The following is a 135,127-nucleotide window of genomic DNA, read 5'->3' on the forward strand; positions in this document are numbered from 1 at the left end:
TTCAAAACATGCAACTGACTTTTCAATAATATGGTCACAAATGCAACCTGGGCACAAGAACTTTTCTAGGCCAAGGGAGCACTGAACTTGTTCACCTCCTCATTAAAAAGAAGCTTCGGCCTACAAGCTGTGTCTCATTCTGGGAGTAAATCAGCACAGAAAGGTCATCAACAAAAACAGCAGTGAGCATGAGCATGTGAAAGAGTTATTACACCACACGCCTGGAAGACAAACAACCCAAAGATATAATGAGTTTGTTTTTAGAGCCACACGGTCTGAAGTCAAAGAGCTAAATACCTACTGCACGCTGCAACTCTGCATGGTCAACTAAAAGTGTCAATTTAAGTGGGTTCTTGATATGGAACATGTTGTAACTTTCAACCTTTCTATTACCTTCAGTCGAAATTGGTCAGATAATTGATTATATGCACTGGTGATGTTAGGCTCACAACTTTAAATTTGCCTATTCTGCGAAAATTAATGTGACTAACATTTGTCATGAATAAGCAAAAACTGATCGTCTTACGCCGCACAGCATGACAGAGCAGGAGGATCTAATAGCTGAAGCGATACGTGGACTTCTTAATATGAGGGGTTCGGTGGGACACATCGACATGCGATTAGCGGGGCTGGAGCCGGGGATCGAACCACCGATCCGATTGAAGGACGGCCCTGCTTTCCACTTAGCCAGCTTAGGGCCCTGTCAGTGTCAGCGGCCTTAAGCTTCAAACTATGAGGCAGGTGTCCCTCAAGCGCAAGTTGTGTACGTGGCAGGGCCGGCGTGTCAGTTTCCATTTGTTACATGCATAGTATCCTTTCAAAATAAACTTTCATCTTTACAGGAAGTTAGGTTGAAGCAACAAAACCACTTCGTTAGATTTAGGAATAGAGCGTGTTTCATGTTAACTTGACTGACTAACAACTCACGTCACTACCGAGTCACGTGACAAAATGTCAACGTTCACTTTAGGTTTTGTCGGACCTTAAACAGCGGTCTCCTGGGTGAAAGTCCTGTGTTTGTTTGACCCATCCACCTCCCATCCCACTCGCCCTGTGTGGAAAATCTTGCTTTTTATAGTATGCCCGTAATAATGACGCTGGTGGCTTCACATTGTAGTAAGTTCAAAGCCCGGTGCATCGGTGTCAGACGCCAAGGCGCACCGACCAATTATCAGTATTTGACGTGTTGGAATTGAGACCGGGCCGGTCAGAGCAGAGCATATCAATATGGGGATTTGGCGGATTGCACTGTCAAATATTGGCGGTGTTACAGTATTTATGCATCAGTTGTTGTTTTTCTCGTTCCATCTTTGCCTCATTGTTCATCCCAGTTCTTCATCCTGAAACAAACTGCAGGAAAATGTTTGCTTAATGAACAGCACGACACATGAGCTTCTCATCTAAAGAAACCTTATGTTCTATTATTTCTGAATAAAGGCGCCAAAAGGCAAACGAATAACTTAAGTGAAGCCTTTCAAATGTTTAAATTCAATCCATTAGCAGCATTTTTGTGCAGCTAAAAAAATCTGTCCTGCGTGAGTGATGATTTGTGAGAAGGACTCAGCTAGACTCATAATATAAAACCATCTGCAATAAATTAATTACAGCGACATGTTACACACCTTTGCCTTTAGTAAGTGTATACATAAGTGGTTCTAAAATGGGGGTACGTGAGATTTAAAAAAAATATATTTAAAATTAGCATCCATTCAAAAATCCTTGAAAAATAGTAATTTAATAAATATTCAATAAAATATAAGTATAAGTTCATAAACTGAATTTTATATTCAGTAGGCTATTCAATTTCATTATCCTAAACAATACAATCTTCAGTGTTGACAGTTATAAATAAATCAGACACTGATGAGCTTTTTTTCAACTAAAAAATGCTTTCCGCTGGTCAGGGGGTACATCACTGAAAAGAGGTTGAGAGCCACTGGTCTACATCATACATGAAGAAACTCTGTAATATCAGCTAAGTGGAGGGAACAGAAACGCTTCCAGACATACAGTCACTGCGCTAAGTAGGCCAACACTAGAAAAGCGGCAATCTGTTCATTCAGACTAAAGTTACAGATACACAAGGAACTGACTTAACTTCGACTGCTTCACTGAATCTACGGTTTGTTACTTTTTTAAATGTTTATCTGTACTTGATTGAAAGGATTTAATGATCTTTTTCTAACAATTCTGCAAAGACACACACCAGGAAAAAAAACTAATAAAGTGTGTGCATCAGAACACGGAAAATATTTAACCGCCATTTAATTTGTTTTACACTGCAATAGTTACCGATAATAAACTAAAAATATATATTTAAACCATTTACATGGACATGCATGTCAAAAAATGAAAATTAATAAAATCAAGAGATAAAGTAAGGTCACTCCTCACATGAATGCTATTTTGACAACATACCAGGCAGTGATAAAGAAAACTGAAAGCAGCTGCAATAGTAGTAGACCACATAAAACAGTGATTTTCTAACGTTAGTAAGGCAAAATCAGTCAATGTGAAAAGGATACGCAAAGAGGCAACATAAGCAAAGTAGCCTAAATACAAATTGTGCTTTCAAAAGAAAAAGCAGTGAGGATTTGTTATCCCCATGTCAACCTGATGAAACTAGAGACCTTTTCACCGTTGTTCATCATGAAACACTCAAGCATCACAACAACATTACAGAAGTAAGTGCTAGACTGGCCGTGTCACATCAGCTCATACAAGACTGCACCTTATGCACATCCTGATGTATTATAGATTCTCCGTAGGTGGAGAGAAAGTCCATCCGCTGTAGGTAGTTTTGACTGAATCTCATGTCTGAACAACAGCTGAAATATGTTCTTAAATGTTAACTATGTCACAATTCGTCTTGCATCTGGAGCAGCAGGGTGTCACGCAAACACTATTCAAGTCATTCAAAAGTCATTCCGCCATTCAAGCTGACTAAGTCACTTCTAAAACATGCACATAGATGTAGTGATAAAAAGTCAATAAGTAAACAGTCTTTTTTTTATCATTGTAGTTGAACATGTTCTTGTTTGAAGATAAGCTTAGAAAAACAGAAAAAAAGATATGCCTATGTAGTTTATGCTGGGTTAGAAGAGACGAGAGAGAGCATTAACCAATATCAAGAAGAGAACAGACAAACGTGGAGCAAGAAGAGACAAATAGAGTGAGAAAGAGAGTTGTACCTACTGCCGGCTGTACGAGAAGAAAGAGATCAGTTGTGGTGTTCCTGTCTGCCCTGTCCTACACTCTGACTGAGGCTGAGTGCATCTAAAAGGGAGGGAGGAAGCAGCGCTTCATGAGAGCGAGAGGCTGAACTCCATGTGGGAGAGAGAGAGGCAGATAGTGGGAGTGTACCGTCAATGAAATAAATAAATGTACACTGAAAGAGAGAGTGCACTGTGAGAGAGCACGCGTGTGAGATAGATTTAGACATCCTGCTGTGAGCGTACGCGTGTGAGAGGGAAATACACAGACGGAGAGAGACAGATCCCACCATGGACATGTGTAACTGGATGAAAAAGTGTGTTGTGTGCGTGTGTGCGACACAGGAGAGTTCTCCAGGAGACGCTTTCATCTGTGAAACAGCTGAGCTGGGTGTTTGTAACCTCACACAGACAGAGCTTACAGAGCACTAGCTTTCATCACTGCTTTCATTTCCTGGTCTGGTATGTTTTGACCAAAAGCAAATGTTCAGATAATATGATTGGAAACTGTAAAAATAAATAAATAGGTGTTGCTTATGAAAAAGACTGCTGTAACGACCGCACACCTCAGACAATATTAACAGAATAGCATGCGCGTCTTTTCCAAATTGATTGAGAGTAAAGAGATGGTTGGAGTTGAAAGAGAACACTGTCTATTATCTATTGTACGGTCTACTCGCAACAATGTCTTTCTCAAAGGGCGTCCTCACCGGAAACAATACAGTGGCATGACTGGATATATGATGTGACAGAAATCCTAAATCAGATTTGAACCAACAGCTTTGAGAGCACATGGCGGTCGACTCAGCCTGCTGAGTCACCAGGATGATCAGCTTTTGGGCATCTACATCTGGGACTGTGAGGACACACACTAAACGGCAAGAAGCCCAATCGAAAATGAGGCTTCCCGTGTGTATTTTACACGCGTGCATACATGTTGCACATATGGCATGCACCTGCCAATCTGCGTGTGCATTGTGGCCGTGTGCAAATTGGTGTGTGCTTGTAAAAAAAAAATATGAATAGCATGCATCTGTTCGGATGGGTGAATGCATATGCAAAGATTAGAGAACATGTGAGCAAAATTTCAGATTGAGTCATTGCTGAAAACATCTGCTTTAACATTCAATTTAGACACAGTCCTGTACCTTTCTGTTTCAGAAACTAACACCGAATATGTGTTTTATCTTGAAACCACTTAATGAGTATTCGCAAAGAATAGGACAGAATACTTGACTGCTTTAGATGGAGATTTGTCACGGTGTGACTTCGAAAGGTTCAGGTGTTACCTTCTAAAAACAAAAAAAGAAGCTCTCTAGCATCTGATCTTTTATCCTCTGATTATTTTCCTCTCCGTCCATCAAACACTCTGAATTACATCATTAAAGAGGGTGTCTACTGCCAATCACTTGCTGTTTTATTAGCTTCTAATCCCAAAAGGGGGAAGAAAGTATACAGTAGGAGTAAAGAGGGAAAGAGAGAGAATAAATAGAGATGAACATGACTCAATTACATGTTATCTTGCCAACACTGACTCTGCCAGATGCTTCCGTCTCGATCACATAATACCCAAACATTCATTCACATCTGATCAACAATATCCTCCCTCTGCATCTCTCTGTCTCTAGAAACGTGTTTGTCCTCGTTCTCTCTGATCACATTCATTATCTTTGTCGCCACGTGTAAAAGCTTTGATTTCTCGCGCACTTTCGTTCCTCTCCTCTGCTACCCTTTATCATTTCCTCTCATCTCTTCCTCCATAGATTCTTCAACCGTCTCCTCATGCATCCCTCTATCACTATCATCTCAATCCAGGGACGGATTAGACACAGAGAGGACATCCTGGTATAGCATGCAGTGCAGCAGAGCTTGTGGGATTAGAGACATGCACACATATGGCTTCGATCCTCCAACTCTCTGAAAATGAGAAATCTTTTGCTGCATGACGTATCGAGTGCACAACATAATTGTTGTGTATAATGAGTGAGCATACGAGTCTGTTTCCTGTGCCCATCTGTGAGTGTGTCTCCTGTGGGGGCTTATGGATGAAGCACACGTGTGTAGTCTTTGTATGTATATATGTGTGTGTGTCCATGAGAGTGATGGTTTATAAAGTTATATAACGTTCTTCTAAGAGGAGATTCGGATACTGCCTCTGGTGATCTCACACACTCACACACACACACACACACACACAGACACACACACTGCACAAATGAATGCTCACACATATGCAGCAGGAACACACAATCATTAATCACTGGAAGCACAGACACACACACACACACACACACACACACACACAGACAACACACTGGAGGCTGGGGGTTATTTAAAATGAGGGGAGTTTGAGCGGAATAAGGGGATTTTGGGTGAAGAAAAATAACCCTCCCATAATTAGCTAAGGATGGGGGTGGGGGGGGGGTCATTTATGAGGCATTTGTCTCACAAGCTATTAGTGTTTGTTTGCTCCTGTGCGAGGGAGATACACAACTTCACCAAGAAGAGGAGGATAATATTTGTATTTTATAATTCCAAAATTCTAAAATCAATTTTTCCGGAGCTGGAAATTTGGTTTCTCCATCTGTGTTCGCTTTAACAGAAAAACAAGGATGAAAGAAAAGAGGGGAAGGACAGAGGAAAAAAGAAAAGAAATGAAAGGGTGAATAAGCAGCCTCACAGCATCCAGCTGTTCCTCTTCTTTCTGAGACATCTGTCATGAAGAAGAAACAGAGAGAAAGAGAAGACAGCAAAGAAAATACAGAAGTGATGAAGATAAACAAAAGAGAGGTCAGGAAAGGGTGAAGACAGAGAGATAGAACAAATACTGCATGAACTGTACTTTTCTCTGTACCGTCTAAGTTTGTAAAGTTTGACCAAAAAATGACCTGGTCATATAATTTACACATTATATGTCTGTTTTGTCTTTGTCATGGTTACTACCTACCTCTGAGCGTTGCATATTCACGTGGACGTGTTTTATTTGTGTGTCCACCACGACAAAGGATCGTAATTGACTTGAAATGTGGTCGTTTGACGTATTTCCCACACCCTATAATAAACAATCAATTTGAAGGTATACCGTTTACCGTGTTTAGCATATTAGCATGCTTGAATTTGCTACACAAAGTAGATTTGAGGCTCGGCAATAGTTTGGCAGACATTTGATCATAAACCAAACTACTGGACAAATTATGATTTTGACCTCACGATGAAAAGTTAAAGAATCGGCAAACTCTTCGTTCGTCCAAAGGGAAATATGAATGTCTGTACAAAATTGGATGGCAATCCACCCTATAGTTGCTGAGATATTTAATCTGGATCAAAGTGTTGAACTGATCAACATTATCATCCATGGAACGACACAGCTACTCACAACTGGTGAAAATCCTCATACATTTAAATCATTTCATTTTGTATTCATTTTACTAAGACTTTTGATACTGTCTCCTGCTGGCAGTGGGTCTTAGTTTTGAATAAAATCAAATTTGATTGAGTTCACTTCAAACGACTCTACTGAGATTATGATTTTGACCTGAAATAATGGACACCAAGCAAACTAAATCAAAACATAGAAGCAGCTGAAAATTATTTCCATAATTTCCGAGTAATTGAGCAGTGAGATGAAAAGAAAATACTGCAGCTAGACTGCTGTTAGAACATGTCCAGAGGGCACCTGAGCCGGTTGAGTTCATGACAAGAACGGAGGGAGCAATAATAACTGAGAGAGAGAGGAAGAAAGAAATAAGAGAATGAGCGTGAGAAGACGGAGGTGTCCGGTCTGTTGGTTATGTACACTAAAGAGAGAGAGAGAGACACATAGATTTAGAGGAAGACAAAGAAAGAGAGAGAGACAGAGAGAGAGAGAGAGGAACACAAAGAGAGAGAGACGCTTGTTCTCATGGCTGGTTGAGTTTTGCTGGAGGCTTCAGAGCCTGACAGACGAGCAAAGAACAGCATTCACTGACATCATTAAGTGACCTTATCCGGCTTTCATAAGACCCTTCAAACACACGCACATGCACATATTGAAAGCTGCAAATGTGCGCGCACAGATCTTTCATCACATACAGACATTTGACTGTTTTGGGAAGTCTGACTGAATGTAACTCGTGCATGCCTGTGCACTGGTGGTCTAAGGTGCATGCCACGTTATCGTAATGTCCCATGGTTCGTTTCTGGCTGTTGTTAAGACTGTGTACGTAATGACTAAGCCCTCTATTGGCCATAGGAATTATGACCGGAGTAAACGAGGAAATGAGGTGACATTATAGAGCAGGGGTATTCAATTCATTTTCAACGAGGTCCAGATAGAGAGAATTTCCTCATGCTGAGGTCCGGAACATCACAATAATGTAATAATAATAATAATAACTTGGGCTATGATTTAGTCCCATGTATATTGAATTAGCCAACAGTTGCATCAATGTCTGTGTGTAGTCAACAACTGACTGTCAAGTCAAATAAAGAATAGAATAATATCTCAATATTTATTGTCAGATTTCAAATTGAACTGGCTGAATTATAAATAATAAATACTCTAAGTATAAATAAATGTCCTCTTATTTCAATTACTATAAGGGCGGCTGGATTTAAAAATAAAGGATTACATGACAGAAAGCTTTTCAATGTTTATCTTGTTTATCTTAAAATAAAGTACTTCAAATGAATTTAACTGAATTGTCCTGCAGCTTTAAATTCAGTTAATTTAGGTGTAAAGTGATGTCAACCAAAAAAGCCACGATATGATATTATTCTCATCTTCTAATAAGAAAGATGTGTGAGCAGGGACTACCGTTGTATCTGTGGTTACTAAACCACTTGTTTCAGCTCTATTTCTCTCTGTTAACATCATTGTTGAATTAATGCGTTAGGATTCTGATCATACTGGGCTCTTGGGTTTATTTTCTGTGCCTTCATTTCAGATGTGAGTGGAAACGTTTGCGCAAAAGATTTGTGCTTTGTCTCGTAGTGGCGCTTCACATTACCGCTTTTAATAATCGTCACGGTCTCTGAACACATGAGACAAACTGGTTTTAAACTGCCCGTGGGAAGAATGAAGATACGAGTCCGTCCATTGGCTCTGGTTTCACTGTCCACTTTTCTCTATTTGGAGAACGCCATGTGAAATAACTGTTCTGACTCACGTACTATTCCCACTGTTAGGTCGTCTCGTCCAGTCTCTCCCGTCTGTTTGCATCTCACTCAAGCCGCGATGCTTATCGGAATACACATGTTTGATTGGCTGAGTAGCATCACGTGAGATGATTTACAACACATGTAATTGGTCGGTGTGTTTCCTGGACCGCTGAACGAGTGCCGCGAAGTCTGGAAAAGCTGCGCCGGATAAAATACAAGCGCTCGGTCAACATGTTATAATTTTTAATTATCTAATCGGTCATAGGTCCTGGGTCCAGAAACAACGGCGCCTGGGTTACAGAGTGACACATTCTAAGCAGGAATGAGTCGGATGGCTCAACAAACATATTCCACACAGGAGTCAGTTGTTAGTCTCATCAGTCAACATTGCTTTTTTGTTTTAGCCTGACCATGATCATTGGCTGACTTAATCTAGTGGTTATTATTGCAACCACGACAATGGAGGAGCCCTAACGAAAACATCATTTTAACCCATATTTTTCTAACCATGTTTTTATGTGTACATGTACGCTGGTGACACGATACACATTTTAGCCAATGATTTTACACTGCGGTAAAGAAACCCACCAACAAAGGCAGGAAAGACCGCTCACATGGGCATAGGATGTGATAAATTACTTTTTCTCAATATGCTGTACTACAGTTAACCAAGAATGTTTCTGGGGGTCGTGTCAAGCCACGTTGTAATGTAATACAATGCAATATAAATTAAATATGATGTGTGAGAGAGAGATTATCCTATCCTTTCATAAAAAAATAAAACATTTATATCTGCCATTGCATTTGAAATTATACTTAACTGCCACGGTATCCCAGAAAAACAATGACCCGTTTGCTGAATTTCAAATTTAAAGCTTATGTAACGTGATCAAAAGCACCATAGAAATAAGCTTTTACTCACAAAATACACTTTTATGTAATGAGGTTGCAGGTTGGACAGGCTCGTGGCAAGATAAATTAATATAAGCCTTGAAATTCTACCATAAAAGGAAAATATTATTTCTAAGATGGACAAGAAAATGACATTTAAGTCAGATTTTTCTGTTTCTTTCTGAACGTACTGGTTTATTAAATCAACAGTGAAATGTCAATATATTATAAAATAATGTAATATATCCACCGTCGTTCATAAAAATGGTTCAAGTACAAATGTATTCAAATTGAATATAACGTTTCTCTAGACAATAACATAAAGCAACAGACTAATCCCTGGGGTGAAGCGTGGGTTGACAATTGACTCATTCACATGACAAAAGTGCAGTTTCCACACACATACATGTCTGACGTGTGAGTATGTGTCTAATCTGACATGCCATCCACGCTGAATGAATAAAGCAGTATTACAGCTTATACTGTGCGTGTCATGAGTGACTCATCTGCCTGTATGCTTTATGTGTTTAGCAGAGTCAGAACCTCTGCTCATCACCACAGGCTACCGCAACTCTCTATGCTGGAATAATACCAGATCTGACACTGTGAAGAGCCTTTCACATTTCCCCACATGAAGTTATGCATAGTTAAAAACATGGACATCCCTCCACCTTGGATGACTCCTGTATTTGTACTGCACAAAATGACCCCTGCAATATAAGAGAAGCAGACACAAGGGGACAAGAAGGTGTGGAAGTAGGTCATAACATTAGTTTTGGAGCAAAATGATGTGCTATACACTGGTATAAGACAAGATACGATACGAGAGACTTCATTGTCATCCAACTGCACACAGTGCCGTACAGTGATTAATTGAAAGTCCGGGTATTGAGGGAATGCATGACCTGGCTAGTCCAGCTGCTTCTGGACTCCAGTTGTTTTTAATGGTCCTGAACATCAGACTTTCTTACTAAAGCGTCATTTTGCTGATATCAGTACTGTGTGTGTGTGTGTGTGTGTGTGTGTGTGTGTTACGAGAAAGTATATTCAAGCAGCATGGCCTGAGTTTGTAGATGTAAGTAAATTCTGTTTCTTTTAGAGTATTTTGGCATTTTGAATTGCTCCATGTTCACACAGCATGACAGCCAAAACTAATTTATTATTTAGCAGTTACAAAAAGAGGTTAGGTGGAATTTCTGTATTCCTAGGTCGCCATGCAGTCACGTACAAAAACAATCTTAGGAAACTGCCGTACATTGTACGGTAACTTTACTGCATCTGCAACACACAGATAGAGAAGCACAAGTTATAAGTTGTGCCCACAGTGTTCGTATTGCCTAGAAATAAAAGAAAACCTATAATTGTCTAATACAAACAGCCTTTTTTGGATTAACTGAAAGCAGGAGCTGCTAATGACGGATCAGATCTCCTGTATGTGTCAAAGAGATGCCCCTCTGACGTACCTGATTAACTCTTTAGCAGATGGTAATCTGACCTAACTCTCCATCACACACACACTTTGATAGACACGACTTAATTAAGTTCAATCAAACATTCACTCCCAGAAAGAAAAGAGGTATAGGATAGAAAGAGAGAGAGCCAAGTCACCAGCACAAGGTCAGCCACCGGTCCCTGTTTGAGCGCCGTGTCTTGCTCAAGGACATGACATCAGTGATTGAAACAGAAACACCATCTGTTTGATGATTGACATGACATACAAACAGATCAGTTGTTTTCATAAAGCTCTCTGACATTTATTGATGTTCCCCTCCAGGTGTAAGAATGAGGCTTCTAAAGGTAGCGGACTCATGAGTTTATTGCCAATATGCTGATTTTGTTCTGCTGCTGCATGCAAACAAAGTTTATTATCAGGCCCATGATGCATTTCAGTGACGCTTGAGCCTTTCAGCTGCAAAGAAAGCTGCCTTTTTTTCCCAATTTCTGGGAGACAAAGTTTTGTAAGTGCATGGTTCTCTTTAGTAAGAGCATTGAGGCGTTGACTGCAGAGTGTGCAGAGACAGTTAGCATAGGGTGATTAAGGACCACACATTGAGCACACCTGATTAACTATCTGAGAACAGATGGCTATCAGATGAGGCTTTCCATCAAAGTCCTTCAGTTGGACAGGGTTCACGTCTGCAGTTGACAGGCTCAGTGACAACATTCAGGGACGTACGTAAAGGGGAATGCTGCTCAATCCAGAAACCAGAAAATGGGACATTTTCGTGCGGGCAATAATTAAACAGAAATCCAGTTTTAAAGTATAATTCAGAAGCCAAATGTAGAACAGCTTTGAGAAAACGGCAACATCTTTTACCGTTACTAGTGTGTGCCAGTGAGTTAGCTGATTTAGTACTTTTTAGCTGATAGGAGATTTTCCATCACATCAGCACAGCGGGACAGGGTACACAGCAGGAAATGGGCTCCATTTTCTGCACAACAGGACTGCTGCATGTGTCAGGTTTTAAAACCATCTTCTACGTTCCTGTTTGCTATTAACGTCTCTAATGATGCACTTTAGTGGCAAACATGTTTATGTTAAAGCTCAAGCTGTTGAATATCATCTGAATCGCTGTCATTTTAATAATCTAGAATACTATATATATATATATATATGCGTGTGTGTGCATGTATGTTTATGTATACATGATTGCATTGTAGTCCACTTAATTTTGCTTCATGAAGTAATCCCTTCTTTGCTTCCGTCATACACAAATGCATTCAACATTTTATTTGTTTCATGTTTGACATTAACGTTCCATTCAATTAAAACGTTGCTCATGTAAAGACAGAGCTATAATAAACTAAACCACGAACCATATTTTTCTCTGACAGGAAAAGAAAAAGCTTCCTCTTGTGAATCGAGCAACAAAGTAAAGCAGACTCAATGCAGTAAAAAATAGGACGTATGTTCACTGTGCTTGCACTTGAAAGCTACAGTAATTACTTTGAAAACATATCCATAGGCTGCAATGCTCTATACTTGACAAAGAGACCTCGGTTATAACATAATGCCCTCAGGCTAGATGAAGCTCAACATCACAGGTCAGAGGAGACGCAGAGAAATCAGGACACAAATGTTTTACCACGATAAAGAGCAAGAGAGTGGTTGAGACTGCTGCAGTGACGGTTATAGAAGGAAACAAACACAGAAGGGAATCAGTTTAACTATTAAATTCTTTTCATATAGAGGACGATTACAGTTTCTTGGGGATTTATTTCCCCCATTTATACAAAAAATGTCATATGAGCGCTGACATACAAAATGAAAAAAAAATGTATAATGCATGCTTTGAAAAATCCGAAGCCCCTTAATTGCTTTTTTACACTGGCAGACAAATCCTTAAAATGATACTCAATGTAGCTGCAGAAAATGATGCTGTGAGAAATAAAGGAGCCAGAGATGCAATATTTAGTTTGAGTAAATAAATGGGAGCCTCATGGGTATAGTTTTCTTTGTTAGACTTCAAAATGCTAATTTAACAGAAGAAGAAAACTGTAACCGAAATTTGAATGTCAATGGACTACACGTGTTTATAGATGACGGATGCTTCACTCTACTCAGAAAGTTGTTCAAATGACAGGAAGACAGCGATGGAGCAGCTTCAGTTGTTTAAATAAAGTGCAAGTATTATTTTGGAGAAGCTACTTTGCGGTCTGCTTCATCTCTGAATGTGTGCACTACTACTGTCTAAAATTGTATATCTGCCATGTAATGTGTACTTAAATGTACAAAACCTTTTCTAAAGTTCCTGTGACTCAACGTGTGAAGCTACGTTTCACTCAAGTCATTGTTTATTTTGTGGCTGATAGAGAGAGGGACCCTGTAGCATTTGCATCGTGTCTTCTCTTGTATTCACTTCCTCCAACACATAATGTTTTGTCGGACATGACCCGAGTGATTAATTAAATCCCGAGATATCGCTATCGCGAGAACAGGACGGAAGTGACCTTTGAACTCCAACTTCTAATCATAGAAACAAAGCCAAAGCTTTCCTTTGCTGAGCTTGATTTGATGGTTTACTTACAGTAAAAACAATAATGCCACACTGACTGCCCTCCAAAAACTGTAACTAGTACTATAATGCAGAACAGTACTTCTTAGTAAAATACTAAAAACACACTTGGATTGTATTGCCTCGAAGTCTTTGAAGCAAGAACTTAAATAACCAGATGAATATATTTCCACTCCCTTACCTGTGCTGCCATCAGTGAGAACTCCATTAAACCTGGATCGATGGCTGCCAGCCTGAGTGCGTAAAAGTAAAGCAAAGGAGAAGAGGAAAAAACGAGAGCACGAGGAAGGTCTCTGAAACGGCACTGCTGTGCTTCACTGGATGAGTGCGGTTGCGGATGTGCTACTTGATGACACAATGAATGCTTTTCATGCTTCATGGAAGAGTATATTCACTCAGCTCATCTCTCTCTCTCTCTCTGTATGGATGTGTATGTTGGGGGGCAGAGGCAAACTTGAGCTTGTAGCATGCCAGGCCAACCCTGCAGAATTATTGATGCTCTTTTGACACTGGTACCCTGTACATCTACTACCACTTTCTTTTAATTGAACTTAGCAAACCTTGAATTATTCATCTCCATCTGGAAATTTACATGAACATTTTCTTTGTGTAAGTTTCTCCATCTTTGTCTTACTTGCATCCATCTCAGGGCGTTATCGTAATTAATAGATCATTTGCTATTTCACTATATTGAATGGATTTTGAATGTAGTCGTTTTAAAGATGCATCCAGCTACTTCTACTTAACCTACATTATCCATATGGCTCATGGTATGAATTTGTATGTGATGGGTGAGGGGAACTATAGTGTGAATTAAGAAACCATCTTAAAATCCCTCCATCAAGATCTGCTTTTATTTATTTTTCACCTTTTTGACTTTATGCGCAAATTTGAAATTCACATTAAAACACATGGATGGAAAATGAGCCTACTTTCAGTCTCAAAATGTACGAAACCAAACCAACTATACCACTTAACTGTTCCGGATGCTGTTCTGTGCTTAAAGTGCATTTCCTTGTTGTTACAAATGGCATCAGAACATTTGGAAAAAAAAGAAAAAATGCATTATTGCTCAAATACAGCCAGTCACACATACTGTATATATATTTTTTCTGTGCTCGTCTATGCTTGAATTGAGCACTATGGGTTGCTGAATGTAATTTCCAAAGACAGATCCACCCCAAGCACAATTCACAGCACACCAAGCTGTTTGCTGTAAACCTCCATTGTTGACCTCCTCTGAGGCCTGTGGAACAATTACTACTGCATGAGAAAACATAGTCCCCGTTGTGGCCTTAGTGTATGTGCGTGTGTTACAAGTAAGAGAGAAAATGACTGTACATTTGTCTGCCCCATTCAAGTGTAAGGATGTGCATGTGAGGCTCCTTTATGCACAGTATAGTCCATTTTGTGGTGAGATGGAGAAATTTACCGGAGGGCCAGAGAGTCCAGCTGTCAGCAGAGTGAGACACAAAGTGATTTTGAACAAAAGAGAAACCTGAGCAATGACTGAGACAGATAATTGGCAGTATTTTTTATTTTGTCACATTTGTTTGACCACTATCCCACCACAGTTTCAACATGAACAGTCTGTTTACGACACAGGAGTACTGTCGAGGGAAACTTGCCTGCAGTGTTTCTGTGACCGCTTTGTGTACAATTCTTTACACACATCCACTAACCATCTGCATAAAACGTCGATGTCATCGTAGGTAGCCACAAAGACAAATTACACACACACACACAATTACTAACAGATGTCCAACTTTAAAAACCTGATCTTTGCCTGCTTTCACTGAGCACAAATCTGGTTTGGGAACACACACAAAAAAAAATGAACAAAAAATCTTCAGATGTATACAAAATTCCAGGGAAATTATTCAGAAACTGTAACTCTAGGCACAGCATTAGGTTTCAAACTATGTCGCTTTGCGTACCCCTCTAGCGTCAGTTTTGACAGGGTGTCCCTTTACACTAGATACATGCAAGACCTCTTAGTTAGGTTTAGCGTGGTTGACGTCTACTGCTGACGTGACAAAATGTCGACATTTACTTTTGCAAAGGAAACAAACATGGGTCTCCTGGACGAGAGACGCGTTTTGTTTGTCCCACCGGCCCTGTGTGGACTATCTCGCTCTTTAAACTGTGTTACAGGTGGGAGCGTTGAATCACACACTAAATGTCCGAGCTGCACTACTTGACATCTTTGAAGTGAGAACGGGTTGAGTATAATGAACGAATGATGCTCTAAAAATGTATTAATTGATTGTCCATTTACACATCGAAAAGACATGGAGAGGCATTAGCGTTCATTTGGAGTCGTGTTTCTGTCAATGTTACAAATGTAAGTCCAATATTCTCTCATTTATTACCTCTGGTTTGGTCTCCAATTTTTCCAGGGAAATACCTGAATCTTTAGCAGCTTAAATCTCATTTTGTGCAGGTACGGGGAATTTTATCAGAGCATATTCACTGAAAACATGAGTTGTAGGCTGCAAAACCAAAACATTGAAAGCTAAAATGCTCCGTCGAGCTGAAGGGAACTGCAGAGTCGGGTGATAATTATCTGTAGGTTCATCACTACGACAAGTCATTTATTCCATTGTTTATAAAAAATATTGATTATTGCAGCTTTAAGTTGCCTATATCAGACCTCAAAGTAAACCCAATATGTCTGCAGGCACTTGATTACTAGTTTTAAAGAGAACTGAACGCTTTTTGAAGTTGCATGCGGTATAATACCTCTTCCCTTTCCCACTTTGTTTTAAAGCCAGCACTCAAGTCTAACCACATTCTAGAGAAACAGAAAGTAAAACAGGCTACTGCTGTGAAGAAACCATTGTACTGGAAACGAGCAAGGTGTGGGAAAATTCCAGTAATTCCAGTTGATATAAACATTTATTTATTTTCATAATTTAAAAAGTTTGCTTGACAATTGGATGGAAACATGACGACGCAATGATTTTAATGTTGTTCCCAGATATTTTATAATAACCACATTGCCGGGTAAAATTACCATATTCAGCAGCGGCAAAGACTGCAGCATTCCTCTAAACTCTTATCTTTGTTCAGATACAGTATTCAGAGCAAACAGTTTCTTATTGTTTAAAATCGGATATTTAATGTTTTGGTTTGTTGGCAGTGTGTCGATTAGTCACCTGGATTCCCAAATCTTTGTTTTGTTGACAAGAACCACCAGGGAAATAAATCATTGCATTAACATTGAGCTCAAAGCACAGGTGTGCCTAAATACATCCTCACAGAACTGCCAGTGTGACTTCACTCTTATAAAAAAAATTTTTTTTAATTGTTTTGACTCCACCCTCGAATAATAACCAGGAATTACTTCCCATCAGCGCAGAGATTTACAGTTACTGATGAATAATGGAATGTGGCTGCTCCCATTTCAAAGAAAGGTTGTGAGTGGAAATCCCCAGTCACTGCAGAGTACGAGTCTGCTATCGTCAGTATTGTCTTCTATGGTGACAAATGATCTTCCAGTCGCAGTTCATATCAATCTCCATGTTTAACATCCGTCGTCATGGTGTCAGACATTTCTTTTATCTATTGCAGATGTCCAATGTGGAAAAAGAGGGAACAAAGCTGATAACAATTTGGAAAAAATGTAATAAAAGAAAGATGTTTTCAGTAGTACTGAAGCCAGTGATATATCATAGAATAACGTAATCCTCCATTTTACAGGCCTTAATGCACTATATGTACTGCCTCATGAAAACAGTGGTAGAAGACTCGGATCATTTACCTCAGTAAAACAATACAACGAAAGTGATCAATTATATAAAAGGTAAAGTCCTGCTTTCAAAATGATACTAAAGGTTAAGTGCATATTGTCATAAGTCGGCTCCTAGGCCAATAGACAGCGGCCTATTAAATATGATTAATGTCATAAAGAAAACTAAAGGAATGTCTGCAAATCTAGAGTGCGTCAGTAACTTCTGTGATTTTGCTGTGTAAGGTGTTGTAAAGCCAAACAAAATAAAAGCATTCATTCGCCAGCTGGGCCGAGACCAAATGAGAGATAACTAGAGCAAAGCTGGGAGATAGGTTTTTAAATCCTATGGGAGCACTAGGCCCAGGTGCTCCAAATGTAGCTGGCTGTTCTTCCAATACTGTCAGGGACATATAGGAAAACACAGTTGCTCCTATACCGCACCTGCATGTCACGCACACCACCAAACCAGCCAGACGCAACAGTGTTACTCATGGGCACAAAGAGGGATGATCCTCGACCCATTGTTGGGGGTTTCCCCACTAACTAAACACAGCAAATGTTCGAGATCCTATGGAATGGAAATTGTGAGACAGACATTTTTTGAAAAATTCCCTCTGAATCCATACCTGTTGAAAGTCTATGCAAGGAGGTTTTACTGTTGACCAACAAATCTTTAACTATGAGCTTTAGTTTAAAGGGCACACGGGGAGGTTGAAAACGCAATTTGGGATCCTAGCAAAACACAGCAGCTTTAGCCAAGTACCATTGATCTCAGTCAAGAAAAAGTAGAGAAGATGATATTTACTTGTGTTCCGCACATCTACTTGAGACGTGAACGTGGAGGGCTTTTCTCTGCTGAAAGCATCGACAGCGAAAGACTATTTAATGACAATTCAAGGCACTTTGAGACAAGACTCTTCACCACCACTGCCCTCATCCACAAACTCTACTATGTAAATCAGTGCAGGTAGAAGATCACCCACCACTCCAGATCTGAAGCTAGTGCCCCCTCCTGGCAATGGGACAAGAGATTAAATAGTTCTGCTCTCAAACACATGAGATTACACTGCCAAAGTCATTATTAGCAAAAAAAATGTCATGTAACTTTGAGATCATTTACTCTTTATTGCTCATTAAAGATTTCTAGTAATTATCTATTTTATTATTGTTCATCCAATAAGTAGATTTACCTGTTCCTTTAAACATGAACCTGAAGACCTCTTCTCCATGACTTCTCAGGAAAAAGGCATCCGTGAAACCACGTGCTTTGTTGTCAGTTTGATGCCTTCACTCAGTGTCCGAAATGCTTCTCTCTTTACATGTTTACTAAGAAAAAAGTACATTTTTAGTCGTTCACACAGATTATTTAACCTATGCCGATTCAATACACTAGGTGGTGGTGTTCACCTTTCACGTTGGTTTGTATCCAGTCATTAAAACTAACAAAGAAGAAAAAAGCGTTTACTTCCGTGTAAAATGTATGAATGACTCGCTCCAACTCAACTCTCCCGTGTAGCTTGCTAACTAGTAGCAACTGCATCTCGGTGGAGTTGGTGAACTGACTACTGGCTACTGCTACCATCACGTTTGTCCAAATGGATTATACACCGACTCAAAGTGGGTTCAGACAGCGTAAGTTACGTACGTGGGTTTATCAATCAAATCAGCCGTTAATATAAGCTACCAGCTGCATGTGCACATTCTGTACTTGCTAGCTTTTTGGAATCCAACGTAAACGGAACTGAGCCGGTTGGGGCTAACGGCTAACCGTTAGCTGACGTTAAACAACTTTCAAAAGCACAGACACTAAACATTAACCGTGGGTTCACCACACTATAGTGGTATAGGTAATGCGGAAGACATTATTAGCTAAATAAAGGGGAATTGGTAGCCGATAGCTTGCCCACAAACCTTTAATAAACATAAGCGAGTTGAAATGCAACTAGCTAAATTACCTAACTGTTATGTTACACCGGCTAGGCTTGCTAACGGCAACGTTAGTACCTCGCGCTGACCCGGGGTCACTCTGTAGTGTTACATGTCATTTATGTCCCGTCTGCGTGGAGCTGACTGTGGGATATTTTTAGTGTTCACAGACTATTTAAAGCATGCTAGCCAACGTTAGCTAGCATGCAGTGTTCAATCTAGGTTAGATTGTGGGGCTTGTGTTTATTATTGACTCAGATCCATAAGCAGGAATGTCATCAAATGTAAACAAGCCCAGCAGACCAATGTTGACTGACTGTTTGTCAGGTTTAAATATTTTTAGTATGCTTAAAGATGTCGGCTGCTCTGTGTTGGGACCTCATTTATTCTTTGCCATTAGGGATGACAGGGAAAGGAGGTTGAAAGTGAACCGGTTTGTGGCTCTTTGGAGGTGATGTAATCTGCTCTTGTGATGAGGTTATTACTCCCTCAGGGAATTGATTTAAATAGCTCTTTCTCCTGCACAAAGCATTCACACTGGGATTGGGTGAACAGTTATAACAGAACTAGTACACAAACTCTGTTGTTGACTTGTGTTTTGAGGGGACAGGATTCTAAAGTCAATTTAGCAATACACTTTAACTTTATTGCTAAATGTGCTACATGATTTTTACCACTGAAGATGCTCACTGACGAGACACACCCATGTTTGTTGTCTAAAAAGACTATGTGATTTCTATCACTTAAACAACAGAAAAGGGTGAGGATAAGTTTAGAAAAGTCTCTTCTTCACTCAAACTGATGCATGCTGGTTACTCAGGTTTCCTGTAGTTGTGGCTGCCCTGCATTTGCTTGCTTTACCAAAGTTTTTTTCAACCCCTAAGATTGTAAGTGATTTTGAGAGGTTCAGATCTCTTCCTTTGTTTCACACATCTCTCTCTCTCTCTCTTTTCATCCAGAGCCTAATATGCGTCTAAGGAACAGTTCCGCGGACGGTTTAGAAGGCAGCCAGCTGTTTGAGGATACGAGTGGAGCAGCACATGGACTACAGACGGGGTACAGGTTGGAGCAAGGCTGAAGTTAGGCTGGATAGGAACTGTTCTGGATATATATATATATATATATATATATATATCCTCTTATTGCACTTTGTTACTATGTTTTTGCACTATATTACATCAAGGAAAAACCAGGCTTTGTATCGTCCCCTCACAATAGATTTGACCATATGCATGTATTTATTTTATGTATCATTTACTTTAAGCCGTTATTCTCTTGTGATATGTTGGCAGTAACCAGCAGGCCGGGCCTCAAGCAGCAGGATTTACTGGCCAGTCCATGCTGTCAGACCCCATGTCTAACCTGGCCTTGGCATATGGAAGCTCACTGGCATCCCAGGGAAGGGAAATGGTGGACAAGAACGTAAGACTAGAGTCAATACTATTTTATATTATTGCTTACCAGAAATGATGCAAAAGAGCTCCCTCACAATGGAATCAAAAGCCTGTTAATACAGCAGGTCGAGGCAAAAGCAGGCTGAATAGTGCGTCTGTGTGCTTGCTTGTTTCAGCTGGACAGGTTCATCCCAATTTCTAAGATGAAATATTACTTTGCTGTGGATACAGTGTACGTTGGGAAGAAGCTGGGCCTTCTAGTTTTCCCTTACATGCACAAGGTAAGTCTGTTTACACCTACTAAATATACATTATTCTGTATTATATGCCACTTTGCACCAGTAAGAGGTAATCCTGTGCTTGTGCGGCTTTCCTTATATTCTCCAGGTTGACACAAAATACCTAATTCTAGTTCTGCCTGTTGCAGTTTAAATGTATGAATCGTTACAGGAATCTATGCTACAACACTCCCATGTTTTCAGCCCAAAATGTCAGTAAGGATTTAGCGAGTTGTAAGTGTGTGATCACGTGTGTGTTTGTGTGTTGTAGAACTGGGAGGTGAGCTACCAGCAGGACACTCCTGTGGCTCCACGCTTTGATGTGAACGCTCCTGATCTCTACATTCCCGCCATGGGCTTCATCACATACGTCCTGGTGGCCGGACTGGCCCTCGGCACACAGAACAGGTACATCACACATCACATTGACAACACACTACAACTCGAGTCTACTGTAGAGTTCACACTGTATAAATCTAAACTGTCTTATCGTGCACCCTTCAGGTTTTCTCCAGAGCTGCTGGGAGTTCAGGCCAGCTCGGCCTTTGTGTGGCTGGTCATGGAGGTCCTGGCGGTCCTGCTGTCGCTCTACCTCGTGACCGCTAACACTGACCTCACGACCATCGACCTGCTGGCCTTTTCCGGCTATAAATATGTTGGGTATGCACAGCGTCTTTTTCATCACCAACTCACCCTCTGCTGCCTCTCAACAGTTGTATTTCTTTATTTTGCTCAGATGTTAATGGCTAATTTTCCCCCTTAAACGATGCTAAGAACAAAACCTCTTGTACATTTAGTTCAACACTTAAGGCTCTGTGGATATTATACCTAACCTGTGAATGTTAATGCGTCTCTTCTCTCTGTTTCCTCAGGATGATCATCGGCGTAGTAGCAGGCCTGTTGTTTGGGAGGCCAGCGTACTATCTCTCTCTACTGTGGTGCTGCGCCGCCATCTTTGTTTTTATGGTGAGTAGCAGCATCTACTAGTTTTAAATGAATGATCTAACTCGACATATGTCTGTTTACAATAATTAGGGACAGATGTCTACCACACACACACACACACACACATATATTAGATTCCCTGTATCTGTACATATACATAGAACTGATGTCAATCGAACCAACCACATGAATGTACACATTAGACCTTCATATTGCTATCTTATTTGTTATTTGCTATGTTATGGCAAGGCTGTTGTATTTGACCGCATGTCACAAGTCATGTGGTCGTCTCAGCTGACACACGTGTTTGTTTAATGGTGGATGAATATTTTATTGTCGTCCCTCCTCAGATCAGAACCCTGCGTCTGAAGCTGTTGTCTGACGCCGCGGCCGAGGGGAGACTGGTGAGAGGAACCAGAAACCAGCTGAGGATGTACCTCACCATGTCTATAGCAGCAGCACAACCCATCTTCATGTACTGGCTCACCTACCACCTCATCAGATAAAACCTCCACACACACACACATCGTGTAGATGAACTGTCCGAATGCCACCTGAAACACTCAAGGAAACGCACGCATCAAAGAAGCTGGACTTGGTATGAAACGCATAACAGCCACAGCGGTCTGGAAAATATCCCACCACCTCCCAGACATTGAGACAGACTTACACACTCACAAGACTCCCACCGTGTATGCATGGAGCAAATCAACACATGCTACGAGACGATTAGGAGAGGAAGTGAGGCACTACTGCCTTTTCTCTCACAGCACAGCCCTGTGTCATTAGCATTGCCTGTTTTTTGTCTTTTTTCATGTCATGTCCATGTGTATCAAGAGTAAGTGGCTTTTCTATGCTTTGTAATTATTTGTTAATTATGTTTTTTAGTAATATTTAAATATGTTTGTGTATAGCAAAAGTATTATCACATTATTTCTCTGGTCTATTTCATGCGATTTTTCTGAGCCAGCTAAAGAAAGCACACTGACCTCATACAAACCGTCCATTTAGGGACAAGAAGGAAGTCAAATCCAGGTTTAAAATATCATAATTTTGACAAATGTTTACTTCCTGGCTGAGAGAAATACCCATTCTGTCATTATTGGATGTGGAAAGAAGGTCATCTAACCGGTGTGTGGTTGTAGTAACCACTCAGTTTTATCTGTTTCATCGTTTTGTATGAGCTCTGATACCTGTATGAGCTTTGCTGCCTGACAATTCTTGAATAGAAAACATCAACTGTTTTGTAAGCCACGACATGAGGGTGTGTGTAGACCTCGCAATTAAATGTTGAGCTAACTTTGATACCCTTTTAAAAACAGAGTAAATAATTTAGAGCTTTTCATATTGAAAGATGTAAAGAAAGGAGAGAGATGGTTTGTCTCTGAGATATGTGAAATATATGGCAGAAATACCTTTTTGTGCTTTAATGTACTTGTAAATCATCTAATGTCGTCAGTTTTTTTTTTAATGTTGCCCATGTCAGCTCAAACCAGGGTAGGAATCACATTTAAATGAATTCAGGACGCTATTCAAAATTCAGGATTTTAGCATTTTCCCCAAAACGTATAATTATTGATGAACACTTTTCTCAGTCCACTGAGGTGCCAATAAAACCTTTTCCAATTATTTTTGACAGAGTGCTCATTTAAATAGGATTCATTACAAATGACCGACTGTGTGTGCATTGACCCACTGTACTGTGACTCATTCGATACGTAGCAGGTGATTAATCATTAACAATCCCTTTCCTCAAAGTCAAAGTAGGCTGAAAGCAGACGACCTTTTGAATAAAGCCATCAGGGTGATATAACCGCTGTTATATAACGTCGGGCTGATGGAGCTGCTGAGGAGCAGGTTGGGTTTTATGAGCTAGTTTATTTATTTACCACAGAAGCTATTGCAGCTAAATTTGCATTACAATAAAAGCACTCGACCACTTATGTTGGGTAAAGAAGGTAACTTTAAGCTTGATGTTCAGACTTTTGATGTGGCTATCAGGCCTGCTGTTACACTACAAAATCAAGATGTTACTAAAAGATACTCAATTTAACTGAGTCCACTAGGAAATCAAATAATCCAGGAAATAACCAAACCCTGTTGGAAGTTAGACTGTTTTTATAGTTGACCTGTGGTTATAAAAAAGAAACATTCAAATTACATAATAACCTGCAAGCCAGTATTGAAGATAAATGTATTTATTTAGTAGGTTATTTATGGTACAAATAGCAAGGCAATAATGCATTTCCTGGTGAACACACATTTGAATTTTTCTTTATCACACGAACATAACATATCTTTAGAAACCTGTGCCTATTATTTGTGACTCGCCAAAGCTAAATGAATATGTGGGCACGCTGGTTCTACTTCTTTGTAATAGTTTAAATAATGCTCAATATAGGATTTGAAAACAGAAAGTTTTAATGACGAAGACTTCATTCTGTAGCGTCTACTTTCTTCCAGAAGCCTCTGTTGTGATTAATAGCCTCGCAGAGCCTGGTCTGCATCGTCCTCTCGACCGGGTACCTCTGGTAGATGGGCAGTAACAACAGAGAGTGACAGGTGAGGGATTCTGGCAAATGGATCTCAGTGGCGTCGGGCAAGACAGCGACTCTCATCTTGATGCTCTCCATGCCCAGGAAGGGAACCCGGTTGCAGCCTGTGACGAACACTGGCGAAAAAATTGCATCTTAAACTATTGAAATGTTTCTCTCAGCTGAAATTGACAGACTACCACTCTACTCTTAAGTCAAACTTGATGAAAACAAATAAGCACAATCGATGTATAATACTTACGGAGGAACTTTTTCTTTTCCTCTGCTGTCAGATTCTCAAACACCTCCCAGAAGATCACGATGTTTGCATGCTGCTCGTGGTATTCTCCTTCATAAACGGTGTTCTGTTTGGGAAAAACACAGTCATGGAATTTACTTAACTACAGTACTTAAGTACTAAATGAATGTACTTGTACTTTGCGTGAATATTTCTAAGTGTCTACTTCTACTGTACTACAATTCAGACGGGAAGAGTCTACGTTTTACTCCCCGACATTCATCTGACAGCCAGTTACTAGCTACTTTTTAAATATTAAACAGCTTATAAAATATGTCAAACATTAAATGAGTGTTTTTCCAATCTTTGTGGCTTGTAACCCAAATTCAACAACATAGTTTTAAATTTCATTTCCTATGTTATGTCATTCTTTTTTAATGGTTTGGTCAAAGCTATATTGTGTGCTGATGCACTTCTTGTTGATGCATTCAGGTGACTGTGGGGAAACAAGTATAAAATTCATAAGCTACAATACGCTGCCAGAAAGTCAAATCTGAAAACACATTTTACATATGTTGCTGTTTGGTAGTTTATATCTTGGGAACCGTCCTGCCAAGTACAGAACTGTAGGAACTACTTTCAAACAAAGTTTAAAAAATAGTTCACAACTTAACTCAAAACAGTTTGGAAGTAATCAAACATACAGACAAATCGGCTAATTCATGAAAAAAATGCTCATTTAATCTTGTTTGCCGTATTTTCATACTGTATTCTTGTTTAAAGTTATATCTCATGACACAAGTTAATATAAAATTCGTAATATCTGTATTTAAAATGAGTAACGATAAAGCTCAGTATCTACATTTCTTTCTTTAAGATTCAAAAGTAAGAAGCTTTTCCAGCAGACCTTCTTCAACACGTCCCAGTCATAGTTTTCTTGGCCCACCATCACTGCTTGCAACTCCTCGGGCTGGAAGAACTCCACCACGTCGATGTCACACACCTTGAAGAAGCCCTTCTTAAACGCTTCGAACACTCCCTCCACTGATTTGTTGAAGACATAGTTGATGAAGGCGTCTACGAACTCTTTCCTATTAAGAAAAATAATTAAACTGGAATTACCGCCTCGCAGTTTTAATGCCGCATTCACAAGACTAGTACGGACCGGCGTGCAACCACAAAACATAATAATAGAAATAAAATAAAATAGAATATACAAGTAGCTTCAACTGAGTGCTGATGCGGTCCACAAATCTTCCCTCTGTACTGCAAGTCTTTTTACATAAATGTTCCTTTAGTCTTGAATGGCAGAAAAGTGTTGTTGCACTGCCCTCTATGGGACGAAATGGCAGGAAATTGGAGAGGATATCAGAGCCACAGACTGACAGAAACGTTTAAAGTTTGTGAGGCAGACTCTAAATCTGTGCTGCTGTGAGAATCGTGCAAACTGTGCAAACATACTTGTTCGCCGCTGTGACAAGTTTTCCAGTTTCTGTCGGATCAAGCTCAACTTCCTCACCACCCCAGTTCACCTGTAAAGAACAGTAATTACAGCCAGATTAGAATATTGCAGCAACACGTGCAGGCATCATAGTCAAAGTAGGTTATTACACCGGGAGTCATTCTGACTGTGATATAATAAAACCTACAGTGAAAGTAGTCTCCAGGCTTTCGACTAAATCAGGGGTGTAGTCCTCCAACATGCACCTCCAAGACCTGAAGACACGGAGAATATACAAAAAGATCAATTTAACACAACTAGGACGTGCAGATAGGATAGAAAAACAAAAAAAAAGCGGAGAAAATGGCTTACTCTGCCATGACAGGCTCAAACTCCTTCATGTCGTCCAGTGAGGGTTTGACTCTCAGCAGCTTCTTGAAGAGGACCAGTGGGACGGGCATGTGGACTATGTTGTGGTTGTAAAGAGCCAGGCCACACAGAACGCCAAACAGGAAGTAAGTCTTCTCCTCCACTCTCGGCTGTTTAGTTGATGACAAACACATGATTAGGATTTGACTGTCTAAATGTTTTCACAGGATGATAAGGTCAGATGTACAGTATGTGCTGCTTAAACTTAGACATTAACATTCACGTTGTGCATTCAATATTACTTACTCACACTTTTATAGTACTCAGCTCACTTGTATGTGACAGTCTTAAATGTTTTTAAAGTACTGTGTTGTGACAAATTGGCCAATTCAATCAAGTCGGGGGATTTGTTTAGTGCTAACTAAAAAGGATTAGTATATGCAAGATATGAATACATGGTTTTCTCCTTTATTTTCTGGTCTTACCCTGGGAGGGAACCAAGCCAGAGTGTTGCTCTCGTTGTACATGAACATTTCAGACTCAGGAGCCATCAGATCATCAAACACATGCAGGAAGAGGTCTCTTTTGTTGACATTCGTCAACAGCCGGTCTTCTGTAAATTGCACCTAGGAAGGATAGAGTAGAATCCTTTGAAAGTCCTTGAACACAAACTGAATTACTATCATCTCGAATGATAAATGTCCATGCAGGGTGGACGTCCCTGACATCCATTTTGCGCATGTAACAAACAGTTTTGTGGGACTTCCAAATGCATAATTACGATACTGACAGCTCACCTTCACACAGTCCTCTAGTTGCTACAACCAACAGCCATATTTTAAACTTTAGTCAAGAAAATTGTACATTAATTAAATTCTTATTACAAAAAATAAACATTTCTAATTAGTATTGGGATGTTTCCAGGCAATGATTTCATTTTTTATGTCTACTAATTTCCAATTTTACCTTAAATCTTTACTGTAACTAACATTTTGCTCAAGGGGACAATACATTTTACACATAATGGAAAACATGCTATTTAGTTGCAGTTGCATTGTGGGAAGTGTAGGCGCCAATGTTTCTTCTTCCCAAACCAGGAACTAAATCTTCTAATATCTTGACCTTTGATGCTATAAATTCGAGCATTTTTCGTCCCTTGGGAGTCCTACAACCTTATGGAAATTAAAAACTAAATTGCTGGTGGACCCCTTTCATTAGCCTAAATGTTAAGTAATGTAAAGACAAAATCTACAAAGCTTTGCTTCAGAACTCAAAAGCTTAGCAAAGCGTTGATGGCGTGTTTACCACAAGCTCCCTTTTGAAAGCGCAGTGGTCTGCAGTCCTGAGCTGTCTGAAGGTGTCCTCGACCAGGTGAGGTCGTCTCAGAGTTAGCTGGAAGACCGGGGCCGGGGCAGCGTCTGAGCCATCTAACCCGATCTCCTCAGGACACCACAAAGCCATATTATGAATCATATTATGAATCATATGATGCGCGCCCTGTAATTACAAAACCCTTCTTTATAAAGAAATCTCACAGCGGGAAAGCAATTTTATTAAAATGATACCGTACAAGATATATATTATTTAAAAAGAATGCTCAAACTAACCAACAATTGCAGCCATATTATCATTATTATTCATCATCATTCACGTCAAGTAAATAATTACAAATGATCTATTTCTACTACATACTGTACCTTTATTATGTCTGAAAAGATGTTGAAGATCGCCACCTTGCAAACCAGGGTGAACAGGAATGGGTAGCGGCAGAAGATGGCGGGTGTGTTGACGTCATCCTTTAAGAAGATAATCAATGATTTATCAAGAAAGAATGCTGTCCAACAGAAAATGAAAAGAATTCAGGACAAAAGGACAGATTGTTCCTCTGATACACTGCAACAGTTTATACTGTACTGTATGTTCTTACCTCGACTTTAGAAAATTGATTCCAAAGAGTGACGTCCTCGACTGGTGCCACGCTTGTGCGGATTTCCTCGACATAAAAGGTGCTCAGTGGGACTTTGTAAGACTTTCCAGCTTTGTTTGCCTGTGAACAAATGAAAGGCCATCAATGGACAATGGTGGTCAGACAACTTTAAGACATCATCAGCTCTGGTAACTTGTGATGGGAATCATTTAAAAACTGTCAATCAGCCGCGAAACTACTTTTAGTCTCAGCGTTAATTCTGATCCCACAAAAGGACAAATCATTTCCAAAAAAAAACCCTTTTAGAAAATGTCTTTGCTGGAGATAATGACCAAACACCTGCCTCAGAAGGTATAGCCCAAACTAATGAAAGCTGCCTGACACGAGCTAAAATCAAACCCCTCTAAACCCTGTATTTCTTTCAGCTACTGGTCCAGATTCAATATAGATCAGGGGTCAAAATCTGTCTTTAAGAGCTTATTTTAAGGATAAATGATGTCCTCTGATTTTTGAGCCCAAACGTGGGCTATAATAGGCCTGACACCAAACCCACTGATGATTGGAATAAAAGCACACAGCACTGACTTTGTAGAGTAGCTTGAGGGCTTCCAGCAGGTATTTGACTCCTGGGTTGTGAGTTGCCAAGAGGCCATTTCCTAGCATGAAGGCCAGGGCGTTTCTGAACACCAAGATGTGTCTCATCAGTATGGCGGGTGACAGGGAAGACCACCGGCGTCCTGCAGGATAAAAAACCCACTGTAGGACTTGTAAGGGTACGGTGGCCCAGAGAGCTCAACCTACTGCAAATGATACTGTATCCAAAGCATTTAGAAAAAAAACATTGCAAATAGAGAAAATACAACAAAATACAGAAACATGCTGCAAGTAGCACCACACTCGTTTTGTCTTCCCACACCTGTAACAAAAAGACAAAAAGATCAAGTTTGCTGTAGTTGTTTACTTAGTGTTTCCAGAGTCTTCTCAGGCATATCTCCAACAACGACAGCCAACATCAACGCCCCGTTCATGACATTAGTCTCCTCTTGGAAAAGGGGACACGTCAGCAGAATCAAGAGGATCTCTGGTGATTTTAGGACAGTTCTTGATGCCATAAGCACGTCAATCAGGCGTTTAAGGTTTACCTGCATGGAAAATAGATGGATGATGGCAATGTTCACACAGCATGCAAGCGTTTGTAAAGAAATGAATCTAATCTAAAGCCCTCTAATCTACAAGAGGTTTAGATCCTGGTAATTTATTTCTCAAGCAACAGAACAAATGAGCTAAGTGATGCATGCAAATAGTGCAATTTGTGTTCTTTACTGATTGTTTGATCCAGGGTATTGCCAGCAGCTGGTCGAAAGCTTGGCTGGCTGCTTCAAGGTCCACAGTTAAGACGTCTGCTTCAGATGGAGGCCCACTGATAAAGGCAGAGGATTAAAACCAAGTAGCAGCACTAGTCTTTAGTTACTAGACTCTCATAATCTTAACATTATAGCTAAGTTTGCTACTAGACAGTAAACAATAGAAAAAGGACTCACTCAGACTTTGTGAAACTTGCAACAAGACCTGAACTCGTCAGAAACATCGAAGATATTTCTCTGTTGGATAAACGAAGAGGGGAACTTACAAACAATGTAATTGCTGCTTATGAGACTGATATTTCATTTGTGCAGCTACATAATTATAATAACAATACAGTTATGAAAAAAGGACCTCTTCGCCTCTGCGTTGCCATGTCTCATTGACAGCCATCTTTGCAGTTTTGTTTCATCAAGACGCCCAGTTATCTGTCCGCAGTCCAAGCTCTTAAATGACAGACAATACATTTGACTTTAAGCTAGCCGGCTTAATGATCATGACAGCACAGCAAATTAAATTTAAAATTTCCCAGAACAATTTTTGATACAAAAGGGACATTCATTCCATGTAAAAAACAGTTTCACACCAATGTGCTTACTTTGAATTAATTCGATCTGGGTAGATTTCTGTGATAATCTAGAAGAGCAATGAGTCAATGAGACACAATACCTGTGTAGGCGAAGTGTAAGTGAAGCTTGTGTTCCACCCAGCTGATATTTTCAAGTCTGCTGAAAAAAATAAAACACATTTACAATCAGGATTTAAATCTGATAGTATTACACCACCCTCTACTTTAACAGAACACAATGAATATATTTTCATTTTAATTTAACTGAATATTTTACTGCCAATGGGTGTGAAGGTTGAATATTTCTCAGGAACTGTCCAAGAAAAAGGACCATCTTTATCTCAGAACTTCATCCAATAGTATTTGGCAGCCATGTTACATCCTAACATGCATCTCCTGGGATAATTAAGGAATATACTGTCTACAGATACACACCTTTGGGTGTGGCTGCTGCACCGTCAGTGGTCCATGGAAAATGTACCAGAGTGGGAGTCAGACTGTCCTCTGGCCTTCCAGTCCCAATTTGACCTTTGGCTCCATTGCCAAAAGCCCACAGCTGGCCGGAGGTGCCCAAAACCAGAGTGTGACGTCTAAGAGACAAGAAAACATCCGGGAATTTTATGTTGCACTTCATAAAGTAAACGTACTTCAATTAGGCCTTTCAAGTTAGATATTCTCAAATGATTTTATGATGCCAAAACTAAGTAATCCTTCCTTAAAAGGAAAATTTGACAAATATTAGAATAATAGAGCGGCCATATTTTCATGGCATGGTATTCATTTCTTAAGTGGACTACAATTACAGTACCATCAGCAGGGATTATACCTCACCATAAAAGGTGGCGAATTTTCCCTTTAAATCAAAACACATTTTCAGTGTTTCACATAAGCACCCTCCTACTTTATACCTGCCACATGAAATCTGAGAGGCGGGTCCGTCAAGACTTTCGACCAGTCTGGGTCTCACTTCATCAGCAGAGGAGTTGTGACCGAGCTGGCCGTAGCTTCCCTCTCCAAAAGTGAAAACCTCGCCGTCCTAGAAATCACAGCATCCCACAAGATCAAAAGCGGCGACGTGTTGAGGCTGTCATCATCTTTACAATGTGATAATTAATAATTGAACAAAGACAGAAGATGTTGTACCTTTGTTAACACAGCAGAGTGTGCCTCTCCACAGCTTATGAAGGAGACACCTAGAGGTCTGAGGGCAGGTACCATACAGACGTTGAACCTGCCTGTTAAAGATTATGAGAAGAAGATGCTTACTTCAAAACTATACATATAATGAGTTTGGATAAAAAAAGATGGAATACAGTACATAATTAGGAGGTCAATAGCGCCTGTTAGTAACTCTGTTTTACCATTATTACATACCAGTCAGAGACTAGATTAATTAATTTCTGAAAAATAACACAATTTCGCTCTTCACACGCTCTTCTCTAGACATTTACAGAATCCTCAAAAACTTTTTTAGATGGAAAAAAATATTTTATTTGCAGCACAATGCAGACTCTGTTGTTGTGCATCATGTAAAACTAGCAAGGGGGTGTGACATTTTGGCTACATAGATGGAAAACTGAGTCACAAATTGGGAAATGGGTTCATTCCTTTCTTTCTTTTTTAAAAACATAGCTATCAAGGGGGTGTTAGAGCAGCAACAGGAGACAGACCCAAATGCTGACAATTCAAGCAGACAGGAAGAGTGCAGGGATACATTTAAAAATGGGAACAGATGTGAGCTTACTGGCATGTCCAAACAGAGGAAGTATAGAGTCCACAGAATAGCAGGGATGGGGCAGGGAAAAGTGCACGCAGATACAGATTTCAGTTTTCAGTTTTCCAAGTTTCATGGTAAAAGGTAACAAAGGCTTGAACACACAGGTGCAGAGCAACAATCACAATCTTGCAAGGAGTGAGTGGAAAAGGGTTGGTTAAATATCGGCAGGGCAGCTGAGGAAAGTGGATCCAGGTGAGCAGGTTCTATCAGTTCTAGGCTACGCTAACATTGTATCTGCTCCTTAAAAACTCAAAATAACGCCATCTAGGCATAAGTATGTCATTGACGCTATTGTTTATGCACAAACATATATTTTAATCCAGTCTCTGTACAAATATGAGGTGCCATCATAGATCTCTGGGTGCCCATAGACAGCTCCAATATCTTTTCCCTCCATTTCTGATTCAATAACATCAGGACGTCAGGAGGACAATCTCAATACTGACAGGCTTTCGCCATGCGGCTCGTTGCCTGCAGGTTGTGAGTGTTGAAATTGCAGCAGCTGTAACTCTCTTTGCCTGTAGGTGGTGCAGATTGTCAAGCGTAGAATTAAGTAATCAGCTCCACTTTAATGGATATTCTGCCGCTTGCTAAATGGGAGCAAGTGAGTGTGGAAGTAAGTTAAAGTAAAGTATTTGCACCTTTCTCATCCACCCTGTTGAGCCCCAGCTGGCCAGATTTATTGGCCCCACAGCAGTAGACCAGGCCTGGGAGTGTGAGGAACAGAGTGTGGGTCGCTCCGGCTGAAATCTGGGTCACCGCTACGCCGCTCAGAGCACCTACCAGGTCTGGTACATACTGCAGCGCAACCTCTTTCCCCAGACCCAGCTGACCGTGACTGTTCAAACCCCAAGAGAAGACATCACCTCCTTTAAAGCGGAAAATAATGGAGAAAAACATCATTTAAACACACTTAATATATTGTGTCTATACAGTTTTAAAACAATGTATTTCAGACATGAAACAGCTGGTATTAATAGGAGGCTGGTGTCCTTAACCACTGGGGAGATAAGTGCTAAAGTGGCGGAATATAAATGGTCCGTTTCTTAAATTGACTTTATTTGTAAGCCATTGCTGCGGCTGTGTTTTCTTTAAGCTCCTACTGTGCTACTTTATCGTGCCTGAGGGGAATGGAATAACTGGATTTGACACTTTAATATAGTGACATATGAAAACCAAAACCAAATCGTGACTACATTACGCATAACTAAACATTACATAAACTGGCACTGTTCCATATAAACAAACAAAGACGTCATTGGGTGTGTTCATTGTCTTACCTTTGGTCAGTGCCAGAGAGTGGGAGTTCCCACAAGCAACTTGAATCACTGCTATTTGCAGTGGCATCGGCACCCGACTGCATGTTGATGAGACAATATGTTAAAAAATGTGTTAAAAGCTTTGCTTACTTTCAGTGATGAGTATGAATATACATACTGTATATTCCATAGACTGAAATCTTGCCTTAGTCTGTCGCACAGTTGATTTGGTAAAATGCCTCGCTGTCCATTGTCTCCTGCCCCCCAGGAGAACACCTGTCCAGATGCACACACAGCCAGACAGTGGTCCTGTCCGCACGCTATCGACAGCACATTGCCCAGCCCCTCCACACGACCTGATGCAGGACGACAGACAGAGAATCACAAACCGGAATAATCTATAAAGTAGAAAAATTCACAGTGCTTATTAATAATGGTTAGAAGTAACCTTTTAGGGCTGGGTATTGATTGACATTGTGAGACCCGATGAGAGGCTGCATTACAGTAAAGACTACTTTCTGAATTTACAAGACTGTTCTAGCCGTTCTATTATTTACTTGTACCCACTTAGTCATTATACCCACATTACTGATGATTATTTATCAAAAATCTCATTGTGTAAATATTTTGTATAAGAGCACCAATGGTCGATATTGTGATGTGTTTTTCTCCATATCACCCAGCCCTAGTACCTTAACTCAACTGTACAAGTTTGAGGTATTTTCTCACTTTACTTGAATAGCCGACATCAGCAAATAAAGGAGTTAAAATAAGTTCCACCTCAACCTGCCACAACAAAATGCTGCTTGCATATGAATACATCAATAACTATAATACAAAAATATAACACAAAAACTATGTAATAAAATAACTCTGCACGATGAGTAATTGATTGTTGAATTATAGTCCTATAGTCTTAAGTGCAGGAGTATAAGATATTGTTTTTTTTACTTTTATGATATTCATATTTGTACCACCACCAGTACGCAACGTAGCCTATTAATTACATATCCAAACCTTGAATTATATATTCATATCCAACTTTCTGACCTGCACGCGAACTCAACGCACTATAAAGTGCTGAGTTAGCTTTCGTTGCCTTCACTGACAAGAGTGAAACGAAACTGAAACGAAACTCAATAAATCATTAAACTCATTGTTTAAACACAAGATAAAGTCTTTTAAAATGTCTTGACAGACTAACTAAATAACTAAATAAAATAAATATTAGAAAATAAATGTTCTAAATAAAAATAAATACACGTTAATCCTGCATTACATTTAACAGTCATGAGATTAAAAAAACAAACACTTTAAATTAAAACTACGTCTTCGAGTTAAATATTATGTATGAACTAGGCTATTATTTACTATTAACGTTACCTGGCGTCTTTCCATCTTTAAGTTTCTTCCGCCCAAGTTGTCCCTGTGAGTTGTGCCCGCAGGATAAAACGCCTCCATCCCTGGTGAGGAATAAAGTGCACCGGTCCCCGCAGCAGATGTTGGTAATAACCCCGGGGACAGTCCACGAAGCCGGACTGAGGGCTTTCTGAGGACCGAACTGTCCACTGGAGCTGTCTCCCCAGCAGTACAGCTGCACCATGTCTCCGCTCAGCTGATGTGTTTACAGCGTTTGTGTTGGGCGGCTATTTAACTCAGAAGATGCTGCCTTCAAGTGCTGTCGGTGGTATTTAAAACATCGGATATACGCACTTCAGCTACCCGTTCTTTAGGTGTACAGTGTTGAGTGCAACCTCTGGTTAAAATGTCTAACAGGATAACTAAGTTTTAACAAATTGTACAATTTATTTTTAACTAATAGAGCACAACTAATAACATGTACGATAGAAGTACTGGGATTTACGATCTCACCAAGAAACAGGGAAGGCAGCATGCAGAGCATTTACTGACAGTGCGCTATTTTCTAACATTTTTCTTAGAAAAAGAAAATGTCATTTTTGTTCATTTCTTTTTAATGCAGAAAAACATTTATACCAAAATATCTTACAAATACAACGTGTCAAAATGTGTTAACAATTCATCCAGTATGGCTCCAACTGGTCAGTTACTGGTTTTGTTTTCACAGAAATGAAACTCTAAATGTAAAGTAGATGTTTCTGCAGTGAGGTGTAACATCATCATTCTCATCATCTAGCCATATACTCTTGACTCAGTCTGCCTGAAACTGAAACAAATGCTGCTGCAGTTTCCCCAGAAGTGTAAACACAGACACGTGCAGTCTTTTTTATTTATATTTCAATATACAGTATGTGTTATACACACAAATGCACTTTGTGTGCCATCATATTTATCATCTGTATTTTGAAAACACAGTCCAACAACAACAGTGTATAATAATCTTACGGCCATGTAATATTGGGGGTTGCTTGTGGTAACCAACTGAACTCTCTGTCGAAGGGGCATCGCTTCAACCGACCACTCAAGTTCTCTCTGCACCCGACCGACTCCTCCCCGTTGATCGTGACATCTAAAATAGAATACACACCTACAGACCCGTCCTCAAATCCCACAAACGCACACTGCTGCTCACAAACAACCAGAGTCAGCGGATTCTTAGCCAGACACACGCTTCCTATTCTTTCCCCGTCTGCCAGTCGTACAACTGTGAGGACGGCCCTCGCTTGCAGGTAACAGACGCAGTTTTTCTCCAGGGTGGTGGTGTTGGGACGGTATATGTAGGCAGCGTAGCGTCCAGTTTTATCCAAATAAGCTTTAATGACTGGACCCTCGGCCTTGAATGAGCACAGCCTGACCTGAGATAAGTCCAAGAGGTTGATGGCCTCATTATCAGTGGACAGCAGGGCGTAGCTCCCGTCAGAGGACACTTGGAAGTCTTCTGGCTGACAGTGAAACCTATACGGCAGCTGGAAGTGCTTGCACAGCGTCTCCTCTGCTATTTTCCAGGTGTACACCGACCCTGAGGCGGCCATCACCACCACAAAGTCTGGGTGCTCTGAAAGTGTGTGGAAAGCGACAACGTGGTCCGAGCTTTCAGCGCAGGAGAAGCGCTTGCTGATCGAGCCCGACCACAGACTGGCAGCTAGCAGGTCCCCACGGCGGCGGCCAATAAGAAAGGTGCTCTCGGGCGACACCTTGGCGTCAGATAGGTACGGGTGTATGTTGCACACAATGCTCCCATGTGCCAGCTTCCAAACCCGAGACAACCCTCGATCAGAAATACTGACCCCAAAGTTACTGTTGGGGGTGATCAGGACGTCTGTCGCTCTGCTGCCACTCACACGCAGGATGTTCTGACCCGTTTCTGTCTGCCACACGTATATTTCCCCTGCTGAGAGTGTCACAAGGTGAATGCTATCCGGAGAAAGACAGAGTTTTTCCACAGGTCCGTCATGTAGGAAGTTAGCGTGTGGAAGTCCCGTTTCCAATCTCCATCTCCACACCGTCTCTGACCCATCAGAGGTGTAGAAGCGCTCCCCGGTTCGTTCAACCACCACTTCTTTCACTCCACGCCCCATTTTCGGAGCTGTACCCGCAGCATCTATCGCCCCAGAGTCCCACACTGTCAGGCAGCCATCATGAGCGACACAAACGACATCTGAGGCCACCTTGAGGAGTGTACGGGGCAGCTTGTTTGTTTCTAAGGAGAGAACGCACTCCCCTGTGCTGACCCTCCACACCAAGACGAAGGGACAGGCATCTAACAACGCCAGGAAAAGGTGGCCATCCTGGCAGAGCACAGCTTGAGTGAAGGCCCTCCCCCGCGGAGCCAGGAACTGGTCCCACAGCTCCCAGTCACATGTATCCCACAGTGCAACCTGGTGAGATTGACACACCAATAAAGTGCCAATTTTGTGTGAGTAATCGATATTGAGGATGTCATTAGATTCACCCCCAATGAAGCTTTCTGTGACAAGTCTGGGTGGGTTTATTTTGGATGCCACATCCCATAGGCTCACACTTCCTGTCCTGTCAACACATGCCACTTCCCACCTATCTTCACACAGGATCATTGATGTAATCGCATTGTGGTTTGAGTTTGAGCAAGTGCCAAGGAAGCTGCCGGTGTCGGTGTCAAATATGCACACTGTGCCTTCCTCCTGCCCACAGTACATGTAAAAGCCATTAGAGGAGCAAACCAAACAGGTCACGCAGCTCTGACACTGGAAACGAGTCACGGTCTCATTGGAGACATCGAACACACTCACAAAACTCTCGCCTCTCCACCACATGAATACCCTTTTCTGATACGCAACAAACCCCTCGACTTTGTTTGCCGTTTTTTGGCTCGACTCCTGGTCCTTAACCTGCAGGAACATTTCTGGGCCTGTCACATCCCACAAGAGAAGCTTGTCGCATTGTGTGGAAAACAACAGGAAACGACCGCTGCTCTTCACTCCCGCAAATGTCAGCTCCTTCTGCTCACAGCTCAGGGATAGTTTGACTACATCATACCCGGAGCCTTTCCAAATACAAGCCGCGCCATCATCCATGATCTCTGCAACAATCCCAAACTCTGTCCCAGCTACTTCTCTAACAGAGGCGTCCTTGGTTTTGGCATCAAATGCTAAACACTGAATGGAGGGAACAGATAAGGGAGCTGGGCAAAGCAATACTCCTAATCCGCTTCCTCTCCTCTTCCTCTCCTGTCTGATCTCTCTGGTATAACCTTCGAGGCCGGGAAATACCTCCAGATAAGGCAGGAGGCTCGTCTCCATCACAGAGGGCAGGTGCAGGGGTGAGCTCTGCAGCAAGCAAGCACAAGACTTCAGTATGCTCGCCAGGAGGGCTCTTTCCCTTGGAAAACAGAAGTGGGATGACCCCTCCTCACTCTCCAACATGGCTACCAGATCTCCCAGTAGTCCAGCTCGAACCATTGCCTGGTGAAATCCAGAGGACATTAGCAGCCCATGCTCCAACTCCTCGAATTGGTCACTTTGTTGCAAGTGATACGGTAGTTCAAAGACCTTCCTAAAGTTCACCCGGCCAACCTCTTTGACAGAAGAGGAGAAAACAAACGGCTGGCTATTTGCTTCTACACTGAGTGGCTCTCTGTCTATGTACAATTCCATAGGTTCGATGTCCGTGTTCGGTCCAGGTTTTTGCTTTACAAGAAGTGCTTTTGCACTTCCACCGCAAGCCAATCGGCCACTGAAATAGTCCGCCATCGCCGAATGAATCTCCCTCCTCACCTCACGAGTGCCCAAACACCTCTTGGCCACCACCAGCTTGAAATGCCTGCTCACCCAGAACAAAACGTGAGACCCTGCAACCGTCCGCCGAATGAGAAACCTCCTCAAATCCAACAGAAGTGTCTCCACGTCGATCTGCGGGACCCTCATGTTGGAGGAAGCGCTCTCATGCTGCTGAACATACTCGGTCAGCACCTTGTGATCACCGGACAGCAGGTCGGCGAGCTCCACCTCAGTGAGCCCGGTCCTGGAGAGGGTGAGGTAGGAGACGGCACGAGCCACAATAGAGGAGCCGTGTTTCTGCTCGAGGTGATCTAGCAGCGCAGAAATGGACGAGTGGACGTTAGCAGGGAGAGACGACTCGGTCACATCGGAATCTGATGATGAGAGAGGAAAGAAGGAGAGAAATGTAATGTAATCAAATTGTGTTGAGGCCGTTTATAGTCTAATGTCAGTTAAAGTTGAGTTTTAAATATGGGGATTAAGATGTTCTTATTTTTTGTAACCCTTTCTGTAATCCTTTTTAATGAATTTGAAAATAGAATACGTAGTCAAAGCATGTGTCACCTCATTCTTTATACAATAAAATGTTATTAACAACGTACAATAACAAATTTAAATAAATCTTGCAGCACCCTTGGCCCGTCCTGAAGGGACCTCAAGGTGTCATGATATCCACTTAGATACTAACTTTGTTAGTTTAGGTCATTTTCATGGGATTTGTTGGCTATGATAAAAAAAAAGAAGCATTATTCCTTAAGAATCTGTCTGTTTGTTTCCTTTTTTTAGTCGTACCAGAGTGCCAGAGCGAGGTGTGAAGGTGCAAGAGTCGAGCGTAGAGAGTCAGACAACAGGAAGTCAGTGCCTGGTTCACCAGCGCCTGTTGTCCTGATGTCACCCTCCTCCCCGAACTGCTCAGCAGCGCCGTCAACATCTTCGCGCACTGTTTCCTGTCCACCGATGCCAGCTGAACACGCACGTATCCTGACTCCTCACTGCCCTCTGACACACACCGAGGTGGACTTCTTCGCGGGTTGATGGCTTGCAGGACTCTCTGTCGGTTGGAGGAGACTGTGAGGATGAGCTTGACGCTGGGAGGAAGGGGAGACGGGAGGCTTTCCAAAATGTGAGGTCCTAAGTCCTTTTCCATGTGATCCAGGCCATCGAGGATTAGAACTAGAGGTTGTTTGGTAGAGGGCATGCAGGTGAGGAGCGATGAGAGACGCTCTTTTAGCTCAGACGGACAAACGTTGGATGTCGGGCTACAGTTGGAATTGAAGTCCCGGGGGTCAGTGACGCAGCTAAGATCGTCCATGTTGCTGGAATTCTGCTCAGAGGAAGATTCGCTGCGATATCGAACGGCAATCTGATAACACAGGCTCGACAACAGGTGCCTTGGGGAAGGGTTGATTGACAGTTTGCAAAAATAAGTGATCACCACAGGATCACAGTCTGGTAGCCAAGACTGTATCTGTGGAGAGACAGAGAGACAAAACACTTCTTCACATGTAGGCAAGACCATAGTACAGATTCCTGTATCGCTGTGTTACAATCTAAATGTTTCGTCTGTTTATCCTGCATGGAATAAGATTTGGTCACATGCGTAATAATTATGTTGATAAAGCTACAAGGTACCAGAGAGATTTCTCTTTGACTTTCCATTAAACCTTTTTGCAGTATTTTTTAAGTAGAACTGTGATTATTGTCATTATCAGTTACTGTAATCTGAAGATTATTTACCCGATGAATCGATTTAGTGTAAAATATCAATAATGAAAAAAGAGGATGTATTCAAATTAATATTTTTTTTGTCCGTCTAACAGTCCAGGACTCAGAAAACATTCATATTTGAAAGGTTACAGTTAATGAATTATGGGAATTTGGGCTTTAAACAATGACTTAAACAATTAATTGATCATCAAAATAGTTGCAAATACATTTTCTGTCACTAAATATTTGATTCATGGCTTATTGTTTCCACTTTTAAGTACTTCCAGCTAAAAAGATACATTTTACAAATAAGAAGGATAAAAAAAAACAATTCATACAGATATTCCTCTTTTTTAAGTGGAATGCTGGAAAGATCAGAAGATTTGTGAATACTTAATCTTAGCTCCACTATGTGTTCGTAGCAAGTGTATTTAGTTAGGGGTGGAGGGACTTAACAGTTTATGTGAGTTTCAGTCTTCTCTTCAGCTCACTTACCTGTTGAGCACAATGTGCAAGCAGAACCGTCTTCCCTGTGCACGGTCCTCCTGTCACCACTAGCGGACGCTGTTGTTCGCTCTGCTCCACGAAGGCTCTTACCTACAGCAGATAAAAAGAGAAAACTCGAGTGATGCAATGTTGCACCTGCAATGTTGGGCTCTATCAGAAAGACACAACACAGGGAAATCGATCCCAAAACATCCCCAAAGTGACTATTAATTGGGTTTAAAAAAAGGCACCCACTATATTGTAAAGTACTGAATGTTATTAACTTTGTTTTCAATCTCCCTCAGTTCTTAATCCTTCACATTGCCACATTAAAAATAAAACACCATAACACCTTTGCCTCCTCTGGCCTTATGATGTCATAAAGTCGGGACAGGCTGTCACACAGCTCCTCCTGCTCCTCCTGCTCTCTGGCCAAGAGCTGAGAGCCTTCGCAGCCTTCTGAGGTGCTCGAGCTGTCGATCAACCCCACGAGGTCAGAGTACACCTGCTGGCACAGAGACTCGGCATAGCCCCGCCTCCTGGCTGTCGTGTAGCCATGGCGACAGTCACACTGCGTGTCGGTGGTGTAGACGAGAAGCTGAGAGGAGGTGATGAGACCAGGAAGGAAGTCGTCACAAAGCTCTGACAATAGCTGTGAATCAGTGGGCGTTGTCCTTAGGTCAACGGTGGCGGCCTGAAAATACAGGATATGGAGAAAAGAAGAGTCTTTGATACAACCTGGATTTCATATGTAGCTATTTCTATTAGGCCTATACTACTAAAATGAACACAAAAATTGTATCTCTCTGTCAGGAACTAATAAATAAGTCATTTTGCAACTTCGCCACGTTAATGACTCACATTATGCTTCTCATATCACCTTTACTTGAATCAAATTCTCGATGTCTTGGATGTTGGTAGTAGTTTTAAGAGGTTATTTATTAGCTAGAATCAACAAACATTTCACGTAGACTGTTTATTATGAACATATCTGATAAGCCCCACTTGCTCCCTCTGGGGAAACAAAACCAAAACTAAGAAAACAAGGATACTCGATCATAAATCCTGAGAAAGTGATGGATGCCTCTTACCTCTGACTGTGGCTCAAGTTGTGACTTCATCCGTCTCTTCTCTGTCTCTCCTTTTGCGTCACTGACCCTGTGAACGTAAACCAGGCAGCGTCTGATGATGTCATTAGGAGGACGGTTGTCCAGAGCACATCTCAGATCTGTGTCGAGGGCTGGAGAGAGAAGCAGCAAAAGCACCTTTTTAATTATATTATTATTATATTGTTATAGGTATTATATTATACCTTAACATCAAGCAAAAACTATGGGGTCAGATCAGTCTCAATAATTGCAAATGCACACAGATAGACTCACAAATGCAAACAGAAAGATTCACAAATGCGCACAGAACAATTCACAAATATATTCGATTTACAAATGCACACAGAAGGATTTACAAATATATTCGATTTACAAATGCACACAGAAGGATTTACAAATATATTCGATTTACAAATGCACGCAGAACAATTCACATATGGTACAAACAATGAGGCCACTAGGCTGCTAGCGTAATGCTGCGGTTCACACCAAACACGATTCGCGCCGCGTTAATCGCGCCGCCGTTCTCGCCGGGGGACTATTTGTGTTCATTCGCGTGAATCGGTGAATCGCGCTGGACACGCCGGTGAGGGAGCGCGGCTTATCGCCCTGGCCTCATTGTTTGTACCATGGTTTACACACACATAGTTTGGTCCGGTCTCTACTGATATGAGGTATCGTAGAGCTCTGGGTGAACACAGACGGCTACAATATGTATGAAGCTGCGCTCATGTGATTGGTTGAAAATGAGGCTGACATCTGATTGGCTACAGACAGGTCTATGTTGAAAAAAACGCATTTGTGAATCCAGCGACGGCAGAACAGTCTCAAAAATCCGTACACGAATGTGAAGCGATTTGCAAATGAATGCAGTGCGATCCACAAATAAATACATACAAATCCACACACAAATACATACAAATCCACACACAAATACATACAAATGCAGAAATATATTTGTGATTTTTTTTTTTACATTTATATAAATCGTAATTTATTTATTTGTGCATTGGAATGTATTTGTGAATTGTTCTGCGTGCATTTGTGAATCTTTCTGTTTGCATTTGTGAGTCTATCTGTGTGCATTTGCAATTATTGAGACTGATCTGACCCCATAAAAAACCTACACACTCACTCACTCACTCACTCACACACACACACACACACAGAGAGACATGTGTATCTCACCTGATCTGTAGTAGCTATGAGCTCTCTCTGGGCTCATAACACCCTCGTGGACACACAGACCCACAGTGGTCTGAAACTGCTTCCTCAGCTCCTCTTCTTCAACCTTCATCCTCCTCTTCTCTTCCTCTTTAACCTCTGCCTGCTAGACAGCAAACAGTTTGAAACATTTTCGAAAAAAGCATCACAGTCTAACAGTTGTGATTAAATAAATAGATATTATTAACCCATGCAAATTACATCTAAAATATGATCACACCGACTGTAGAAATACAAGGTGATCTGATGTAGACTGTGAATGCATGAAAACACATGGGAATATCAAATATTCATTTATATTTCTAAATGCTTAGTATGTTTTTTGAAAAAGGAAATAAATACTAATCAATTAGTACCTTTTGTACACACATTTAATTAACAGCTGCACTTGGACAAACCTGCTCAACAAGAGAATCTTAATAACTTAATCTGAATGAAGACAAAAGATGAATCATGCATTTCTGTGGTTCGGTGTGATCACCTGGGGACAGCAGGTGTGTCTGTGTCTCAGGCAGTAGGAGGGAGGGATGGTGTTCTCGTCCCTCTGGTACTCTCGCTCCAGCTCCTTGGTGCTGACGCCCGCTCGCTGGCTCTCCTGCAGCAGCAGCCGGTACTCCGACACCTCCACCCGGGCGGGCAGGCTGGCTGCGCCGTACTGGTGTCCTACCAGGGCCTGCAGCACCGCCACGTGGACACAGAAGGAACAGCAGCATGGGATGCATCGTTTACTACTAGTTAGTGCACTCTGGTGTTGGTGTTTATAGATTAACAATGCTCAACAGGAGCTGATTAAACGGCAGCTGATGGTTAATGTGCACTATACTGTAGATTGTTTACCAGCAAAAAAGGTCCTGCGGAGCTCTTCCTGCATTCTTTAATCAGCTGCCGTCTGGTGTTTTCATCTGGCCAATGACTGGGATCACTGGACTCAAATGGGTCTATCACCTACACACACACACACACACACAGACACACACAGACACACACACACACAGACAGAGACATAGCGGTGAACATTCTAAAGGAGAGATGACTGATTATCAGTTTATGAAAAGCACACAGTGAGGTGCAGTAACATGATATTCCTCCATCTCTCTAATTACACATGCTGCTGAAAAGAGATGGAACAATGTGCTGGTTGAACTGCCCCGAGGTGATTTCATATACACACTGACACACGATACGCACAGGGTCGCATTAAAGATGCTCATCCTCTATTTTTGTTCAATTTAATTCGGCAAAGTTGAGTCGGACTTTTAAAGAAATGGGCTCAGGGGGATAGTGTGAAAGAATAAAGGACAGGCGCACACAACTGGAAGCCACCAAATAATATTGCTTTTGTATTCCACTGTTGGCAGTGAGCAACGTTACACAGAGGATTTCGTGCGATGCTTGAATCTGTCTGTAATAGTGCTGAAACAGTCAATTATTCCTCCAGTCGACTGACACAAAATAATTTTTCTGGCAGCAGATTTTGGATAATAGTTTTATTCCATATTGTAAATATATTTTGTGCTTTTTGACTGTTGGTCAGACCAAACTTTAACTTTAAATGAGGACTTTCACCCATCAGCAGTTTACATTATATTCAACATTTTAAGAACAAAACTACGAAACAATATTAAGAAATTAACTGTTAATGAAAAGTTGAGATAAAGTTGAGATGATATGTGCATCTGAACGTTGCAGATGAACATTTCAGTAGCTCATCGGGTTAGAAGAATGCACCAGGGATACGTCACTGTAAACATAACTGCTTCATGTATGTAACTTTTGTCACAGATATCAAGTATTGTTCCCTCCAGTTGACCACCACTGAATGTTCCTCCTGGCTCTAAAAGCCAATAACAGCACAAGTGGCAATTACAGCACATGTTTAAGTGGTAAGTGGTAATAAAAGGAAGGAAAGGAAACTTTAAGTAGAACCTCAAAAGAGAGAAAAAAAGTAATAACTTCCCATCTGCAATACACAACACATAGAATCATCACTGACGTGTTTCCTATGCAGATTTAGAACAGATAAGTGTGTACTCACCCTGACATCCAGTCCCAGTGTTTTTCTACAGTGCTCTCTAAGTTGGGGGAACACTCTCTCTCTCAGAGCTCTGCGCTCCAACATGCTATCTAAATGGAGCATAAACACAAACAACATACACATTTATTCACAAAAAAAAACATGTCCAAAGAACACATAAACTTCCATACATCATTGTTACATACCCACTGGGTTGGAGCACAGATAGAGTTTCACACAGGTGGAATTTGAAGGAGACCGGCCCATTTGTTTTCCTCTGGAGCACATGACAAATTGCTGCGTTAAGGTAAAATAAGGGAGAAAAACTTTATTCAATGGCCCAAATAAAGAGTTCACAGTTGCTGCTCTATGCTGATGTTTCTCTTTCGCCTCCCGCTCCACTCAGGAAACTCCGGCCTTGGGTGTTTATAGAGCGTGTTATCATGATCACACCCACTTCTAGTGACTGGAACAACCACTCTCTCTCTCACACACGCGCACACACACACAAGCGCGCACACACAGACACAGACACACACCATTTAGACAAACTCAGGTGTGTACATAACCAAATATGTAGGAGAGGTGCATAAACACGCACAAAAAAGCCTCCAGAATAACAAAAAGACAACAACTTTTCAATATTTTTTTATTAATTAACATTTGTACACAATAAATACAAACTTTGTTTTTTTTTGTACAGCCAATAATAATATGCAGAACGACTTTTGCACCTGTTCTCATTATTGTCACCATTGCAACAGTCTGAAGAGAGAAGGCCAGTTGTTCCACCACATCGGTAACAGCAGCAGCTGTGTTGCTGCTTCAAATCGAAGGATGAAAAATAAAAGAATTATTATAATACATAAAACCCCAAAACAGGCTCATAATAATATTTCAACACTGTAGCGACCAGAGGGAGTGCTAAATAGGGGAGATAATCATGTTCAAAGTGGCAACTGGCAACAGAAAGTAATACATTTTTATATTTGATAGAAAAACTGATTGAGCATCAATGGTGGGAAGCGCTATGGGACGCTATAAACTTCAGAACAAGTTTGTTGGAACACTGTAACTAATTCCAGTATGCTTCACTTTGTTAGGTGTGAATGCTACACAAAATGTTGACTCATGAAAAAAAACAAAAAACAAAAAACAAATTAGGATTGTCTTCATTTCTTGCATCACTTTTCTCAATCAGACATAATTCACCGAGCAAAGAGGAAAACCATCAGATTGTTTCTCTTCTTACAAGCTGTGCCCCAACTCCATACCACATATTAATACTAAGTATGTACTCTAGACCAGCCTGCATACTTCACACTGATTGAGAAGAAATTAAGATGCAGTACAGTTGCGTACCAACAGTGAATGTGCTATGATACTGCAACTGTGGAGGATGATTTATAATGTTCTTAAGATAAAGAAACACAGATTGAATACTTTTGTTTCCCTTTTTAGGCTCTGTTGCTGCCTCTCAACAGGGTGCAATTAGATTTAATTGTTTCCAGCTGTGAGGAGTTCCGTCTTTTCTTATGTGTTGCATTTTGGACCAACATCGTACATCAACGCCACAATTATAAAAAGCTATCATCGAGCTAATCTAAAATCCATATTATTGACATGTTGACTGTATTTTGAAATGTTTTCATTCAAATGGAAACCCTGGTTAAAATAAATAAGAAGGAAGCAACTGAGACACATCTTCAGAGTCAAGCACAGATCTGATCCTCTCGGCTTTAAACACACGCAAACAAGCTCAAGACCATGAAACCACATCCTCTCCGAGTCTTCATTCAAAACATCCCTTACTATGATCGTGTCAATTCAGGAAAACACCTTTTACACATTTCACTGTCCCAAAAGTATCTCTCCATCTCTTTGGAAGAGGGGAGAATAAAATAAAATAAAAGTGGTCAGTCACACTGAAACAAAGAGGAATCACAACAGATTCAGAATGAAAAGAATAACTCTGATTTCTGTATTAAACTGCAGTGATTCAGTCTGTTCTATCCATTCTGATGCTTTGTTAAAGTACTGCTACTTTTCAGGGAAGGTACAAATAAATAAAAGTGCTACGCTGCCCTTCAGACAAGGAGTTTTAAAGGCTTGAAGGGTATTGGGAGGGAGGGGGGGGTATTTACTTTGAGTAAAAAAACAATAGAATTGTACTTAGCTCCATTTGAATGTCATTTGCTAGTTCTGTCCATTTAGCATGATGTATTCGTTTTATACATCGAGTGTTTTCTGTTTCTACCACCATTAATCAAAAGGTAAACATAAGGATAGTATCAGATTGGAAACATTAAAAGGTTCATTTCTTTTTTTAAGATTGTTTAAACAGACTCACTCAGTTGCTTGGCCAAACAGAGAAGAAATAATACCTGCGAATGTAATGCGTGTCAACTAAACAAGGATATAAATCAAAGGTGAAGTGATCAAAATGAACAAAAATGAACGTGAGAGGAGATATGGTCTGTAGGGATAAAAGCTATACAGTTAATTCTGTGACTAATAAAAACTCCTAACCCCAAATATGATGAGTGTCTATATCGTCTCAAATAAAATCTGTGTTGTCACCACATAGCGAATGCCAACAATGTCGGTGCCTCCTCCAGGCGGCCTCATCGGTGAGACAAGCACACAGCGGGTCACAGAATGAGAGAAGATGTAGTAACGTGTGCGTAATATAATGTGATTGGATGTGTGTGTGTGTATATGATAGCCATTGATTCACACTGACTGCCAGTGGACAAAAACAGACATGAGAGAAAAGAGGGAGAGTATGAAAGGAACAGTGGGAGGAGAGGTGGAGAAAAGAGCAGAAAGGAGGATCCAGCCTCCATTTTCTCTCTTTCATCCCCTCCTTCCCTTCTCTTCCTTCATCTCTCCGTCGAACTGTATTTACAATGCCCTTTCAGTATAAGATGAGGATAAAACGTCCACTACATATCAGACATGGTATTCCAATCAGCTGAGTTAGTCTATATGAAACTCTGTGCGTAACATTCCTATGACAACAGTAATGTACTGTACTAATACACATTGAATACGTTTGACGATAAGGAGTTTATATATGGCGAGGGAAGGGCTGGCGAGGGGGGGGGACACTGCGTCCACACACCACCCAGTTTCTCTGTCCATTTACTTCACCCTCAACTTCAATCAAAAAACATGACACGTTTGGCAAGTTTTATACTTATTGACTGTCATCTTACTTTTTATGGAGCCCCGACACTCAGACGATAGTAAAAGATGTAATTTAAGTCCAAAACATACTCAAATAAACTTTTGTGGTCTCGGCACACTTTAACTTTTTTATCTATTCCCCAATTTTTCTTCTTACAGAGCACTATGTGGCTAATGTGGCGTTAGCAAGCTTACCTAGAAATTGGTGATTAAATGGAGCAAAAACCTTTTTAGCTAGCTACCAAGCTGAAGCTAGCTTTTGGCATAAAACTACACCAGCTACTGCTCCAAATGTTGATCAGCAATACACTGTACCACAGGCTACTGCTGTACCATTAACGTGTAAAGTCTTGTAACTGTAGCTATAGCATTTTAGCCAGTAAGCTACTTGCTATGCTACTTTGACGTTCACAGACTATCTTCATAACATTTTCACCTGTGAGTGTATTTCTCTCGTCTTTATCGACGACCACAGTGGAAATAAATCTTGGTCTTTATCGTGTCATCCTCAACATGAGTGTGATTTTAATGCTTTTTCTCAAAATGTCAAATTAACTAAAATTAAAAAGTTCCAAGTTCTAGCTAGCTAGCTTTGTGAGTGTTTGCAGGCTAAAATGCAGAGTTTATAGTTACATAAGAGTTTATACAGTAATATTACGGTAGTATGCAGTACCGTCACAGGGATGATTAACATGACGTGTAGTTGAAGACGGTTTAAGGTAGCTAGCTGAAAAGGCTCGTGCTCGGTGTGTTTAGTTTCCAGTGTTTGTCAGTTAAGCAAGCTAGCCACACCATCCTCTGCTTTGATCAAAATATAACCAACATTCTTAAATGTTTTATGTAGAAGAAAAATTTGAGGAAAAACAAATGTTACAGGGAGAAAATTAAATAAATAATTAAATATTAGCGTATAACGCTGTACATTTCTTTCTACAATCCGTTTACATTTTTAGCTAACACTTTTATTATGTGTTCAATTGTTGACTTGTCCTATAGCTCTTTACTACATTCTGTCAGTTTCAGGGCTCCATAACTTTTCACACATGTCCTTATCATTGGTTAACAGTGGAATTTCTCATATGTAGCAAAATGGTCTTCCTGTACAGAGGGATAAACTGCTTTACTATAACTCGAAGTAGGCGTTAACAAGATCAAAGAAAACTTGCCAAACCCATCGTTAACTTTCCCTCATGCTCCTCCCCCTCTTAACATTCTTCCTCCTCTTCAGTGTGCTCTGGATTGCTGCCCGATGAGGTAAAGTTTTAAGGCAAGAATGGAAGGACGGGTTGAGGGCAGAGAGGGACGCGGGGGCGGCTACTGCTGCACTTCATTAGGAAGCTAATACGGAGATTATTCAATTGGATACACTGTCGTCATCCCCTCTCTTTGCTCTCCTCCTCAACTTGAGGAGGAGAGAAGATGTGGCGAGGCCGTGGTTCAGTTCAGTTTACTTCACATCACTTTGTTTAAAGCTGACTTAAGTTCAGAGCAGTTCAGTTTTCCAGTCTGTAGGATGCGTCAGTCTGTCATCTGCTTGTTTTTTTTTGTCTCTATAACTGCCTGCCAGCTTGTCTGTCACACCAGTGTGATCTCCACCTCCTCTGTTTTGTCGCTCTTCTCCTGCGATCGGCGGGGGTGCTGTTTGGGTGGAGGAGGAGCAGCTCGCACCTGCAGCAGTGAAAGAAAACATAATAACAAAGGTTTAAGAAAAAAGGCAAAGTGAGGGAATGGAGATGGCCTACTTTTCTTAATTTGATTGTTCATTTCCTGCTGTGGGATACAAAAAGTAAGAAATATTTTTAAAAAATAAACGCAGTCTGAATAGAAATCATAATAAGGATTCACAGGAAATTTAATCAACACTGTGTGTCATATAGTGCTGCAACTAACCTGTTAGGTATTTAAGATTTAAGAAAATGGAGACAAATACCAATTACAAAGGCCCAAGGTGGCATCTTCAAATTGCTTTGTCTGTCCAAAGATATTCAGTTTACTATCACATGAGACAGAGAAAAATATTGATGGGAAAGTATAAAACCATAAAGACACAAAACACACTTCTTGAATAAGTTTTATACTCACAGGTCGTAGTTTGCCCGGGCCTCCTTCAGGGGTGAATCGCAGTGGTTGAGGAAATCCTGGAGACACTGGACTCTTGCTAGAGCTTTGATCTACAGAGAGAAGGAGAGAGAGGGAGATCTCTAATACAGAAATCCTCACAGTAATAAGCTAGAACGACCTCTTCTTAATTAATTCAACTACACACAACCTTTTTCTGTGTGTGTGTCTTACTGTGGGTGGGTAGCGGTCCCTTGTGTGACGAGGCGGCCGGTGGGGGCTTGTGCTCCCCGTTAAGTGCGGCGGAGGGTGAGCGTGGGAGAGGAGGCGGGGTGGAGGTCTCCGGGCTGGTGAAAGGGCTGACGGGAGGTTGTTCATACAGCGGGAGATGTGGCAGAGAACACGGCAACTTCAGAGACGGAGAAATCTAGAGAAGAGGCCAGAAATGGAGAAAATGTGCTGCTCATCTGTGACCCAACAAATAAGTGTCCCATGCTCTATCTCACAGTACTATCATTTTCATATCCTTTGTGCTAACTGAAGTCAACTTTATTAAAGGTACAGCTCACCAGTTTAGAATATAGCTGCAGTAAATACATCCAAAACAACACCTTCTTTCTTGTGTGTGAATACATTCTAATGGCAAATGAATTGTCTGAAACTGATTAGACTGTAATTAGACACAAGAGGAAGAAGCTGGTTGTAAAAAAGAGAAAAAGGAACTTAGTTGCAGGCCAAAACGTCCTTGGCCTGATGGTGGTGCCATAATCATCTTATAATAACGTGTTAGCAAACAGTTCCCTATTTACACATCCAGCAGACACAAAGCTACATTAGCATGCATGTGGAGTCGTGGTTCTATAACCTGAGGAATGCAAAACCACTATTCATTCCCGTTTGCTCTGTTGTTGGTCTCCACCAACTCCTCAGGGAGATATCGAGTTCTTTAGCTGCTAAATGCTCCGCTATGTACAGTTAGCTAGTCGCTAACTTTGTCTGTCTGCTGTTTGGCGCTGAGCGGGTTGTGTACTGTGGATGTTTAGAGCTTTTTCATTCAAAACAGCTACTGGCTGCACTTGAAAATAATGCTCCAAAAGTGGTGAGAGTGAACCAAAACAGTTAAGTTGCAGACTGTTAAACCAAAACAACAAATTATAACGCTCAACAGAGCTGAGGGGAACTGCAGTCGGGTGATAATACTCTGTGGTTTTATCACTAGAAGCAACACCCTTCACATTATAGTCATACATAGTTAATACAAAAGTCCTGATTAGGACAGCTTTGATGGAACTCTGGGCAATACAGAAATAAGGTTTACTAGCTGTCGTGTTTTTACCAATCTTCCCAACAAACCACTTAAAAGACGTTAAAAGTTGTTGCGGTGTTTGTTATGTCTACAGGCTTTTAGGAAGGGAGAGGCTGCATCCTTCCTGTTGCTCAACCTCTAATAGGCGGCTCTCTGTGCCACAGATAAGAGCTTTTTCTGTGATTGTAGAGCAGGCTTTTTAATCAGAGGACCGCAGAAACACCGCCGTTCTGATCCAGAGTTTGTGAACTCTGCCCTGCTGATAGATTTACTGGACAACAGCCAGGAAGCGATGAGAGAGGGGGAGAAAAGTGTCCCACCAGACTACACTATAAGCTTGGTATTTCTGCCCTGAGGAAACACTGATAACACCAAATTGTCCAGCTCCTCAAGAGTGACGCACTTCAGTGTATGAGTATGTCTCTGTCTGCAAGCATCAATATACCTGTATGTCACCAGACCCTCCGCCACTGGTCTCCCCATTCTCAGTGAGATCTTCTACCAGCACGGAGGGGAAGACGCCAACCCGTCCGTTGAGCTCGCCCTCCCAGAAGCCGTCATCTGTCTGAGTGTCGCGGCTCAACAGGCGGATCACCGCTCCCTCGGAAAAGGAGAGTTCCTCGTCCGCCTGGCCCTCGTAATCATAAAGTGCACGGACAAATATCACTGCGAAGAGGAAGGAAGACAAAGAGAGAAAGAGAGAGAGAGAGAGAGAGCAATAAGATACACGGAAGGAATAATTATTCCTGGGTGAATGTAGTTCCATGTCTGCCTTGCCTTCATTATCATAAAGAGAATGGGACACCCTGCTGGAGAGAGGGAGATACGGAGAAGACAGAAAGAAATAATAATTAGGTGACAGAGCTTCCCCATGTGCAGCAGGCACACAGCAATAGAAAGAAGGTTGGAGAGAGAGAGAGAGCGAGAGAGAGAGAGAGAAGACGGCTGCAGAGAGGGAAGGTTAGGATGGAAGAAAAAAAAAATTGAAAATAAAATGAAGGCTTTCACGTTTATAACAGATCAACTATCTGTATGCTGACTGTCTGTAGACTGTCAGAACCCGAAGTGTGGATGTGGATGCAACCAATGGTGTCACATGTTTGTGATGAAGCTCAGCTCTTGCACATTTTATCAAACTGCTCTGCAATTTCAACCACTCGTGTTTTGTTCTACAGCTGCCTCGCTCTCGTCTTTTTTTTCCAGTGATTGGCAGCAACAAAAATGTCCTTATGTGTTGGTACATGTGGAAAAGCAATGGCCCAAAAAATGGATGGAAAGGAAATCAGGAGTGACAAAGCTTGTGGAACAGGAAGTAGTCCCGTTTTTAATTATCACTGTCTCTAAATACAACTGTGGCTTTTGCCTTCTCTTGATTACTGCAACCACCGACATATTTTCACCTTATTCCACCCTGCAAGATAGACAACCCACACTTGCTGACTCTAATAACACTCTGCTTTGCAAAATGAGTGTTGTTTACAGCTGGATTCTGAGCAACTCCAGTGGAGCAGTAAAGAAAACAAATACCTTAATCAGTGGTGCATAATAACCTCATTACAGTAAGAAAGAAACTAATTTACACATGTATAACTGGAACTAGCTTGTTTACTGAAACTCCTGGCATGCAGTGTGTTTATTTCAAAGAATAATTTACCATCACTGGGTCCACAGCGCACTTACTGTTTATGTCTCCATTGATGCAGCCGGAGTGCAGCTCCGGCTCGGTGGAATTGGACGAGGTGTGAGATCGAGCATCCAGTGTAGCCAGAGACTGGAGCATGCTCAGCAGACTGTTGGAGGTCGGGAACTGCAGGTATTTCTCTGGGACATAACCCACGTGACCCGACTTATTACGAGCCTGGAACACACACACACAAACAAATGACACAGTGACCAAAGGCAACATGAAAACATGCATGCATCTAAAATACCATACGAGGTAATGCTTCTGGCGTTGGTCACTGTAAACATAATGCACATCTGTGTGACCGCCACATCTGTGTGTGTGTTTTTGTGCACCTTGACCCAGTCCTCCATGTCTCCATCTTCAATGACCTCCAGCATCTCCTGTTCATCAATAGTTAACTCATCCGGCTGAGAGGCCTGCGGGGGAGACATGCCAACAGTGTTAAAAGACAGAAAGACAAGACATTTACAAGTACAGTAAAAACACTCCTTACTAGACCGAGACCATAAATATTTAATGTTAAAATACAAAAAAAAGTCCTGTTAATGCCACACTGACATTCACCGTTGCTTGTCTCAGTGCGTACATGACTGCAGGGGATTGTGTACGATACTGTTGTGGTTGAGCAGGCAGCTGCAGACATGTGATATGTGTAAGTGGATGCCCATGTAACCGCAGAGGGTAGCTGTGTGTGTGTGTGTGTGTCGGTGAATACCTTGTACGAGTACAGGACTTTGCAGGTTAGCGGGTAGTTTCGGAGGGTTCCTGAGGGACTGGAGCTGCTGTCGTCAAAAACCTCCATGTTTTCTTCACACTCCTCTCCCTCCTCACGCTCCAAATCCACTGTGCCCTAAAACACACAAACACAGCCAGATAAAGTCAAAGACCTCTGATAACTACAAGGACGAAAGAAAAGCACCATTCACCTTCAAAGCTCCAGAGAAAAAAAAAAAAAAAGACCCGTGTACTCCAGATCAAGTACACACAAAGCATTATCAAAAAAACAACGGATTTTCACACAACCTTCCGGCTCCAACTACTTATGTCTCGATGTCACGCACGGCTAGGTGACTTGTTATGTTGCCTGTCCATCTATCTGTGTCTGTGTTGGCTGGTATTTACAGCTCCACCACTACAGTTCAGCAGAAGCAATGTTTGTCTATTTAACACGTGTTACACTAGCGCAGGAACAGTCCGATGCTTACCTGTGCTTCCTGCCTGGGTTTCTCTGTCCCGCTCAGTGCGGGTGCTACAGCTTTCAGAGACAGGTGTGGAGGGACTAATGTTTCACATGACCCCTCCCTCTTTTGTTCCACGAGAATTTCACTGGCTTATATTAGGGTCATGTGATCTGGCTGGTAGAAGGATCCATCACACATGGCAAGCTGACCTGGCCATAACAGTAATGAGTGTGTGTGTGTGTGTGTGGGTGCGGGTGTTTATCCATTCCAAAGTCACAGTGTTTAGTCATCAGATTTCTGTTGACACAGTAAACTCCACACCGATGCGGAACAAAACAGATGCGTCTCCTGGACATAATCTGTTCCCTAGGGAAACAATCTCCTCCAGGTGCGGCCCATACGGTGTGTTCCCTTATGAACACACATATCAAACTGCTACGCGACATCACTCGTATCCACTTTAATGCTTTGATTTAAAAGTACACCGCAGAGCCGGTGGGCCAATTGCATTTCATCCCTGAAGTAAAATGACCAGCATGTGTTTCAGTAATAACCCAATAAAACATCACCAAAAACACATCGCAGTACAGCGGAGATGCAGAACAATGGACGAGTTTATGGTTCCTGGAGGAAATAACTGCGAGAGTGAAATAGTAATGAAGGCATTGTCCGCCTGAGAGACTTGAAGGTTCGTGGCTTTCAGTATTTCATAGTCATAGTAATAAAGTTGAGAGGAATGAAGAAAGGGTCGAGGAAGTGCCTCCTCCCCGCTCTCTTTTCTCTGCTCTCCTCTGCAGATTATTATTCACAATCTCTCCATCTTTCCTCCTCTCTCTCTGACCATCAGTCCCTTTCTCGACCTCTTCCTAATGAACAAACTGCTGTTAACAATCCCTCCTACTGTTTCCTCTCCTCCTTCATCTCTCGCTCTCTTCGTTTCCCTTGTTGCACCGTGTTATTATAATCCCTCTTTCTAAGCCACTGTCGAGCCTCTACAGGATCCAGTACTCTCCAAATAAAAGTCAAAGACCGTTAAACTGCTGTCAAACGCCCGAATACGATTGTGCCTCCTGGATGGTTCTTTTAATGACACCTACGCCAGATGGAGGAGTTCTCAGCAAGTCTCGCCTCCAACTGCTTCATCTTATAAATAGAGCATAAGGAAAAGTTGAAAGAAAACTTTCAAAAAAACAAACAAGGACACATATATAAAATCCCCCAAAATGTCGAAACAGTTCTTTGTTTTGGTCCCCATTTTGTCCATGCAAACATATTTGCTACAGTATTCTATGGCCTCACAGTATGCTCTTCTATATTCTCTGCAGTTTTTCACATCCCCCATCTCTCTCACCTCTGCATCCAATTTTACTTCAACATTATCACTCCGACACCCACTCCCTCCTCACCTCTCCCCCTCCCCTCCTCATAACACCACCTCTTCTATTTCTCAGCCGACTCTCCCTCCTTCACTAATTGTCTCTCCAACACTCCCTCTTTCACTGAGCAACCCATTCCGACATCCCTTCTCTCCGTTTCCCAGAGTTCCCTCCTTCCCCAGACTTTCTCTCACTTTCTCACACTCGGCATCTCTTTCTCTCTGGTTTTAGCTGTGAGCTGCAATATCATGTGAGCAGAATGTGAAATGCTTCCAATGATGCAGACAGACTATGTTTAGGCCTGTTGACACACACACACACACACACACACACACACACACACACACACACACACACACACACACACACACACACACACACACACACACACACACAGTGCCGTGTGGGATCACACTGCTAGTCATGGAAGTACTCTCCTTCCCTCATGTATACTCAATGGAGGGACAGAAATGCACACACAAATGGACAAACATAAATGCAAATAAATATCCAAACCTCACAAACCCAGTCACACACGCACACACACACACACATACACACAGGCATAGCATATGACTATATTATTTATTGTGCAATGGTCAACGCAAATTATTTTAGTTTTTTTTAGAAACAAAGACATACAACAAATGTGCTTATTCACTTTCTTGCGGGGAGTTAAATAAAAAGATTAACACCATTCTCATGCCTGTAACGTGAAAATGAAGCTACCGCCAGCAACTGGTTAGCTTAGCATAGCATAAAGACTGGAAACAGCTAGGCTGGCTCTGTCCAAAGGTAACAAAATCCTCCTACCAGCTCCTCTAAAGCTCACCTAATAATATGTTAGATATTGTTTGGTGAACGCATACAAAACATTAGAGGTGCTGGTAGCTGATGTTCTTTTACCTTTGTACAGAGCAAGGCTAGCTGTTTCTCCACCTCCAGTCTTTGTGCTAAGCTAAGCTACTGGCATGACATGACCGTGGTATTAATCTTTTTTTATCATACTCTCACCAAGAAAGCAAAATGTCAAACTATATTTTTATAGTGGAATGCTGTATAAGGTAGGAGTCCACCTCCTGCCCTCTGACTTGCATTGAGTATCTACACACACTCATAAACTCGATGAGGAGATGAAGAGAAGGTCCCTCCAGGCTTCAGATACATCTAAGGGTCATGAAATAAAAACTGCCAGTTGCGTGAGGACTACATCAGTATTCCGATGGGGAAGTGGGGCGTTTTAAGAGGCTGTAACTGGCGTGACAGATGATTAGGCAGCAAGGCTGAGGTCAATTATCTTGCAATTTACATCATTCAGGAAGTGATTTGTCGGGAGAACTATTCTAGCTGGATGGTTTTCACTTTTAATGAAATCATAAAAACTAATGAAAAGTCTATGATTATTGGCCTAAGTGCCTTGGGGGTTTAAAATACAATTTTTGAATGTGCTGAATTGAGTGCAGCGTTTATTCAGCGCAAGAAGAAAATCTGTTGGGAACTATGGGAATAAAATAAGAGCAATTAGTAGATTATATGACCGACACACAGTGACACAATTCAGAGGTCTGGTGTTGTTCATTTGAAGTGGGTAGAAGGGGCCACCATGCACGATGCGACACAAGTCAGCTACGACTTGTGTTGTGTGGTGAAACGGTTCTCTTCTACCTCTGCTTTCCAGCCAAGTCAAAAAACACTGCAACTTTGAAAATTGATAATAAAAAACATGTACATGTATTTACAGGTCTACTGGTAGTGGCATTAGGGTTTATGTTTACAGTTTTGCTGTTAATGTCTACAGTGTTCTCAAATGTCATTAATAAACTTTAGTTTTTTGTGAAAACAAGTTCTTCTGGCTTGGCGAGAAAGCAGCAACACACACGCGGTGAGGGGAGGTGTCTCACCGACAGTGAGGGGTCGTGGGAAGTGTAGCTGGCCCAACGTTCATTCTCCAGCTCCTCCATCACCTACAGCATGCACAGAGAGAGCGGTGGTTTTATACACATATTCTGTGCATACACACACACCGTGCACTACATTAACTAGAATTAATGTGTGAAAGGATTTAAATGCACAAACAATCCAACAGTCGTTTGTATGAATGCACTCACAAACATCTACCACACACTGTATCACACTTACCTACATGAAACAAGTCAGGCAAAGAGAAGGAGAGGCTTTCTTACACACACACACACAGACACACACACACAGACACACACATATTCTCCAACAATCACAGACTAAACATACCTGGTTCATGGCGCTCTTCAGCCAGGTATCCACAGCAACTCCCACTTGCCGTAGAAGGTCCAACCGAGCCTCAGCTTTTAACTTTATTGTCTTTGAAGAGAGAAAGGGTTAGGCATGTTAAGAACATTAAATATATCACTGGCCCGCACAGTTTGTTCTTTTTTTTGCATTAGTCTTAAAAAGAACATCGTATTTATTTTGGAACTTGGGTCCCATTTCATTTTGAACAAGGGCCCTTTAGGAAACATGTCTGATTGATATGCCGTTATTACCGTTACAGTGAGCCCGCTGAGTCATGCCATCATGACTGAAAGGAATGATGGTGAACACAACCATGAAAATACAGAAACAGAAAATCTAATTAGAGGTAAAAGCCTAAAATGTTTCACCGTCGGTACCAGCTGGTGGAGCAATATATAGATATCGTGATGTTAGACTGGATATGGTAAAATGGCACAAGTCTTGTTTTTTCCTGGTTTTAAAGGCTGCATTACAGTTACTTACCAGACTGTTCTGTCTATTATTTGCCTTTACTTACGTCACTATATCCATATTACTGATAATTATCAAAAATGTAATTCTGTAAATAATTTGTGAAATATGGTCAACTCTCAATATTGAGGTAATATTCCTGCTTTATAGTCAGTCAGTAGTGGCAACCGCTATCTTTTTGTAGCCGTGATGCTGAAACAAAACATATGCTAGGCAATAAACTTATAATGAACTATTAGCAAACATCATTGTATACAGTAAGCACTGATAGGAGCCATTTCTCATCTTAAATTGGTTGTTGATTTATGATCTCGAGTCATGATACACCTCGATGCACATAGTATTTAAGGTGAGCATTTTTTTCCAAGTCAGCTTTAAATCATTTAGATTTGACCTTTCAGCTGTATTATATCACCGTCTGCACAGTTCAGTGACAGAGTGAGGATGTGAACTGGATTTGCTCTCCGAAATGTTTTCATGTAGTCTCTTGAATGGCAGATCATCAGAACTTTCTTTTAACGAGCTGAGAACACTGGATATGTGTTGTGTGTTCTTTCCTAATGAGACAATACGATCAGGCTATAACCACCAGCAGGGAAACCCCTGAGATTTACGTTCACTCCGTCTCGCCTCCTCAACTCTCTTTCATCTCTGATCCCTTCTCTTTTTTTTCTCCCCGCAGTCTGTCACCGTTTTCATCAATTTCCTCTTTCATTACGCTCGTCTTTCCTTTCTCACCGATGCTGACGGAGCAGATTGATAGCCGATAGCTCCCACCCAAAGAGACGTGCAGTCGGACGGACGGAAACACACCGTCAAGACAGATTTCCCGGCTTTGATCGATAAAGACCTGAGCCCCCTTAAGTGCCTCCATTCCTTCTTTCCATTAGCAGCGACCCAATAAATGCTAAAGGTTGCGGTTGGAACATAAACATCCCAGACTAAAGAGGAGAAAAGTTACAACAATGGCCATTACATGTTCAGCCATCTGTGCAGCATAAGCAGCCAGCGAGAGTACAGATCACTGGTGCATAGACAACCTCAGACAGACAGACAGACAGACAGACAGTCCGGCTGGGCAGCCTAATCAATAAAACAGACAGAAATATAGACAGATAGACAGGCAGAGAGATCCTGCAGCAGGAAACCTCAGCTGCCTGGTCATAACTCATGTGATCCCGCCCTTATGATCGTGTCTAAGCTCTATTTACCGAAGGCATCACATACCAATGCAGATTAAATTGTGCCGAGATTATGAGTAGATAGTTCCAATCAAGTTCCCAATCCGTGCTAGTTTTGTCTGCTTGTGCTGGAAAGTGTCTGGGAGCAAAAACCTTCGTCTCTATCCCGACGCATCTTCTGTCTGAAGTATTTCGACGCCACGTGTTAATGAGGCCAGATCGTCTGGTGGAGGCAGTTTGAGAAAAGCCTTCGACAGCTCATTAGTATGGAGACAGCCTCAACGGCTCTCAGTCTCTCATCCTTTAAGAGGCCAATAATCAGCTTCTGCCGCATTTCAAAGTATGCTGCAAGAGAGGAAAGACAAAAACAAACATGCAAGACACTGTATATAAACGCTAGTAAGATGTCGGTTTGTGTCAAAAGCTTCAATAGGTTCCTCCGTGAGAAGAATACACTGAAGAAAATGACTAAAAGTGATTCTCGATGGTCCATGCACTTCAAATATCACACTCTTTGAGAATAAAATCACCTTTATATTTTATATTACCTCAAGAATATATCGTATGTATCACTACATCCTAATGCTTTTTAATTTCCTTTCATCTCTGAAGCATGTTCTTCTATTCATATAGAAAGCTGCACTAGAGTGCACACAGCTGGCCTCAGACACACTGTCATAATATATAAAAGAATATGAAATACATTTAATTTCATGTTCTGAAAATGTTCACTTGACTTTTATCACAGCATCTGTCACTAAATGACGCTGCTATTGCTGTAATTTCAGACAAATGCATGCGCAGCCTCTAGTTTCAGCGTCTTTTATCAAGCACTCAGCCAGAAGCTATAAAGTCAGACGTTTGTAGAGAGCATAGAATACATAACTCGACTCTTTCTTTCAGTGATTATTGATCCCGTTAAACAGAGGCGAGAAGAGGAGGATCCTTGTAAAGATTGAGGTGCTGTACTGTTGAACACTGCAGATTAGATCCAAAGGCATAAAACATTTACAGTGTATTACCCGTTTAGGTTTTGCGCTCCTTCCTTCAGTTGTTCGTTAAGTACAACAGGGGAGCCATTTGAATTTTAGGTAAAAGTACTTCTGTGGCCATATTACAAGAACCTAAATTCAAACTTACTCTTCCCCTCTAATGATCCGTGTCTACTTAAGTCCATGAAGGCAACATATCCTCAATATAACCATGTCTAATAAATAGGTCTTCCTGCATCGTATTTTCCGTAAAAAAAATCCTGATGAAATAAATTGTGGGACAAATAAAACTATCTAGCATAAACCGAAGTTGGACAAGTTGGTAAACGACCACATTTTCAGCACAGACAGGCCATCGACTATAAACATTGATTGTTAAACGCAGTTGGCCTGCAAAGTGTTTAAGATGTTGTCGCAAGCAAATTAGGTAATTCATGAAAAATCAGTTAATGAGGACGGGTACTGAGGCAACTAAGCTGTCAGTCTTACTGACTGAGAAAATACATATTTAATTCACATATTCATTGCATCGCTCCATCCTAAATATAGGCCTTTGCTTCATTTTCTTGCAAACAAGATGGTGAAATGGCCTCAGCAACACGTTTGATGAAGGTGAGACTTCAACAGGAAAGAATGACACAGTCAGTATCCAGATAATGCTCTAATCAAACCTAGAGCATCTCTTTTGTACTGCTTTCAAGAGCTCTGTGATGAAGCCATTTGTACCAAAATGAGCTCATAAAGTATGCATCGTCTCACTCAAGGTAATGTTGGCCTGGAAGAGCAAAGAAGGAAGACAGTGATAGAGAGGAAGAGGGAGAGAAGATGTGGACGGATAGAAAGACTCACAAGCTACTGATGGTGCAAGGTTGACTAAAATAACTACCAAAAGCGAGAATATATATCAATAAGAGCAGTGAAAGATAAACTTCACCTATAATTGGCAAAAGAAAACACCTTAGGGGATAAAAAAATAAATAAAATGAAATACTAATGACACGCGGTAACAAAAGTGAAATGTTTTCTGAGCAAACGTGACAGCAGAGGGTGCCAGATATGTGAAAGCCTGACCGGAGAGCTGCAAAGTGAAGTGAGAGAATGAAAAAGATATAAAAGATACAGAGAGACTGAGAGGAAAATGAACAGAGACAGAAGAGAGCGGATAGTGGAAGACGGATGATACAGTGATCTCCTTCCTACTGTGACAGGTTGAATCTGTGAGAATCGATACATCTATAATAAAGCTCCCGTTAAGTGAAAAAACTGAGAGGTGTGGAGGAGAGAGAGAGAGTGTGAACACAAGATGAGACGAGGGAAAGCTTATGAAATGCAAGAGAAATGTAATCATAGCATCAGATCTCATCATATACAGCTCATTCAAACATATGGCATAGGTCAGGTTTCTATATGTGTATTAACATCAGATCTGTGAGCCGTCATAGTGAGTTACAAATACAGTTGTGTAGAAGTGCGTTTAAACCTCTACAACTGAACAGAGTGCCGCAAAACCAGTGGATTACTCAGCTTTGTGGATAACAACGGTTAAAAAAAAACGTAAATGGTTTGACACCTCCTCCGATGTGAAAGGTGTACTGCTCGATTCTGGGCCGACTTAGTTCATTGCACTCTAACCACGTCTGCCGTGCCGACTTCCACTGTTAGCATTTCAAATATTTAGCAAATCATTTGTCACTCGGCCCAAACACTTGGTGGAGGAAATATGGGACGGGGCTGCCTTTCATGTCCCTGAAAACAAGAGGGCTGCTTTGCTCGGCTAATGTTAAAGTTACGGCAGGAAGCGAGTCTACGACGATATGCAGCATTTACGACTTTTGCCTCAAATTTTATGGCGTTCATTTTAAGAAAAAAAAACATTTGACATTTACTAAAACGACACTCCCCCTATTTTCCCTTGAACACACCATTCTCTGTTTAGTAATTACTCACAAAATATATATATATATATATTCATGTTTGTTTACTGAAGGTTTGTTAAAGAGGAATTGTTCTTGTTCAGAAGAGAGGAAACATCTCTCCATTCGCTCTCCATGGAGCACACAGAAAGGGTCGGGTTTAAATGAAGCCACTGAGGCAACTTTGCAAAGGGAACACAACCTATTATTTATTCTCTGCGTAATCAAAGACAAACGGCGACATTGTGAGTCACACACCTCAGCTTTGCGTATGTTTTCTTTGGTGTCTTCTATCTTCAACTCCAGGTCTAGTCTGCCCTGCTCTGTAGAGGGCAAGCCATGGCCCTCACACTCCTCCAGACACTGTGAACCACACAAATACAGAACTCGATTAGGAAAAAAGTCTTTTAAACTCATTGTATTTCTAAAACGGGTGCGTGTGATGAATGTGAGCATGCGTGTGTGTCCGTCTTACTCTCTTGTAATGGATGATGTTCTTGTGTTCTCGGGCCACTCTCGTGGCCCATTTCCTGGCCTCCTTGTTCAGACTGTGCTCCTCCGTCGTCCCCGTATCCGACTCCAGCTGACGACTCTAATACAGACAAACACACACATGCATACGTACCAGACAGGCATGGGTACAAACACACACATGTACCCATCCCCACACACACACACACACACACACAAGTGCACACATAAGTACACTGTCAGCGGTAACGGCACGAGGTGTGTGATGTGCAGAAGCTGTTAATTTAGCTGAAGAAAGTGTGAGAGAAAGATTGTTTCCTCCTCACGTAATTAAAACAGCATGTGTTGCAAAGCTCTATTGTTAGCCTCTTGGAGCGAAATAACTGCTATTAAAACCACATGTGAAAGAGTGTGTGTGTGTGTGTGCTACAAAGTGAGAGACCAGGTTTGTTTCTTAATTTAATTTTTTCACATACAAAAGCAGCTATGTTGGCTTTCAACCTCAATCATAACCATGTGGCAGCTTTTCTTCAGAGACTAATGTATTAAACGTGTCTGAAAGTTTACACACCGTGTCACTAATCCACCACTTACCAACGACAGAACCAGCACACATCAGGGCTTAGTTGTCACTTATGTCAGTGCACCAGAAGCCTTTAAATCCAAACTCTGGCGGTGGGTCGTTTGGTCTCTATCAATCAAATTCTCATCGAATCAAACCGACACTGTCCTGAGTGTTTGAGGGTTACATTCTAAATAACTACATTTTAATACGTTTTTCTTTTTTACTTTGACTGACATTAGCGTTTGTTATAGTAAAATACTGAATATTTGACGCCATTTGACGTTTTCCGGGCTTTAAAAAGGAACAAGAGACAAACGTTAATGTCTAAAAAAGTTTCAAAAAGTTCAATTTTCTCACTGTAGGAATTTGCGCCAACCCAAAATGCTATTTTCTATGCTACTAATTAAAAAGATATGGTTAGCTGCCTTAAGTGTGCTGAAAGTACTGCTTAAACAAAGCGGAAAGACATCCTTTCTGTCCTTTATATTCACATCGCATTCATCATCTATCGATATACTTTATTTCGTTCATTTTCTGCTTTTTTGCTTTTGTGTTGCATTTAAATCTGTTGCTCAGTTTTATGTTTCTTTCTTTTCTTAAATGTGGCTGATTTGATCTTTTCATTGCTCATACAGGGCTAAGGAAACGGTTATTTTTAGTACACAACTCCCTACATTTGTTGTCCCAGTAGCTTCATTTTTTTAACACTTCCACCTGCGTCCTTTATTGATGCAAGCATCCACAATCTGAATCATCAGACTAAAATCAAGAAGCTTAACTTCCATCTCAGTTTTGTGGAAATAACAAGTCTTAACATTTATATAGTGTTTGCAAATTCAGTGACATATATCAGAAGCCTATACTGTTTCAAAAATGGGCAGTTGTCAATTCCAACTAAACTACGCCTCAGGATTTACAGCACATACAGTCAGTGTCACTGATTCGTGCTCACAGGCCTGAGAGGACGGGGTTCCCATGATCTGATATTAAAACGTGTGGTGGCTAGACCACGGGACAGGATATTATAATTGCAAGTTTCCATGCACATCATATCTATTAATTATGTGCCGCTTCAGTAACACGAGGGCATAAATCTGGCTAAGTATAGGTGTGAAACGAAGAGAGTTACATGGGAGATTTACAGCTTAATTACATTTAGGCAAGAGAGGGAGTTAAGGCAGGGAGGCAGAAAACTAGATTTGAACAGTGGGTCCAAACGGACATATTGTGGAGGGAGCTAAGCAAATTGGGCCCCGATGAGTAAACAGAGTAAATAAGTGTGGGGTTTTTTTCAGGTGGCCTCCCAGCATTAAAATGTTGCGAGTAAAATGTGAACACAGGCTTTCAAAACACTTTGAATCTTCTCTTTGCATGTGACGTTTAAGGACTTCATCCTGTATTCAGCTTTATGTTTATAAATCATGCCGTAAGCCCCTTAAAAAAGTACTGGAACACCTTAAAATGTTCTGCTGGTCAATGTGAAACAGTAATAATTGTATTCTAATGTGCCAGTGTCAAATATGAATTCATCAAATGATGGTGGCAATGATTAATCATTAGCAAAAACTACTGTGACTGTGATAACAGGCAGAGTCATGGCTCGCCAGTCTGCAAGCTAAGGGAAATGTGAAGTGCAGCACAGCAAACTCAAAATGGTGTGATCATACTGTACTTCAATAACAACCTCCACTGCTATAATAACAGTCATTTAGAGCCCTGTATATAACAACTGTGTTATTGTGAAACCACAGGGATGAAGGGGTGAGGATGAACCGTGTCAGAGTGTAGCTGTCTGTGTGAATGATGGTGCAGCATATATATATATATATATATATATATATGCTGGTGTAAAAGGCTGAACCTTCGGGCCTTATGGCGGGAGGGAGACCCATTAGTTTAAGACACATGTCATGTAGTTGCAACACTAAACACTTGTTGGAAGTCTATACTACAGTCAGGCAATAATGCCCCAAAAAAGCTCTAAACTTAATGAGGTTTGTACCACTGTCAGAAGCTACTACTCTGTTTTCTAAAGCATCATTTCACACTTCATAGGCTCCCATTGTTTTCTAAAACAAACAAAAGGATCTCTCGCCACAGCTTGCGGAGACATACTGCAGTCTCGTATAATAATATGATTCAATGCATCACGTTGAACAGCACCTGTATCACAGTCAAGGCAGCAGTGTCTCTATGAGAGCAGTGGGAAACTAGACAGCATTGCCTTCTGATTTATGCAAATGAGTTGCTATGATTACACTTTTTATGTGCATTGATTGCAAAAAGAAAACACATTAAAAAAGGTGTCTACATTCTTGTTTAGTTTTAGTATTATTTAGTATGCAATACTTGTGCAGCCAGCATTCTCTGTTTTATAGGCTTCTGCTCACAGATGCAGACACTTAAAAGAATAAACGTCCTTATTATTCAAAAGGAATTCACTCGCACAATACTAACCATCCAACGCTTGATTCTGGTGTGGTGGTTAGGTAAGGGTGAGCTAACACAGAATCTACAAAAGAAAATACACACACACACACACACACATACAACAAAAACAAAACAGCAGTACAGAGACGGTCATTCTGCCGGCAAAGACTATATTTTTGAACTCATAACACACTACAAATGTGCAAATAAATAAAATCACACACACCAAGCATTCGACTCATTTGCCTACATGGCGAAGACAGCGTAGTGATATTTCAGATGATGCAAGAGCAACAAGGTTACGGCTGATAAGTAACTTGGTTCTGGGATGCCATCGCTCACAAACAGATGACAGTATCAAAGCATCACAGGGCAGTGGAGCCACTATCAGAACAGTGGTGCTCAGTAATCCAGCAAATACGGCTCCTTTGTTTCATTATCATGGAGCAACTAGACAATGGAGGGTATGAGAGCTCTTATAGTAATACTGCAACGAAAGTAATACACTTTATTTTACGCTCTAAAGGGTTTCCTGTTTACAATCAGGAATATGCACGCAGCTCATCCGACGATAGGAAAACATTCCTCTTACAGTACTATGGAGCTTACTACTAGAACACAGCCTGAAGTAAGAAACTGTCGTTACTGTGAGAAACTTTAAAGCTTCATTAGCTTATATTCTAATAATGTTTGCAATGTTTTAATTCTTATGGCTGTGTGTGTGAGTGTGATGCTTGTTTTGAGTGAATTCATTTTCTTGTGTGTACGTAATTTGTTCTCAGGTCTTTCTTACAAAAGGGATCCTGATCTAAAATGAGATTTCCTGAATAAATAAAGCTTAACTAACTAACTATTTGTCTCATAATTTAACCAAATGCAACCACAAGGTCATGGCAGGTAAATAGGGTAGGACGGGTAGGTAGGAAAAGTCATAATAGTCATCAGAATTATCATAAACATGTGAAACCACTGCTGTTCTTTACTTTGCTCTGCTCGCTCTGCTGTTGAATAAAAACAAAGCTAAACTCAAGTGACGGCTAAGGTTGTGACTGAACATCCACCTAAAACCGGTAATCCGGAGCCTCGCGCATATTGCTCAGGTCTATTCTTATTCATTACACCAGCAATGGGCATGATGTCATAGGTGTAACCGTAGCCACGCCTGTGCTGCAGCATGCAACAGTCACGGTCCCGCTGAGTGCTTCTGTGCACCAATATTTCACGTGTTCATGGGCCCATGAGTAAAAGCCTTTGTGTTGATGCTGGCTAGACATGCGGGAACGGCTACACTGCTTTCTGTTGAGGAAGAGGGATGGGCCCAAGCTGGGATGTAAAAGGTTATTCTAGTTGACCTAATGTATTACAAATGTCTGCAGTCAATCAGCGGTAAGTCATGGCAGAATTCACTGTCCACCATAGAACTTTATACTGAAGCAGTCTAGGGCCTCTTTTGAGGGAAGTAGTAAAGAATAGTAACCATTGTGTCATGAGAACAGGCGGATAGACACTTAACGAGTTAGAGTACACACAACCCAATTAACAGCTGTCAACACAACATCTAATCTATTCATCTGAAATGGATTTATTTACAATGTGTTTGATTTCTCAGCATATGCCAGAATGAGCATAAAGTTTACTAAACGCTAAGCGTAATAAGTGCACCTGTATGCAAATAGTCATTGGTTAGAGTTGCACTGTGAGTCAATGTCACAAATAGATAGACGTGAATGGAGTAGATGATCCGTGGTTTGTGTCAGGAGGAATGAAGATGAAGAATGCTAACAGCAGTTAAGACTACCTGTGCCAGGGTCATTCTCATGGCACTGACGGGCGACGGCTCAATGTCCACCAACTGCGGCACCGAACTCAGAGTCTGGCACACACACACACACACACACACACACACACACACACACACACACACACACACACACACACACACACACACACACACACACACACACACACACACACACACACACACACACACACACACACACACACAAGCGTCCGTGCACACACACACACACACCCAAGAGCAGCAGTGCAAGCACACAGACACACAAATACAGGGTTAATGGAAAAAAGGGTTTGGGAAAAGTGTTAGCAAAGGTTGAACAGGATTAGGAAGACTCAGGTAGGAATAGCACATTGTTGTTAAGAGAAATGTTAGCAGTTTATGAAATAAAGGAAAATATCAGAGAGGGAAAGAAAATGTGTCTGAACACAGAGAGAGAGAGAGAGAGAGAGAGAGAGAGAGAGAGAGAGAGAGAGAGAAACAGGAAAAGAGGCTGAGAAACAAGAGAGCACTACATGACTCAGACACGAGAAAAAGGATAACTATTTAGGATTTATGCCCAATGTCCACTGGGAGACATCTTTCTTTCTTTTTTTTTTAAACCAGCAATACTTAACAAGTCTCCAGAGGGGTGTGACAGCATGATTTCTACTGCTGTCTGTTTTTATCACACAGACTTGAGATTGATTTATGACAGTTTGAAAGTATTCTAACATACAGCAACCAATTGAATTGAAAGAAATGATGAAAAGAAGCTTGGATTAGAAAGAGAAGCTCCAAGTGGACACAAAACATATAACGTTAAAAAGATTAATATTAGAACACAGCAGATTCACGCTTCCGTCATGCCGACACCAGACACGAGTTAATTGGACGTCTCCATCCTGAATTGTTAACACCTCCAAAAAAAATCTCCAAAGGCTGGAAAGAAAAGAGCCAAAGATCTCTCTAGAGAATACGAATGATCAGAGCTTGGCTCTCTGGTTTCTAACTTGGAAAGCCTCTCAGCCCAGATGTATTCATGGGATTCTCTAAAAACACAAGAATACAAAGTACATGAATACTGTTCCAGTGACTCGACTGATTGAGATGTGCTAAAGACTTCTGTCACCGATGTAAAATACAATACTGGAAGGGACAGAAAAAATAGGAGGAGGGTAGAGGCTGATTGCTATCTGTGTGAGCGTGTGTGTGTGTCTGTGTGTCTGTGTGTGTGTGTGTGTGTGTTGAAAGAGACAGGAATAAACAGGTTCATACACAAACAATACAAGTTTAACTGAAGAACTATGCGCCTCTCACCGTGTCACATTCGCTGGGCTGGAACTGGAAGTCGTGTGCTTTGTGAAACACTGGGTTCTCCTGCATGAACAACTGCTGGTTGTATTCTTGTATTATCTGAGTTAAAGACAGAGGGAGGTAGTTAATACAGTGTGTTTGCATGCAAGTTTTTTTGCAGTGAAAAGCTAATTTCGGGAATCCATCGTAAACTCAGCGAATCCCTGCTGACCACAGCCTCTGTTCCCTCGTGATGGAGCAAACTGCAAACGTCTTACAGCCACCTTTAAAGCCTACAGCGGGTGAGTATTTTGTCTTCATACCATAGATTTGGGGTTTGATATTGTGCATATCACTTTAAATGGCATCCATGTCTCAGGTCAAATGGCTTGTGAGTTGGGCTAGGAGCAGAAACAAGTCAAGTTCCTTTAGACAATTACAAAAGGTAATATAACTCTAGGTAATTACTCCAAAACCAGGTGTACAACACTGCAGACCAGCTGCAGGTGAAACAACTTTTATTATGATGTCAAGAAGATATTTCCAACAGCATCTGTTTGAGACCAAGAAACACTGTATTTCTACAAATACTAAAAATGAGTACAGAAGGCATGTGTCACTCGACACATGTGACTCACCCTTGTGGATTTGTCCAACAAGAACTGGAAGGTGTTGTGTGTGGCTTGCGAGGCCTCCAGCTCGGTACGACTCAGCTCTACCAGGTAGTCTTTCACATGCTCATAGATCCTGCCATCCAAGGCCTAGAAGACACAGAGAGAGTGAGAAGGACCAGAGGTTACAGTGAAGAAAGGATTAATCCCAAGTAATTCCATAATCCTTAATAAAATAGAGGGTACAAGAGAATTAGGAGGTGACACCTAGAAAGGGACAGAAAGAAGGTCAAAGAGTAGAACAAAGCCCGTTACCACAGAAGCTTTAACAACATATTTGTTGGTTTTCTACATTTATTCAGATGTGGATTTTCACATCAGACCTCTGTGCACAATAGTGCCTCATTTGTCATCATCAAACTTGTACTATTTTGTAACTGGGAGCCTGACTGTAACAATGTTTGTTTTCTTCCCGTCCCCCGTCTTTGAGGCTGGAAGAAAACTTCACCTGCAGGGATGTGTAAGTTTCACAAAGTGCAGTTTGTTTGTACAGCTACTTTGTACTTTAAGAGAAGGATATGGAGTAATAGTTTCAACCGTGTTTCTCCTAAAGGCATTGGATAAGTGAATCCTTATTCTAATGTATGTTTAGATATAGTTATAATTATGTATAAGGAAGAGACACAACAGCCTCAAACAACAAATAACCTGCGAATACATTTAGCAAGTGAGTTCCAATGAAAACAAAACGCTTTTTGTCGCAAATTGCCCAATCATACACCACTTAAACAGTAGTAGTGTCACAATAGTAGACAGGTCAGACTATCATAATCATGTAACTGAAAACCCATAGTCCACTCACACAGGTGTTTTCACTTGTGTTGCCTAATTGGACCTCTTCTCAAGGCGGTGTGGGCGTGTACAGACTGTGACAACACCCAGCTTTAACCTGACTAGTGGTCTAATCAGCCAGTGATTGAAAACACCTGTGTGTGTTTAAATAATGATTTCAGTTTATCTAGTGTTAAAACTTAGTTTGTCACACACACATGCACCTGGTTTTGCTGCCAACCTTGGAAAATAATTCTAGTCTACCTGAGCAATGTTATGTCACCTTATGCTGCAGATTTATATGAAATAAAAAAGGGAGACAAACAATGAGAGACAAGATCAAAGTCAAAAGAAGGCCAGAAACAGAGCAGATGTTTTCATTTGACAGCCCTTATAAGAAGAGGATTTTGATGCGGCGATATAAAGACAATGTGATGCAGCCCAAATGAACAGCCCTTCTAAGGGGAGCTGGGGTAGGGCTGCCAAGCTGGAGGCCACGTTGCCAAACAGATCAGACAGAGGAACGAGAGAGAGAGAGAGAGAGGCTGATGAAGAGGGGAAGAGCGAGCATTTGACAAAGTATGAAAGAGCGAGAGAGACAGAATGAGTGTATGGGAGACGTGTGTGTGTGTTTGTGTGAAGTGTTCTTTGGATAGCGTTCTCGCAGCTGCAGGGGAAGGTGAAGGGGTTCAGATTCCAATTCAACAAAACACGGAGACCACACACACACACACAAAAACACACTCTCCCAAATACTCAGCCACTCATTCTCTCCTCAAAGCAAAGTACTTTTAAAAAGCTCACACTCTCACGAACCTGCCTACACTCTGTGCTGACCAGGGGACGTTTTAGGCCAAGTCTACAACCTCCCGGGAACACCTTCTTTTTCTTTCACAAATACCAAGTATAGTTAACATGCAAAAACATCTTTTTTTAATATGCACGTAGCATTTACACACATGCACACACACACACACAAAACAGACTTATAAAACAATGGGACATTGACAAGGAAATGATGTCATTAAGGGTGGGTTGTTGGCTGACTTCTCTCTAAATGTTCCCTCATCACTCTGCTCATTTCCTCCTCCCCTTTTCTTCTCTTCCTCCCTTCCTTCTTTCATCCATTTACGGTAGTGTTGAAATGGAGTGAGTCAGCTTCCAGAAAAAGCCCCGTCCTCATATCACGGTCAGTGTGTGTGTGTGTGTGTGTGTGTGTGTGTGTTATTGGGTTGCATGACTGCATCAGCCTGAACAATAAGTACAGCACAGTAGACCAGACAGAGCAGCAAAGGTGTGTGTGTGTGTGTCTGGGGACAGTTGGAGCATCGACTGCCACCAGCAGAGGGAGATGTGGAGCAGTGTGTTCCTCCACTGCCCTTTCACTACTGACTGTCGCATTGACAAGGACAGTAGCGCTCAGTGTAAGACACAAGTTATGTCTGCAGCAACAGTCAGTACAGTCAGTGTTTATGAAGCTCTGGGTTGTATTGTGCTGTTTTGGTTATGCATATCTTGTATGGCTGGTATTTTAATGTCTGCCATCCATGCTGCTTTCTTCACTGTGTTTCTCAACATATCTATGTGGAGCAAAAACAGTGAAAAGAACTTGCGATGCAATTTTCCGCCCCCCTGTTAGAAGTGTTCAGGTGAAGACCTGTAAAACCCACAATAATAATAAATAAAACTGCAGGGGAGGGATGAGCAGATTGCTTCCCTCTAGCAGTGTCCCTCATTCTCTCTGTGTGTTTGCGTGCATGTATTTGTGTATGTGCATATTTCCCTGCAGTCCTGTCCTTCTGTCGCGAGGAGCTAAGAATCCATTATTCAGAATGGCCTCACAGTATAGATGCTCACACACGCCGGAGGCCGAGTGTGTGAGAGTGAGGCAGGAGAAGAAGAAACAAGGGATTTAGAAATTTCAAAAAAAATGGAAAAAGCAAAGAAAGAAACAGAAAGCCAAAAAAATAAAAGACAGAGAGAGAGAAGCAGATAGAAAAGTCAATGACCTTCCCTTTCATTTTAAATTAATAGCATATAATAATTCTAAATGTATTATGTACTTATGACGTAAGTTGCATACATTTAGACAAAAAAATAAAAACAGCAACATCACAGGTGCAGTCCCCAAGCGACTCTAATGTGTACGTCTCCCTGTGTGTCTGCTAAATCTGTCATGTCTGAGACGAATGACTGTCAGGATAAAGAAAACATCACACATGTGAGGTGTGTGTGTGTGTGTGTGTGTGTGTGTGTCAGACTGACATGTTTGTACAGTATTTACAAAAGGATTACATCACAGTCACTCAGCTGCTCAAGCTATTCACCACACAGTAGCTGAGGTGTGTGTGTGCGTGTGTGTGTGTGTGTGTGTGTGTATCTGCCTATCTTTACCGGATCTGGATCTCTTGTCTTGTAACCACAATGGAGATATGCATGCAGATATTAGAGTGTAATTTCTCCCTGTGTTCTGATTGTTCTGACTGTGCATGTGCCAGAAAGGTAACGCAATACCACGCGTTCTACCGCTGATGACAGAAATATGAGTGACGGCAAATTGGCTTCTGTGTCACAACTTATCACCTTATCTTGCAGCGCTTGCTTCAAAATGATTACTTACCACAACCATAGTAAGAAAAAAAAACTAGCACACATTCAGGTTCACAGTGATGGATTGTCATATAAAAAGGTGTCAGATGTAGAATATCAGTGATATACAGCGATGCAGCAAACTCACTAGCATTCATATTTGGATGACCTTTTCTCTAATCCTTCCATAAAACAAATGCCAAACTACGTCAAAACTTTGTGAGAAGTCCTCTGGCCTTAATACAGTTCATTTAACACTGTAAAATATAATGTCATGCCTACCAATCATTTGGTAAAAGCAAACATCAGGGTGGCTCATTTTGCAGGATTTTTCTTTGCATAAGCTCCTTTCAACTCACAAATCCACAGAGCTCTATACGACTCTCTTTGAAGACTCAAAACTGTGAAATCATCACTTTCTCACATATGATTTCTTTTTTTTCCCCCTCAAACTACTTGGAGGGAGTCTGACTTTGTGCAGTAATAAAAAAGAAGCCATTTTATCCCAAATTGTTCCTGGAAAATCCCTCTGGGTATTATCAGCTCGTGAGATTCTTAAGTCAGTAAAAAGAATAGCATTCAAAACAACAGTTTTAGCTGCCCAGAAATGTACAGTTTTAGCAAAAATGTCCACGTTTATTCTCTTTCTCTCTCTCTCACACCACTCACGTACAAATATATCTTCATGTAAATACCTGTATGCAGTGCAGTAGATCTGTATGGTAGTAGCGGTCATGGTGAGCGTTGGCAGCAGCTAGCGTTAGCAAGTAGTCATTCCTGGCTTGTGTCGCCTTGGAGTTACAGTCACTTCTCTTCGCTTTCAACTGAAATGAGAAAGAGAGACACAGACGATATTGCGATACCGCATTATAGCAACAGACCAGAGCTTTGAGAGATTAGAGAAGCAAAGTGAAACAACCATTTGCGTTCTTGCATTATGTTTTAAAAGAGTTTGGTTGAAAGTTCTGCCTCAAAGTGACGGTGACGGTGTTGTGTCTGTGTGTCAGTGATTGAGCTTACCCACTTACCTTAACACTTGCTTTCTGTAAACTAATTCTTGACTGAAACAGACCCAGTTTAGACCTGAAATGACAAATCAGAGCAAGCAAAGGAGTTCATCTGGGATCTAATTCTGATTTTAGATTCAAACAAATAAATATGAAGGAATCCATGCACAAAATCATATATCTAATTAAACACAAATATTAACAACAGTTACTAATATTTAAAACAAAGTAAGGTAGGAAGAAGACAAAGATCCAGGCACCTCTACAACCTCATACCTCTGATCTCTAACCTCTGACATACAGACGCATTATGAGTGTGTGATGATGTCTGTCTCTATACGTGTGGTTTGTTACTACTTATGTAAACCTGCTTTATGCAGCCAAGTGGTGTGTGAGGTGTGTGTCGCGTCTCCGCATTCACACCAACTTCTTCCCGTGTGTTCCTTGTGCCCGACGATGACCGATGTCTCCCCATTTTTTCTCTCTAACGTGTACCCTCGCGTACACTTGTGTAGCGGCACGGCGGCAATGCATTCATTTCTGTGTCTCTCTACTGAGCGATAGGGAACAGGAAAGAGAATTCAATAAAGCGAAAATGTCACCATAGCTGCTGCTGCTGAGGGCTGAGAGGAAAACAACACGGATCACACCTCGGCACTAGTTGTGGTGCAAAGCTTCAAAAATATTTAACTTAAAGTAGAAACTCAAGTTTCTTTACGACTCAGTGGACTATTTAGTGGGAACGACAAATAAAAAAAACATATATTTCAATCTTTCAATCCTAGAAAGATCGGATAAAGAAAAACATTTTTTTTATCCGATAGAGCTTCTATGTGTCCTTCAAAAGAAGAACAAAACACAAAAAATGTCTATTTTAAATCCACTATGTAATTGATTTCTTCTTTCAGCCCTCATGTTTTTCTTACATACAAACATATTCTCTCTCTGTGAGGTTAACCAACTTTGTTTGCTTGATGTTATTCATTTTGACAATGGAGACCATCTGGCTAGTCGTTTCTATTTGTCCGTGCATCCCTAATAACACACACACACACGCACACGCACACGCACACGTATAGTGCCACGGCGAGCTTACTTGGCCTCTATGTCAGCCTTCTCTCGTACAGCGTGGGCAACCTGCTCGCAGTCGTAGTATTTTTTCTTGGCTTTGGCCAAATCCTTCACCGACTCCTGCAGCTCCGCTTGAATTCCGCTCAACTGATCTATGGTCTGTGAAGAGAAAAAAAAGGGAAAACAGGGAAAGTTGTTAGAAAAAGAGCCTCCGAACATGAGTCACAGTAACTCAGTGTGATGGAAGGTGGTTGTAGAGACGGATAGAGAACAAAGACTGCTTCAGGAAACCGTGACTAACTCCTGCCGCACACGCATCGACTCACCTTTTTGAGTTGCTGCTCCTTGTAGAGTCTGACGGTCTTCGCGGGCTCCGACACTTGGCTTTTGTAGTTGTCGCACACGTTGAGCCTGGACTGGCTCACCTGCACTGTACCTTCTAAGTAGGACCTCCACACTGCATACACATTCCTAGTTGGAGGGAGAACGCACAGAAATACTTCTACAGCTTACACTCCCAAGGGCAATTCGTTGGCAAAATCATAAAGTTCTCCCGCAGAGAGGCTAACTTTACGATTCTCTACACCACTGTGGGCCAGAGAAACTGTGCAAGAAAAGATGCGTGTGTGTAGAAATGTTGCAGTAGTTGCTAAAATCAACAAACACAAAACTAATATCAATAAAACTGTGAACTGCAAAGTAGGTGCAAGCAAATTTGAACGGCAGCAAGATTAGCTGTGCTTTATGGGAAAATATGGCTGCCTACATGTCTTATCCCCACACACACACACACACACACACACACACACACACACACACACACACACACACACACACACACACACACACACACACACACACACACACACACCTACCTGTAGTCTGTTCTCTGGTCATCAGGGTTGATTGCAGGCCAGTCTCTCTTTAGGTACTGGCTCGCTAACTTCTGCAGAGCCTGAAAGCACAAGTGAGAACATACCATGACCCCTTATCAAATGTACCATCCTGTAATTGTAACCAATAATATATTAGATATCATGATATAATATCAGAGCAGAAGATGAACTGTTCTGTCTAAGTGTCTATACGTACAATTTGAACAGACAGCGGTTGCTTTTTCTGGCCACAATATGAAATATTTTAAATTACAAAAAATTGCAACATTTAAAATTGTGATTTGAACTGTTGCAGTACTCTCATAACATAACAACCTTTCTTGGCACATATGAAGCTTTTGGAGCTCTTTTAGAGGACTACGGTTGAGGAAAAGGTCAGAAGACTGAAAGAGGAAACTGTTGACAGTTATTTAGAAAGCTTACTTGATTTGGACTTTATTCTAGCTTGGTCGCCTCACAAGTGCCGTTTCCATTATACTTCTGCTTCAAGTACACGCCCAAAACCTTGTCTTTTGCTCCGTAAACAATGCCGCAATAAAATAGATCAGCTCAGCGTCAGCAGCAATAACTACACAGTCAGCTCCTGAGAGTGTGAGCAGAAACCCAGAGGGCTGCAAGAAAGGCTAACCTACATCTACTGGACTGGGTCACTGTGTCAGTAGCGACAACTCGCAGATGCTGGAGTGGATGTGTGTGTGTGCGTGGGTGTGTGTGTGTGTGTGTGTGTAGGGGTGGGAAGGAGAGCATATCCTCATGAATAAAACAGTTGTTAACAAACCAAAACAACTAATACGATAACCCAATCTGGACAAACAGACCATAGGGACATATTAATTCATTCCTCCAAGGCACATTCTTCCCTCGTCCCTCTGAAATACAAATCTGCTCTCTCGATTTAGTTTTTGTTTTTTTAAAATCAGCCTCCCAGTTATCAACTGTCTTTGTTTATGTCTCTCTCTCCATCCTTCACTCTCCACCTCTAGCATTATAATTCTAACAGATCTATTCCCAAATGTTACAATATCGATCCCCTCACCCCCCCCAGGCCTCATCTTTACTTTCCACATATCTTCATCCACTCTCTAGTATCAAGCTGTTTGGTTGTCTTCAAGTGTCCACTACTCTCTCTCTCTCTTTCCTTACACATATTTCATTGAATCACCTTCTCTCTCTCTCTCTCTCTCTCTTTCTGTGGGTCTCTGTGTGTGTCTCTCTCTCCATCTCTCTATCTCTGTGTGTGTGTGTGTGTGTGTGTGTGTCTCTCTCTCTCTCTCTCTCTCTCTCTTTCTCTCTCTCTGCCCTTTTTACCTTTCACAGATGGTGAATGGGGCCATCAAAAAAAAAAAAGAACCGTTCTTTCTCTTGTTCTCTGGACCTGAAACTCGGTTCCCTCCAGCTGACACACGAGCATGAGTCCTCGGGGAGATGGCGGGTGCCAGTGACCCCTGGCACCCGCCATTTAAATCCTCTAGAAAAGAGTCAGCGCTTCATCTAAGAACAACTCCTCATTACCGTTACTGTCGGAGTGAGTTGGAGTAAATATATTGTCATAGCTTAAATTGAGTGTTGAGGTCAGTGCTACTTTGAGTCATGCTGTGTCAGAGCTGCCATGAAGATACACACATCGTACATGAAAATACCAGATTAAGTAGACACACACACACACACACACACACACGGCACAAAAACTGCCCTGTCCAATTCATGAGGAAACATGTTTGCTTCAAGTATACTCAACCTCTCACACTCTCTAGGGAAGGGTGGAGTGGGTGTGGATGGTTTTGATGAAAGACTGTGAGACTATGCGACTGTGTTTGTTAAAAAAAAAAAAAAGGAGGAGAAGAGAGAGTGTGTGTGTGAAGGAGAGCTGGAGGGGCGCACAACATTAAAATTGCAATAGAAGTGCCTGGGATTTAATTGCCTTCCCACTGTATAAACAGGGATCATTTGTGTGTGTAAAATACGTGTGTGTGTGCGTGTGCGTGTGTGTGTGTGTGTGTGTGTTCCTGTGGGGGGTTACGTGAGGACAGTGACTGACAGCTGAGACAGCTACTGGCTGTGAGCTGGCTGGCTGACAGGAGGGCTGATTTGACAGCTTGACCACCACACCACACTGTGCTCCCCCATCAATGCATCAACAGTACGACGACACCGGATCCCGTGTCTTGAATTCAGTCCAGTTGAACATCTGGGGCTCAGCCCTCATTAGCGGCCCCTTGTGGACACCATTTGCATGTCCTTCAGCCAGTTGACTGTCAAACTTAGACCTGTGACAACTGATCAATAAAACGTTCTATGCGCAGTACCTTACTGATGGTCAGCCTATGGACCATTGGATTTTGAGCCACATTGGAATAGCCTTAGGAAGGGATCAAGAAGGAACTATTACAGCCAACATTTGTCAGCGCACCATTTAAGGCCTCTTAGACGACTCAATGGTGACATACCTGTCATGTGAGCAAGAGCGATGACTGCTAAACTTGGCAATGGCTGAATGGCAAGAAGCACACAGAGTGACTGATTTGTGACAGCTGAGGCGTTATTGGCCGACTTGGGAGGATTTCAGTTGCTCTTTCATTTTCACTCACTGCCTCTCTCTCCCCCCCCCCCCCTCCCCCTCCCCCCTTCCTGTGTGAGGTGTAACTGCTCTTTTTAACACACACACACACACACACACACACACACACACACACACACACACACACACACACACACACACACACACACACACACACACACACATCCTGTTTTTGTGATCAGAGGGGCAAACAGGGTACCCAAACAGCAGGATATCCTGGGGCTGACTGACAAAGAAAAAGTAAAAAGGAAGAGGAAGAGAGGCTGATTATTGTTGAATATTTGCATCATTGCTAAGCGGTTTCTGTGAGTTCATTTGTGTGTTCACGGCGGCATTCTGGCTTCTTTTTTTAAATGACTGATAAGTCAATAGGAGACACTACAATTACAGGTCAAAATAAGTTGACACAACTGTTACTCAGTGGCCTGAGGCAACTGTATGTTTTGTCTTGTGACATGTTTACCAGGTATGTTACCAGGCTACTATTGATTACTTTAGAGCAACTTAATTGAGAGATACTATATTACAAAGCCTTAGAATTAGAATCGAGGATGTTGTTCAAATCATAATTCATGAGAGACTGTCAGCCAGTTTCTATGCTTCATTCATCCCTCCATAACTCCGCTCTTTCCATTCATTAGACACTGTTCTCTCCGCTGAAATAACTCCGCAGACAGTCACCTTGATACTTCTTATTACTCTCGCTCTTCCACTCACTTATTATCTGCAGTCTCTGCTTCAGTCACTTTCTATCAGCTGTCTCTGTGTGTGTGTGTGTGTGTCTGCCTTTTCAACCCTCTTACTTTCTCAACTTCCTCCTGAATCAATATACTTGATTTTCTCCCCCGTCTCTTCCCGTCTGCACTTCTCTGCCTCGTTAGTGTGCGTTGTGTGTGTGTGTGTGTGTGTGTGTGTGTGTGTGTGTGTGTGTGTGTGTGTGTGTGTGTGTGTGTGTGTGTGTGTGTGTGTGTGTGTGTGTGTGTGTGTGTGTGTTGTCTTTGACATCCACATCTGCAGAGTAAGCTAAGGTAAAGACAGAGGGTAAGTAAGAGGAGGGAGACAAACAGAAAGAATACAGAACGCTTTTGTTAAAAAGAAGATTGAAACGGACAGCAATGTCCTGTTGTAAAAAGGTCATTTGTGCGTGATGTGTGTGCTTGTGATGTGTTTATGTGAGAGAGAGAGTGGGAAGATAAAAGATAAATCGTCACTTTCTTCATCACTATCTCTCTCCTGTTCTCAGACTTCTTTTCCCCTCGATTAACCTTGATAACAATGAATGTAGATCAAATATTAGTGCCATCTTGGATCCATTAGAGACACAAAGATAATTGATAAGTGGGCTTTAATGGATGTGTGCACGAGCTATTGCTATGTGAGGTATGTGCCAAGGTATGGAAGGAAGAGAGGAGGAGACGAATACAGAGAGGAGGAGATGAAGACGGAAAGAAGACAAGATGGAGAGGAGAAAATGTAATTAGAATTTTAAAGCACTCTGTTTTGAGTGTAGTTTACATTTGCAGAGTTTCTACTGTGTGTAGACTGTTTCAGATCTGATGTCTCAACTGAACCTGAAAAATTCACCTGTTATTTAGAAAAGTTACATGAAAACCACCCATAATGTTACGGCTGATTTACATAGAGAGAGAGACACACACCCACACCCACACACCCACACACACACACACACACACACACACACACACACACACACACACACACACACACACACACACACACACACACACACACGGCCGCCTGGCCTTTTTGGGCAGTACAGTGAAGTGTGACCCCAGCCTCAAACTATTCCAGCAATGCTGATTGTGGGAGGGGAACACAGGACAAATAGCCAAAACTCACACGCTAACACACACACATACACACACACAGAAAACATGGCCGCCGATCAAACTATTTGATTGGCTGCTGATCATGCGCTGACACAGTGAAAGGACAAAAGGTTAAATAACTGCATCTTCACTTTCTTTCTCGCTCTGTTCTCCTTTCCTCCGGTCTTTTCCTCTATTTTGTTAACTGCTCGTGTCTATTTCTTTCCCTGCTTGAGCCCTCCCCCCCCTCTGTCTTCCTCTCACTTGCTCTGTCCATCTCCCTGTTGGACCAGCTGATTGGCTGGATTTCTGCTCGTGTCACCAGGAGGGGGCCAATGAGTGAGCGGAGAGTCGCCCAGCGGTCGACCACCTGAGTGTGTCGTGGAACGAGAGACAAGAGGAAAGGGCAGACGGGCCAAAATAAAATGCTATTTACAGTATTTACAGTAAGGGGAGCAAATAATTAGTTACTAGACTGTATTTTATCAGTTAAATGACCGGCGCTGCGGTGTGTGATAAAGTTGCAGTTACTGTACTTTACTGCTGCGGTGAGGATCGACTTAGCTTTGAGTGTTTTCCCTTCTTTTCAAACTAACCCACCCACACACACGCACACGTGTACACACATACACACGCTCACAAACAAATGCACGCCGCTTATTTCACACACGCGTGGTGTGTCGCATGCCCCCTTTTAATTAATCACGGACACGTCGCCATTGTTAAGTCTCACGTGGTGCAATCAGTCACGTGACTACGTCCGCCATCTCTCTGTCTCCCCCTCCTCCCCACACACACACACACACACACACACACACACACACACACACACACACACACACACACACACACACACACACACACACACACACACACACACACACACACACACACACACACACACACACACACACACACACACAGTGATTGCTTTTTGCTTTTAGGTAGTATGCTTGTAACTGTATAATAGATGTTTTTGATGTATTAAGTAAATAAACTGTTATATTTTAAGGATCAGTTTTCTGTGATTATTTTGTGCATACAGTTGTAGTAATAGCTGGTTGTCATCGTCAGTGCTCGGACTCTAAATGTGGAATAGTACCTCAACTATTGAGACTTCATCCACAATCTGTGTTAATAATCATATTGATATTGATAATTTCAATAATGACATTTTTATACTTGATAATAACCAAACTTGTTTGTACTCAGACATTGCCACACATACATTCATGCACACACACTACAATTACATTGTCCTACTGAGTAGAAGGGGGGGAGGCGAGGGGGGGGGGGGGGGTTGCTAGGCAACCTCTATTTCTAAAGGTGAACAAGACAGTGCTGAGGAAGCATAGTGAGTGAGAGAGAGTGTGAGGGAGATAATGAGTGTCTGAAACCAGAGGGGTCGACCACAGGAAACTCACACCTAATCATTCAAACTGCATGCAAATGAAGACACACATGTTTAAACACTGAAACGAGCACTTTCGCTCCTTTTCTGCACATCTTTCCCCACTCTCTCGAGCTCATCCTCTCGTGTACATGTGCATTCAGGATACTGTGGCTTTAAAAGAAGAGCAAGAAGATAGCTGCAGAGAGTGAATATGTTAATATGTGCTTAAGAGCTGGATCGGTAATGTATTCAAATGTTTTTCATTAAGCTACAGGAGGATTTTCCATCTGTGTGGATGTGTGTGTGTGTGTGTGTGTGTGTGTGTGTGTGCATGTGAGGGCTTAAGCTCAGCAGCATCAAAATACAATAAAAAAAATCAAGACTCATTCACATTGTTGGCGGCAGGCGCTGCTTGGTTTCTACGTAGACACCGTATGCTTAGGGAGAGGAGTATGCTGACGCAGCAATCTACTGGGAAAGGCTTTTTGGTTTTTGTGCGTCCTGACAGATCCACACAGCGGCTGTCTGATGGGTAGAAATACGTTCACGGTATAAGGAAGCAGCCATTCCTGCTCACCATGTTTAGAAACACAAACACTGGTAAATGTCTACCCCTCAAGCCTGAATACTGATGATTATAGCTGATGATGCGGCCCATTAGCTTGAAATTATGTTCAGTTTCAAGGGATCAAACGCGCTGTTTCAACAAACATCTTAACTCAATGCAAAAGTCTTAAAATATACTTAGAGTCGCACTCTAAAGCAGTGAAGACCAGTAACTCTGTACTTGCTTTAAAACTGGTAGCAGATGTAAATTGGACTCAATGAATTATCAATGAATCTGCTTATTTTCTTCTTGTTTATTTGACAGATTGTTTTGTATATAAAATGAAATAAAGTTGTACAAAATAACAATAGTATTCTCCCAAAGAGCCGATAACGGCCGATCCAATGCAATTGTACTCGAGCGACTTGGTTAAAAGTCTTCAAAATTAACAGCAATTACAATTAAAGTGCAAACCTTTTAAATACAGCCACGAATTGTTCATAAGGTGAACCGTATTCAAACATTCCAGTATGAAATGTATACGATATAGATTGGCCCCATTGTCGCCGATACCCAAGCCCGTTATTTGAGGCTGTATAAGCTCGATATATCAAAATTTTTATATATGAGTATCGGTGCATTCCTAGTTTAAACAAACATTCAGAGATTGTGTGTATAAGCCGTTTGAACCCACACAGAGAACATTCTTTGTTGAACCTTCTGCTGGTTTGGGAGTGGCTGTTGAAGAGGTCTACTGAGACGACTCCCATCTTTTCGGGCTGCTTGCTGGTAAGATTGCAAATGGCAAAAAAACACAAAGCGGTATACACCGAGTAACGGCTTCATCCAGTGCTGAGAGGATGTATTAGTGCGGCTTATTTACATGCAAAAAAAAACTTCGCTGTCTCCAAATTACAAGATTCATGATTACTATGCACCATTTCATGAATGTGAAAAACAGGGAAAAAAAACACTAAACATCTGTGAATAACCAAATAACAATGTGGCCTGCAGGACATGTGAGAGTTTGTATGAATCAACAATAAATAATGTTACAAGTACTTGGCCTAAGGTGGCTGTACTTTCCTTGAAAATCATTTTATAATCCTATTTTCCAGCAATCGATTAATCCCAACATTTACAGCGACACAACATATAATGAAATAAATAATAATATTGTGTATCTACAATGTTCACACACAAAAAAGGATCCCATTTTAAAAAGCTATTAGAGCTTTCTGCAGCGAAGGTGCTCTAATAGCATGAAGACATTTCAAAGAGTCAGCTAGTTATCAGTTCTGCCTTGCCAATTCTTTGTAGCTTGAGGCCTCACGAGAAGAGCAAAGTAGCAGTTTAGGATTGACGGAACTATTGCTCCAGACTTTCATTCAACTATTTCAACTTTTCATTCACTGTTTTTTTAATCTCCTCTGACGTGTTCGGCTTCTCACATACTGGCTAGTTGCCTGAAACAAATAGCCCTGAAGCATTAATTCAACAGTTTAGGTTTAATCTGTAACAAATGTGCTGAACAGCAAACATTCAACTGAAAACATTAAGCACTTAAAGCTTAACTTGTGACACTTGCGTTGAGGCTTTCGGGGACTTTTATTGCTGATTTGTTTGATACACATTTCCCAACAATCTCCTCAATTACGATAATCTCTGCTGGGATTTGAACCCACGACCTCCAGTGTGAGGACGGGCACTTAGCCAACTAAGCCTCAGCGCCATGACAATGATCATAGAAGAAGCAATGTTTGAGTTGGCAACCTCAAAATAAAGTTTCAAAAGATGCATATATATCGAATTGAATCGACTTAAACAATATAACATTTTAAACAGAAAATACTAAATAAAGAAAAAAGGGACACAAAGCTTTAATCTGTTAGTAATGAGCTAAGCAGCCAAATATAAATGAAACAATAAGTGCTTAATGCCCAAATTCTGAACCTTTGGGATAGGCTTCAGGAGAGTTCTAAGAATCTCTGAATTGATGTTTGATATAAAAAGTTTTTACGAATCCATTTTTAAATGGTTTGAAATACAGTAGATCCTCTAATCCTCCCAGGGCTCCCCTTGGAGTTCATCACAGCACTGGACCATCTCCAAGTTAAATGATATTAAATAGCACATTCTCACATTTAAGAAGTTGGAACCAGCAGATCTTTGGCATTTTGTTTGATAAAGGAAATCCCTCCATTTCCTTTGAGTTGAGCATGGTAGTACTCCACATTCCCAGTTTTCCTTAACCCAATCTCCCAGAGGAACTTTGTGATCTCAAGAATTGGTGATAGACTTCAAGGCCCTGATGGGATTCAAGTCCAGCCAGTCTTACCTGTGCATAGTCCCTCTCCAGCTGGCCCTTCTTCAGACTATAGGTCCTACAGGGAGACAAAGAGACAAATATTTGAGTCTGAAAGGGTGAATATTATATGCCATATAAAAAACATTTTAGAAACTCAACCAGTGGCACACAAGTTACTGTCACTTGTAAGACCAAAGTATTATTTAGAGGCATATACGCAAATTAAAGACAGGCGGAAGAATATTTCTTCCATTAATAGTTTCTGTACTGCAGTGGAAACTGTGCGAATCATTTCCGGTCTCAGATTTCTCAGGAGTGGAGTTTTCTGTCTCTTAATGCCAGAGTGACCCCCGTTCTGACTCACTAAATGTAAAAACCCCCCCCAACAAAGTTCCCCCTCTCCGTCTCTACGCCACACAACATCCTGGCAGCAGAGACAGTGGAAGCTCTTATCACAGTCCAGGAATGTGCAGAATGAAAAACATAACTTAAGATACACGATTACACCCACAGATAATTGTACTGGCACGGTTTGTTGAATGAACAAAGCAGCGTGTACATTTGTGACGTTATCAAGTCTGGAGCTGCTCCATAGATAATGAACTAGAGACGGATTTTGTGGTCCCGAAGAAATATCGTTTTCTTCTTGTTTTTTTTAACCCAGACAAGCTTTATTCTATTGTAATGTTCTCAGTTCTGATCTCATCTATAACACGGTTCTCTATTCATCGTCTGTGGACCAGTTCCAACAGTTATAGGCCTATTTTATAGGTTTACTAACATTTCTTGGACTATAGGATCTAACTTGTATACATTTTGGAAATGGGCGTAGTTCCCTTTTTAAGAAGCTGAAATCAAAAAATGTTTGGATAATGAAAATGTCTTAATTCCTTTGAGTTTAGCATGTTAATACTCAGATACCTGTTACTGGGACTGACCAATTTTGTTTGGAAAAACGCAAAAGTCAACTGCTGGAACTTTCTTCTTTCCAGTTTAAATAGATGACTCTGCTTACAGGCACAGGTGGGATTCGAACCCACGATCTCATGTTCACTAAACAGGCACTTTGACCAACTAAGCCACATATTCATTCATAGACAAAACTCCTGTGTGTTAAACCCCACCACTACCACTGACCACTAGAGTAGGCTGTAAATATGTTTTGGATAACCAAAGGCTAAAGACAAGAGCAGCTATGTAAAGCAGAACGTATGGAGGTTTAACAGTAACTATTACTAAACAGGCACTTTAACCAACAAAGCCGCAGCTTCACGGCTATGCCCTCGGAAAGCACCTTCTTTAGCTTGGCAACCTTGACAAACAGCAATATATTGCAACATATTGCATCACCATAAACACATTGCTATTGCTGATGAAAATAATTTGAGAAATTAAAGTAAAAGAAACATGTTCAAGTAAAATACTTTGATAGACCACTAAACCTCCCCATTTAAAAAAAATACTGTCATACTGATTTTTGGTAATACCGCCGACCACTATTGCCCCTTTGTGAGCAATGTCCGAATTGGTGTTCCTGTACAAAATTCACCACTGGAGATTCCATTGAACCCAGGATCTCCTGTTTACTAGACAGGCACTTTAACCAGCTAAGCCACAGCACTCTATGGGTCACAATTATAGGATAGCTTGGTGATCCTCCAAAACTGTGTTGTGATGTATTGTTCATCCAATGTATTGCATTGAACTATTTTGTCAATGTGCGAGCAATGCAGTGACATTCTAAAAACAAGGATTAGATGTCAAGATGTCCTCTTTACACAACTGATGCATTTAAAAACACAAAGAAACATTTGGTGTTCGATATCATTCAACGTGTTAAATAACCTGGAACTGTAAATACACTAACCTAAACCACGGTTAGTGTATTTAGTATTTAATGTGAGAGTGTGGTGTCACCGCACCATTAGCCGACACTACAATAGAAACAATGAGTCAATAGTAATGTGTGAATGGGAAGAAGAAAAAACGGTTTGATGATTCATTTGTGAATCTCTGATTAAGTATTCTTTGTCAACGTGTTTTAGCAGAAAGCTTTGAGGAATCCTCCAGCTACACTGACGGTCTACGGTTGTTGTTTAGAATTCGCACTTACTATAGAGCAAAACGATGGACCTGTTTCTCTATGACTCAGATTATTCTTAAAGAGACGTGTGGAGAGGCGCTTTAACCAGCTAAGCCACGTCCCCTGCGTCGCGTCATTATTGCCATTGACCACTGGAGGATGTGGTAATGTTATTAGTTCCCTTATTGTGACTACCATTAGGTGTGACAGGCCCTTGGGCAATTCACCAAACAATCTCCTCAAGTCTGATCGCACTGTGCTGTTGAAAAACACTGCCGGTATCATGTTGACAAGTTAGGCCTCTTAACCAACCAACCAACCAACCAACCAACCAACCAACCGATAAGCCACAGCACCACGACAATGAGCAATCAAGAAGCAATATTTCCAAAGGCAACCTAAAAATAAAGTTTCAAAAAACAGATTTCTTTTTATGTAATCAAGATATTATACTCGGAACAGAAAAAAAATGAAAAAGGAGAAATAACTCAAAGTGGCTTATCTAATGTAGTGAGGTAGTTTATTTTATTTATTTTATTTATAAAGTATATCCTATATCATCCTCCTGGTCCCATCTCCTATTTACTTGACACAGGCTCTTTAAACAACTAAGCCAGAGTACCCTGAAGCGCCCCAATAGAGAGCAATGTTCAAATTACTAATTTGTTGGAACAGCACATTAAATAATTTGGAACCAGCAAATGTTTGACATTTTGTTTGATAATGGAAATCCCATAATTTCCTTTGAGTATAGCGTGGTAGTACTCCACATTGCACCCGGCTGTTTATGACACAAATGTTCCTGCACCTAATCCACCTCTGAAGCTTTCAAGTGTTGATACAAAACTGCTGACCGTACAAAGGGCACCGCTGACGTTCAGACCCAGGACCTCCTGTTTATTGCACAGGAACTTGAACATACGAAGCGAAGGGAAAAGATGACGGTGTACCGATCAGCTTTTTTCTTGAGAAAGCCGACTCATTTCCTAATGAAGACATCTTGAGGCCTTCGTCTGTATGACGTAAAATAACTTGGAACTTGGAAAGCATTGTGAAAAAAAAGTTGTCTCTGACTCAATCACAAAACTGGACCTGAAGTGATCAAGTTCAGTAGCTGCAACTGGCTGTGTCAGTCATATAACCAATCATATTGTAAATAAAAATGTATATTCTATTATATCAGTTTCTTTCATCCCCACACACACACACACACACACACACACACACACACACAGGTTCAACTTTCTAATCTCTGGTTCTGTCACCAAAACGCACACATTAAGTACATTATGCAAAAACACACGCACAGCTCCATAATAAAGCTTTCCTGCGTCGGTATCTTCGTACTGCTGTCTACTCGTGTGCTAGTAAAGGTCTCTTGACTTGATTTGTATGTCCCACACAAGTACACACACATCCTCACTGGGATCTTTGGACATGCCTGGGCTTCTCATGCAACCATGGTGACACTACGGCAGATACCTCACGGATACCCAATTACCATCCACAAAACAGATGGAAACAGAACTTTCAGGTTAAGTCCTAAATAGTTATTTAGCTTCAGAATGTATAATATCAGTGTCTGTTGTTAGTGTAGCCCACAGTCTATTACAATCTATCCTTAAAACCTCTCCATGCCCTTCCCCTTTGTTTTAAACTCGTATCCCTTCCTCTTTCTGCACTCTGCTTTCTTGCCCTCTCTTCCTCTCTCATCTCTCTATCTCTACTCTGTCTGCCCATCACTTGTGTTTGCGCTGCATGAGTCAAAACGCAGTGTCAGCAGCATCAGCTGTGCACGAAAAAAGGAAAGGGAGAAAGAAAATGCCCAGATGAGTGTGTGTGTGTGTGTGTCTGACAGGAAATACTTAAGTGCTTAGGAGTGGACGTAAGTGTGTGTACTGTCTGCGCGTGTGTGTGTGTGTGTGTGTGTGTGTGTGTGTGTGTGTGTGTGTGTGTGTGTGTGTGTGTGTGTGTGTGTGTGTGAGAAGGCAGAGGAGGGGAGCGATCAAACGTGGGAAAACAGCTGAGATCAATGGTCTACAGGACACAGCCTGAGATCAGTGACAACAGGATAAGCAACATGAGTCACGGGCAGAAACAGAGGCGGAGGAGGGAGGTGATGTTTTCTCACTGCGTGATCGCCACGAGATACAACGGAGCAGATTCTCTGCAGTGTTTCCACTCCCAGACCAAGCGAGCGTTCGGAAAAAAGACATTCACATTTCAGAATACAATGCTATTATTAAACCACAAGCCCCAAAATGAAAAGATTGAAGCAAACTACTACGAGTAAACGGTAAACGGACTGTTCTTGTAGAGCGCTTTGCTAGTCCACGGGAACAATTTGGGGTTAAGTGTCTTGCCCAAGGACACATCGACACGGACTAGAGGGAGCCGGGAATCGAACCGCCGATCCCCTGATTGAAGGACGACTCTGCTTCTACCACTGAGTCACTTCTTGAAGGGCCTGTATGCTCGTGTTGAAGGCTTTAGACTTACAAACCCATCCCACCCGCTCTCTTCCCGCACAAATGTGCTAAAGCCTCTGAGGATGCTGGAAAACACTTCTAGGTAATTAGTTAACCCCGGATGATGTTCAGACAAAAGCTGCTAGATTATGTTAGAAAGTTAAATATTGGATCATTCAGGACATTCAGAGCTGTCTGCCAGGCCTGCCTCAGCTCCATGAATGATCCACCGCTTTGGCCATTTTTAGAGCTCGGCTGTGTCGTCACTGACAGGATGGTACCGGCTGGAGCTCACGGCTCTTCAGAAACATATGGGTGACGTCACAGAGACTACGTCCATACTTTATACAGGCTACGTTCCGGACACAATACTTTAAAAAAACACAGTTCCCTCTCAGTCTAACTGAAGGCGCGTGGCCATGAACATGTAGCTGGAGATGGGACGATATTGGATTATATGGCAGATTGTGATAAAAACACTCGCAATAAATATTTCTTTCTTAAAGAAATCTATAGTCAAATGATTCCAGTATGTTTTAGTGCCATCTTAAGAGTTTTAAGCACATTTTTTTATGATTATTGGGATCATATTGCTCTGATCAGTTGCGGCTTCTGGAATCTGAGACGTCAATATAAATCTTTGTGGAGACATTTCTCAAACACGGTGTTCGGTGGAAGCTGGTGGGTGTCACTCTGTCACAAGCTGGAGATCATTTGAAGCATCACAACGTCAATCCGTCAGAGAATAAAGCCTCTACACTGAAGGAGTGTGCCAACACGGTAAATTAATCATGGCAGCTGCGGCACAAAGGTATCAATAGAAAAACAGAAATATTGTATAACACAATCCCAAACAGAACAATGTTAGTTATATGGATCACCCACTGATCAAATCCTGAGGCGCCTTTACCAAAGACATCAAACTCTCTGTCACCTCAGCCTTATTCACTCGGTTCGAGCATTCAACAAAACACAGCGGCTACCTAAAGACATTAGCAGGGGGGGAATCAGCATTACATTAATGTGGATTTTTTCTTTTCTTCCTACGAGCCCTTGGTTTTCCGTTCCCCCTCTTCCTAAATTATAGAGGCTGCAGTGAAAAGTATTAATGAGGATTCTGATAGCATTTTGGGTTCAAATTGGGGGAGGCTGTAATCTATCTACTCAGCATGGAGACCCATTAGGTTTTAATGATATCTGCAGATAGTCTGCGAGGATTTGGTCAATAAATTTGCGTGAAATACAAATTTCCTTTTATCTCCACGCAGACACAGACGTCGGGGGGGTTAGATTCTTAAATTACAACTGGTTCCCTGTTGTAATTTAGGAATTTAACCAGCGCAGTCTAGCCATCAGTAACAAAACCTGGTACTTTCATCCTTTTGTTTTCCCACTACTGTCAACTCCATGATGGATGATGCTCTTTGTGTATTCTTTATAAAGCACTCTGTCTAGACGATGGTACATTTGATGCATATGACGTTGCAGCCTGTCTAAAAAGTCCTCTCCGTCCTCACAGAGGGGCGTGCTGTTGTAAAGCCCCGCCACGCCAATCACGAGAACAGACTCGTAAGACAGCGCTGCGGGGCAAAGCATGCACTGCCCTTTGCAGAAAGGCCATCATCATGCAGAGTGTCACGATGATGGCCTTTCTGCAACTCCGTTCCATTCATCGATCAAAATCTACACATTAAACCAAATAGAACGAAACTGCAATATTGAAAATGTGTTAAAGCTCCATTGTTAAAGTTAAAGATGTTCGTATTCAGCAAAAACTTGCCTTTTTCTATGATTTGCACTGTGTGTGTGTGTGTGTGTGTGTGTGTGTGTGTGTGGGCAGACATAAGGGTATGGGGGATTTAGCTGGATTGAGGACACCAAGTTGACTCTCTGAGTCCACCAACTCGTGATGGTTTTCTCCTTTCTCTCTTATCCTCTCTCCGAAGACTAGTCCAGCTAAAATGCAGCTCAGAGGATTAAACACACTGCCCTCTCTCTCTCTCTCTCTCTCTCTCTCTCTCTCTCTCTCTCTCTCTCTCTCTCTCTCTCTCTCTCTCTCTCTCTCTCTCTCTCTCTCTCTCTCTCTCTCTCTCTCTCTCTCTCTCTCTCTCATAGATAGACATATATATGTGTATATGTATGTGTGTGTGTGTGTGTGTGTGTGTGTGTGTGTGTGTGTGTGTGTGTGTGTGTGTGTGTGTGTGTGTGTGTGGCTGTTGATTAAAGCCAGCCTGTGGATTAATTAGGGTAAACAACCTCAGAGCAGATTTGGGGATTTAACGGTTAAAATCTACTGCAGGCTTTAGGAAGAGAAATGTGTGTCCGTCCACCGATTATGTGTTTTAGTGTGTGAGCACGCTTTCCTTGTAGTGTAGGGTCCAGTTATTGAAGAGGTTATTTGGTCGACACGATACCAGCACCTTAGCAAAAGTCTAACAAAGTGATCGACAAGTCCACATAGACTACGTCAGAGGCATAGTTTCAGTCCAGATCCAGATGCATCAAAAAGTGTATTTTTTTAGGACAATTTCCAGCAATCGGCATTGCTGAGAACGGCCCGGTGTTAGCTAACTGGCTACATTCCTACTGTCGTCACTTCTCTGACTGTTTGCAGGAACCATTGCAGTTATCAACTCTGCATTCTGACCCTGGATAGTTCTCCGTGTGGAAATCACCGCTGCATTATTAACTACATTGTCTATGGAGGGCTGCAAATCACGATTATTCTCAATATTTATAAATTTGTTGTAAATATTGTAATGTAATGTCTTCTTCTGTACGACCAACAGTCCAAAACCCAAAGATATTTGACTTACAATAATGTAAAACAGAGTAAGCTGGAACCTTTAGCAAACATTGTAGAAATACATTTTTCGTTGATCGATTAATCAACTGATCATTTCAGCCATACATCTTTTTAACTATGTCACATAACGTGTTTCCAGATCAGTCAGTGACAATAGAAAGATATAAATAAACACAGGGTGCATCTTCTTCCTTCCTGTATACTTATCCTGTGCACTCATTTTTGTCTAAACGTGAACTATTTTTATCATTTGAGTGGTATTGGTGAAGACAGTTGACGGTTTGGCCAGCTGCTGCCTCTTAGTACCTCAGGTATCGCGCACAAAAAAAAAGCTGGTTCCTACAACAGCGACGGTCGTCAAAGTCAGAGCATATTGAACGGCCATCTTGCCTCCGATTTGAATCTCGGGATAACCCTAACAGATCTGATATTTCACGAAAACATAAATAAAAGTCAGAGGAGTGTCACATCACAGCAAGACAATCTAGCGGGGCCTCCGCGGCTCAGGGACACATTGACGAAGCAGATGCTTGTTGCTACAGGGCCAATGTAAAGGCGGTCTCCCCGATCACTGCACCACCCTGCTGCACCTGACTTTACCACCAGCAGAATGTGTCATCAGAAATAATTACAAAAACATAACAGGCTGGAGGAATGCAGCGTCGTTCAACCATGAGGATGACGAAGCCAATTTGAAGATCTGCACCCAGCGGCATGTGTAGCTCGATCCCTGAGCGACTGGAAGAACTAACACATCGTGGTTTGCATACGCCTAACTGGCTCTCCCACTCTCCCACAAGTGAGACCGGGGCCTTGTTCACTCTCCAAAAACCCAACAGCAACAAGGCAATCTGTTCTCGAACAGCTGGAGCTGACCCCCCCCCCCCAAGAGTGAAAGGGAGAGAAAGAGAGGGAAGTATTAGAGAGAGAGAAAGAGAGAGAGAAGGTAGAGGAAGTGGGAAAATGAGAAACAGAGAGAGCGAGAGACAGACAGAGAGAGAGAGAGACAGAGAGAGACAGACAGAGAGAGAGAGAGAGACAGAGAGACACAGACACAGACAGAGAGAGAGAGAGAGAGACAGAGAGAGAGGGAGGGATGGAGGGATGGAAGCAGAGAAGCAGAGAGTTTGCTGTCATAAATAATCAATGCTTAGTCAACACAGAAAATGAGAGCGTGTGAAAGAACCAGGGTTTCCTCCCATTGCAGAATCCAAAAAGGGAAAATTGCCAGAATCACACACGTCATGAGTAAACAGAGCTGAGCCCCCAAAAATGAAAACGAGAGATATGGAGAAATAAAGATAGTTAGAGCAAAAGAGACAGAAAAAAAAACAATGAAAAGTAGACAGAAAGGAAATTTACAAAATGACATTTGGAAAAGAAGAAAGAAAGTCTGAGAGCAGGAAGAAAGCAGCAGGAAATTCCTTCGTCATTTTCCCGACCCTTTGTCCTCCACAAACTAGAATACGACAACACGCCTCCTCCTCCTCCTCTTTTCCTTTCTCATTCCACTCCTCCCTCACTCCTTAGTCGTTTCCTTCTCTCTGTACATGGCTGCGTCCAAATCACAGTCACACAGCGACTACATTTGAGATCCTCTGGCAGCGGGTGAGACGTGTTCATACCTCATGTCTTCCAGCAGGTCGCATTCGCTCTGGTGTTTAAAGTGCAGTCTGGTCATCTGCTCTGTGTGTGTGTTTTTCAGCTCCTGTGTCACTTTGACCTGGAGGAAACAAAAAAAAAAGACAGTTCCAGTAAAGGATCTTCATGTCATTCATTATACCACCTGTGACCTCGGTTGTTCTAGCGCTAGAGTCTCGTCTTTTCCTGGTCGTGAAAGGCTTCAGTGAACTGTGAATGCCTCTACCTGCCTGACAGTCATATACACATTCATAATTTATCACGACGTTTTCTCTCTCTCTCTCAGCGGCCGTATCACCCACCCCTACTTTGGATTAAATGTTGCATGAAATCACAAAAAGTCACACACTAGTGTGGCAACGTAATCCAGTTGGACTGCAACTGACAGATGCCTGAATAACTGACTCAGCAATTAATCGATGATCCAAACTGTTGCCAAATAATTGTCTGCTAATCACATAGCTTCAGCTCTATTTACAATATTACCAATATATATATATATATGAATCAAAGCTGGCTCCTGAGTCACAGTGGCCTACATGAACATGCACAGACACACATAAATAATGTAACCATCAATCAATCAATCAATCAATCAATCAACCAACCAATCAATCAATCAATCAATCATCTGTTCTCTATATCGAGTGTGCTCAGCTAGACACCGGAGAGGAACACACACTTGCACACACTCATCAGTAATCCATCAATGTCAATAAATAAATCTACACTCATACACCCCCCCCCCCCCATATACATCTCTAAATAATACCCTAGGGAATGTGTTATGATATAATACAATACATAGATTCTTGGATTTTACTGCAGACTCTAGTCCAGGATAAGATAGTTTGCTCTTGCATTCTAGCTACGGACAGTTCCATGTTTACATCAAGATAGCTAGCTAGTAGCTAACCGCTGGGATATTTTTGTGAGTGTATTTGGGGGACTCCAACGCAGTACCAGCATGTTTTTTTTTTTTGGGGGGGGGGGGGGTCTGTTAGGCCGGCTAGTAAGATGCACTTTTGATGCCGTGATCATTTTAGCAAGGACTAGTCATTTAGTCGGGGTGCATGGAACTACGTCATTCAGGACATTCGTCAAAAAGGAGCACAACACTTTACCAAAAAAAGAGTTACGTCTTTACAAAACCAAAACTTGTGCAGAAAAGAGCCAACAAGTCCTTCTGTACAAAAAGGACATGTTGGTGATAGTCATTTTCATTTAAAAAATCTCCTTTTAAATGTCTTGTTTGTCACTGTTAACTTGCTGTTGATTTCAATACAGCACATCTTGAAAATCAATAAATATTTGATCACAAAAAAATTGAAAAAGTAATCCATCAATGTCCGGGTTTTGTCAGACTTTTGGAGGAGGATGGAGGAGTTAGGAGTGCCTGAGGACACTTTTTTAACGGCCTAAAAACAGAATTTAGGAGCAGACAGACTCCTTTATCCTTTACATAAGGAAAAGATGCTCATTGTATTGCCATATACAAAAATTCACTTTGGTGGTCAGAGCGGGGGCTTTTGAGAGAGCTCCCCCCTTAATATGCACACAAAACACACACACACACACACTGAGCTGGCCATTGTGTATTGTCTGGTAAATTCCACCAACTATTCACCAGAGTAACAACGGGCAAATTCATGACTGTTCTACGCAAAACAATCAACAACATGCACACACACACACACACACACACACACACACACACACACACACACACACACACACACACACAAACACCAACACACACTGCAGAGCTCCTTTCTTTCATGTGCCCTGTCTTTGAAGATAAGCAGGGAGTGGCTCATTACATTATCAGGGCAAAATGACTTCACTTGATTTCACCTTCCATCATTCATAGAGAACCCATAGGGGGAGAGAGAGGGAGGGAGAAGGAGAAGGGCAAAGGGTGAGGACAGAGGTGGGGGAGACAAAATGAGAGGAAGAGGAGTGGCTGAAGGGGGGTGCTTGTGAATCAGAAGAGAAGAAGACTATGAAACGAAGATGGGGAGAAAGAGAGTCGGTCGGTGAGAAGCAGAAGGGGAAAATGACAGTGAGAAAGATGGGATATGTGATGTTAATTATGAAGCAAGGAGGGAGACGTATCCAGAATATTGAAGGTCATGTTAAAGGGAAAGAACTGAGCTGGTGTAGTGGCGGGCGATGCAGGTCTCTCTGCACCGTAGACAAGTGGTTCCTGTTTAGTAACGCAAACATCAACACATGTATCTGCCAGTGATTCTGACGCATACGTCCCCACCTGTGTGAGCAGGTTTGCATTGTAAGTATTTCTCATGATGGATCGCTTCTGATATGTTTGTCGGGTTGAATTCCACTATGACCAGTTAAAAAGTACTGGACTGTTGGCTGATTTTGTGGAGAAATGTACTGCCTCTTTACAGCCTCTTTAGAAGTCATCTTTAATTTAAAGCACATAAAAACTAATATATGCGAGTCAAACCAGATCAATCTGGAAGCAGATGTGCTGAGACACAGACATAACACTAAAGGGGACGTCTGTGTCGCACTGGGACAGAAATTATTAGTATCCAACAGCTAAATACTGATACACTCTGGCTGTGGAGTGTTTTGAGTGTGCCAGCCTCAACTACAGGGGGGGTAGTAACACATCAGTGTTTTGCAAATCATTTTTTATTCTTGGAAGTATTTTTTACAGTAAGCTAAATAGGGAAGGACGCTGACAGCTGACAAATGAGATCTCACAAAATGAATATGGACCGGAGTGGTGCAGCAACACACACACACACACACACAGTGGGACACACTAGAGGGGTCTCTGCAGCCTCACTTATGAAAGGTGTGTGTGTGTGTGTGTGTGTGTGTGTGTGTGTGTGTGTGTGTGTGTGTGTGTGTGTGTTTTACAGACATGATATGACACGTTCAGGGCTAGTCTGTGTGAGTAGAAAACCCACACAGCATAACTGGCACTGGGGGAATATGTGGTAATTAAGAGAACACTGTGCAGAGGTTCACAGCATGGGTAATTGGCTCCTGTGCATCTATTTCAGGACAACACACACATACACTCATAGAAAGCAATGCACAAGCAACTTAAACACATCCTCACACACACACACACACACAGTGTCAAATGCCAAACAACTATATGGGGACTGTGGTCTTCTCCCAGCCCATACAGAATCAATAAGTCAGTATGAGACATGGCTCTGCCAGCATGTCTCCTCGGTGTCTGTTTGTGTTTAGCTTTTGTCAGCTCAGCCTTTGATGAAAAAAAGAAAAAAAGAAGTGACCCTGGACTGACTGAAGGTCTTCCCTAAAGACAAAAAGCATCACAACGTGGAGAAACGAAAGCTTTTGTTATGCAAATGAGTCAAAATAAAACCGGTGCTACATTAACACACACACATACACGAACGTTAGTTTGCTATAACGCTGCTGCCATAAGTTAACGTGTTAATGTACACGTTTTATTATTTAAAGTTATGTTTTACTAAATGACGTAAGGTTATGAATAGGACTGCAACAATATCATACTATCGTACTGACGTGGTGAGGTGCTTTGTATGTTTCACGTTAGCACACCTAGCGTTTTTTAGCTAACGTTATTTTGACGTTTGACGGATCTACAGCGTTATAGATTCATATTCATGTCACTAGGTTACCGACAAACCGAGCTAGCAAACGTTGCTAATGTGGGCTAGCGAATATCTTTCTCCCCCTTTAATTGTCTTCTATGCCTGCAGCGTCGGACGCGTTGTGTATGTTTATTAAAGACACAACATCTACCGCACACTGTTGTCTGTCATTGTCTGTGCAGCTACAACATAACGGACTCTGGGAAATCACTCACCTTCCTCGGCGGCGGCTGCATTTTGGAGTATTGACATGAATGGTATTTCCCTTGCGAGAAGTATTGTAATTCCAGAGAGGAAAATCCCAAAAAATCAGTGTGTGGGACTAATAATTTTGTCTCCTCCAACAACAACAACAACAAAAAAAAATCCTCCCCTTCAGACGGACAGGGGGGGAAAAACGGGAGTTAAATTTGTACTCCGGCGGCCATGATTGATGATAAATGGCTCGTTTGTACAGAGACTGGAGCTACGAGGAGAGGCTTGAACACACTTGTGTTGGCTGCTGCCACTACTAGAGGACTAGTGTGTACTGTACTGTGTGGAGAAGCAGGAGGGCAGACAGGCGGAGAAGAAGAAAGCAGAGGGAAGGGTAGGGGGGTATTAACAAGGAACCCCTTTAAGCATTTAAGCTCAACGGCTCCCCCGTGCGGCGAAGCGCGGCATCGCTGTGATGAAAACACTGGGAACAGATACGCATCCTTTTTTTATTCTGCGTCCTCTCGCCTGCCGTCGAAAGTAACCTCGATTAACACAAAGGTGTTTCAAAGCAAATAAGAGCGACAAGGAAGGTGATACATATAAAATATATACTCGTTATCCACTGAAGGATTAGGGGTTTCCCGAGCTGCTCAAGGAGAAAACACCGACACTGACGTGAGCCTGCGTCCCGCAGACCTGCATAGCAACAAGAAGCCGCAGTCGATCGTGGAAAAATCGATGGCGGTGTAGGATGAACAACAGTATAAAAAAGACACACATGAAGAAGAAACAAAAGACCAAAGATTACACGCTTGATTTGTTAGTAATAATAATTATATGTATATCATTTTCTGCCTGTGCTCCAAATTCAACTGAAATTATTGTAGGCTTTTAGGCATATGATGTCACATAAACAAATATATATATAAAGTATAATGCATTTGCAAAAGGTTATTTACTGTTGTCTATTTTGTAATATAATTTACTCTTGTGTGTTGACTTACTATGTGCTACAGGGGAGTAGACAGGTTAAAATGGGGTCATGGGGTTCATTGTAAGTGGATGCCCAGGGAACAATTGCAAGAATAGATCACAATAGAATCCCTTGAAAAGAGTTGGCACCAGCAGCAGCTGGTTTGGCACAGTGTCTGCATGCATGTAATCTGTATGTGTATGTGTGTTAGGTGTGTTGGTGGATAAATAATATAATACAATAATATCAGCCTACAAAATATTGTTATATGGTTGGCAAAAATGTCAAAAAAGACAGCGAGTGGAACTGATATATGGCTCTCTGGAAGCATTCATTTAGGCTAGTCATGCCTCCTACGTGCCTTGACCAAGGTTAAGGTTAAGGTTAAGGGCCGTGTAATCATTAATACACAAGAATTTCTGGAGCAGGTAAGACATTAAGTACTCTTTTCTCACCTTTCCTCTCAGTATAACACTCAAACTAACACTCATGCACGCACGCGCTCAGAGAAACCAAACACATCTACTAACACCCACACACACAACTTCCTGTCAGTGGCACAGAAAGAAATGGCTGACAGTCATTGCTGGATCATACTGTATTTGTGTGGATCTTGCCAGGATGCTTTTGGTTTATGATTTCTCTTATGATTCGGCGTTGGAGGAGCTTCTATATTTCGGCTTACTAAGGTAAGACATTTTACTGTAAAAACAGTGAAGTACTTTAATTAAAAGTACAAAAAGCAGCACGGATGATTTGTTTTGAATCACTCATTGCATATTTGCCTGAAATGTGAGAAATCACATTTAATCTTTGATTTTCTTTGTATGCTGTACAAAGAAAACTATATTTCTGTGGGGGCCCAAAGGACCAAATATTCATATTTGTGATTGCGCAGCAGGATATCCCTACTTGTAAAATTCTTATGCTAATCACTGTTTGTATTGTGATGTACTTGTTCTAAAATAGCTTTTGTTTTTTTGATATTGGTGGTCCAAAAAAGTAAAGAAAATAATAGCTAATTGTAATAACATTTTGTTCTAATTCCTATGCCCTATTAAAAGCTAGGTTACAAAGAAAAATAACAAGTAAATTATGATAATTATATAGATCCATACTTATAGTGATGACTACCTGTAATAGTCTCAATAGGATTACGAATGATCTCTTTTTTCCTGCTTTAAAAGTGTACATTACTGCCTTTCTCTATTTACTAAACGCATAAAATAAATCAATATTTGAACAGATTCAAGTGGTGACAGATTGGTCCTCTTCACTGTCCATTTGCCGAACAGCCAGTTAACATCTGAGCCCCGGGCTCAACTGCTCACATGCTGCGCACAGGCCAGAGCTTGTCTGACAGAAAAAAAATACCTCCACAGGTTTTGCACCCACTGAAGTATCCGAGGCACGCACTCAGCCATAAACGACACCGTCAGATACTTCCACTCGTAAGAATGAGGATCCATTACACAGGATGGTCAGCGCATGACAGTCTTTGAAAGGTGATAGCATTCATTCAGTGTGAGTACTTTCATACGTTTTAGGGGCTTTGTCTCTAAGGAAGAGGGGTTTATTGTCTATTTCCTGGAATGCAATGTGGTTATTTTCGTATGGAGAATTTAACAAATAACTACACGATTATTGCTTTGTCGCTGAATAGTAAGTTGTGCTCAGTTTGCAGGTCAGAGCAATGTAGGGGACTACAAAAAGGGGGGCCGCTCCGTCTCAGGTCTGTTATCAGTTAAATTCCACCTGGAGCTGTTTTGAAGAGAATAAGAGAGTGAAGATATCGAAGGGTACAGAGCGAGCAAGAGGCATTGTTTTTGACAGAGAAAAAAGAAATGTCAGACGGAGAACAAAAAAAGAGTAGGTTAACTCACACTGTCTTATTTGCATGCAGTTTTTAAGACATCACTTCCCATGTTATTCCATGACTATGTTTTTAGATTTATAGAGAAAGGGGAAATGAACTGAGGGTAAGAATGTGCATGCCAGTGTGTAAAACAGAAAGAACGGTCTTAAAAGGGTTTCTAAACAAGGTCTGGTTTGAGTTTAAAAGTTATTCCTCTGTCTCTCCCTCGCTCAGCCGTTGGGTTTTTGGAAAAGAATGGCATGCAAAAGCGTCAGAATGAGTGTTGTTTTTCTGCCTGAGAACACAGCTACACTTTCCACAAAGGTATGTGTGAATCTTTGTGTGAATCTTTGTGTGAATCTTCTGCAGCTCAGATATGTTAAAAATAGGTTTTCATTTAGGGGAGAGAGGAGAGGTAATAAGGTAAGACAGATAAGTATTTAAGTTATCTACTGAGACAAGGTGTCAAGATGTCTCATTGGGCGAGGTGGTGGAACCAGTATAACTTGTACCACACATACACAGTACTATTCTATATGACAGCCAGAAGACACACACATATTCACTCACACGCGCATTCATTTATTCCACCAGAAGAAGGATTTAATCATGATTTGAGGGGTGGCCAACAGTTAAGTACCGTCTTCTCTCTTCTTCTCTCATTTGCTCAACCAGCCACTCAGACAGATTCGAGAACATCAGCATTAAAGTGATTTACATTCTGTAAATTGCACAATGACTTTAAAATGACTCAAGCTATAAGTAAGCCTGTGTAATTGCAAAATCACAATGGACCAGTTGATTATGCTTGAGCGTGGCATGCCAAAATGAAAGACTTGGGGCATCCTAAGTTGTAAACTAGGTTGATGTCACTTTCTCCAGTCGTATTCATTTCCTGTGCCTCCCCGCCCTCCATTTCTGTGTGTATGATAACTTCTCAAAGTGAAATGCTTCCAGGTTCAAATGCAGCATATTAAATAACCTATTCCCTTTTCCTCAGGTGTCTTCACAGCCGAGATGGCCACCTTTGACAACAACATCACCGGCCTAACCAATTTCAGCGCCTTCTACTGTCGCTTTCAAGAAGACTTTAAGTATATTCTCCTCCCTGTCAGCTATGCCCTGGTCTTTGTGATTGGCCTGGCGCTGAACGCCACAGCTTTATATGTGATTGTGTTCCGCACTAAGAGCTGGAAGCCCTCCACTATCTACATGTTCAACCTGACCATGTGCGACACTCTGTACGTCCTCACTCTGCCCTTCCTCATCTACTACTACGCAGATGAGAACGACTGGCCCTTCAGTGAGCCGTTCTGCAAGGTCATACGCTTCCTGTTTTACACCAACTTATATGGTACGGTGATGGCACGGCACTGACCCATACAGAGAGTTTGATGTATGATTATGTTACAGTTAAGGCAGCATGATATTCCACGACACGATGCAATATTATGCAAATAGAAGAAAAGAGCATATTAAATATCTATCACTCTGGCAGGTTCAATTCTGTTCCTGTGCTGTATCAGTCTGCATCGCTTCGTTGGCATCTGCTATCCGGTCCGCTCCCTCTACTGGGTCAGCGCTCGTCGGGCCAAGCTGGTATCTGTGGCGGTGTGGGCCTGTGTTTTACTCTGTCAGGCCCCTATTCTCTACTTCTCAAGAACCAGGTGAATTAAATGTGTATGTTAGTCTGTCCCTCTTTCTTTTCCCTTCATTACTATATTCATTACTTCTATTGTACTGTAAGTGTTTAAGTGATCAAGATTGATTCTTGTGGCACACCAAGTACCCTATCTTAGGGTGCCTTAATGGGACACACTTAAATGACCACTCCTTCCTTGTTTCCTGTGATTCAATGCCAAACAAGGCAGCACTACCATTTAATAAGGTTAACCAATCGCAATCTCCTTCTCAGGGATTGGGAGAGCGTGCGGATCTGCTACGACACAACTAGCCCGGAGCTCTTCGACGACTTCCTGGTGTACAGCTCAGCCGTGTCGGTGCTCATGTTTGCCCTGCCCTTCATGGTGGTGATGGTGTGCTATGGCCTCATGGTGCGGAAGCTTCTGGAGCCTAGCTGGGGGTCCGAAGGGGGCGAGAGGGGGGGCGTGTCAGCCCAACGAACCAAGCAGAAGTCGGTTAAGATGATCATCGTTGTGCTGGCAACGTTCATGCTCTGTTTCCTGCCCTTCCACCTCACCAGGAGCCTTTACTATTCTTTTAGATACCTAAGGCAGGTCGATCCGTCACAGGTGAGGACAAACACGTTCATAGTAAATGTGTCTTTAAGAGCTCGGTATATCACCTTTTTAAATGTTCACCAGATCAGCTGTCAGTTGCTGGAGGCCTCCAGTGTGGCCTACAAAGTGACCCGACCTTTGGCCAGTGCCAACAGCTGTGTGGACCCCATCCTTTACTTCCTGGCTGGACAGGACTTCCGCAGGAACCTCACCAAGAAGATCAGGTCACCTTCATCGAGACCAACATGCGTGAGAAAACGCTTGACAACTCAACTCTGATCCAATACCTTGAAACTACTTAGGTTTGGTTCAAATGCAAAAGTTTGTGGGGACAAGTACAAGTACTTATTGCGGGTCTCTCGAGGTAGATGTGACACACCGACACTGACAGACGCTGAATTCAGATCCCCATCTATGACCAGTATAAATGCATGTTCAGCTTTGACCAAATCAAATGTGGACAATACAGTTATGACTGAAAAAACTTATGGCATTAAAGGATTCCTAGATCATATTTTATTTAGTTGTGTTATGTTTGAACAGCTATAGCGTATGGACAGAACTAAACTACAAATGTGGCTTTTGTCAATGATTCTACTGGATAACGGCTGCACCTGATGTTTGTATAGGAACAAGTGGGTTTTCCTCAGCTCACCGTTCTTTTCTGCATATCAGACAAAGAGGGTAAGCTTGACCACTTTGTGGCCTTTAGGACTTATTTTGAATGTGCTGCAACAAAATGTGAAAGAACTAAAAAATGTTATAATAAACATGTATAAATGTTAACGAAATTGTTGTGGTGTTACATTTGTCACATATTGCCATAATTTGTGTCAAGTGGCTGTAGAATGAGACTCACTGAGATATTTTCTGAAAACAGCAGGTGTAGAATAGTTCATATATTCCTTTAATTTTAGAGAATTGATTCTCTCTTGTGGGTAGTGTCTGGTTATACAGCTTCTGCGCCGCTGAGCAGGGTATTTGAGAAGAGTAGCCTTAGTTGTAGTGTAGCTGAGTCACTTGGTAAATATCATTGGTAGTGGATACACTTGATTTACATAACCAGTGGTCATTTTATCGAATGAACACCAGACCACCACTAGAGGGCGACACTATCAAACAAACAAGCCAGTCTATTGCCGATGACGCTTTTAGTTTCAACACATTTTTTGAATTTTTCAGGAGATGTTTCCTCACACATTCACAGACAGCAGCAGACAAACGCCAAAAGTTCACATTATATGACCAGCAAGACAGCATTTAAAATACACCTCTTCTTTATTTCAAGAGTAAAAACATCATACAGAAAAATTAAATATTATAAATGCACTCTACAAAGTTGATGAGATGAATGTTTCCTTCCTACCAGCAACACTTCAGCTTGAAAACATTTAATAATAATCCTAATAGTAATAAAAACAGATACAATAAAAAATGTGTAACTGCTGCAACCAATAAATCCTCCAGACATGTAGAATTCATAAGAAGAAACAGAATAAGAAATATGAATATGAGTGGATAATTATAGTTAACTCTTTATTAAAACCCATGAGGATGTAAACTGAAGCCAAGTGAGCTGCATGACTTTGAGGCATCCCAGCTACTAATCTACTGCAGCCACTGGATGGGTTATTTAATTAAACTGTAAAAACTAAAAATGCATGTGTGTGTGTGTGTGTGTGTGTGTGTGTGTGTGTGTGTGTGTGTGTGTGTGTGTGTGTGTGTGTGTGTGTGTGTGTGTGTGTGTATTTATGTGGGAGTAGCTCCTTACAGTTATGTAGATTACATAACTAAAGTCTGGAAATGTGTACTGAATGTGTGTGTTTAGGTTTATAAACAAGACACAGATGTTGCACTCATATATATTATTGTGAGTTTAACCAGAATCCGCTTATATTCATGATGGAGTTTACGTTGTTTTTTTATTGATGGAATACAAGTGTCACTTATTGGTGCAGTGCTGTTGTCTTCCACCTCACACAAACTGTATGCTAAAACTATAAAAGCCAGAACTGTTTTTCTATACCCACCCATATTTACATATGTACATTCATTTACATGGTCTATTCTACAAAAGCGATATCTACCCATCTAACGTCTTCACGCCAGGACCCAAACGACAGTTGCAGCCTTTAACTGCCATTGGGATGCAGTGTTGTACAAAATATGTTGTGTTACAGTTTTGGGAACGCATTTGAACCTTCTTGGACCTATAGTCTAATAGCTTAAAGGTTGCAAATATTGTTATTAATGCTGACTGTGGATAGGTGCACATCGCTGAGTGAACGTTTCTCAAACTCTCAAAAGGTTCACTGAACTGAACTGTTAAGACTACATTCAACATATTCAAGGTCTAAAACCTCAACTCACGAATGTGAGAAGAAAAGTGAAGCTCGATAACTTAAAATAAAGAAATATTTAAAACAACAAAATGATATGGAATGTTCTAACATCTTGTCCTTCTAATACTTACTGTAGTAGTACTGTACTCTTACATTAATTGTCCTATGACCATAATCATGTAGGTTATTATTATTTCAGCCACATCAGCTTTGCTCTGTCTGGTTAGGAAATCGTTGATACTCTTGGTTCATATGGCACTTGATCACAACTTGGTTTGACATTTCCTCGTTTGTTTCAGTCTCACTGCTGATTGAGCTTTTTGAGCAGTTTAAGTTGTTTGAGGGTGTGTTCACCTATGTGTGTTTTACCACTGTGTCTGTATTTTTTACATGGAAGCACAAATATAGGGGCTTTCTGCCTCCCTCTGTCAGACGTTGACAGTCTTTTATCACAAAGCTATACTCTTCACTTTCTCTGTGACAGTGAAGCAGCTGTGTTTGGAGTGGAACTTCTACGATGTTACATCTGTAAAGTACAATAACGTTTTTTATGTGATAATAAATACAGTTATATTCCTCTCTTTGCGTGTATAGAAACGACTTCCTCCAGCACGAGGTGGTCCTTGTGGTTTCATGGTGGCAGTCGTCTGGAAACTCCCTCCTTGCCAGCTGGCAAGTTGTCAGTGAATGATGAGGTCGTATTCAGCAAGGTAGCGTTATAATACACCGTCTCTCTGTCTCTTCACCTGAACGAGAGAGTCAACATGTCAAGGACGTGGCAGGATGAGGATACGAAGGACAGAACGGAAGAAGGAATGAAACAGTGAAAAAAGTTGTGAGCCTTTTCTTAACACACTTAACTCATTATTGTTCATTCAGGCTCATTTTAAAGCATAAATCAGTTTCTTTTTTGTGTGTGTATAGGACATAATGAATCCAACAGAGAAGAAGAAGAAGCTCATTCCCCAAATCATTTTAGAGACACTCCTCTGATTAACTGATCATACTCTGTATAATATCCTTTCCCAGTGAAACAGACCACATAATTCAGTGATGACCAGAAGAATGTGAGCTTTAACTTGGAGAAATGAGGTGCAGAAATAGAAAGAAATGGGGAGGAGAGAGGTGATTACAGCGAGTGACGGGATGGAAGCAAAAATAAAGCGAGAGGGGGCCACAAAATTTGTGTTGCCGGTTGTACCTCCTGAAGCCAGATGAGGAAGACGAGCAGAAGGGTTTCCCTCCAAACAGGGAGTTGCGTTGCTCCTGGGATGATGTCTTGGTTTCCACCGTGACAGGCTTCTGCTCGGGAATCTGAGCGACTTGAAACCTGGCAGTCAAGATATGATCACAATTACATTCATGGCAATCATGGTACTTATGACAAAACACACATTTAGCTTGAGAGTGTGTGAGGTTGATTACTCTTTCTACCGTTTTTAATCATCTTTGAGGGTTATTTTGCATATTGTACTGTAGGTCTGAATATGTTACATTTAAACTATTTGTACAGTTTACAGATGGTTTAAGCCTTTCTGTAACTCAACTGGATTGTGGTAAAATGACTGTGAATGTGTCAGTAGTGGAAGAAATATTTAGTTCTGTCAGTTAAGTAAGTATAGTAAAAGTAGCATTACCACAGTGTAATGATACACCATAATAAGCAAAGGTCCTGCATTTAGAGGTGAACGTATAGAACTGATATCCAAACATTTTACATAAAGTATAGAAAGTAAAAGTACGGCCCCTGTCAGAGCTGAATTATTAAAAACATGATCATTGTATTATTATAACTACTAATACTAAACTAATAGCTGACTGAATTTGATTAAGCAGGGGCTAATTTTTAGTTAATTTCTACACTTAAATCTACAACGATGCATCATATTTGATCAAATGTTCATATCTTGTGTGGGTGAAATTTATATCTACAAAGTAATTAATAACTAGCTCTTGAATAAATGCAGTAAAAAGTACTGGAGCTGCAGTAAAAAGTAGCAGAAAAAGTGAAAAAGTAATAAAATATCTGAACTGCCTGTCCTCATTTGTCATGTCAGATGTGTGTTGGGTATGAAGCAATATGGACGTGTCTCACCTCCCCACAGATAACACTGTCAGCTCTCCCTCCTTCTCCTTCACTTCACTCCCGTCAGTCTTTTCCTGTACAGTATTTGGCACAACAGCTTCTGTGTGGTGGGCGTCGACAAACAAACCCCCCAGCAGGGGCCTCTTCAGCTGGTCGGTGGATCTGTCCAGTAAGGGCAGGATCAGGCTCTGGGGAGCCTTCAGGGGATCTCTGAAAGAATCCAGGGGAGGTATGAGGACAGGGGGCCATTTCCTCTGGGCACAGCGGGTGCAGCGGTAGCCGTGTTTGGGTGCCAGGCCGGAGAGGCCGGAGATGGTGTGGAGGTGGGACTGATGGGGGCACAGCCTGGGGAGGGAGCGGAAAGGGGACAGAGGAGACAGCATCGGGAACCTGGGAGGAAGGGCGGGAGGGATTTATCATAAATCAAACCTCCAAATTCAAATATTGAACTTAAACCAACCTTTAAAAAGCGGTTGCCATGTCAGTAAATGTCATTGATATTTGAGTGAAATTTAAACATCGAATTGACAACATTTCGTTCCATGTCCATTCAGTGTACAGCATAATACACATTTTAAATCACCTATATTTTCTGCACACATATGCACAAAAAGACACACTTTCTCTCTTACTTCACTAACAAAGACCATATTAATAAAGGTATGGGTTTAGAATTTGGGTTTAGTTTATTACATATTGGAGATGGAGGAGAGCCAAGCTGGTGTAGGAGGGAGGGGTGAGGCCAGAAGGGATGGGGGTCAATGCATTCGTGTTTTTTTTGTGTTTTTAGTGTTGCTAAGTAATAAAGCATAATGATAAGATAAGTGAGTCTTTTAAGTGAGAAAAGCTCCCAAAGAATATTCAAACATTACTTTCATCTCTGCCTCTGTTCAGTGTGAGTGTTTAAATAGAAAATAAATGAATAATTGAAATCTAAAGTTGTATCTCTTTGCACCCAGCCCTCTTTAGTGTTTGTCTTTCCATTGTTCTTTTGTGCAGAGAAAAGCAGAGCAAAAGAGGTGAATGCAACTGTGTGTCCCTGTGTTGTACTAGTATGACCAGTAGTGACCCCTGCTGAACGTCCCACCACACACACACACACAAACACACACACACACACACACACACACACACACACACACACACACAGGATCTGACAGCTTTCCAGATTTCGGTGTGCATATTATGTGTGCGTGTCAGAATGTTCTCGAATCTAAAGCTCACATGTTACAGCAGCACACTGCCAGAGGCCCCTGAGACCTCTGAATATTGTAGATGTGGCAAACATACATACGTACATACTGGAGTGTAATGGATCAAATTACCATCTATATGGTGTTGTTAGAGGGACAATTTGGAAGATCGAAGATTACTTCTCTGTCTACCGCAGATTAAGGAAAACACAGTGGTGTAGGCTGTGGTATGAAGCAGCATGTTGCTGGATTTGTTAGATTAACTTCTGACTGCTTGAGCACTTTTAACGGCCGCATAGTGCGACCAAAGTTCCAACCACAACTACGTTTGGTCATGTAAACTGTGTGATCTTCAAGCTATGTGACAGCCAATGATCTTAGTGACAGGCTGGCTGTTTAAGCCTCATGACTCAAGAGACGGCGGTTACAATTGTGTCAGACATTCTCTTCAGACATGCGGGAGTGAGTCACTGCCAAAGTATCAGCCCACGCCAGAGCCGCACTGAGGAAATGTAAACTATGTTTATGAGAGTACTTTCTTTCTTTCTTTGGCATTGTATTATTTCAATGTGCTATAGACACAACCAGAGATATATAAAGATATAAAAAGCTGTTTGGGAAATGTTACAAAGTTATATATCAAGTGGCTTTACTGGGAGCTTGAGCCAAGTCATAATATTTTCTTTTAGAATGACATTAAAACTATGGTTTATATCATTATTCAGTGTTTTGCTTAAATCTCTGAAAAGCAACTTTCTGTAACTTTTGGCAAGGTTTTCTCTCCTTCTCTGCCTAAACATCCTGCCACAAACACAAACACACACACACACACACATTCAGGACATTGATTTGGTTATTAGAGCCTCTTGTCAGGAGCCTCCGTCCAAAATGTTCCCTGCCCTGCTCTCTCACACTCTTCCCTTGGCTCTGTATTCAGCTCGTTGTGGAGCAGCATGAATGACCAAAAGTATACCTCGAAGGTACAGCATATATCGTATATTGTGTGTAAGCGAGTGTGTGGTCTCATACTTGATTGACGAGCTTTTGCTCATGGCCATCTGTTTGCTCTCGTACTCCAGCAGCAATTCCTCCAGTGCAGCAGCATTTTCTGAAACACACACAAAAATTCAGGTGAGACTCAATAATCCATCAGTGCCAGTCAATTCCGTAAATAAGAATAATCAGACTTGTCTGCTGGGATGTGGAGTTAGACCATTTAGACCAGGGATGTCAAACTCATTTTCACTCTGGGCCACATCAGCATCACGGTTGCCCTCAAAGGGCCGGTTGTAAATGTAAGACTGTATAAGTGTAACTACTCCTAACATATTGTTAAATAACTGTCTCTACATTTGAAGTGTAAAAAGATAGTACATGCAGTTATATGAATGTAATATTATATTTAAGCACATTTCTGTTATCATTACATAAATCATTTTAATTTAGGGTTAGGAAAACATCCTAAAATGACTTTCTGTGACTTAACAACAGTAGTATTTCAAAAGTTTCAACTTCCAGTTGTGTGATTTCTCCTCCGCTATGGTTTCCTGTTGCTGGTGCAAAATGCATTCTGGGATATTTGGCTGTCCCAAGTACAGACAAGTCACCTCCGATGCATCCCGGAAAAATGGGCAGAGCGAGCCACATCCGGGCATTTGGACCGTGCTTGGCTTGATGTGAACTTTGAATTGGAGCAGTACTTAGGCTGAGACTGATGACGTTTCACAAGTCCACGAGTTTACAAGTAAAGAGAAGTACGCATATTGAGAAAGGCCCAATCACTTGTTGGAAAACCTCTTTATGGGCTGTTGCCTCTCCTGTCCACCTGTTGTGATAGTTTTAATGTCGGCATACAGACAACATGCTATCTCATAATTTAGACTTTCTATCTCGTAATTTCGACCTTGGGGATATTTTTGTTTTCAAGTCTAACTTTTCATTTTTGAAAGACATTTTTTTTTTTTGCTGGCGGATTCGCGGGCCACATAAAATGACGTGGCGGGCCAGATCCGGCCCGCGGGCCGTATGTTTGACACCCCTGATTCCAAAAATGACATTGATCTTTTTGCTTATTGGCGAAAAAACAACTTCCCTTGGAAAATTTCAAAATACATTATCTCCACTCACAGTTTGTTCCACTTTTCACTCGAAGGGAAAAACTTTGTATTCCCTTTCAAAAACAACCAATGTATCTTTCCACTTTACTGTGTTTGCATTTCTAACATCAACCATGTCAGATGGCGATATGGAGCAGCCAGTCTGAGCTTGCAGCAGTGGAAACTTGTCTGTGACGTACTTTGGTGACCCTGTGTTCCCCTCTAAAGCCACAAGAGATGAAATGACTCTGACCACTAGCTCCAGAGTTATGTCACTGCTGGTCAACACCTACCTTTCTTCTCAGTGATGAGGCGAACCAGAACACTGATGGTGTCTTCATTCAGGTCGTCAGATATGTAGGGACAGTTGTTACCTAAAGAATGCAGAAAGACGATGTACATTGCATTTGAGTATATTGACACACATAATGACATTATAACACAAATACAAAAACAATGTCATATGCAAATATTAACAAGTGAATTAATCATAATATGTATTGAAAACGTGTGCGTGCACTGAACAAAGGATATGATATTTTCCATATTAGAGAGTCAACATAAATGCCTGTATACCATATTTAGACAACTGAGAGAACTCTATCTGGTGATGAGGAACGTGAGATGCAATCAAAATCCTGGAAAAAAGCTAGTGAGCGCTCCTTAAGTTAAAGTTACGATCTCTAAAATCTCAGTTTTGTTCTCTTTGGCGGCGCATATGGCAACAATTGCAGGTTTGTTTTTGGATCTCACTTCCCAGAGATCCAAACTGTGTCGGATATTCGGGGGAAAATCGCCACAAACACCCAGCTCTGCAGATGCAAGGCTTTCATCAATGAGAATATAAACTTGTATTTTTGTATATATTTCAATGTACTCTATGTTCCTCCTGTTAAGGCTAGTTATATGTTAAGATAGAATTAACACAATCAACCGGTGGATTTGCTTTAAACTACCATCGTAACAGAGTGAGACAGAGTGAGCAAAGTTCACACACGGTGGGACTGATAAAGATGGAAGTGGATGACTGAACGGAAAAGAACAGATATGCCTCCGTGGCAACACCCTCCGAACATCCCATAATAGCACAGCAGAGTGAGGCAGCTGAGAGGAGAGCACATGAAGGGCACAGGGGAGGTCCAGAATAGCTCACTCAGCGATCACAATTCAGCAATGTTGAAGCACACAGGGCTCTATGTGTGTGTGTGTGTGTGTGTGTGTGTGTGTGTGTGTGTGTGTGTGTGTGTGTGTGTGTGTGTGTGTGTGTGTGTGTGTGTGTATATATATATACCAGACCCCCAGGTGACTGTGAATACAGTATTTGTGTGTTACAGAGCAAAATGTGACCGTTGCACTTGTCACATTTGCGTCTATGTGTCTTCTTGCATAAGCAGTCCCAGGCTGTTGTTAGGTTATAACAATAGCTGTGTCGCCACAGTGGCTGTTGCTACGCGAGGACAACGGCATCCATTTCACAGTGTGGCACTCGTTCTCTTCTATTTAGTCAGAGCCATGTGTTCAATGTTTCAGTGCCACATTAAGTTACCAGTCAGTTTAAATGCTGTCGTCCCGTAGCGCTAACATGGCTGAAACTGAAAAGCTGTGGCAACTAAACCCCACTTTTCCCTCTGCCCTTGTGGCTGAGCAGGATGAGTCATCACAAAGTTGCAGGTTTGGCTCACAAGGTTTTTGTCCTCTCTCTTTCTCCACCTTCAGCTTCCCTGTCACTGCACTCTCCCATAAGTCAAACTCTTCTCTGTCTGCAGCTCTGCGTATTCAGAGTTACCGCTGCAGAGTCTGATTTCAGCCCTGTAGAGTTAAGCTCGGCCTCGCTGTAACTCATCCCCAAGGGTGTTCCCACCTGAGCGGAGATGATGAAAAAAGTGCTGGAGTAAGAAGTTTAGCTCTAACGTTTGCCCAGTCGGGACTACTGCAGGTGGACAGACAGACAGACAGACAGACAGACAGACAGACAGACAGACAGACAGACAGACAGACAGACAGACAGACAGACAGACAGCACACTGCAAGGATAGTTACATAACAACAGCCGAGGGGAAGAGGGAGAGAGGTACATTTTTCACATGCAGCATCTAAAGCCACCTGTTGCCCTCTGATCATCTTTTTATTTATTTCCTTATATTACTCATGTTCTGTTGTATTTAAAAAATTATTTTGCTTAAGCTCCCCTCTCTCGTCCTTTATCTGTCTCACTCACACATGCAGACTCGCTTATTACTGCACCACTGCATCATCTGTCCTCAAAGCTGCACAGGAGGAGAGAAAGAGGGGAGCGGAGAGTGAAGGAGGTCTTAATAACACTACATGTTCGTAAAACGTTAAAATATAAATTTCATCTTTCTGTTATCTTATGAAGGCTGAAATTGAGAGTATTCAAAGTAATGAAAAGTCACAATGATATTGTTATCTGCATAATATCCTAAATTAAAATCATTCATCTTGAATCAATCAATAATTCAGTCAAACTAACATACAACAAAGGGGTTTCATATATGGAACACATGGTCAGCTTAAATACACCCTGAAAAGCTCTAGAAATTGACGTAGCAGATCAAAAAAAATGGGGATATAAGAAGAGGAAGGAACACGAACAAGACAGATAGAAACAAGGAGAGGAGAAAGGAGAAAGAAAGAAGAGACATAAACCAGGAGATGAGGACCCGATTGAATTATTGATCTGGCTGGGAAAGGAGAGATGAGTGGATCGTGTCATGTTCATATGAGTGTGGGGGGGGGGGGGGGGGGGGGGGTGTTAGGAGCCAAGACATCGGATGAATGGAGAGTAAGAGGACAGAAAAAGAGAACTGAGGGGGAATGGGTGTTTGGGAGTTTCTAGATGTCTTAAGTTTCACAACAAAGTGCTCGGAGAGGAAGAGACCGAGGCAAAGCCGCAAACAGAAGGCATAGATCTTTGACAGACAGACCGTTGCTATGACCTCCGTCTGTCCTCGCGGAGGAAATCACAGCTTCACAACTGTCCTCTTTGTAGCACGAAAGATACAAATTACTTTGGTGGTTTTCGCTGGAATGTTAGGTAACGGAAGCTATAAAAACCTAGGAACTGAAATAAAAGAGCAACGTCCTCCCTGTAATCCACAACAATGAGCGAGCAAACTACCGTGGATGTCCTCGCTGAGAAACCATCAAGTGTGAGTATATGTACACTGTATCAAGAAGAAGCAGGTTCAGTCACACGGAGATAAAACAAAATCCAAGTAAAGCATATTTTGATATTGGCATCTGTGAAAAACATCGCTTAACTAAACTTTTTGATCCTAATGATGGGATACAGCTCGTTATCCAAAGCAGCAGGTGTTGACAGGAAGTCTGATCTGTTGAGGGCGGCAGCTGTGCTCTGAAGCTCCCGATGCCTGGCACAACGTATGGCGACTTGGCTGACACACAACTTTCCACTGAGCCTCCCACCATCAGGTGATTGAGGGAAAAGCCGGCTTAGCCTTTCAATCTGTTTAAATGCTTACACACTAAATGACAGTAACCGATCGACAGTAGCACCATAGCAAGGGAAACAACATATTAAAGTGTAGTTTATTCGTTGTTTAGCTTGATGAGCTCTTTATATAGCCTTTGCAAGGCAATGGTTGTTCAAAGGAATACACTTATGTGCTTTATTGCCGGGAGTAAGATGAGACGATTACTTTCGACATGTGTATTTAAGCATGTTTATTCATGACTGTATTTATGTTCTAAGCGTGCATGTGGATTGGAGTCAAAGACAGATTTCCCTACGGGACAATAAAGTATATCTTATCTTCTATCTTATCTTACATCTGTCTGCTAAATATGAAGTTACATCCAGCAGGCGGCATGAACACTAAAGCCCGGGGAAACAGCTAATATTATCCTGGCTCTGTCCAATGCTCACAAAATCCACCAACCAGCACCTCTAAAGCTCACTAATTAAAACGTAATATCTTATTTGCTTAATTCGTACAAAGCTAAGCTAACTGGCAGCTGGCTGTAGCTGCATGTCTAATGAACAGATATGAAAGTGGTATCCATCTAATCTGATAGCAAATAACTATATTTCCCAAATGAACCGTTGCTTTACACTGTGTCTACTCTTTGAGCAACCAAGTGAACGCAATAGTTTGCAATGTTTGCTAAATTGAATGAGCTCTCTCTGACTCACATTTTGAGTTTGTGCAACCGTAAATGAAACTCTTCACAGCAGACAGTTTATCAAAATGTGAAATGATCTACGTGGAAACGTACCAGGAACTTCGGCTGCTCCGAGCAATGCTACAGTAGATGACGTACGCCATGTGACTTGAGGGTTTTACCTGATAATCAAGCCTGAGAACCGCACGGGTACAGTGCATCACGTGCAATAGACACTTAAAGGAAATATGGGTGTACTTCTCACATTGTGTGCACAGCAATGCAGGTCTATACAAAAAGTATCGATGGTGTCAGCTTTGATATCACGATTACACCTCACAAGCAAAGAGTGCCATTTGGGTCAGAGACTGAAGTATTCCAGGTCTATGAAGAGTCTCCAGGACTATATACAACTTTACACTTTTACAAAGGACAGGCATAAAGACCTCTCACGTTACTCTGAGCCTGAGCAAACCACTTACAGCAGGAGTGTAACTGAACACTTGTTTTATCGCTTGATCCCTGTGTGTCTCTGTTTCTCCCTCTACACTCTCTTAACATTTCCATGTCGTGATACCAGTCACTCTTTCGGTTAATACCACCCTCGTCCTTCAGTCTCTCTTCTTCGTCTGCCCTCCCCCGCCCCTCTTCATACTTCTTTCTGTGTTTACCCAAGTCAGTTTCTCTCTGACGTCAGTAGGGTGAGTGAGTTGATGGGAATTCTTTTTTTTCTTCTTCCCCTTTTCAGATTGGAAAATTACAAGGATAGCAGTGAATGCTTGGAAAGGCACATGCACGCTTGCCATGGAATGAACCCTGCAAGGTCAAAGTTCAAAGAGGAAAAGAGAAAGCCTCCCATGTAGACCTGCGTGCAGTGACAACACAGAGATACGTGGACTGTGACTGCACACAAAGACACTGCCCTTTGGGCTTGGCTTGGACGTCAGTAGCACTAAACCACATCTTGTGCACGTGTTTGTGCTAATTTGGCATTTTTATGGGCGAACGTGACAACAACCTGAACATAAATCATAGTGTCAGTAATCACTCTCTCTGCTACTTTCTATCTTTTCTAACTTTCATTTTCTTCCTTATCTTTCCATGTCCTGTCATTTGATCTCTCTCACCTTCTTTCTGCGGTGTGGCAGTTTCTTCATCGCCTCCCTCTTTGTCAGCACTGCAGCGGTATCCCTTCTTCTTCAGGATGTTGCAGATGAGGATACCCAACAGGCCCATCACGCAGAAGATGGGCACCAAAGCGAACACGGCGTACTCTGCCGTCTTCTCCTCCGCGCTTCGTACCACCGTGCCATTGGCCGCCCCCCCTGCACCGCTCGATGGACCTTTACCCACTGTACGCACCGCTCTGACACGCAGAGCTGCTGAGAGACAGGAGAAAAAAAGATACAGAAAAAGCATGGTTTTAGCTACATGAAGAACAAATGATGATTGTGAAATGAATGATGGACCGGCAGCATTTGGAAGTTAAAAACACATTTTCAGACACATGCTGCAGGATCCTGCTTACTTTTCACACACAGACTTTGGGTGGAAACATCCCCTGTGGCAGTGGAGTGAAACCTGCAAATGGAAAAAGAAAGGAGAGGAAAAAAAAAGCATAATTAGAGAGATGGACAGAGAGAGAAAGTGGAGGACCATTCTACAATTAAAGAATGAATCAGCGGTTTTAGCCTGTGGCATTTTGCGTCCCGTTGTGCTTGATGTTGCCTGCCCATTGTGGCGAATGTGTGTTGTTTGTGTGTGTCTTCTTGTTTTGTCGACACAGAAAATCCCCAGATTTTTTTAATTTAGAACAAATAAAAGTTTACCACGTGCATGTTCGAGCAAAGCACTTTGAATGTCAAGCCAACAGTTTCATGTAATGGTGGGTGGATTAACAAGCAGACAGGTAGGTCTTACCCAGGCAGACAGTCCCCACAGACAGCATCTGAGGTCCCAGTGGCAGGGGTTGCAACCTTACGGCCGAGGATCTTGCAGGATGCGTGTGGGCGGCAAAGCTCAGAGTCGAGTGTGTCTGAAAAGCTTCCAGATGGGCACAACTGACATTGCACTTCCTCTGTTGGCCTTTGGATCTGCCCACAAGCCTGGCAAGACAGAGAACACTTCTAAACTCAAGCAAAATAATGCAAAAGAACAAAATGAAGCATCTCTCTGGAGCTGTGTTAGTGTCAGTAACAGTATGTCATCTACTAAAAGTTCATAAACACAACCTGCAACAAAAGAGAAACATGACACACCTTGACCTTGATTATAATGCAATGTCATACATGTTTTCCACCATTAAAGATTCATTTATGGATGCAGATAACTTGGTTTACATTGACTGTGGTGACTCGAAACAGAAATTATAAGTGAGACAGGAAAATAAAATCTCTGGTCGGGGGTTTTATACAGTTAAATGGCAGGTGGTGGAAATGAACCACAGTGATCATTACATAAATATTTCAAATATCAGTCCATACACACATTCAACATGTGGCTGTCGCTGACATGACACAATTAATTTGCACTCTCTATGCTTATTACTTTACTTAACACTAAATCACTTGATAGCAACAGATATGTTAACAGCAGAGACATGTTGGACTAAAAAGTGTCTCTCAAAGTGGGTCGTGTTGTTATGAATAATTTTGTTTCAGTTTGTACTCTTACCTTGGAAGGCTCCTGGCCAGCAGGGCATTGCAGACACACACATCCTTCCCCCCGCCGACACTGCACTGCTGCAGTCCCGCCACAGCCGAACACCTGGAAGGCACATGCACACACATGCTCATGAGTCGGCCGAGGTTTGCGGTAAAACTGAGTGCACACACTTACTAAATCATAAAGCATACATGCACCTGGTCTATAAGGAACACAACCTTTCTCTTTTTTTTTACATAAACATACATGTGCACGTATTTACCGTGAGAAGGACGAGAGCTGAGCAGCAAAGGTGGTTCCTCATCTTCTTCAATGTATTCTACTATGTTCATATGATCTAAAGGAGAGAGACGACAGGAACATTCCACTGTAAAACATGGTCCGGTTCGTATAAACATGGGTTTTAAAGTGGATTATAAAAATCTAACTTGTCACCTCAGTCAAACACAACTGTGCTCTTTTTTCAACATAATTTATTGAGCTCTTAAGTGCATCGGAATATCTTCTAGTCCAGTAAGGATAACGACACAACATTACAACACTTCTGTCCCACGGACACACACAGTACATGAGCATGCACACTCACACTATACCACACACGCGCGCTCACAAAAACACCTGAGTCATTTTTTGCGACTCATTCAGAGTGCTGTGACTGGAGTGGCAGGGAGCTGCTGTAAATGCTGTAAATAACATTTAACATGAATCAGGTTCTTTTTATGGACAGGAGTGAATGAACCAGAGCTTTTCTGTGGCTATTTTAGGGCAGTAGGCACTCGCATACATAGTTAACAAAATTATTCATGATAAACATATTAATTTGCCAACTCATACTGACTTCCTCAACGCTTGATATGCTGGCCCTGGGATGAGTCTATCTGGACATTTAGGTAAGTCAGAAAAACCCAATTATTGTTATTTATTAATGATATCAAAACTAAATGATGTCGTGATAGAGATTACAAACATAAAGATTGTATTACCTTATTTTACAGTGTTATTGGAAATAAATACGAGTCAGATTGTATTACAGCAAAGCAGTGTTGTCATCTCTAAAGTTAAAAATGTGCATTCGGAAAATATTTAACAACAGCTCATTTAAAATACCATGACTCCCTATAGTGCCCGCATACATAAACATTATTCACACAGAAAGTGCTCGGCGAGATATTTATTACTGCCCTTTAACTGATGCTTCTATACAACTTCATGGACAAAGATGAAATCTAACCCGAGGTCACCTATCAATGAAGACACTCACCTTCACGTTTGAGATTTCACTGCTTAATGCAACATGCCAAAATCATGTAGTGTCAACATATGATATTTTGTTACATTAAAAAGGCAGCAGAGCTGTCAGCAGGGTGGCCACCCAACATGAGGAAGATTAAGATTCAATTTCTGTGACAGCAATTGTGCCAAAGTGTCGCTGAATAATTATTCCTCCAAGCTGTTCTGAATCTAAACTTAAACTCCAGCTTAGCTTGACTCAGTCCACTGAACAACTGGTAACAGGTCTAGAGTGTGACACATCATATACAACCAAGAATAAATTAAGGAAATAAATAAAAAATAAGCATCTGCAATCCCTTCATCCAATGTGTGCCCGACACCATCTTATTGATAAAGCAACTGCCAAAATAGGACTGTGAATTCATCCAAGACCAGTATTATCACAGAGGCGAAAATGTAGCTGACGGACTGGTCGGACCCAAACAGGCTTGTAAGATAACTACATAGTAAAACAGCCACTGACCAAAATGAAAACATGAGACGCATTTGGAACATAACAAACAAAAGAGAAGATAGGAGAAAAGAACAGACAACGATGGAAAAGGCCATTTTGGCTCAGGCCGGAGATAAAGAACGTGAGAAAACGAGACAGAAGAAGAAAATGGTAAAGAGCGGAGAAAGACAGAGCAGCATGCTTACCCCAGACTTGCAGCGGATTGACACAGTTGCCGTGGCAACTCAGCGAGGATGCTGTGTACGCTGCTAGAAATGCTGAGTCAGGACCGAACTCAAATCTAACTTTCTTACAGCTGTCCACACAAGCACTTGGTTAAAAGTCCTATTTGGTGCCGCTTGGACACTCACAAAGCGTACTACCAGACTTCACAAGCTACAAAATTAAGATTAAAAATCTGAAATTACATAAAGTTTGGACTGTGAGACAGAGTTCACACTAAAACGCAACTTGAGAAGTCAGAGAAGTCACACAAATCTCAAGTTGAGTGTAGCTGAATGGAAGGTTCAATGTACCTGCCTGTCTTATACTGTCACTCTGACCACAGACACACCCCTGACATCCTTGGGACATGCCCCTTCTATCACAGCTAAAACAGCGTGTGTGTGTGTGTGTGTGTGTGTGTGTGTGTGTGTGTATGTGTGTGTGTGTGTGTGTGTGTGTGTGTGTGTGTGTGTGTGTGTGTCGTAAGTGTGCCTGAAGGGTGAGGCCACCTTAATGCACCTCTTGACCACGCAGCAAAACATAATGTTTTAAACATTAGTTAGCAAGAAATCGCTTCTCCACTCAAACCCATTTATTCTCTTTCTATGTGTAAAGACACACACAGCGCATGCACCTATGCAGCATGTCACTATGATGTGCGTGCAGTACGGGTGTGGTGATATGTCTTAACATACGTTTTTATACATTACTTGCAAACTAATTTATTCTTGTTCATGCAGGTGACACACATACAAACATATGTCCACACACACACACACACACATCTGGAATGCCATAACATGCAGCCAACACCAAGCCGTGCCTTGCACAAACAAGAAAATAGAAAGAAATTAACTAGTTTATGATTTTGGTACAGCAAGGCCCTCATGCCAATGACAGGCTACTGAAGGATAATTTCAGGGATAAAGCGAGGACAGAAAAAAACACTTGTTTGAAAAAACAACTTGAGTGACTGAGGGACCGACAGAGCTGTAGAGGAGGAGATGAGAGAGGGATAGAAATTGGGGAAAGTAGTAGGGAGTGCTAAATTGTTTTTAAAATTCTGCCAGATAGCATGATACGATATATATAGAAGCATTTATTAAAATGCCATACAGATCAGAGCAAGAGGCTAATTACATGTTATAACACACGCTCATACTTATGCACTTATGCAAACACACACACAACACAAGCAACCGGGAAATAAAATGAAAACAAAATGATCAATAAAAACGACAATGATAGAGAGAGCAAAACAAAAATGGGACCTACAATTAAGTACCTCTGTTTTTGGAAAGTGTCAAGTGACAAATTGGACGGGGTTCAAAGGGGAGAGGAATGTTTTCCCCAGAAGACCTCCCTTGACCTCCAGAAGTGCAGTGACTGAAACGGTCAAACTGAAGGTCCAGCGGAGCAAGGTGAAACCGATTTGTGCATGCGATCTGAAGTCAGTATCATACAGCACGCTGGCTTCACAATTGAGCAGTTTGAAAAGGCTTGTACATACCAGTATGAGGGCACAAAAGCAAAACTGTGCCCCAAAAAGAGTCATTCTCCCATTATGTACCATTAAAAAGTCTTCCCTTACTGGATTCCAGCTAATGCAAAGATATTTGGTTAAAAAAAAAAAACAGCAGTTTGCTAACCATTTTCCGTGTTTGCAATCCACAGGTAAAAGCAGTAATTTCATGCAAGAGAAATGTGTTTGAAATACAAAATGCATGCAAAAGCAGGTCCACAAAAGGATGTTCAAACGTGCCAGCTCCCTGACCACTGTCCTCAGAAGTTAGCCATTCACAGACAGCCGTTCCAAGCCAGTATGGTCTGCGTGTGATGCATTTGCATTTAAATCCAATTTCTCTGAGGTTTTGCCCCAAAACGCACTACAGAAGTGACCAACCACACGTGGAACTACCACTGGACCTACATGGCACATGACCACCTCTGTGGCCAAGTCTTCTACCTGTCCGTCTGTGATAAAGTGCTGCTCGGACAAACAGCGGTGCAGAATTCGCCTTCGTCTTTTAAAAGGAATAGTTCCACATTTTTGGAAAATACGTTTTATTGTTAGATGTGAAGATTGTGACCACTCGTATGAAGCTGCAGCCAGAGGCCAGTTAGCTTAGCTTAGCATAAAGACTGGAAGCGGGGAAAGAGCAAGCCTCGTTCTGTCCAAAGGTAACAAAATTAGACACTTTCGGCTCAATAAATAGCCTCCATACATAATCCCCCATAAAATCACCAAGAGAGTGAATAAGTGAGTTTACAAAATGTCTCCTAATTCATCAGTTTTTAATCCCTCCATTCCCCATAGTTTTACAACAGCATCTCTTAACTTTATTTCATCATCTCCCTTACTGGAAATGTCTGCAAGGCCTTTTGCCTGAGCTCATGGCTATTTATGGCACTTAATCTTCATCTAGTGCGAGTGATGTTAAGTAATGGTATCATGGTGTGGCTTGGATGTGTTTTATAATGCAACAGGCGATCGTTAACGTATAGTGTGGTCCACATTGGACCTAAAACATCTTTCAACACAGATCAACACTCATCAATGAAAAGAACAATCCTTGTCGAGGAAACTGGAGTTCTTTTGTCTGCTTGCGGGGAACTTTCGTGTCCCACGTCCCCGAACTCACACTTTTTTTTTACTTCCACTCTTTCGACCTCTCTCAGCTCTTGCGCTGTCAAATCCTTTGGTTTGGAGGCTGCAGTCAGATGAATGTGTGGGTAGAAGTAGTAGAGCGAGACAGGAGGAAAGAACGAGAGACAAACAAAAGAACAGAAACAAAGGGAGAGAAAACAAGAAGAGCAGAATATAACAGGATATTAACACCATATCCCATCATACACAACAAAGAATCCAAAAGACACCAACACCCACGGTACCTTCGTCATTTTATGTGAAAACAACCAAACGGGATAAAAAAAATGTAAAACACCTCAAAGGAAAGGGAGAAGAGCGTGATGACTGTTCCAAAACTGTAAAACAGTAATTACCCAAAAGCCTTGGTGCTGTTGTTTGACACATTCAAATAACAAGTCGCGACAACATCAGATGACCAGTCACATTTTCTGTTTTGTTCAGGAGACCTAAAAATAGCGATAATAAAGAAGTAATGGCAAAGGCTTGACAAAAACACGGACACCATTCTATGCTGTGGTGGTTTTTGGGGCGAGGACCAGCGCTAATGTGTCGGAGAGCTTTTTCTGGCTCCTTGATGTCATACAGCAGCTGAGCAGAGAAATCCTACTGGATGAAGCTGTGAACGAAGGGAAGGAACCACAAAAGAGGAAACACGAGCATGAGTGGGACTCCTCTCCCTGTGTGAGGTGACTGAGCAGCAGGAGGGATGAAGTGTGAAGTGGGGTCAAGCTGCCACATTATTGGCTTCTAAACAATGAGAAATATGAACTTTGGTTTTGCTTACCTTCAATAAGTTATCTAAAGTAATAAGACAGCCGTGCTTAAAACAGCTTTTGTTCATTCTATTCTTTTCATCAAATCCTCTGTTTTATCGCCATGTTCTTGTTGTTATTAGTCCTTATAGAGTAGTTCTGATTAACCATGAACCGTCGGATGGTTTGTTACACAGAACCGTCTGAGAAGCCGTCATTGGAAACTACAAAATACTTTTAAGATGAACCATCTGTCAGTCAAACTCTCAGTCGAGACAAGTGAAGAAATATTCTCCGGTTCTGATGTTACTGATGCTATCGCAGCATCAACGTTAACTTCTGCTGTTTAGAACAAACAGTCGCCTCTCTGTGTCGCGTCACACACACCTAAGCCACGCTCGTAGCTGCCAGTAGCTCCTCGCGGGATGCCGATTGGTCCGCGCATAAAAATGTCACCTTGCTTTAGTCTTTTATAAGCTTATTCATCAGTTTATAATGCCTCCATTCACCACAGTTTATAATGATACAACAGCATCTCTTCCTTTCACTTCAAAGAGAAGTTCAGTAAGCCAACCCAGATGTATTATGTGAATACAGCCAACCTGTTCTCACTCCTAACGCGTCAAGTAATGCAGCTTGGTCTGTGCCACTGAACAGAGTTTACACCAATCACAGCAGAGATTGGGGAGTGACAATAACAATCTGTCATAGCTGTATTTTGACCAGGTTAAGCCCGACCAGGTCAGGTTTACAGTTGTTTTGCCACATAGAAGTAAACACTACTGACTTGCTGTGTCCTGGAAGTATTTGACTAGTATGAATAATGACAGTGTACAGAAAGTTTAAATATCTTTGTTATTTGCTCAGTAGGTGTGGTGATGCCTCGTCACAGGACAGAGAAGCTCAAAAGGATTATTTTCTTCTCTGCAGGTTGAGAAATCCTGCTGATTTGGGCTCATAAACCTTTACAAACCCATTAGATTATCTCAGAAAATGCACAGTCACCAAACTCAAAACAGGGTTGTTTGTCCTAATTCCTGAAGAGTTCTAATCTCACGGCAAAGATATCGATTTTCTCCAGAATACTACATCCTTGTTTTGGACTTGATTAAAACAGATTCATGCTCATCATCATTGCCTATTGGTGTAATTTGATAAAATAATAAAAAAAGGACACTAAATGTTCTTTTGGTTTCAAAAATGGCTGATGAAACACTTTCAGATGGATTTCAAAAGACGTGGATTTCCCTCTCCGTCATGAAGTAGAAAGGCTTGACAAAGAAAAGTCAACCACCAAGTCCCCATGCCAATAATGGCTACCTATGAAGCCCACTAGGTCACGTAGCGTTGTCCAGCTTTGGGGAACTCCTCTTTATCTAGACAGCCCATGTAGTGAAATACAATAGGAAAGGACTGAGCCGGCAAAAAAAGGTTTAAGGTAATTATACTCCATTATCCATCAGACATTTCGTGGACCGAGAGATAATGCGCACGTGTAGGACAACGACGTGATCGGGACAACCATACCCTCTGTTTGACTTAATGGAGGTGCCCATTATCGGCAAATGAAAGGCTGATTTACGCCAACACTTTCTACGTTAGTGCTCAGACAATGTCTCATTATAGGGAGCGAGTCTGATAACTGGGCTGGTGTCGCCACTCCACACATGTCTGTGGATGAGTTTCTCTCGCTGTGTCTCTTTGTGTCCGTCATCCCTCCTCTCTGTCCTTGGGTTGAGGTGACGTTCAGTCGTCATGTTTTCCAGTGGAACTTTACACCAGCAGAAAGTCAACGGGCCTCTCTTGTGTCTCTGCCGCACACTGCCTGTCCGATGTCGCTGAGGTGGAACCAGAGAGGTTGAATTGACCAGAGGGAGTGGAGAGAGAATCAGAGGAACAACAGGCAAGAGAGGCAGAGGCAGTGAGACGTTCAGCTTGTTAACAGCCAGAAGCAGTATCCCACAATACAGCAGGGGGAGAATACAAAGTCCTTATTTTCAGCCACCGTGAATATAGGCTACATATGAATACAAAGGAAACACTGGTAATGTTTCCTTTCCTTTTGTTCATTAGAAACAGATGCCACATCCTGTGGTAAGTCACAAATTCACTCATGCTGTCGGCTTAGTCCCCACTTTTAGTTTCCAACCGCTGTGTCCAACCGACTATCCCCCCCTAAAGTCAAATTACATAAGTAGGAGACACTGAATCTGTTTGCCTGAATTTCCCTGATCATCAACGGTGCATTTCCATATTTCTAAGACTTTTTCAATTAAAACTTTAAAAAGAGTTTAAGACCATTTTGTTTTCCATTAATTGCACAAAGGTTTTTCAGAAGTAGACAAGGACACTTTACTATCATTTAAACCCACCAGAAGCCAACCACCAAGCAATTCTGGCTACAAAGCAACCCTACTAAAGTATCCAAGGTTACAAAAGCAGAACATGGAGCAACCCCAGTTGCAAAAATCAGTGTGGGAGTAGATGTCTTTGAGTCTGGTATTTTCCCATACATCACCAACCAGCAACACCTTAAATTATAATCTACAACCCGTACACACGTACCAGCTCTAATAAAAGTCAGCACACAGACGAGCCCTGTAATAAAACAATTCCCATTTCCACACACAAACACGCGTATGCCGAGTGAAAACAACACTTTCAACATGTTATCTCTATTTGTCAAACACATACAGAGGATTTATATAATTACCATTTGAGTCAACGGAAAAAAATCTGTCGTCTATTATATGAGGACCTGAGCTCAGGTAGAGAAAAACATTTCGTCCAGTGTGTACAGATTGTATGTGGGCTATTCATACAACGTGCTTGCATTCATGAGTATTGAAAAGAGCTGTTATTATAGGCTAAATTATAGATGTCCTCTTCGCTCGTAGGAACAAGTCTTCACACTGTCTCCTGCTCTCGGGGAAAGTTGAAGTGATAAAGAGAGTGTGGTCTTTTTTTATTGTGAACTGCAGTCAATCAACTGTGGCCTGTAAAGGCCCACTATACGGACAGCATGCTTGACTCAGTCCGCAGAGCCCTGAAGACCCGCCCCCGCTGCTGCACAGAGCGCTGTTTGCTCGTTTATTCAAAGTTTATCAATACTGAACGTACATTGCATGTCCTTGGGTTCCCATCAATAATTGTCAAGTTTGAAGTAGATGGGGTTAACGGTTCCCCGGCTACACACACATCACATACATACTGTACATACAGATTCTTTGCTTTAATTAGATAAGCTCCATAAAAAGCTTCCCCTGACCGTAACTGTTGCCACTGTGGGTTTACCAGACGACCAGCCTAGACCTCAGGAAGTCATTGCACTCTTCAGAGAAATAGTCCAGCCCTGAAAACTGTCAATTTTACACTTTCTTTAGTAAATATTGAACAAATTAGATATCTCAAGTTAATAAGTGATCTAAAGAGGTGTTGCTAGGTAGACTATGTGACTTTCTGACAGAGCCAGGTTAGATGTTACTCCTCGTTTCTGTTGTCTTTGTGTTTAGCTAACCTTACCATCTCTATAGCTTCACTAGACAGATGTGCGAGTGCTATCGATCCACTCATCCAACAGTCGTCAAGAAAGTAAATAAGTCTAAATAATGTCAAACTATTATTTTGGTCAGTGAGTCCAAGGAGCGGAGTTCAGAGTGAACAATGGGAATCTTAAACACACCTCTGAGAATGTTAAGCATGTTAAACAATTCCATACTGAGCACACTGCAATAGTCTGTACATATGTGGAAGCAGTTCCTCATAACTTATTATGTATGAAAGTAAAAAGAAGCAGATAAGCAGCTCTGCAGTTTTCCCCCCAACACGCAAACCCAACCACAGACGCGCGCGCACACACATCCACATATATTTATGGCTCTAAGTATACTGTGTTTAGAGTTGTACTCAATAACTCCCAACTACAAAAGTGCTGCTCCAGAGTTCAATTTCCTGCTTTGTTGGTACATCGTCATTACTCAGCGGTGGTTTTGAAACGGGGCGTGTCTTTAGCACTCCTCACATGAGGGACTGTGTGGATTCTCTCCAAAACATGACACACACACACACACACACACACACACACACACTTCGACACGCTGGTGTGTGATTTGTTCTGGCAACTAAAAGCCAGCGATTGGTCACTGCTGGCGAGTTCAGCGAGCAGATTGCGGGCGCACTGCAGATTCATCTTTCCTCCACCAGAGTCGGCCTGTGAGGCAGCAAAACGTCTGCAGTCTCTTTTCCCTCTTTTCTTGAAGCTTATTTTTAAGACATGTGTCATTAAACGGTACACAGTGGGGAGCGAGAAGGCATACGGAGGAGACCGAGGGGAAAGGTCATGAACTCGGTCCAAGCAGGGCGAGATTACTGCTGCCTGCTTCTTTCCCCGACTGAACCGAATCTCATGGAATGTGACTGAGCATCTGCTCAAGATATAAACCACATACACATACAGTGTGTCAGTTTAAAAGTAAATGTCCTTAAGTACAGTTAAGATAAGATAAAACAAGATAATCCTTTCTTAATCCCCCAGCGGGGAAAGTTACAGGATTACTACTAAAGTTACTACAATGAATTTTTAATCGTTTAAGAAACAGTCTCATGTAATAATACTGGGGCCTCTATATGGCCGACATAAGCAAAACGAGAATGACTGCGAGAAGATTGGCTATTTCTATATATTAATTCTCGATGCCTATGATCAGGTAATTCCTCGCAAAATCTATTTACAATTTACAGCATGCAGGTTCATCAGAAACCACCAGAATATTTCATCAATTTATTATATGTTCATGTAAAATCTTAATCTGGAAAGTGACTGTCAAATAAATGAAGTACATTAGTTATAGGATACTATAGTAAGTATTTATATTATAATAATAACTGGCGATGAAATATGACACCACGATGAACCTGACCTTTGTAAACTTCAGGGACAAAGGAGCTGAAACATCCGGGAAGTGACTCTTTTCCACTTCCTTACTTTGAATGAACTCAACTGATGGAAACCATCTGCAACATGACTTGCCGTTTGCTCAGTCATGAGAGTGGAGATGATAAATATTAAAAAGAGACGAGGAGGTTTCCTGAGGAACATTTCCTCCTCAGGGGGAGAATGCATGGTGCACATTTTTGTTGTCCTTCAAATCCTGCTTTTCCATTAAATCGACTTATAATCAAGCTTAGGTGTGTGTTTTGTACATACTGTAAGTGAATGCGAGTGGTTGCATGCTCGTGCCAACGTCTCTCCAGGTTTCTGTGACCAGGTCCCCCTGTAATCATCTGATCCTCCACCAATCTGTGCGTGCAGAGCGCTGAGCCAGCATGGATCTGGATCTGCGGTCAGCGAAGAGGGAATTTCTTTGGCACGGAGTTTCCTGGCTGACATTGGGGAGGCAGGCAGGCCGGCCACTGTGGCACGGGGACTTAAAGACTATCTGGAGGCTTTCCCAACCACTCTGCTTGGACTGATGGACGGACAGATGACAGATTGAGGGCCTAAAGCTGGGTTTCTGACCTCCACATGCACATACGCTCGAGTTGAGTCCGTTAAATTACGCTCATAATCCCTGCATGTACGTTTGTTATCGCCTCCAAACTGCCACAAATACACTCTTAGATCTATCCATCATCATCCCCTATACCTCTCTCTTTTACTGTTTCCATGTTCTTCACTCCAGCTTTCTCTCTTTTCCTCATCCCTTTTGTCTCTTCTTCTCTCCTCTCTTCCCTTTCCATCCGGTCATCTTTGCCTCTTCCCAAAATGATGATTAATACATTCAGTGTACAATAAATGTTGGGTGGGTAAAGCATGAAAGGGGGCTTAAATTTAGCTCAGGATAATAATAAAGGCTAAGTACGGCATTTGTGTGTGTGTGTGAAGTATAATTACAGATGTCAGCCTCGTGTGCACTTAACTGTAACATCAGCACATGATATGATGGACAAAATATGACTCTGTCAAAATGACAACTTATACAGCACACCAGACCTCCTTGATGATAATTCATCTGTGTTTCAGCCGAATGACAATTTGAACTAAATTTAAACAATGATATGCCACTTTCAAAAGGAGGAAAAGATGTGTTTAAGAGACACACGGATGTGTTCAAAGCATTTTGTAGCGAGTTTAAAACATAAAAATAAAAAATAAATTAAAAAAATGTGTCATAAACACAAAACCTTGTGCATTGATAATAGTCAAAATATAATCATGCAAACTGACCTATGTAGTTATTTTCAAGTAAGTGACTATAATGATACCACAGTAATGTTTTGGAGTTGTTTGAAGAAAATACGACTTGTAAAAAAAAAAACGATTTTCTGTCTGAAACATGGTTCAACAGATGGCAACTATAAACAGAAAAGTAAAAGCAGAAGGATTCACTTAAGAGAGTGTGTGAACTTGGAAACACTGGATCAAACCCCTCTCCTCTCTGCTCCCCTCTAACTCCACTTGTGTGCTATAATGTGCTCTGATCAAACCAATAGAAGCCCGGGGACAAATTGTTCCCTACCCTCACCAGTCACACTGTACACACCCAGCCACACTATATCTTTTTCCCATAAGCAAGGCTGAAAGTACTTGACAGGAACTTGTACTTGTTTTGTGAGCCGTACATTGACTTCTCAGTTGACACGTGCCATGACTAGAAGATGCTCATGAATAAACATTGTATATCTTGTAAAAAATCCTTCCTTAAAATGCATCGGAATAAAATTAGGGACGAGCCAGTGAAACTGTACATGGCCCTCTTCTGGTGGAAGTGTGTTGGTATCGTTATGTGCGAGAGAAAGCCTCTTATTGGCACAAGCGTGCAGGAATTTGGTCTCAGACAAAAGGAGCCCTCGGCCCAAAAATGACAGTCTTTCCTTTGCTCTTGTGTAAGTGTGTGTGTGTGTGTGCTTTGGGAGCCTGCCCTCTCTGCTCATCCTGCAGGAGGTACATCCTGCCAAAACCACGGCAGTATGATGTGATACGGTGATGGTGATAAGACACAACTTAAAGTGACAGAGAAGAGTGTGTGAGAGACACGTTAAAAATCAATGCTGTACACTTTTAACGTGACATTTTCACAGTTTCTTCTTCATCTCTATGCAGCATGCTTTGGCAATAGTTCTCTTTTTAGTTTTGCATAGTATAATTTAGGTTGAACTGAACTGACCTTGATGTATATCCTGTATGATATCATAAAGATGTATACAACAAGAAAATAAAGCAGCACAGCCAGGACTCAGTTCACTTTATTAAAAAAAAGAGAGGGGGAGGATCATTCTGTCATCAGGTACATAAGGAAGCTCCCACTCGTCATTAGACAGCACGATGAACAGTGGTTCTAGTTATTATAACCATTTTGAACGAATAAAAGTGTATTCTGCTGCATAGTACAACCAATATATATATATATATATTAAATGACCAAAACTAGGGGCTGGTAAAGTATCCAAGCTACCAAAGTCACCGTTTGCACATCACAGCAAAACCCTATTAGTGTACTTTACTCTGATAAATCACATGAGCAGCCATAAAGGTTGCTCAGGCAACCCATTGCCATTTGGTCCCTTAAAATAGTTACTGTCTTGTGACATAACCTCCTTAGAAACAGGCAGCAGGGACTCTGTTTGTCTCAAAGCATATAGGTATCAGTAGACGCCATATGATGTCCCGTAGCCCAGATGAACTCATATGAACATAAGGATATATGTCTGATTACCGACGTGCGTAAAAGTGGTCATGATCGGTCGGACAGGCTTTGCGGCGAGAAATGTCCAACACGAGCCGGCAATGACTGACGCGACTAAACTACCGGCTTGAGCAGCCATTCAGACTCTTCCTACAGGGTAACAAGAACAAAAAGTTGTCGGACTTACCGGTTTGGTGAATAAAAGGAGTTGAAATTAGTGTTCAGAGACGAGCATCATCGGTTGTAGTGGACCGAGTTGGGCAGGTGTAATTTAAAAGAAGATGGATGAAAACCACAAAGCCGGCCGGTACGCGAGGTTCCCCCTCTCTCTGGATCCTCTCTCTCTCTCTCCCCCTCTCTCTGTGTGTGTGTGTGAAAAAAAGACATAAACACTGAGCTGGCAAAGTGAGCTCACAGTGCGTCACCGCTGCAAGATGAAACTCCCGTGTGTGTGTGTGTGTGTAAAACCCCCTCTGTCGGCCGTTGTCTTTCCTCATCGGGGACTACGGCTTACAACCTGGCAGCTGAAGCTCTTCACGGCTTTAGGTCTCCCTACAATGGGAAGCCAATAAACGGACGCAAAATGGAAACCCAAAGCGTTCAAAATTAAACAAATAATCTAAAATAATGTATATCTAAGTAAATACATAAAAAAGCGAACTTGTGAAAGAAATAGTCTTTATACATAATGTTTAAATACAATTTAAATAACCACAAATAAAATGTTTTTTAAAAAGTATTTTATTGCTATTCATTTGTATCTCATTCCAGTATCTCATCCCTTTTCCAAACTTTTTTGTATATTTATCAAAACTGTTTTGAAGGCATTTCCAAAATCTTCAAAGACTCTTCTAACCCTCTGGGTGAAAAATAGTTGATCCTCTGCACGGTAAGAAAGATTTTACCTGGTTTACATGTTTTTAGTTTGTTAAATTAAAATAAAAGTTTGTGATTATGGGTGGTGTCTGCATCAATGACTGTCCAGCACCTGTCTGGCATTAGTAGTAATTACAGTGTACCTTGTCAGAGCAGGAAAAGCACAGGTGTTACTAATATCATTAACGATGGCTCTGTTCTCTTCAACAGACCCAGGCACCATGACAGTGTGACACTGAGCCAGCATGCACAATACTGGATTCACTCATTTGCTTCATCATGCGCTTTTCATATTGTGACATTTCACAATGGCTCACTGTTGTACCACTGACTGTTTAAGTGGTGTTCACTCAATAAATATCAGTTAAACGTTAAAATGAAAGTAGTCAGAGTGTGTCTGTCTGAGAGTGGAGTCATAATCCTGCAGTTGGGGCAAAAGCAGCTCCTTTAAGATGTGTGAACTCACTGTACATGGTTTTTAAGAGGATAATCGGGGACCTTCACAGCCGCCTGGGGAAAGAAATAAGTGACTGAGGAGTGGATCATGTGTTTGACATTTACAGCACTATGCAAGATTTTTAAAAAAGGAGCCTTTTCTAACACACTAAATACTGTAAAATCTGGATGAAGGAGACTTCCACGAGCCCACGTTCTTCCGCTGGGTCAGTGCGAGTCAATGACACAATATCAATCAGTCATTCTGGTGACACAGATGCATCTCTGTGCTGCTGTCTTTACTGCCTCTTCCAGTCGTCACACAGATCTTCACTGTTTAATGCATCATTTGAATACTGTGTGTGGATTCAGTGTGTGTGTGTGCATGGGGGGGGGGGGGGGGGGGGCAACGTTTGTATATGTGTGTCCTGAATGGCCTGCATTCATACAGCTTCCCCTATATATACTGCGGGGCTATCATATCACAATACACTACATTGTGGGTCAGTGGGCTGAAGTAAAGTGAATAGTTGAGTGACACTGAAGTGTGCTGATAAAAAAAAAAAAAACACGGTAGTAACTGTGTTATGGTCAGAGCTGCTGACTGAAGGAGTTCATCATTAGACCTGAGTCCACTGTATTTATATTTATTTATTGTTACTGTAAAGAACAGAGGAGGGGGAATATCAGGGTCAGAGATGAAGAGGAAACACGTCGATTCAAACCATAAACTGTTGGATGATAATTCATGATTGTTGGTTAAGATTGTTATTATACAGCCCGCAAAACAATTAATGACAATTAACACTGCCCTGGCCTTCTTTTAGGATCTCTGGCTTTTGCGTTTCATTTTTGGTTCCACCAAGTAAAAGATCTTTACTTTATATTAAGGATGGTGTAAATGACTGACTACACAACGTTGTGACTAACTTCTTCTTAACATTTTTGGCCGACCAAAGCCCGAAGGCTTTCAGTTTCAATCATTTAAGACGAAGCAGCAAATCTTTGAAAAGCTGCTACAAGTACTTTTTTGACACTAAAAAGGGCCGGTGTGTAGGATTTGGCTGCATCTAGCGGTGAGGTTGCAGATTGCAACCAACTGAAACTTCTCCCGTGTGGCCAAGTGTGTAGGTCGGAGAACTACGACGGTAGATGCAAAAACGTGGAAAAGGCGAATATCCCAATCTAGAGCCAGTGTTTGATGTGCGCTCGTTCTGTGCTACTGTAGAAACACAATGAAGAGGACCTGGGTATCCTGTTCATGTTTTGTGCACCTAAGCATCATATCCTGGTTTCAGAAACCCAGATAGTAGCCCTCGTTCCAGGTTGGAAAAACCCGAATATGATGAGTTTTTAATCAGCAGATAATCAGTAAAACTCAAATATGATCGATAATCTAACGAACCTCAAGAAACCCACACCTCACCAGCTGAAAGAAAGAACGAACAGGCACACAGTGGGCACCAGTGAACTGATTTATTTACAAAGAGGAACCCACAGTGACAAAACGAGAGCAGCTCCATACAGGACGTAACCAGAGCGAGATAAACAGAGTTGTGAGCAGGTTGTTGTTGTTTTCCTTCCTGTAGACGACGCAAACACACGTTTCAGAGCCAACAGAGAGAAAACCTTGATGCCAAAACTTCTCGTCTTCTTTCGGAAAGATCTACGACAGTTATAATTTAAACGTCACTGACAGCGCATGCCAGAAAGGAGGAAGGAGGGGGTACAAACAAAAACTTACACAAATATATAAAAATATGCCATTAGATTCATATCAACAATTGAGTACCGTGGGTGCACTATTTACAGAAAAAAGGCAATATATACCAATATTTACAACAATAAAGACTTGTTTCACATACGGGCACGAGGAGGATAACCAACACGTTGAGTGAGAGTTACAGTGATGATCGGATGGGTTTGATGTGATTCTTCTTTCATTCTCTCAGTCCGGGTCAAGTTATAGCATCTAGGTTTACTTCATATCTAAGACGCGGTGTGTTCGTGTGCATGCTTGAATGTCTGTAAAATAAAGAGAGTCAAACTCATTACACTGTGTTTAAAACCTAAAATGCAACTGTTGAAAATAGTGTTCAGTCATTAGTATTTATGTGACTACCATGTAAATGTAAAAGTGTATTCTTGAGGAAATTATTTTCTGATTTAAAAAGAAAATCTACCAACTTTCTGAATCAGCTGAATTGAGAAGTTATTGACTCCAAGGTTTCGGTTCCAGCCTCAGGACACTAAGTGATTTAGTTTTTCCGTTGCCCGACTCAGCAGAGACGGCTCACCGATGTTCCTCCACATCATTTCTCACAGAAAACATAAGACTCCAGCCGAAGGAGCGCCCTCCAACGCTCTACAGCCAGCAAAGATAGACAGCATGTTCACGGGTGACCAGGCAGCTCACGGAAAATATTAATATTTTGTTGTGAATCATACAGAACATAAAAAAAAAACACTTTCTGCCACCTTAAACCTTAGAGGACGTAAAAGGAATAATTAATCATTTTGGGAAATAAACTTGTTCACTTTTTTAAAGAGATTAATATCACTCTCGTCTTGAAGAGTGGTGTCAATCTACTCGACAAGAAACCGAATAAGCGCATTTCCCAAATTGTCAAACTTTCCTCAGCTGTATTCTATACATGCTACCACAAGCTAACTGTAATTTAGCCTACATTCTGGGCCGAAAATCCCAATGTCCTTCTCATACTTCTTAACCGAATAACAGAGCACTTACACACACAGAGGCCTTTACCCTCACAAAGGTAAATAGCTCACTCGCTTGTTAGCTGCTATCAGAATAACCAACCAATCCTCTTAACTGCTGCAGGGTTAACCTAATGCTTTCTGAGGTGAGCGCCCAGATGGCCGGCAAAGTGCACCGAGGCTTTCTAGGTTTGGAGGAACCAAAGTCGATCTCTGCTTAACCCCACAAAGCCTGATGCCAACATGCGAGTGTGTGCAAGGACGAGTCAGAGTCACCTTTCACTTCCCTCAGACATCTGCTGCAGTGCGAGAGAGAGCTGACTTTTCCCTATGTGTGTGTGTGTGTATGTTTAAGGGCTTAACTTTTAGGCTTCTGAAGGCACGTGCAGGTGCTCAGCATTTGTCCTTCTGACCTACTTTGTATCTCGGGTGCTCTCTTTCCTCACAAACACACCTCATGCAACTCGTTCTCCAACGATCAATACTGAAATCAAGCGTTTGTGTATCGAGGGGGGTGTAACAATACATTTTAGCGCCATATACGTCCTGTGACACAATATGCACCGTGAAGCTGTCAAATAATTGACATTTTGAGCATCCCCCTGTGTGTGTGTGTGTGTGTGTGTGTGTGTGTATGTCTGCCTGAACCAAACGACGCCTAGTTATCTATTCCGCTAATCAAGTCCGGGCCTCCTTGTTCTTCAACTCCTAAACAAAAAGTGAAAACTACATCTTCTATAAATTAAGTGCTGGAAAAAAAAGCGGCGCTAAAAAAATCAAAACCATAAATACTGTACATCACTATCGTTAATCTGCTACCACAGCCTATAGCGTCATAGAAGTCAGTAACTTCAGCTCCGGATTTCTGCTGAACAAACAAAAACATTTCACGTCAACACTGTAACGCATACAAGGCTTTGGCATAGTCATGTTCAGGGAGGAACGTCTCCAAATGCACTTGTACTGCTCGACTCCAGTAGCGGGCGTCATCGACGTTCAAGTCATCTTATACCGACAAAACAGAAATTAAATAAGAAAATCAGATACAAAGTGATTATCTGTGGAAAACACACATTTATGCTTCCTATTCAGTGAGGGG

General features: G+C 41.6%; 6 protein-coding genes across 8 annotated transcripts; 2 read left to right on the forward strand and 4 right to left on the reverse strand.

Annotated features, from left to right (window-relative positions):
- The first annotated feature begins 18,475 nt into the window (after nt 1-18,475).
- yif1b (Yip1 interacting factor homolog B) lies at nt 18,476-23,150 on the forward strand. 2 transcript variants are annotated; one of them, XM_079166806.1, is made up of 8 exons: nt 18,476-18,623; nt 19,877-19,973; nt 20,210-20,339; nt 20,488-20,592; nt 20,861-20,997; nt 21,094-21,249; nt 21,462-21,555; nt 21,885-23,150. In XM_079166806.1, the coding sequence occupies exons 1-8, from the start codon at nt 18,587-18,589 to the stop codon at nt 22,038-22,040; spliced, it is 912 nt and encodes a 303-aa protein (XP_079022932.1). In that variant the 5' UTR covers nt 18,476-18,586; the 3' UTR covers nt 22,041-23,150. The 2 variants fall into 2 exon arrangements, with proteins under 2 accessions (XP_079022932.1, XP_079022933.1); XM_079166807.1 differs by having other exon boundaries at nt 18,544-18,608.
- A 572-nt stretch (nt 23,151-23,722) lies between these two features.
- On the reverse strand, nt 23,723-34,618 carry LOC306700575 (putative E3 ubiquitin-protein ligase HERC6). Of its 2 annotated transcripts, none has more exons than XM_079165630.1 (23): nt 34,393-34,618; nt 33,215-33,365; nt 33,031-33,107; nt 32,392-32,619; nt 31,117-31,208; nt 30,882-31,009; nt 30,409-30,563; nt 30,075-30,130; nt 29,760-29,851; nt 29,585-29,644; nt 29,367-29,463; nt 29,005-29,185; nt 28,629-28,780; nt 28,044-28,163; nt 27,814-27,912; nt 27,422-27,613; nt 26,602-26,742; nt 26,120-26,286; nt 25,956-26,022; nt 25,768-25,838; nt 25,214-25,397; nt 24,331-24,433; nt 23,723-24,205 (listed from the first exon to the last, which is right to left on the reverse strand). In XM_079165630.1, the coding sequence occupies exons 1-23, from the start codon at nt 34,610-34,612 to the stop codon at nt 23,970-23,972; spliced, it is 3,069 nt and encodes a 1,022-aa protein (XP_079021756.1). In that variant the 5' UTR covers nt 34,613-34,618; the 3' UTR covers nt 23,723-23,969. The 2 variants fall into 2 exon arrangements, with proteins under 2 accessions (XP_079021756.1, XP_079021755.1); XM_079165629.1 differs by having other exon boundaries at nt 30,075-30,133.
- Nucleotides 34,619-35,369: 751 nt separating this feature from the next.
- Nucleotides 35,370-45,011, reverse strand: LOC306701554 (NACHT and WD repeat domain-containing protein 2; the record flags this gene model as incomplete). The annotated part of the gene is given in 10 exon segments (XM_079166894.1): nt 35,370-38,557; nt 38,976-39,651; nt 40,386-40,487; nt 40,729-41,070; nt 41,468-41,616; nt 42,674-42,806; nt 43,200-43,382; nt 43,547-43,654; nt 44,745-44,833; nt 44,930-45,011. Coding segments are annotated over 10 exon segments (5,052 nt in total).
- Nucleotides 45,012-47,636: 2,625 nt separating this feature from the next.
- Nucleotides 47,637-97,515, reverse strand: fchsd2 (FCH and double SH3 domains 2). Its single transcript, XM_079165845.1, has 22 exons — nt 97,387-97,515; nt 93,530-93,627; nt 84,578-84,623; nt 75,872-75,951; nt 75,323-75,467; nt 75,022-75,155; nt 73,947-74,001; nt 73,614-73,742; nt 69,526-69,648; nt 68,912-69,007; nt 67,613-67,687; nt 62,824-62,940; nt 62,607-62,711; nt 57,771-57,860; nt 57,422-57,484; nt 53,679-53,813; nt 53,296-53,379; nt 52,957-53,134; nt 51,722-51,942; nt 50,205-50,397; nt 49,995-50,083; nt 47,637-49,580 (listed from the first exon to the last, which is right to left on the reverse strand). Exons 1-22 carry the CDS (start codon nt 97,405-97,407, stop codon nt 49,488-49,490), a joined length of 2,370 nt encoding a protein of 789 aa, XP_079021971.1. The 5' UTR covers nt 97,408-97,515; the 3' UTR covers nt 47,637-49,487.
- A 3,550-nt stretch (nt 97,516-101,065) lies between these two features.
- On the forward strand, nt 101,066-103,163 carry LOC306700774 (P2Y purinoceptor 2-like). Its single transcript, XM_079165886.1, has 3 exons — nt 101,066-101,551; nt 101,696-101,864; nt 102,113-103,163. Exons 1-3 carry the CDS (start codon nt 101,215-101,217, stop codon nt 102,714-102,716), a joined length of 1,110 nt encoding a protein of 369 aa, XP_079022012.1. The 5' UTR covers nt 101,066-101,214; the 3' UTR covers nt 102,717-103,163.
- A 2,358-nt stretch (nt 103,164-105,521) lies between these two features.
- On the reverse strand, nt 105,522-117,265 carry relt (RELT TNF receptor; the record flags this gene model as incomplete). Its single annotated transcript, XM_079166479.1, has 10 exons — nt 105,522-105,525; nt 105,981-106,109; nt 106,875-107,255; nt 109,088-109,166; nt 110,448-110,528; nt 115,425-115,679; nt 115,826-115,878; nt 116,218-116,402; nt 116,971-117,063; nt 117,224-117,265. The coding sequence occupies 10 exons, from the start codon at nt 117,263-117,265 to the stop codon at nt 105,522-105,524; spliced, it is 1,302 nt and encodes a 433-aa protein (XP_079022605.1).
- Between the last annotated feature and the right edge of the window lie 17,862 nt (nt 117,266-135,127).

The sequence above is a fragment of the Pholis gunnellus genome (genome assembly GCF_910591455.1).
Source record: "Pholis gunnellus genome assembly, chromosome: 9".
NCBI classification, from domain to species: Eukaryota; Metazoa; Chordata; class Actinopteri; order Perciformes; family Pholidae; genus Pholis; species Pholis gunnellus.

Bases quoted from the DNA above. Each gene is read 5' to 3' on its own strand.
- LOC306700575 (XM_079165629.1), bottom strand. From the start codon at position 34,612: ATGGTGCAGCTGTACTGCTGGGGAGACAGCTCCAGTGGACAGTTCGGT. The intron at 33,108-33,214 runs GCAAGATTTCAG...ATCAACATGCAG, and splicing joins CAACTGTGCGACAGACTAAG to TCGGGTGCCGATGCCACTGC. The intron at 27,614-27,813 runs GTACAGTATGTA...TTGTAATTACAG, and splicing joins TCTTTTCAGACATAATAAAG to GGCGCGCATCATATGATTCA.
- LOC306700774 (XM_079165886.1), top strand. From the start codon at position 101,215: ATGGCCACCTTTGACAACAACATCACCGGCCTAACCAATTTCAGCGCC. The intron at 101,552-101,695 runs GTACGGTGATGG...TCACTCTGGCAG, and splicing joins GTTTTACACCAACTTATATG to GTTCAATTCTGTTCCTGTGC. The intron at 101,865-102,112 runs GTGAATTAAATG...TCTCCTTCTCAG, and splicing joins CTCTACTTCTCAAGAACCAG to GGATTGGGAGAGCGTGCGGA.
- yif1b (XM_079166806.1), top strand. From the start codon at position 18,587: ATGGATTATACACCGACTCAAAGTGGGTTCAGACAGC. The intron at 19,974-20,209 runs GTACAGGTTGGA...ATATGTTGGCAG, and splicing joins GCACATGGACTACAGACGGG to TAACCAGCAGGCCGGGCCTC. The intron at 20,340-20,487 runs GTAAGACTAGAG...TGCTTGTTTCAG, and splicing joins GGGAAATGGTGGACAAGAAC to CTGGACAGGTTCATCCCAAT.
- fchsd2 (XM_079165845.1), bottom strand. From the start codon at position 97,407: ATGCAGCCGCCGCCGAGGAAG. The intron at 69,649-73,613 runs GTATTTACATGA...TGTGTCTTCTAG, and splicing joins ATCTACTGCACTGCATACAG to GCCTTGGATGGCAGGATCTA. The intron at 57,861-62,606 runs GTGTGTGACTCA...CTCTCTTCAAAG, and splicing joins AAAACATACGCAAAGCTGAG to ACAATAAAGTTAAAAGCTGA.